Here is a 126,736-nt window from a genome sequence, read left to right as displayed (position 1 = left end):
CAATTTGCAATTTGTTATGTAATGAAAAAATGTCAATTAGGATATAAGAAGAAACTAATCAGTTTTATCTTGGCTTTATTAAATTGTAACTGGCTTCATGGTCAACACAACAGATTGGTTTAATATCAATTAATACTGTAGAGACTCAAGTACAACTTTTAATGGAGTTCGGTGCTTAACTTCTACCTATCATTATTTTGGTTTATCTTTTTTCCCTGACAAAGATAAAAGGTAAAAAACATACTGATACACTTATTGGAACAATATACAATATATAATATGTATTAAAATACTTTTTATAAGTTTCTGCAATGAAATGGATAAATTGTTTCACAGTATATCCTGATGGAGGCTACAAGCTGTGATTCATGACCCCTCAGTGTCAATCACATATCAATGGCACCTTCAAAGATGACTTTGGAAAAAGTCATATACTTGTGGAAAGGGAATTTCACGAAGGCAGTAGTGTCACAAAAAACAGGAAAAGCCCAAGGGGAACATCAGGTCAGCCAGAAAACAAACTTACATAGGAAAAGGAATCAAATAAAAAGTATTAAAGAATCCCTATAGACAAAAGCCTAAGTAATTAAGAAAACTAGACAAATAGGAAAAGGAAACAAAAGATAATTTAGAAAACCCTTACAAACACAGGACATACCAAATAAGCAAAACAAAGAGACAAAAGACACAAAATATAAATTACAAAAGGGACAGACAGGAGATTGCCACAGAACAAATATGAAAAACTATCTTAAAGCTAAAAGAGATTACAGAAAACCAATAATACAATCTGGCCACCCCGCAGAGTTTGCCCTCCGGCGGAAATAAAGACAAACTCAAACAGGATTTGAAACATTAGGCACAAATACAAACACACAAAATCAACTTACAAAGGAAGAAAAGGGTATAAGAAACCAGGGACTTACTATAAGAAGCTAGCTAGCCCAGGAACGCAGACTTCTCGCTGTTCTCCGCCTTCCTGAAAAATAAAAAGATCCAGCTGTCAAGCAGTTGTCCATATCCTAGCGCCGGAGCTCTCTCAGCAGGAAAATTGAATCCTCGAAAGAAAGGCATTTTGACACCTTTCAACATACTTAAAGGTGTTGATTTAAACAATATATACAAAATGTAAAAACAAGCAACACTGAGTTATTTATACCAACTCCCATGCAGTCTCCAATTTTCCATGAGAATTAAGTGACAAAAGAGACTTATTTGTAGCAATGAAATCTCTTTAGGCAATTCTTGGTTTGTTTTTGTAAAATGAAAGCACAAATGTGTCTGCTCTCTGCAAGCATCAACATGCCCACTTTGATGCTTTAATACCACTGCTCCCAAATTCAAAGTCCAATTCTGGGAGTTGAGAGAGCTTCTCAGGGGAGATGTGTCATCAGCCAGCAATTCAGTTTCAAGGTCAGAAAGTGTTAAGTGCAAAAAACCAAGCAAACAAATAAACCCAGTTAAAACTCTGAGAAAGATAGAAAAAAGCTTTGGAAATAAACTACAAAGAATATCAGAAGGAAGTGCACTTTAATTTTGATAGAGGGCAATCAAGTATTTTAGTGGCTTTATTCTAGAATGCAATAAGTAGTTGTGCAGTGGTCTAGAGGTGGAGCTGTGAGTTTGATTCTAGGTAGAGGCAGATATTTTTTATCCCTGGGCACAATGAGAATATATCTGCTGAATATAAGTCCGCATTGGCAACAGGAAGGGCATCCGGCCAGTAATCACTCAGCTCCATTCAGTTGCCCAGTGTCCACCCCACAAGGGATCATGGGGTCATTAAAAGATGATGATTCTAGAATACAATAAAGCACAGATGTCCAACCTTGACAACTTTATGACTTATGGACTTCAACTCCCAGAATTCCCCAGCTAACCAAATCAATTTCTTCATATTTGTCATGTCTTCACTAACATCTTTTAGAGATTGTCTATCCATAGTAGCAGACATCATTAATATTGTAGTTACTAATTTCTGGTCCATTCTTCAAATATCTCCTTTAATATTTCCAATGTTACAACATTTTGTAACATTTTGTAAGTCTTAGTAGTAGTCGACATAAAGCCGAGGTTTGCATTTTTTTTTCCTTCTGCTTTAAATCTTTAATTCCCTTAATGCCCAATTTTGTAAAATCATAATTTTTTTTTTTGTTATGACTTCTAATAGCCAAGATAGCCAAATAAATCTGTTTCCCACAAAAGCTACTTATTTTACAGGTAATTCCAAACTCTTACAGCAAAAGTCAATATTCTAAATTTATCTGGACCCTTCGCCCATTTATAATTTGCTTAGATCGAAATCTTATTCAGCTTCCTGCTGTTTATTTCATTTTTAAATTCTTAAGCTTATAATTAATTTTTCCATTGTTCAGAATTGAAGATAAACTCACCTGATGAAGATTTTGCACAGCCCCTCCAACAACTTTAAGGTGGTTAATAAAGGCACCTTCCAAAAGTGATTATTCGGTGAGATTTGCAAATGTAGTGTCTTTTAAAATGCTCCACTTCCATTAAGAGCAAGGTAGCTGATCCCATCATCCCTCAGCACTCAAAGTTGCAGAAAACTAGTATCCTTCAGTCTCCTCGTGAGGAGCAGCTATCCAAAGCACATCTGGGCAATCTCCCATCCTCACCTTATTTGAGAAATTTCAAGGATTATTCTACTCACGGATGCTTTAGTCTGCCATGGTTGTCTACTCCACTTCTGCAGAGATGTCTACAGTTTGCCATGTTTCACCCAGAAATCAAAACTATCTCCCATTTCTAAACCGTCATTTGTTATAAAGTGGCAAGATTTAATAATAGAAAAACTCGAATTACCACCACTTAAATCTGCACATGCTGTACAAAATTACAAATGTATGTTTCGAAGTACTAGAGAATGATGAATAGGCAGCATGCAAATCATTATAAGTAGAGTGGTGGGATTAATTTTTTTTTTTACTACCGGTTCTGTGGGCATGGCTTGGTAGGCGTGGCTTGGTGGGCATGGCAGGGGAAGGATACTGCAACATCCCTATTCCCTCCCCACCCCACTAACCTGCTTTCCAGCTCCGTTCTCCTGTGCAGGGCAACAAAAGGAGACCCAGCCAATCAGCTGGGACTCAGGAGGAAGAGGTGGTATTTGCCGGTTCTCCGAACTACTCAAAATTTGCACTACCGGCTCTCCAGAACTGGTCAGAACCTGCTGAATACCACCTCTCAGTAAGTACAAACCCAACCCTCAGGTTACACCTTTTGGGGTCCAATGGCAAGCAGTACCTCCACTTTCAGCTTACTCCCATTCCTTCACATAGAAATAACTAAAGAACATGATATTATTTGCACATTCAACTTGTAGAGGCCCACTACACTTTTTTTTCATGGACTTTTTCATTTCTCTATCCTCACCTTGCCCCAGTCCACCACAGACAGCTTCTGACTCTGCTTTTTCTAACTTTCATCCTCCCAAAGTACAGATCCAACACAACAGCCATGGATATTAGGCAGATTAGACTATGCTCATCAAATATAATCCCATCAATCTTTAATCAGCCTTTTGATACAACTAAATTGTCTTTAATGCCTAGCACTGCCTAATGCAATTGTATAGGATTAGTTAGTAGCTTTATGCCAAGTATTTTCGAGAATGGAATGTATGAAAGATGAAGTATGTGAAACCCAATCAAAGCAAGTTACAAAGTCTGAAAGGATGAATGGAAAATAAGCAGAAGCATAATACGATTGTACTCTTTGTGAGTATCTGCTATTTTAGAAAGGCTTATAGAGTGCAGGCTAAGCAATTAAATACAGTGACTCCCATTATTATTTTTTAGCATATGGCATATCATACATAGACTAGCAATATAAACATTTCACTTAGATTAGTAAAAGATAATAAAATATAAATATTAAAAAGATTTATGTTCAAATACCAACGTCTAGATCAGATGTGTCAAATTGGATTTCTTCAAGGGCCAGATCAGCAGTGTAGTTCTCCTCCACAGGCCGGTTGGCGGGGAGGAGATGGGACAGACGCCTCTTGCAGTACCCTGCCAGCCAAAATGGCCAAATCCAGGCCAAAAACATCCAGGCCAAAGTTTTGGCTGCCAGAGGCACTGCGGCAGAGGTGGTATTCAGCAGGTTCTGACCCGTTCAGAAGAACCAGTAGCGGAATTTTTGAGTAGTTCAGAGAACCAGTAAATACCACCTCTGACTGGCCCCGCCCCCATCTATTCTCTGCCTCCCGAGTCCCAGCTGATCGGCTGGGTCTTCTTTTGTTGCCCTGCACAGGAGAACGGAGCTGGAAAGCAGGTTAGTGGGGTGGAGAGGGAATGGGATTTTGCAGTATCCTTCCCCTGCCATGTCCACCAAGCCACGCCCACATAACTGGTAGTAAAAAAAATTGAATCCTACCACTGAACTGCAGGCAAGTCCTTTGCTATTTCTAGGCTGGCCCCACAGGCCAGATTTAAGCACCCCATAGGACAGATCTGGCCTGTGATCCTTGAGTTTGACATCCCTGGTCTAGATCATCTAACCAGTGAAGCACAGCATCGTTTATATTAAAAGAATCAGACAATGGACCTGTATATGCCTTCAGCTTACAGCCCATCACAATGTGATCTATAGTTAGATGTGGGACCCCTCAGTCACACTGAGGGGAGGATACTGTGCTCCATTTATATATAGAGTCCTAGCAGACGCCATGTGAGGTGCAAATCCTATTCAACATTATCTATTGTTGATGTGATAGTTCAAAGCCTGGCATCTTTTTCTTGGGGTCATTTATGTGTCTTCCTATGTCTGGGTGTTCAGCTACCCAGTTGGCTTTCTTGGGGAATTGATGTTAAAGTTGTTGGGCAGATGTTGTACAAATGTGGGGATTACCTGGATTTGAGTCTTCCGGCTGATAAATGAGGAAGGTCGACATGAACTTGTAGCAGTTAGTAAACTATATCACATTAAAACTATGGTACAATAGCAGTTATATTGGTATGCAAAAATAGCATTTTTTTAAAAAAAACTGCATAATTCAATACCACTACAGGTAACCTGCTTCAGTTTGTTTATTTGAATGCAAATTACATTTTTAGTATTGGTTTGACTGGGCATTGCTGTGCTGATGTTTGTTGATTTCATCATGAATGATCTGTTGCTTTGCTATTTACTTCTTTATACAAAGGCACAAAAATTAGAAGCTGTTCTAAAATGGCAACATCTGGTGATCTCTTCCCTCTGAGAAGGTAGGCACTGCATACTCTTGACAGCACAAAGAATTACTAAGAGTCCTTAATTATAATGGTCACATTTCTTAAGTGTTTAGTTGGAATGACAATTAATTATATGTCTTGCAGAAGTGTGTGTGACAATTAACTTAAACAAAGGCAGAACATTACATGCTGACTATTTTTATTTTAGCTTGTAAACATGCAAAATGCTGTTTTCCATACTTAACTCAAAATCTCTTGAGCTAGACATTTTTAAAGAGATGTTTTAAAAGACTTTCATTATAAAATTCTTGAAATTGTCACTTTTGTTATTATAATTGTTCATTACAGTCAGCCAGATGTTTAGACTGAATTTGGCATTTTTATTCATTTTTGAGTCCTTCCCAGGACTTGAGATAGCAGGTGTTGTTTGATGGTGTTAAAGGATGTAAGGTATTGCAGGTAAAGCTGCCATTTGCAATTGACTGATGGTGATTTTGTCAATGCCAATAATGTTCAAGTGGTGTTCCAATTACTTTTGCATTGTACCCAAGGTGTGCCTATTGAGACTATCTTTGCTTTCTTTTGCCATAGTCGGTCTACTTCTATTTGAAGTCTTTGCATTTTGTGATTTTCTTCATTTTTTTCTCTTCTCTTCTCTTCTGCTGTCTTCAGTCACATCCACTATCCAGATTTTTTTTTTTATCTTGCATATTGACAGTTGTCAAGTCTGCATAAGGTGCCAGTTTGTTTGGATTCTAATGTCCCAGAGAACGTTTGGCTTCATTTTCTATTATTTTGTTTATTTTATGGTTCTATCCGTTCTTGCTTACAAACAGTATTTCTTGCAGATTTTTCAGTGTAACATTGTTGCTACATGTCATGCTTGTAGTCAGTCTGTGCAATCTTCTCTCAGCAGCTAATTAGGTATCCACTGTTTTTTCAGCTTCTTTGCAGAGGTGGCTTTCTATGCATTTGTTCTTAAGGCTTGGTTTTGTGTAGCCAGCATTAGCTCGTCTTTTTCAATTTTCCTTCTCGTAGCTATTGCCAGGCCAGTTTGGTGTCTCCACAATTCAGTTAGCCCCGGTGTTGTTTTAGCTTCAATGCATCTTCTTCAGTGTCCTTCAAATTTTCTTCCAATGACCTTTTCTTCTTCAACATTCCACACCCACCTATTTTCTTTAAGTAGTCTTTCAACTTCGCTGCATGGATTATAGGCATGATTCATTGTCATTATTTTTCTGGTCTTCCTATTTAGGGTTTTTAGTTCTGCTTAAGTCCATTCCACTATTCCACTATTCCGGTATTTAATCACCGGAACTGCCCTAAGTGTTAATTGCCTTGATGGTATTTTCTCCACTTTTTTTTTCTTGACTTCAGTGTGTTTGTTGTCAACTTGAAGGACGCCCAAGTATTTGTAATCATCATCCATTTTCACTATTTTCCCCCTGTTGATGGTCAGTGTGACACATTTGTCCAGCCCAAACTCCATAGCAATATCTTGGCTATACATACAGATATTATTGAGCAACAAATCTACTTCAGATGGTATTTTTTCCATACAATTTCAAATTGTCCATGTAAAGGAGGTGGGATAACCTGATAAGATGTTCTATAACCAGCAGATATAACAAGTATCTGAAAGGAAAGTTGCTATAAAGAATCACCAGGTAAGAGCATATGATGCTTTGGATTCAATACCCAAAAGGTGGCACTGAGAGTGCTTCTCCTTCATAGCAGATTCTCTAGCTCAGGGATGTCAAACTCACATCGTCACGGCGACATCACGTGACTTCTCTGGACTTTTTCCCCCTTCACTAAACCGGGCGTGGGCGTGGCCAGCACGTGATGCATCCGGCCCGCGGGCTGAAAGTTTGACAGCCCTGCTCCAGCTGTAAAACAGGCACAGATCAGTATCCTTTCTTTGCCATCCTGGAACACATCAGATTTTGTTTGTACAAACAGAAAAAGTATAAAACCCGCTGGGTCTCAAGACCTGGTTACTTGCAGGACTGCCCAACTCCCAATACATCTACCCATCTTATTAGATCTAGTGGAGCATAGTTCAGACCTCATCATTAAAATGCTGCAGTGTTCTGGGACCTCAGAGCCTTCTCCCCAACCCTGTCATGGTTCTCCCCCAAAACCCACACATCCCCAACCCTGTTGCTTGAGAAAGCCCTTAAAACATGGCTTTGTCAATCTTTTGAGACAGAGTGAATCACAACCCTGACCCTGATTTGGGGATTTTATTCCTTGGTTCTTTTAGTCTTCGATAGTAGCATATCCTTCTTCTTTCAGACCTTCTGAAGATATAAGAAAATGCTGTTTAGAAGGGGTACTCTGCTGCTAAGAACAATTATTCTTACTGCCTTGACAATTACCTAGGATTATGTGGATCATTTTTTCTACAGTCATCATGCTTGCCAGATTTTTGCAAGGTTGCTTCTCTACTATATGCCTAACTGGTTAGCGACAGCTATACACAGTAAAAAAGCAGCACTTGGATTCAATTGCTTTCAATCAGTTGCATCCAATTTGATCTGAGAAAATAAAGTCCATGTTTATTGGCTTTAATCCCTCTGAAATAGAGACAAGACTGCTAATATATGGTTTGGTTTATTTACTTTATGGCTTTTAATTATTAGCTGCTCAGAATCGAGCATTTGATATAGGCAGCCATATAAACCTAATGGATAATAAATCACTAAGATACTGTCAGGGTTCACCAATAATATTATGGTTTAGCCTAATGTGTGAAACCAGACAACTGCAACCGCATGCTGTTTAAGATAGTAAGTTGTTGGGGGTGAGGAACCCACCTCCCACATTATTTTATGCAAGCAGCTCACCTTTTCTTGGGCCAATGATTAGCTGCCAGTCACTCTTGGCTTATACATTTCAGCAATAGATTCCAATAGCAATATCATGGTTGCTATTAATGACAGAATAGAATATTTTAGTTTAGTATCTCAATGCAACATGAACCAAATCTCTCTCATCTTTTTCTGAGCTGATAGCCATTTTTTTCTCGAGTGTATTATACGTGGCGGCAGTGGGAACTTCACTAGTTTAAACACCATTTAACTAACCTAATGTCAACTCACTGACCATGTCAATTCATGCCCACACACTATTTGTTCCATGGATGGAATGGGTTTATATTAAAAATAGTCCAGCCATAGGTAGAATAAAGCAATCCTACTTCCAACTCTGAGCACAAAATTACAGATTTGTGAACAGTTTCATTATGTGTTTGTGTGTGTCAGCAACAAAACACTATTTATGTCTGATGATGCAGGGATGTCCAGGAAGGCAAGCATTAATTTCTACCATTTAATTTGAAGATTTATTGTGAGCAGACAGATCTTTTTTTAAATTCCTGAGCTATTTTTTTAATGAATTCTTACTGTGCCTGTCAATATCTGATACACAATTTGATAGTTTAAGAGGTAGTGTACTGTCTATACAGGAAACTGAATTCTTAGATGCCCGTCTGCAAACAGAAGAGTTACTGGCCTATGGGGAATTATTTAATATAATGCCATTAAGAATTAATTGCCACAATATTACAAACTGCTGCTCAACTATGTAACTATGTACTTCAAAGCACTTTTCTCCCTTTGAATCTAATATGCTGCATCTTTACTTAGCCCCTGTGTATATGTTGCAAAGATAACATTTTTAATGTTACATCTGCAACTTTTACTCTGAATTGGCACATACTGCAATATCATATAAACAGCCTCAAAACAAATGAGGCAGAACCACTGAAAATATAGAAGGTATTCCCCTCCACTGCACGCCATTTTTCTAGTAGAAAAAGGAAGCACTTGGTGCTAAAAGAATGACCTTTAAAAAAAAATCAGCAAACTAAGCAGAATAAAGCAATCATTTATCTTACAAATTCAATCAGGTTTACTTCTTTGGTCCAACAAAAAAGTATATATTATTTTTTCATCTATACAAACAAATGGCAAGAAACAACATGGAAATAAAAAAGCAGCATTAAAAATAGTTTTCATTTTTAGTTCAAGTGGTCAAAAAGCAGGTTTTACTAGAAAAAAACCCACCACTTGCTGCTTAAAAAATCTATGCCCACTTTGCTCATTTAGTTCCCAATATTTACACACAAACTTATATCCTGATCCAGAGATGCTTCTACCATGTGCGCTTATAATATGCTACAACAGCCTTTCAACAACTTCACACTTCTTTCCATTCTATGCTGTACACTATACAATCACTGCTAGTTATAGCTAATGATTCTAGAACTAATTACTCTTAGAATTAGTTCTAGAACCATCAGCTTTAACTAGCAATGACTATGTTTCAAAATTTTCTAAGCATACTTCCTTCTAGTTTTACTAAAAATGTATAAAAGAACATGTATCTTAATAACAGAACACAATGACAAAACATTTCCATGGGACAGGAAAAAACAAACAGAATTTAAAGAGGGGAAATGACTGGTTCCATGCTCTGCTAGTTTTCTACTGGAACAGACAATGATGCAAGTGGAACTTTTCCAGGTGTTCCCACTTAAGGGACATAAATGCCTGCCATGGAATTGGGGGGTTTTTTTCTTCTCATTCTAGGACCTAAAATGGAAGTAAATGGGATCAGAAATCTGCAAAACAGCAGTCTCTTGCAGGTGCCCATTGATTATCAGAAGTGTTTAAAAAAAAAAAACCATAGGACTGTACAACTAAAATTACTGGATTTTGTTCATGAATAATTTGTAATTCTTGAGAAATTAAAATCTTAGAAGTAACAATTACTTCTAAGATTTTAATCTCAAAAAATTTTCAATCAGGAAGAACAAATAAAGATTGAAACCCACAAAGGAGAATGAAAACCTTAATTCCTCCCGCCTCACCAAAAAAAGAGTTTAATACAAAGAGATTTTTAAAATAAATTATTAAGGAGTATATATCTTGCGGCATTATTTGAACTAGGATTGACGTAAATCAAGTCTTGATTTTCAATCACTGCTAGAAGAATCTGAACTATCAGAAGATGAAGAATCTTTTCCTCTTTTGTGTTTTTTTCCTCCCTTTTTGTGATGATGTTTTCTTTTCTTAGATTTATTCTTTTTCACTTTCTTCTTTTCTTTTTTATGGGATTTCTGCTTTTTTGATTTAGGTTCATCGTCTTCTGTGATGCTTGAAGAATGAGATCTATAAAATACAGGATTATAAATGTAGTTTATGATGTAATTAAAACAGTAGATGCTAAAAATAAAACTTCTGGTAAACCTAATTACTGTAGCTAAATACACCAAAGGGACTTTTCTTAAGTTTTTTTACTTTTATAGTCTTTCTTTATTTGAGAAGCTATTCCCTGGTTGGGGATAGTATATTAATAGGGAATCAATTTTCTAAAAGGCATCACCCATATAATAGACAAAAAATCTACAGGCTCAGGCTTATACTAAGATAACTTATACTAAGATAACTAAGACATTAGTTCTTTAAAAGAGCAAAAATGTTAAGTATAGATGCATTAAATAAAAACAGAGGAGAAATGGAGCAGAGAACAATTTAGCCACTTCTACTTGAATTCTGAAACTGCAATCAAGCTAAAGTAGTTTAAAACTGTTTTATTTGTAGTAAATGTAAGAGTTGCATCCAGACTAATATAGATCCCATTTTTTCTAGTGAATCTGTTCTATAACTAATGTCACACATTGTGCTTAAACTATGATTTACAGCTTGATTAAACATGGTCTACTCAATCTACAATGGCTAGTTTCCTGCAACCACACTATGGTTTAATATAATATTGCCCAAGGAAGGATTGTTGGGCTACCCAAAACAATGTTCTTTTTTGGACTATTTCTCCAGCCAAGTAGGTACTATGAGGAACTTTTCAATATCTCAAAATGTTGTTTCCTTTTTTTTCTTTTTCTTTTAATAGAATAATATATTGTCTGGCTTGCCAGAGCATCATCATATGCTTTTAGCAATTTGACTACAGGTAGTCCTTGACCTACGACCACAATTGGGACCCAAATTTCTGTTGCTAAGCAAAGCATTGACTTTTGCCCTATTTTACGACCTTTCTTGCCCCAGCTGTTAAGTAAATCACTGCAGTTGTTAAGTTAGTAACACAGTTGTTAAGTGAATCTGGCTTCCCCATTGATTTGTCAGCAGGCCGCAAAAGGTGATCACATGACCCCTGGACACTGCAACCGTCATAAATGAGTCAGTTGCCAAGTGTCTGAATTTTGATCATGTGGATGGTACAACGGTTTTTTTTCCTTTGTAACTATGAATGGTCATTAAATGGATTGTGATAAGGCAAGGACTACCTATACTTCTGCCTCAGTGTTGCTACCTTTTTCTTGATTTCTTTAATTTTGATTTCTCCTTGTTCTTCTTTTGGGTCTTTTTCTTTTCTTCATCTGGAATACCTGTAAATTAGAGGAATTAAGATTTTAGTGATTCTTGAACTAGGAACCATCTGGCTTGAAGGACTAATTGCAAAGGTAATTGAAAAAGGTCTTTCTTTCTTCTGGCAGATATCCTGACAGCATCGTAGGAAGCCGCTGTTCAGAAAAGAAAATTGCCAAAGAAAAACAACAGAGACAAATATGAGACAAGCAAACTTACCCTGCTTTTCTGGAACGGCATCAAGTTTTCCCAGCTCCTCCTCCTCACTCTCTTCGCTGCTTGTGCTGCTCACATCTAAAACAATGTCTCTTTTGGGATCTACACGGAGAAAGTTTCGGCACTCAAATGTCAGATGACCCGCTAAGTAAAGTTTGAGAAAGGAAAAGAGATTTTAGGAAAAACAAACAACAAAAGTGGCATAATTGACTATGTGCTGTTCAGAAAGCAATTTAAAAAAAGTCAGGAAATTTTAATTTATTCCCCCCCCCCCCAAAAAAAATGTTTTGGCACTTTAAACAAATGGCATATTATTAAATCTGTGTTGCTTCTTCCTTTTCCCTATTCTTTTACACATAGTCCTCAACTTACAACAGTTCATTTAGTGACTGTTCAAAGTTACAATGGCACTGAAAAAAGTGGCTTATGACCATTTTTCACATTTCCCCCCCAAAAGCCATCACTCTGCTAGACAAATAATTGCCTCAACACTGTTCAACTATTTACAAAGTCTGCAATATTACTGTTAATCTTCTCATCACTCCTTATCACCTCACCCTCGCACTTGTGACTGTATGACTGTAACTTTGTCACTTGTATCCTTACGATTTATATGGACTGTTTCCTAGTATGATTTGATTGCTTATTGTACCCTATGACTATCATTAAGTGTTGTACCTTCTGATTCTTGACTCTTGACGAATGTATCTTTTCTTTTATGTATACTGAGAGTATTTACACCAAGACAAATTCCTTGTGTGTCCAACCACACTTGGCCAATAAAGAATTCTATTCTATTCTATTCTATTCTATTCTATTCTATTCTATTCTATTCTATTCTATTCTGACCATTTCAGCATCCCCATGGTCATGTGATTTACATTTGAATGCTTGACAACTGACTCTCATTTATGACAGTTGCAGTGTGCAACAGGATTCACCGTTTTGTGACCTTCTGACAAGCAAAGTCAATGGGGAAACAGGATTCATTTAACAACTGTGTTATTAATTTAATAACTGCAGCGATTCACTTAACAAATGTGGCAAGAAAAGTAATAAAATGGAGCACTTAAGCTTACTTATCAATTTTCTCACTTAGGAACATAAATTTTGGGCTCAATTGTGGTGGTAAGTTGAGGACTACCTGTACTTATCCACAAAGTCTTTGAAAGTATTTGTATTAAGATGAACTGGCGCAGCCTGTCCTACTGTCTTTAGTATATGTATGTCTGTGTACATATTAAACACATACACACACACACACACACACATGCTTCCAGTGATATTGGTATGTGATTGCTGTAATGGAACTTCCTTCAAAGTTAAAAGCTTAAATAAAACAACCTTAAATATAACAATTTTTCAGGGCTCCAGCACTAGTCCTGCCAATTAGGACAAGTGTAAAAACCGAAAATAAAGTCTCCTTCTACTCAAGCTTATTTCCTGGTATCTATATAGATACATCCATGTAGCTTTTCTTAGCAACAATACTCAATACTGAAAATATTTTCATTTCTGTTTTTCACAGCAGATATGGCAGTTTCTTCAAGGTTAACAACATGGATGCTATTGTTGTACTTTATGTCAACAATAAAGTACTATGTGCAGTGGAGCACATAGTAACACTTTAGCTGTAATACAAAATAATAAACATAATGACAAGAAAATGTAACCTTGTTGTAACATCTCTTCTCAGAAAATTCACTTAATTTGATTTTGATAAAAAAATATGGGCACCACTAATTTAAATGAGTATTAGTGCAGAAAATTCTTCTAATATGTATTATAAAGTGGGCAACTATAATAATTTGTATGAAATAAATATGAAATAAGAAAATGAAAACATAAAATTGTTGTATATGAAAATATAAGCCAATTCAAAAAGATTAACAGAAAAGATTTTTCCTGTAGTTTTTTCAGTTATAAGCAAAGAGTCAAACAATTTTAAAAAAATCCATAAGCACATTCCTGTTTTCCTTTTAATATTCCTCATATCAATAATTCACATACCATTAATCACTGGAAACACCAATAGAGTGCAAACTAGCTCAAATGCTGTTCACAAACACTTGCAGAGGTATAGAAATGATGCTAAACATTTACAGATACATGTAATGTTACAAATGTATTATTCCCACACAAAAATCTATCCTTACCCCAAGTAATGTCAATCATATCTTAAGCAAAATTGCTTTAGCTCCATTTCAGAATCAAATTAAAATTTAGATAAAAAAACTAATAAAAAAAAAATTAAATATACATGATTATTAGAGATCAGCCATGATAACCCTGTCTGGGTAACCTAAGATCCATTCCCCAAGTAAATTATAGTGAAACTTCCTTCTGCTTAAAATTAGCTTGACTTGTTCAATATAGGTCTTCAGGAGATCCTTTAAAACATATTTTTTTTAGCTCTGGAATTAACAACTACAGGATCTCCAAAAGTTCTTTCATACATCTATTGGTGGCGTTTATCAGCAAAAACTATAATTTGCATAATGTTTCTTTCAGTTATATATGTTCCAAGTAAATAAATACTTGTAGTAAATAATAAAGCCTAATATATATATATATATATATATATATATATATATATATATATATATATATATATATATATATATATATATATATATATATATATATAATATATTGTGTTGTTGGCAAGGATATTATGTATTGTTCCTTGTAATAATTAGGTTGACAAGCTTGTTCAACCTATTATGTTCTACCCTAGCAGATTCTCCAGTTCTTTAAACAGAATGTTTTTGTTTTAAACAAGTCTTAGGCCACTTATTTCAAGATCAGCAAACTACTATGAGGACTACAATTCCCATCACTCTCTTTCCACTGTTTATGCAGACTAAGCCATAAGAAAGTACACCCTCTTTGAATTCTATTATTTCACATATCAGGACATAATAAAAAAAAATCTGATCCTTAACAATTCTTAAAAGTAGGTAAATACTTTTTGTAAAATGAACAACAATGTGAAACATATTATATACCATGTCATCATTTTACAAAAAGCAAGCCAAAATTACTATGTCTTGATAAGTAAAACCATGGAACCACTCAATATAAAGATTGGAAAAAATAATTCATTTTTTGACTGATTTTTAATGTGGAGCTTGACCAATAAGGAATTGAAATTCACTTTTCCCTTCTTTCCTTTTGTATGTTGAATTTAAATATTTCCTTATCAGTCAAGCACACTACAAAAAAAATCAGCCAAAAAATGTTCACTGACTCCCCTACAACTGTTGATGCTAATACAAGTGATAGATTGCAAGACTCATTCCAAACTGTTCATTTTCAGAACTGTATCTTCATCTTTGTAGATACTTACGATAACCACATTTCTTGCACCCTGCCCTGATATTATCTTTATTTCCACCTAAAAAGCCAAGCAGATTTCTTATTAGTTTGTGGACATTCTAGAAATATTCAATGTACAGGAAACTTCTTGATGTAACAGTCCCAATAATTATTTTGTACATTTTACCTTCCCGTGCAGTGCATAATAAAAATAGCAACCACCTATAATTACAACAGTTAGTGCCAAATTGTGGCTTGTTACACTGATCTCATAAATTAAATCTCAGAGCCAGGTTGTTCCTTAAATAAAATGTTGACACTGGGCTTGCAGCATTTTTATGTAATTAAGTTCTACAACAGAGAACCACTTTTTCTACATTAGACTGGCAGAATTAAACTGCCTTTTCTATTTGCAGCTCACATTAAATTATACAGTGACTTAGTGCTACTTCTAGGCAAGTATGGGATAAAGGCACAATATAATGAAAAACTCCAAGCAATGTATAAATTACTGTTTCCTAGCAATGTATAGAACATATGGAGCTGATGAGCTCCAGTTGACATAAAACAGGAACAACCACAATTGTAAAGAATTTGGCCAACAATTAACATATGAATTAAAACAGGAGAATAAGATATCCTATCTTCCTGAAACTATTATTTGTAAAATTGAAAACATTTAGAAAATGTCAAGTTATTTTTAAAAATCAGTACTGATATACACAGAAAGTACATTTAGGCACTCACTCAAATATAATAAAAAAACAAGTAATCAATGATTGCATAAACTGAGCACTATACTCACAATTTTTTTTAAAAAAGTAGCTACATGAATCTATTTCTCTATAAATTATAAGAGACAGATGTGAATGAAAGAATTGTGCTGATACTTCTAAGTTTAAAAACAGTTGACTATCTCCAAAGACCATCTTGAGAGCTGACATAATTTTCTGAAGTTACATGGGTATGGAAATAAGACTTGCTTTATATATGAAAAGTGTAAATAGCTTTTCCCAGTGCAAATACAATGTCCAGTATTTTCTATAGCTATCTAGATCATTTTTATTTATTTATATTCTACCTTTATTATTTTTATAAAACAACTGAAAGCAAACTTCTTCCTCCCATTTTCCCCACAATCACCACCCTGTGAGGTGAGTTGGATTGCTTTCATGCCTAATGCAGGATGAGATCTCAGTCTCCAGATCAGCCTAGCCTGGTGCCTTAATAACTAGACCAGATTGGTTATATTGCTAAAATGTGTCTATTAGCATCTAGATATCTGAGGTTTAAAAACTTCTGGAAGGGCTATAATAAACCTAGCACATTCTTCCACTTCTTGTTCAGCATCAGACAGGAACTGGAGGAGAAAAATCAAGCAATTTTGTTTTTCAATGGGTAAGACCTTCCTACTTTGAAAACTATTGACCAGGTACATTTAACTTGCTGCACCTGCCTGTTTTCATTAACTAATCTTTTTCTAACTCCTTCTGTCTTGTTTTCTTTTAAAATATTTACTTTTATTGAAGCTTTGTTATTCATAAGCCTACATCCGAGGGGCACAACATAAATGTTAAATTAAATTGCACCTGTATTGCCTCAATGAAAGAACAGAAAGAAACCAGCATCCATAGCTGCCTCTAAAATGTCCTTCAAATTAAGCTTCCAAGCATATAGTTTTCAGGCAAGCATTTCAGAAGTGGGTTGTTAATGCTTTCTTACAAATATTCTTTTGAATTTGCCTGTAGTTGGCAATTTTCTAATGGCTCTCATCAGAGTACTAATCAGGTCTGACCCTTTATTTCCGAGCCATCCAGAATACTGTTGTCATGTTAACGGAAGTCAACCCTACAGGTAGTCCTTGGCTTCCAACCATTCATTTAGTAATAATTCAGTTATGGCACTGAAAAAAGTGACTTATGACTAGTTTTCACAGTTACAACCTATTGTAGCATCTCTTATGGTCACATGATCAAAATTTGGATGCTTGGCAACTGGCATGTTTTTACGCCAGTTGCACTGTCCCAGGGTCATGTGATCGCTATTTGTAAGTATTCCAGCTGGCTTCCAACAAGCAAAGTCAATGGAGCAACCTGGATTTGCTTAACAACTGCATGATTCACTTAATAACTGCAGTGATTTAATAACTGGCAAAAAGGTCATAAACAGGGCACAACTCACTTAACTGTCTTGGCTAGCAAGAGAAATGTTGGGGTCAATTGTTGTAAGTTGAAGATTTACTGTACTGTTATATACCTTGAATTTATCCTGGTGCTCTGTACTCTGGAAAGAATAACTGAACAGCCCAATTCCTGCTTCTCTCCACTTCAAAGGATCATGTTTACAAAATACCATTGTGTGTAAATTTGTATGGGGTATCAAACAGGAAGTATATTAAAGAATGCCCTAAAGTTACATAAATCCGTGTATTTGAGGGGGGGGGGGTTCTTCTGCCAAATATTAATATTTAACCATCTGGATAATAGAATATAAAACTGAAAGTTCAAACTTGTGATCGTGAAGTTTATAATACTAGGACTAACCATTTTATTTTTAAAATAATGGGTTAAAAACCTTTCAGTTAAAATCTTAATTAAAACCTTCCATATTAAGTTAGTGAAAATGTAAATATAAACAAACAGTTCAACAGACATTCAGCATTTTCATTAAGTCAAAACGTAGTTTGACTGTCTGCGGTTTATGATTTGTGTAATTCCAGTTAGTATGGTTTCTAAACTGTTTGATAGTTTACTAGGTATCTGATGATGATCCTTTATCCCCAGCTTGGCTAACCTCCCCAAATGCAAAAAGCAGGATAGGACTGGGCTGTCGACCACTCTATATAGGCTTATATATAGGCCAGGGTTTCTTACACTTCTTGCTCTCAGGCCTGCTTCTCACTTTTACGGAGCACTCCACAAAAGCTTTGATGTGCATGGGTTGTATTGATCAACATCTACAGCGTTAAAAAGTTAAAATTGGCACATTTGTAGATTTCCAAATCACGTAAAAATCGCATTAAACATGTTAGATATTAACACCAATAAACTTATTTTTTTTCATGGGAAACAACCCCTATACACCTTTAACAAACAAAACGTAATAATAAAGAGGAACTGTTTTAAATGTTTGCAGACTATCTTCAACATCTGGCAAATAACGCTGATGTCGCGGACCCCCGAGAGGGACCCCCTCCTCGGACCCCGCTTTTAAGGAACCCTGGCCGCGATTTAATGAAGCCCAGGCTTAACGTAGGGATAGAAGTAACGGCAGCTTAGCCGGCCATCGAGCGGCAGTCGAATTCATTCACTACGACTGTTTTTCAGCCGCGCCTTCCTCGCTTGCACTCGTCTCCCAGGCTCCTCCGGCAAAAGCCGTCGCCCTGAGTCGCGTTTGAACCCTGCGTAATCTCCCCCGTATGCATCCCTTTTTCGACCGCTCACCTGGCAACGCCATTCGCCCCCGCACAACCCTCCCCGCCTCTAAGCCTCAACTAACTCCGGTCAGACGAGCTCGCGGGGGCAGCGTTCCTCGCTGAGGAACTTTGACCCGAAACGTTGAAGGGCTGAACCATTAAGCAGCGATGTGTGGGGGGGTGGGGTGGAGAGGAAAGAACTAAGAGGCGGGAAGCAGCAAAAGCTTTCCTTCCTGACTTGCTGGGAGAGAGAAGGAGAGCACCATCATTCGGCTCTGTCTCTTTGTTGATTCCTGTCTGAAGGTTGTTCAAGTCAAGTCCGAAGGTTGTTCAGTCCTGCGGTAGAGACCACTTTTTCCACCACCCCTGCCAATACCAGAGTTTTCTTCTCCTGAGCCCTTCCCACTAAAACAGGGGTCTCCAACCTTGGCCGCTTTAAGCCTGGTGGATTAACTCCCAGACCCCAGCCAGCAAAGCTGGCTGGGAATTCTGGGAGTTGAAGTCCACCAGGCTTAAAGCGGCCAAGGTTGGAGACCCCTGCACTAAAAGGCTGTCATCTTGATTGATAGCGCCTTGGTCCAATGGGTATAAACTAAAGTTAGTTTTCTAAGAAAGCAGTCTAGTAGTTAACATACTACTCGACTCGGTGTCTACTGTGCTTTCCACCCACCCGCATTTAGGTTGGAACCTCGTTTTTGTATTGCTTATTTTCTGCCTAGTTTTACTCTGAAAGTTTATGATGCAAGTCTTGGTGTCTGTCTTGTTTTGCAGGGTGATAGGACTGAAGTCTCAGGTCTTTGACGGGTCCTTTGGTGCTTTCTGAGTGTGCTTGTTTTCTTGCAGACGTTTCATTACCCAAACTAGCTAACTAAGTCACCAGTGCTAAGTCACCAGCACTGATGATGTTACCTTGTTTGGGTAATGAAACGTCTGCAAGAAAACACACAAACTCAGCACCCAGGACCGTTCATTTCAATCCTGATTTACAAATATTCTCCTTTATTGGCACCTCAGATCTTGTTAAAGGCAACTGAACTATAAGCAGCCGCTTTTGCCCTCCGTTTATTCTGCTTTTGTACCACGAAAATACCAGGTTCAAAAGGAGCGGTGGACTACCAAGACCCTTGATCATACACTATCCGAAGAAGGGTCGACCAAGACCAATAGACCCTCCCTTGGCGACCCTTGGGGAGGGAGAAGAGAAAAATACTGACAGTTTGATGCATCTGAGCGTCACATAGGCTCCACTCGACTCCCAACGGTACGAGTGTGCAGTTGTGGGTACATCCTAACAGCTAGCTGATTCTCTTGGCGTTTGTCTTTTGTGGGTGATGTTGGTATTAAGTGCTAAGCAATTCTTAAGCACGTAATGTGAGAGAAGTCAGAAACTATTTAAATTGATCTAGAATAGATAAGACTGAAGGTAGACCGTATTCAAGAAGCCCTTATCCCAAAAAGGGCTTTCAAAAGGCAACTGGACTGGTTTTTTCTTCTTGAAGATGTTTCGCTTCTCATACAAGAAGCGTCTTCAGTTCGGAACTTATTGAATAAGACCCGAAACGTCTTCAAGATGAAAAACCAGTCCAGTTGCCTTTTGAAAAAAAGCATCTTTGGGACAACCATGACCTGGATGACTGAGAATTTCCATAGACACCGAGGTGACTTAAAAACTGAATGCTCCGGCGGTCTTTGAAGATTTTCCCCATATCGTTCCTCCGTAGGCCTTGCTCCTTTCCTTCAGTTCGGGGGATACGGCGTGGGACATGCTGATCAATTCAGAAGAAAGGATCACCTCCGCCTTTCGCGCTGGAAGAGCCAACCGTTCTCAAGAGGATCAAAATAATTAGAGCAGTGTTTCTAGTCGGAAGATTATAGACCCGGCACAACGGATCATACTACTCGCTAAGATCTGAAGAGGGGGACCCTCCTAATACGGCGAAAAATTTGGTCATACCAGGTCCTACTCAGCGGCTGTTAGCTCGTCGACGTTCCCCGAAATCCTGGGGAGATTTCTCTCTCTTCTTGAAGAGAACATCAGAAAGCAGACTTCTCTGGTGGCGCTATCTTCTGTCTTCCCTTCCCCCCGGCTAGAAATGAGGTCTTCCATGACCCAACATGGCGGGGAAATGATTCCCGCTGGAGTCCCAAATAGTCACTGACGAGCTTTCACGTCCGCCGGGTGGACGTTAAGGGTGAGATATTCTCTCAGGGCAGCGCTGTGTGGAAGTTTTCACCATGAGCAATATTTACATCCAAGAACCGCCAACCAACGGCAAGGTGAGAGTCCTTCCGCTCATCTAAGGAAGAGCTTTGGTATACCCAGAGCTTAATAACTGCTTCAGGTTGAGTGGGAAGCACTGAAGTGCTTCACATTGTAGCGAATGTAAGAACTTAATCTGCGACGTGACTTAATTTGAAATTAATTGTATGAAATGCCTGCTCGTTGCCCGAGTATACCTCGGATGGAACAGTGTGGCTTCAATCCAATATTGTGATACTAGACAGGTTGAATTCAGTGGGGTTCACTACAGAATATAATATAAAGAATTTAGATTGAAACATCTCCAAGTAGACACTGTTAGGATAATAGCTGTGATGGGACTTAATGCATATTAAAATGAGAGTCAAGGAATTCTGTTCACTCCAGTGGCAGAAACCGTTTTATTTCCAACAAAAGCCTGCAAAGATTAAATTATGTAATTTTATGTGACTAAATAATTAAATCTTCAAAGCATTTGAGAGAAATGGAAGTTTGAAAAAGCCACACACATCCATCATACTATTCCCTTTTTTAATTAAAAGAATGGAAAAGGAGTAATGAGAAATAGTAAGCATCAGATGAGCTCATTGACTTCTGTTACTCATCAGTGCTTTGGTCAATTTAGGCTTTTACATACTGCTTTTTACTATGATAGAGGTGAATTAAAATTATCAATCTTAGTGTTTGTTATCTGTGCCACTTGCAATATTTTCTACACATGATAACAATAGTAAGAATCACTTTGGGCTAATAGAGAAGTGCTTCCAAAGTTCAGGTGTACCTCAGGTTGCTGTATAGAATTTTAGGGTTTATTGCTAACATTTAAGTACAGATAATACTAGCATTTTAGCATGGCATCTATGCCTCCTTTTGAAATTTAGGAAACCATGCCTTTCTTTTGAGACAAAGATATTTCCTTTGATGTGCAAAACTAGCTTTTTCAGAGAAAAAATGTGACTAATCGAACAAGCAGGCTGTATTCTGAGGTCACTGATTAGTATTAGGAAACAAGCCCACAAATACAATGTATTTTATATGACAAAAATCTCATGTCTAACAAAAATAAAGCTTTTATTGCGCATCAATTCTTTCTTTGTTTGATTTGTTACTTTCTGATACACCTCTCTCCTGTCAATACACACTTTTTTGCTTTGCTTGTAGAACATGTGGTTCATGTTGCTAGGGTGCAAAAAATGGCTGCTGATTTGCTTCTGGATCAAATTTAAGGCCATGTAATATCAATAGGAGATGTCATTGCTTATTTTTGTGATTGCTTGTTTTTATTCTGAATAAGCTGAAACCTTTTCATGCAACTGAAAAATGTCTTATGTCTTTGCTAAGAATGTACCAAAATGGTCTAGTCCAGGGTTTGTTCGAGTTTGCAGCAGAAATTCAAGTCCAGAAAACACACAGATGACTTATTCAGCAGGGTTATTAACTTCTTTATAAATATAATAATATGAGTAAGGTTTACAATACCATTTGTAGATTCTTTCAATGTAACATAAGCAAAAACACAAGCAGCAGCAGCTTAGAGCAGATATCAGTTTCCGTTTCAATTCTCAGCAAAGCACACAGAGCCAAACCTTACCCAGGCTGTCAGCTCCCATTGGCTGGTCTGTTGCCATGCTTATTCATTGGCTGACTTTTTTACTAAACTCTATTGCAGTTCATGAATATACTCTGATACTCCTCCTTTCATAACTGGAATAGACATAAATTAAATTACCTTTAATATTCTTCAGATACTTGTATTTGAAGACCCACATTCACAGTTCCCTCCAAATACCTGGGAATTCCTTTTTATACCTATCCAATGCAATTGGCTTGGTTCAGCAGTGAAGCGACTTAGAATGCTTACTGCACAAGCTATTCTTACCATATTTGTGTACAAATATACTGTACACAAGAGTATCTGCCTTAGTAGCTCCTGCCTTATTGCTTCTATACCATTTTCTATTAATTTTGCTGTTGATTGTGTTATATCACATTCTAGAGGACATGTAGTAAAGGTATGCTTCAAAAGAGTAATTATGTACTGAGATTGATTAAAAAAACATTGAGACCTATAATGATAACATAATCATACATTAAATCTATTCTGTAGGTATTATTGAAAACAACAGCTGGAGATATTGATATTGAATTATGGTCAAAAGAAGCTCCCAAAGCATGTCGGAATTTTATTCAGCTTTGTATGGAAGGTAATGACCAAGAAAAATACAGTAGTTCCTAATTATTATTATTATTTATTATTATTATTATTATTATTATTATTATTATTATTATTATTATTATTATTATTAATTATATAAAATACAGTTCCTATACAGTGAAAAGTACTCAATAAGTCTGCTTAATTCTCATACTACTTTTCCAAAAAGTTTTAAATAGAAATACAAGCTTTATTTGAAAGAAACAACAAATATCTGCAGTACTCCGACTTAGGGAAGTAGTCTTAGCCCTTTTGATGATCAGACTCGGAACAGCTTCTTGCATACTTGAGAGGAGCAGCAGCAGCAGTTTTGCTCTGTGTGTCCTCCTTTCCTCAAAACTGTGTGGCAAGTGAGATAATCTCATCTCTCTTTCAAACTCTGTGTTCTTTACCAGAGGACTTAGTAGGGAGATGCTTTTGATTCACTCTTCCTTTCTTTGCAAAAATTCCATGCAAGTGATTGAAGATCTATTTCTTAGATGCTTTGAGAAGGTCATAGGACATGGAAAAAAATGATGGATTTGCTCTGATTTTCCCCAAGATTAAGAAAGCCACAGAAATTGTTTTTTGTCATCCAAACTTCCTCACAATTGAGCTAAGTCGTTTCCAAGTCAGTGAGGTTGCCAGAGGCATAGGGAAGAGAAGAAAATTACATTTTTCTTTAATTTCAGAAGTGAAAATTGAAAGTGAAAAAAAGAAAAGAAATTTCTTATTTGTGCTACAAAACAAATCCCAGAGCTGTACAAATAAGAGGTGATAAAATTGTACTGCAGAATTAAAGCTGTCTATATAAAACTAAGCAAAGACTAATTGGTAAATTTAGTATTTACCAATTTACTAAATCTAAGTATTTTCATGCCTTCATTAAAAAATAATTATAATTGATTATATAATTTAGAAAACTGCATAGTTTACAAAGAGTTCTTTTAACTTTTCCAATACATAGAATTTATAGAATAACAGAGTTGGGAGCGACTTGGAGGTCATCTTTTCTTTTATGTATACTGAGAGTATTTGCACCAAGACAAATTCCTTGTGTGTCCAATCACACTTGGCCAATAAAGAATTCTATTCTGTTCTATTCTATTCTAGTCCAACCTCCTGCTTAGGCAGGATATCCTACACCACTTCAGACAAATGGTTATCCAATCTTAAAAACTTCCAGTGTTGTAGCATTTACAATTTCTGGAGGCAAGTTGTTCCAATGATTAATTGGTCTAACTGTCAGGAAATTTCTCCTTAGTTCTAAGTTTCTTCTCTCCGTCATTAGTTTCTACCCATTGCTTCTTGTCCTATCCTCAGGTGCTTTGGAGAATAGCTTGACTCCCTCTTCTTTGTGGCAGCCCCTGACATATTGGAACACTGCTATCATGTCTCCCCAGTCCTTCTTTTCATCAGACATACTCAGTTCCAGCAATTGTTCTTTATATGTTTTAGCCTCTAGTCCTCTAATCATCTTTGTTGCTCTTCTCTGCACTCTTTCTAGAGTCTCAACATCTTTTTTACATCGTGGTGGCCAAACCTGGATACAGTATTCCAAGTGTATTAATTAATTTGATGTTGACATTTCCTCTGAAATAAATACACACAAATAAAAAGTAAGCCTCCCACCAGTGAAAATGTTGCAATTCCTATAAAGTGGCTTAACACTTATTTTATTTTCAGGCTATTATGACAACACCATATTTCATAGGGTTGTACCTGAATTTATAATACAAGGTGGTGATCCAACTGGTACTGGCTTAGGAGGAGAATCTATCTACGGAGCCCCTTTCAAGGTAACCTTCTGCTTTAGTTAGTTGTTTTTTAATCTGTTCTTTTTGTTACTATACAAGCACATCTCTTTTTCAATTAGTCCCCTTTTCTCCCCACCCCCTTTGATTTCAATGGTAGAAATTTGGACACAGTAGATGTGGACATATTCTTCTGAAATAGAGCTTAGGTATTGAAAATAGAGGTATATTTTTTTTGGGGGGGGTATTAAAGGATGAGTATTTTCTAGGTTTTCCCAGAATATGAGTTTATTCATAAAGACTTTAAACAAGCAAATGTTATAAATGAAATGCAAGTAGCCCTCACATAATGACAGCAGTTGGGACTGATAACTCCATTGCTAAGCAATACGGTCAATTTGGCAACTCAGCTATGTTAAGCTTAGTTGCTCAGCAACTCAGCTTCACTAAGCATTATGATCAATTGAGACATCATGTGACTGCGCCAGACTTAAGATATCTGTTCCATTGCAGTCGTTAAGTAGAATATCACTGACTGAGACTTGTGCCATTGCCAACTTCTCCACTGACTTTATTTGTCAGAAGCCGTGAGCGTGCAAATGGTGATTACCTGAACCACGATATGCTGTGACTGTTGTAAATGTGTGTCTGTTACAAAGTGATCATGTGACTGTGGAGATGCTGCAATGATTGTAAGTTCAAGGACTAATTATATGTCTGCATTTTAAGTGCTGTATAAGTTTGAGCCATCATTAAACAGGGCAGTCGTAAACTGAGGACTGCCAGTTTATTTGTTCAGATGTTGGTGGGAAATATGGTATGCCTTTTGTTCGCATTTTGGATTTCATCCTATGTGCATCAGTCTAAATGAATGGGAGGCAATTGTGCACTAATTCTTCTTTGTCATAATTTACAGGATGAATTCCATTCACGGTTGCGTTTTATTCGACGAGGACTCGTTGCCATGGCAAATGCCGGGCCTCATGATAATGGCAGCCAGTTCTTTTTTACTTTGGGCCGTGCGGATGAACTTAACAACAAGCACACTATCTTTGGAAAGGTCTTGAAAACTTCTATTCAAATGATATTTACTGTCTGCAAAGATTTGTTTATATTAACATTATTTTATTTGTGAGAACTAAAACAAGTGACAGGAAAAGCTTTCAAATTGTTTGGATACGATATTTGATGAAAAGTTATGGATAAACATAGACTGCAATATAAATAACTATATGTCATGAAGGATAAAAAAGTATAAGCTAGTGAAAGAAGGAGCAGTAAAGTGATAAGTAGAAAGAATAGAAAGAAATAGGTTGCTGTTAGTTCTTTGCTGTGGTAGATCACTTCCTGGTTCAGATGGAGCAAGTTGTACCTTGTAACCTCTCCATGGTGAGAGAATTGATTGAAACTAGTGGGATCAGCCACCTTATGCATTTTGATGGATTCCAATGGACACTTTCAGATTTTACAGCTATTTGGCAAAAATTATTCCATCAATCACCTCGTCAATCTCTGGAAGTGAGGATGGCCAGATTATTCAACATGGCTACTTCAGTCTTAAGGATTAACTTGTTAACAAATGAATTCTCATGGATAGAATACCAGTAGAGATACTGAATATGACCCAACATTGATGAAAGCCCATGTTTAAACTTCTACAGTGGCAGTACAGCAAAGATTTCTCTGTTCTTACAGTGGGTGTTCAATATTTTTATTTAACATGATCTGTTCCATACTGGGGAAAAGTGACCTTGGTAATCTGGTTAGAGGCTTTAAAATATTTTATGGAACACTTTATGCATAAATTCTTTCATATTCACTGTAGTTTTGATTCGGCTTGAGTGGGATCTGGTGAATTGATTGGGGTAATATCTTGAACCATTAGCTGGTATTCACTGTTGTTGATGCCCAGGAAATTGACAAAATGCCCCTCAGTATAAATTGCACCATTTAAGGATTGAATCCATGGCCCTCCTATCTTCTAAGGAATTAACTGGGACGTTATCCATGTTCCTTTCTGTGAAGTGGGAGGGAGGAACTGCTATTAATTTGATATTTTTAATTCTGTATTTTGTGGATTTGTTACTATTGTAATCACAAGTTGTTTGGAATGGGCCAATGTAGAAATAATAGTAATAAATACATAAATTGATATTTTTAAATTAAAATGTGTTTTGAACATAATTTGTGAAAAGGTAGCTTTTAAAAAGGTCCTTCTAATTTGGCAGATCACTGGAGATACTATATATAATATGTTGCGACTTTCAGAAGTTGAAATTGGCATGGATGAAAGACCAGTCAATCCATATAAAATAACAAGCACAGAGGTAGGAATAAGATTATTTGTAATAGATCTAAATATATATTTCTCTTCTGTCAATGCTATTAAAATGAAATGAGATATTTTCTTGTACTTTACTTCAATATTAGAAATAATTGAAAATTCAACTTGTATATCATGAATATGTTACCATTTTTGACCCAAGTGCCAATCTTGACATCTCTTTCTGATGTATTGCACGGTTAGTGGTGCTATTCTACCAGTTCGGGCCAATTCTGGCATACTGGTAGCACCAAAGATCAGCGGAGACCGAACCGGTTCTCTCTGATGAGCTGCCGTTGGGCCCACCTGCCCGCCCAGGCTGCCATACTGACCTTTATTCCCTGCTTTTGAAGCGCAGCTGCTTTGGGCGGCACAGCAGATTGCCGCGCGTCAGCTGCTGAAGCGACAGGGAGAGTGCAGGATTGCAGGAGGTGAGTAGGAAAGCTTCTGTGCATGCACAAAGTGTGCATTTGGCACGTGCTCTAAGTGTGCATTTGGCACGTGTGCAAAGTGTATGTGCCCATGCAAAGCACGCCCACCAAGCCACGCCCACCGAACCAGTGGTAAACTACTTTGAAACTTACTACTGTGCACGGTTCTTACTTAACTATCACAATTGGGAACAGCAACTTAGTTATTAAAATAGTTGCTAAGTGAAACTTGATTGTGGTTATAATCTTATTTTAGCTTTTCTTTGCTTTACAGACCTATAAAGGTCTTCAATGCAGAGATAGGTTGTAAAGTTACTTTTTCATTACTGTCATAACTGAATAATCACTAAATAAGGCAGTCACTAAATAAGGATTACCTGTAGTTAATAAAAAGCCAGAAGCTACTGATACTACTTGCTTACACATAATCAAGGCAATTCTAGGAGATATTCACAGGTGTTTAATTTGAATTATTATTTTTCTTAAAATAAGAAAAAGCCAGGAATGAAACCCTTGGTTTGCCTAGATTTTGTATATTTGACCACAGTTGCTTGCCCAAGACATTCAAATTATAGGTTCAGAACTGAAAATTAATTTCATATCAATTATATCAAATTATAGAAATCTCAAAAAGTTTCATGCACAGTAGTGTACATGAAAAAAGGTGTGTGAATCCTTTCGAATTTTCAATATTTCAATATTTCTGCATAAATATCTTTTAAAAGTGTGGTCTGTTCTTTACATAAGCCCTAAAACTAGATAACAAGGACCAAATTAAGCAAATGATTCAAAAACATATTTGTTCATTGATTTATTGAGGAAAATGATCCAAATTATGAATTCATATGAAAATTAGAGTCAGATGTTTTGATCAATGGGATGATAATTAGGTTTGAGTGTGGGAGGTTCTTCCTTATTAAAAGAACAGACTTCTGGATATTCACTATCGAAATGTGATTTTTACAACACAGGTATGTGGAAGTATGTCATGGCTTGAACAAAGGAGATGTCTAAGGATGTCTGAAAAATAAATTGTTGATGTTTTCAACAGGCTGGGAAAAACTATTTTCAAAGAGTATGGACTTCACTAGTCCAATATCAGGCAGATCCTGTGCAAATAGAGGCAATCAATGGCATTGTTATCCTTTCCAGGAGATCAATCAAGATCACACCAAGAACAAGGCTTGTTATACTCCAGGAGGCCTCAAAGAAGCCCAGTATAATGTCTAAGGGTATAAAGGCCTCTCTTGCATTGGTGAATGTCCATGTTCATGAAACCACCATCAGAAAAACACTGAACAACAATGGTGTGCCTGGCAGGGTTGGAAGGAGAAAGCCACTTCTATCCAAAAGAACATTGTTCCCCATCTTCGGTTTGCAAGAACCACCTAGATAAGTCGAAGACTGTTAGAACAACATTCTATGGACAGATGAGATCAAAGTAGACTAGTAATTGAATGAAAAGCTTTATGTTTGTTGAAAAACAAACACTGCATTCGAGCATAACAGCCTTATCCAAGCTGTGAAACATGGTGTTAGGATCTTGGTTTGGTCCTGCTTTGCTATTTCAGGACCAGGAGTGCTTGCCATTATTGATGGAACTATACATTCTGAATTATATCAGCAAATTCAGGGTAAACCGTATGTCTGTGAAAACTTGAAGATCAAGAGAAGTGGATCATACAGCAAGTCAATGATCCAAAACACACAAGTTTTATAAACAAAGAATGATTAAAGCAGAAAAATGTTTTGGAATGTCTAAGACCTTCCCATAATCCTATAGAAATGTGGAAGGATCTGAAGTAGACATTTCATGCACAGAAGCTCACCAACATCCCAAAGTTGAATCTCTTCTATAGAGAGGAATGAACTAAAACTCCTCCAAGCAAATGTATTTGACTGATCAACAGTTATAGGAAACATTTAGTTGAAATTATTGCTGTCCAAGAAGATCACATTAGTTACTGAATCCAAAGGTTCATATACTGTATTTTGGCAAATACAAATTTGTGGCTATGATATATTTTCCTCAATAAACATATTAATAGGTATAATGATTTTGGCTCATTTGTTTAATTGGTTCTCTTTATCTGGTTTTAGGACCTGTATGAAGAACATATCACCATTTAGGTCATGGAACTTTTCTGTTAAGTTTTCATATTTCTTAACTGATGGATATTTCAAACATTTGTTTGATTGATTTCCAATAAAAACTGGCATATAACTAATTTGCCCATTGTTAGATAATGCTGTTACCTAAAGTATATAATCTTCAACTAAGCTAGATTTAGTAAGTTATGTTCAGGAAGCCTAATTATGCTTCCTCACCATTTCTAGATTGCAGTGTTTGGGTGCTTATGAAATATTATTTTTCAAAATAGAAGGTCTTAAAAGATTAATAAAACATTTGTTTTAGGTTTTATTTAATCCTTTTGATGATATAATTCCAAGGATGAGTAAAAAGCTGAAGAATGAGAAACCAGTGGAAGAAGTTGAGAAGACAAAATCAAAAGGCACAAAGTAAGAATAGTTTATTTATTTATTTCCTTCAAACCCAGTCATAGTTTACTACATACAGATTAGGATTTGATTCATGCCTTGACACTGAATTATATTCAAATAATAGTTGTGTAAAAGATAATGAACAGAATCCAGTTGTATGCTTTCTTGAGTGGAACATTGCACCCTGAGAAGTAAGTCTTATGCTGTAGTCTCTTATACATCGTCAAACTGTGTTCTAAGGAAGATTTTAAGGACACTTGACAAAGTACAGCAAGAAGAAAATCCTATTGCAGAGGTTGGCTGGGATTATGTGAGATTTCAACAGGAAAATTAAACTTTTGAAGTGACAATAATATTCAAAAGAATTCTGGATTTTTATGTGCTCTACTGTTAAATGAAGGTACCTCTTTTTTCTATTTGAAGAAATTTTAGCCTGCTTTCATTTGGAGAAGAAGCTGAGGAGGAAGAAGTAGAAGTCAACAAAGTTAGTCAGGTATAATTTCAAGCTAACTACCTATATACTATGAATCTGTTTAATTTTCAACATTGTGAAATTAATGTCCAGATTTGCTTATTAAAGTTTTATTAGTAAATTGAATATACGCTGAGGTCTCAGACTATGGATTTAGATAAAATAATGATAAATAAAAGTAATAATATATCTTGATAGTATATTAGTAAGTCTTACTAGTAGAAATTATAAAGTTCTAGACTTGAAGATTACCTATTCTTACCCTAAAACATAGTAAATTGTGCTTAATAGCAATTATTTCTCTGAAAGTTTGTAGATACGCATCTTCAGCCAAAAGTAAAAAGATGAGAAGGTTTGTAGGGAGACTTGTATTGTTTGTGATGAATGCATTTGCCCTCTCTTAATGTCTTACCAGAGCTAGGGTTTCTTCTTGGACTTAGCATTGTTCTGAGAAATTTAGCTGCTACTGTTGCCAGGAGTGCTTTTTATCAATCTTGGCAGTCAGTTCAACTATTGAATGTATAGAGAGAAGGATTGAGAAGGATGGTTTTTGGATTAGTTGCCTTTAAGTTGCCTTTTGTTGGGCTGTCTAGCAAATCGAATTGGTATAGGACAGTGATAGCTAACCTTTTCCGGATGGAGTGCCAATGCGTGTGTGTGCCCGAACGCCAAAATGCAATGCATGTGCCACCTGCCCGCACACCTCCTTCCCCCCACGCATGCGCAGCAAATACCCGACAACCAGCTGGCCGGCGGGGGTGCTCGCATATGTGCAGTGGAGTTGAACTAGGGCAACAGCTTGCATGCCCACAGAGAGAGTGTTATGTGCCACCTGTGGCATGCGTACCATAGGTTCATCATCATCGGTATATGATATACAGGTAACTGCAGGCTATTAAAAGAGATAAAATAATTGGTTCCTGCTTACTTTCAATACACAATTGAAAGTAAATAAAGAAATTGAAAGTTCTGATTACAATTTTACGCACAAAATAATCTGGCACCTGCTATCCTGAAGGTTATTTTTCTTACGTAAAACTCTCAATATATCTATGTGCAATATAAGATAAATTATTTGATTATTTCCTGCTTCTCTGAAATCCAGGGAGTTTCAAAGGCCAATTTGATAATAGAAACAACACCAAGGTTAGATCTTCCTGCAGAATAAACCCATTTCTCCTTTGTAACAAATATAGGTAGCAGATCTTCATAGTTTTATTTGAATGAACATCTGCAATCAACACAATATATATGACAGTAGTTTTAATAATTAGGATTTTGTATGAGTAGCAATGCTCTGTTTTTTTTCATAGAGAAATTTGTGATACAAAAGTGAAGACATTTTCTCATAAACCCATCATTCCATTCTTTTAAAAAAATTTAGAGCATGAAAGGAAAAAGCAAAAGTAGTCATGATTTACTGAAAGATGATCCACATTTGAGTTCTGTTCCTGCCATTGACAGGTAAATAAACTGTGGCTAATTCAAAAATAATTCTGTTTGTTTAAAAGTGTAGAATTTATATTGTGATAAATATGTGAAATTTGGCCTACTTGTTACTGCATTATAAACCAACCTTTTTTCCACACATTTTAGTACTGCAGCTTTCAGAATTCCCAGCTAGCATGGCCAGTAGCCATGTCTGAATTTCTCTTCACTTAGGGAGGGCTAGGGTTAAGATTAGGAAGGACTGCCATACATTATTAGGCAATTGCCTATTTACCAAACGTTTATTGTGGATATCATGCAGCTTTGATTGCAACTCTTGAGTTAAGGCAGCTCCTTTAAACATATATGATATTTATTTATGAAATAGTAATCAGATTGCCTTTGTTTCTACTGGAAAAAAAATTAATGAGTTGGGATAAAGGCTACACTAAGTAAAAACCTGTACCTAAACCAAAAAAATCATTTAGATTAATTTTACTTTAGAACATGTATTATGAAACAATTACTTACATGTTGCATTTTCTTTCAGTGACAAAGGAAATGAAAGTGATAATTCAGATCAGGTAAGACCTTTACATTTGCTACAATATTTATGGGGCTAATGTCTGTTACCATTACACATCTGGTTACTGTCTCAGCTGCTGCTGAAACTTTAGTAGTATTTAATTGTCCTCTTAACAAAAAGGTTTCAGTCAAGTAAGTTGGGTAGGAAATTTTTTCCTAGCTCATTAGTTCAGTTATACATTTCAGAGATTTGTATGCTGCCAGTTCATCTTAGATATGAGGTGGCTTTTGTGAGTAAACAATAAAGCATACACTATCATCACATATATAGCCCATCTTTTCAATCCCAGGCCCAACTAGCAGCTGTCACTCCCATCACCTCTTGTTTTGAAAGGTTTTTGGAATAGCACCACCTAAATGCTCTTCTGAAATTACTATACTGAGGGGATCTGATTTTGGGGGGTAAGTTGTTCCAAAGGCATTCAACAGAGAAGTCTTGTTCATGGATCCCATGTTCTTCATATCTTGAATGCAGAAAAGTTTCTGCACCATGTCCTTCTCACCAGTGTGTACTGGCTAATTAGATTCTGCACGGAACAAATATAGTAGCCTCTGAGGTAATGAAAACCTGAGTTTAAAGAGCTTTATAAGTAATAATTGTCACCTTGAATTGTACCCAGAAGCCTCCTGGATTTGGAATCAGAAGGCTGTTGCATAGTAGTACTTCTGTCTTGTTTAGATTTGTCATAAGTCTGTTGTATCCCGTCCTTCATAGCCTGTAGGCACTGGTTCCTGGTTTCCAGCGCAGGGTTACATTCTGAAGTTGTTTAATTTTATCTAGTCCCTCACTGATTTGCACTGAGATAATCTTTATCCAGGATATTTTGTGATTGACTATCTGAATAACATTTTCCCCCCAGAAGAAGATCAGATAAGGAAAATGGTTCTCCAAAATAACTGGGTCAAAGGATGAATGAACTCTTGGTGGGCCATCATTACCCATTTAGAGCCAATAATATACCATAACTCTTTCTTGTAAAAGAGCCATTCAGCATCTTAGTTGGGGGACACTCAAATGCAGATTGCAGGAGAAGGAGCTGAAAAATGAGAGACATTTTCTGATGCAGAATAGCCCAGATGTTGATAACGATACCAATTTTGTGACTGAGAGCCAGCTTTGATAATTCAACCAAGCAAGTTATGTCAACCATGTGATTTCCTTGACTCCAATGGTCTCACTTGATGGAGGAATATACTTTTGATTTTCAGCAGAGGTTGAAAGCTGATAGCATGTAAAGGCTATATTTATTTTTGGTATGCATCATTGTTCCTAATCAACTGTCCTTGGATTGGAGAGCTGAACTACCTTGTGTAAAAGCTTCAGTATCATTCTGGTAGTAGTTGTCCTCTAAGGTAACCCATTTCATTTCCTGTCATGGAATGTAAGATTGATGTTAGCCTTCCAAGATAGATAGACAGGAAACAGGACCAGCTGGATTAATTCTACTTTATTGTAAACTTATATTAACAGAATCTTGCAAGTCGGATAGTACTAATCTCCCACCACCTCTTTTACAGCCTTATAAGTTGGGGAAGTTCCTTTGTAACTTACTTTCTCAGTAGTTGTGCAGCTGTGGGCTATGTCCTCTTATCTGATCATTCCTTAGGCACCACTGCTTCCACCTCTCCTCCCATGTGAGATCATTCCCACAAAGCGTTACAGTGCTTCCACTTAGACATTGCTGTTTGAGACTAGATGCCTTCCAGGATCAGGAATTTTAAGTTGCCAACCAAAAATGTTTTTATTTTACATTTGGAGATAAAATATATTTGCATCACTTGTTTTTGCACTGAATAATGTTTGGTATTAAATTTTTAAATGTCCTTGGTGGTAAATTCATGTATACTTTACAGAGGTGATAAGTATTTAAGGATATAAATAACATTTAGATTTGTTAACTTCTAGTAAAAAATATGGAATACTTTATTTTGGCTTCTGTATGGATCTCAGCGAGCAAATTCACTTGGCTTCCTTGCCGTTTGAGAACCCACAAGCAAAGAAACATAATTTCTTTTGGAAATGATAGCTCTTTGGATACATGCATCTTTTGGAGCTGAGAGTGTTGCAGTTTTTACTTGCCCACAGCGTAATAACTGTGCAGGAAAGCTATGCTGTGGCATAGTTTTTAGAGATTGCTTGTGACAGTGACACACAATACCTTGAACATTTTTATCAATGGTGCCAAAAACATATTTCATTTAGGTACAAACCTAATTATTTGAGAGGAAAAAAGCTTTAAAAGGGTTCCCCATTTTTATATTTTGGGGACTTTCATATCTCTATAAATAACTTACTCTTTTAGAAATATGCTTTTCTAACACAGTGGTCACGAGAAATAATATTTTTTGAATTGAAACTGAGCATAAACTAAAGTCATATAAACTAAAATGTATGAATGTCTTAACAACCTGCCCAGGATGAAGAGGAGGGATATTGTGATGAAGATGATGGTCTTGATAATGAAGAAAAGAATCAGATGAGAAAACGAGTTGTGGAGAAGTTAAAGAAAAATACTGATATACCTGTTAAAAAAATAACAGAAGGAGAGCAAAAGCAGAAGAGTAGCCGTAGGTGAGTAATGCATATCTTTTTTTTTTTTTTTTTTTTAAAAACTTTTTAAAAAAAATTTAGACAAACACACACACACAACATAAAAACATCAAGCCATCTTCCACTTACGTCCATACAGTGTGTCGGTTGGTTGCAAATTGTTTTGTGCATCCACTCCATAGTCCTCACTTACAATTACTTGTATATATTCTCATATTATCAATCAAATATTCCTAAATACATTATTATCATTGTTACTCAATCATTTGACTATACTATATTCATTCATATTATGCAAGATACTCCATATTTTTAAATTGATTTATCTTATAGTAATTCATATTATCATCCTAAATCCATCCCATAAAATACGATAATACATCTTTATATATTCTATATAGTTCTATTCTAAAGTTCTACATATTTCATTACCATATTTTATTTTCTAACCATTGATAAAACAAATCCCAAATCTTATAAAATTGTTTTATCTTCTTGTTCTCTAATTTCAAATGTCAATTTACTCATTTCAGCACATTCTATTATTTTCTTGATAAGTTCCTCTCCTGCGTTGGTATTTTCTCATTTTTCCAATTTTTGGCAAATACAATCCTAGCCGCTGTTAATACATTTACAATCAATTCCCTACTATATATTTCAGGTAAAATTCCCAATAAAAATATCTCTGGTTTCAAGTCTATGTGTTTTTTTGTCATTTTTTCCAACCATGTGTGGATTTTAGTCCAATATCTTTGAGCATCCGCACACGTCCACCACATATGGTAATATGAACCAGGTGTCTGATGACATTTTCAACATTTCAACATTTTTCAGATTTGTTCTTGAACATTCTTGCTATTCTTGTTGGGGGTAAGTGCCACCTGTAAAACATCTTATGCAAGTTTTCTTTATATGCTGTTCACATTGTCATTTTATAATTTTGAGACCACAATTTTTGCCATTTCTCTAAGTCAATCCCATATCCAAAATTTTCCCCCCAAGCAATCATTGTTTCTTTAACTTGTTCTTCTAGCTTAATTTCTAATAAATATCCATACAGTTTTTTAATCACCTTATCATCAGTACCTGTCAAAATCTTATTTAAGTCAGTCAGTTTATCATAAAAACCTTCTGTTTTGGAATCTTTATCATATCTAGAGCGTATTTGCGCATATGAAAACCAATTCATCTTTATACCTGGTTCTTCTAGTTTTTGCATAGATTTAAGTTCACCCTTTTCATTCAATATTTCACCATATCTAACTGTTTGTTCCTTTTTATATGTTATAGGATAAGAAAATGTTTCAGTAGTTGATAGCCAGACTGGAATTTTCAAATAGCATTGCCTTTTAGTCTTCTCCCAGTTTAACAACAAAGCCTCACGTATATAATGTCTTCTAAAATACCCCTGTACTTTAGTTCCTTGTACCATAAGAAGGCGTGCCAACCTAGCAACAAATCATGTCCTTCTAATGTCAACAATCTAGTGTTTCTTAATGTTATCCATTCAGATTATACACATCAGATTTGTAGCTTGATAGTATAACTCCCAATTAGGTAGACCAAATCTTCCTCTTAACAGTTTTAATTTTATTCTTGCTTTCTTTCCCTGCCATATATACTTCAGCACTATTTCATTTAAATCTTCAAAATAGTCTTTCCCTAACCTCATTGGAATTGTTTGAAACAGATATAAACTTCTAGGTAATATATTCATATTATTAATGATAATTGTAAATTTTCCCATTTCGCCAAGTCTGTCGCAATCTGTTGTTTGAGTTTAATATAGTTATTCTCTTTAAGTGTGCTACACCTCGCTGTCAAATGCATCCCCAAGTACTTAGCCTTATTTGTGACCTGGATTTTCAAAACATCTGCCAATTCTTCCTTTTGTCTTAATAACATATTCTTTGTCAAAATCTTCATTTTATGTTTATTTATTTTCAAACCAGCTACTTTTCCATATGCCTCTATATTTTCTATCAGTTTAAATGCTGTTACAGTCTACTCAATAATTGTGAGACATGGGAAATGGAAAAAACAATTTCAAGATAAAATCAAAACACTTGTGAATGGCATGTTATCAAGAGATGGCTTTGGAAAAGCCGATTCAATTTTTTATTAATTTCAGTGAATCAAAGCATGTGGCAAAAGAAAGTATGAATAGAACTTCGGTGGGAGATTCTGCTGAAATTTTGTCAAATGTCTGAGAGCTATCAAAAGTTTTAAAGTTAAACAATCAAAGACAATTTTGAAAGTTAAATACATTATTGGAGTAAGACTTCATATGTGAAATAATATTGCTTTTATAGTAATTTTGATATAATTTTTATGTTCATTTGCCAAAATTGCTCATTTAGTGCTATACATATGAGTCTTGTTTGTTGAGAATTGGGATTCTAGTGAGACAGCAAAACTTGCTTTTTACCTAATAGAAGAGAATACCACAATAAATCATAAATATCTGGCCATTTAATTTTATATACACTGTTCTGCAAAGAAACAGACAGAATGGCTTTTTCCCCAGGAGGATGCTTTGGTTGCATTCTAGATTGAAGAGATTGAACTTTCATGACGTTGCATTGGACTTTGATTAATCTTTACAAAATAAATACTTTCTTTTTAAGATCCTGTTTCAAATCTACCTCTTGGTATCCCTCTTATATGTGATGTCATAGAATTATAGCATTGGAAGGGACCTTGAAGATCTTCTGGTCCAAACCCTTGCCAAAGGCAGAATTCCTCAACTCCATCTTGGATAAATCTTTGGTTGCCCAGTCTTTTCTCCTCAATTAAGGGATCACATGTTCAAAAAGAACGTGGCAAAGATCATTTTGTTTCCTGTCACACACATTTCTTTTTAATTGTAGAAACCTAAGGTAAAATAGATTTTTCCAATCATAAAACAAATGTTGTAGATATTCATAAAATATATTTTAAATGTTGTGATTGTGAAAAAAATATTAGAACATGTAATTAGAATCTTCCTTTTTAAGTAATCACCTATCAAAGCTTTTAGTTGGATTGTTGACCTGTAGATGGAGCTCACGTGTCGTATATTTATGGACAGCCACTGGCTTCATTTTTTAAAATTTGGTTTAATTTAATTTAAATTAATTTTACTGATTGTTGATATAACGATCTCAACTTTAAGGATATAACAGTAGAGGCGTGCTAATTATGAGCCATAGATGGCAAATAAAGAATAAATCTTTTTTATAGTATAGAAACTGTAAAGATATAGTCTTTCTACAGAGAAAAATAAAATTCAGAAAACATATGAACATTAATTATGGCATAACTAAACTGTAATGATTAAAACTAATTAATAAGCTTTAGTTGATAGTAGATGATAATTAGTTTTTAATTAAACCGAGGCAGCAGATTATTTAGAAGCTATTTTCATTTGCATGTCTCAGTAAAAGAAGCCTTTGAATAATTATTGTTACTTCTTTCTTCAGTATTTCCAAAAGTCACATTTTGAAATAAATTATTTAAAAATCGTAATTTGTATTTCTAGAACTTGATTGAAAATAGTAGGGAAAAATCCACTGTAATAGTTTTACTTCATTTCCTCAAGATGACAAGCAGTAACTTGCTTTCCAGTAATGCCTCTCCGTAATGGCATAAATTTTTGGTCCTTTCCACAAGAGAAGCAGTGAATAACAGTGTTTTGTCTCATCTCACAGAATCCATCATACCAAATTCAGTGGAAGTTGATTTTTTTAGATCAATTTAATTTGAAATGGCAGTCTTATGCACCAGCCATTCTTCTGGTAACAGAGTCGATATGCTAACATGTCTTGTGTAAATCAGTATATTCTTTTATCTCTTCTCACTGCCCATTTTAGGGAGAAAAATGTTTGCTTTCCTTTTTTATATATTATGCATCATTTTATTTGTCTCGTTCATGTTTTTCTTTATTTGCTATTTTGTAAACTAAAAAGACCTAATGTTTATAGCCATTACCCACATGACTTTGATCACATGTGCTGCTCCTTTCTGTACCTTTTTCATTTGTGGTATTCTTGTTGAGATTATTTGAACTATGGAAATTTAAGCAAAAGATTTCTCCCTTACAAAATCGTTACAAAAACAATTAAGGGAAAGCCTCTAGCAAAAATCTTCCTATAGCAAAGTTCACTATTTTTGCTTGAACTTTTTACGTTTTGCAACATAGTATAAATCCAACTTTCTAACTATATATTAAAACAAAAAACAATAGGTAATTTATTTGTTATATTTCATGTTTTCAAATTAAAATCCTTCCACAGCAGTTTACAGCCAAATTTAAACACTATAAAATAACAAGCTATTTCAAAATGTTAAAGATTTAAGTATGTCAAGATAGAATATAAAATCAGCATACTTTTGATGAAACGATTTTGTAAGGGAGAAATCTTTTGCTTAAATTTCCATAGTTCAAATAATGTTGGATCCATCCTTTGTTTTGAATAATCAATATCCCTCTCTGTGTTTTAAAGATTAGAGGAAAAGTTCATTTTTTTAATTTGATGTAATTAGATTTTGGGCAAAAATGTAGACCAAAAGCAGTTCTTTCCATGTCATACCCCTTCAACATTTAACAATTCTCATGAGATGCTAAAATATAATATTCTAAAATATGAATTTATTTATTTATTTATTCATTCATTCATTCATTTATTTATGTATCAAATGTAATTGTTTATCAAATTTCTACACTGAGATTCTCATCCTAAAGTCAATAATTTCTTTAGGTGGAATAAGCAAAAGCATTATATTTGCACTTATGTTATTTTAAGTCTTGTCTCATAATTCTAGGCCATGCAAGATTTAACATGTAAAATATCATTTTTTTCCACATTAATGCCTGTCCAAATCACCCAAGGGCTCGATTGACTCTACATCAAATGCTTTGGTTGTGGCATAGATATTCTGAGACAATCTACTTGATTAGGAGTTCTAGTTTAAGATAGTCTTCTTTGTCTTCTTCATCTCAATATCTTCATTTGCTTGGAAATGAAATGGAAATGATTTTCCATTTATTGGAAAATGGTATACATTTTATCAAAGTGTAGTGGGAAAGTGCTTGGGGTTGAACTTTTATGTAGTTTTGCATGCAAATGAGACCTGTAAAGTTACTTGACTTTATTACTCTTTATTGCCCTTTTTTACAATGAATTGTCAGACCTTGATTTCAGTCAGCAGTTTAATTCACATTAAGCAGAACAGCCTTGGCCTGAGCTCTCCATCATATAATAAAGTCATATTTACTACTGTAGTCAGTAATCTGTTTCAGGGTTTTGATTTATACATGCCATAAATCTTCAAATGAGATGCTTAGGAATTTATCAGTATATATATATATATATATATATATATATATATATATATATAATATTATATGTTATATGTAATGTATTATATTATATATATATATATATATATATATATATATATATATATATATATATATATATATATATATATATATATATATATATCATCTCTTTTTGAACTGTTAAAAGATTCATTTCTTTTTTCTAGGATTGAATGGTTTCTGAAGGAGTAATACAAATCTGTAAAAGAGCACAGCTACTTTAATGTTTAAAAAGAGGTCCTATTTATGTACTCAAAGCACCTTTTTGGAAAATTTTGCACAGCCATATCAGTTGTACTTGTGTTTTTACAGAACAGTTTATTGTGGAAAACTTCTTAAACAAATTAAGTGATTTATATACTTAGACATACGTGTTGATGAGTTAAGAATAAGTTCATTAATTTCAAAAGCAGCTGTTGTGTACTTGATTTGCTGGATATGTCTGCCAGGATATGCTATTGCCAAAGTCAAAAGATCCCTAAACATGTGTTTCAGAATATGGTTTGAATTCAATAAAATGAATTCAACTAATTCAATTCCAGACCATATGTCTTAATGTTTTTTTAATGTATGCTTCTTTGAGTTCAGTAGAAGCAAGACATGGATGTGCTTTTACAAAATATATAACTAGTTTATTTTGTTTGATGCCCATTCTTCACCTGGGTCTTGGTTATTTATAGGTGACTTAATTCCTAGGCAATTTCTTGGCTGGAGTATCCTTTTATTTCCAAGTCTTTATTGACTGATAACAGGGCCTCAGTAATTCTGTTTTATTATCTCCTACAGTTTTCCTGTCCTGATTTGTTTGCCTAGACTTTATGCCTCTTATTGCAGTCTTTAGATCTTTAAATAAAGCAAAACAAATAAAATCCTAGCTTAATAGAAAAGTTCCATTTACACTGACCTATACTATTGCAGGACATTCTAAGGGGAAGAAATCATCATTCACCATAATTGCTGATCCATAAAAAGGAATCTTTTGATACATTTTCTTTCTTTTTAGTTTATATATTTTCTTTAATTTTAATCATCAAGCTTTTCCTATCTTATTTTATAATTTTTCCAGTACATTGCTTTTCCATATATTTCCATACATTTTACTAAGCTATGAAACATGTTTCAAACAACAGTTATGAAACGGCTGTTTCTTCTAATGATTAATCTTTTTTTTTTTTTACCCAGTGTTCTATATTGTTTGGAGTGAAATCCCTGTACGGGAATTTCAGAGAGAAAATATTCTGCAGACATGTCTTGTTGATAGCTAAACTCACTCAGGCTGTAATTGATATAAACAAATGTATGAGCAATTTGTCCATTGAGTTGAAACAATTCATACACATGAACAAAATGGACTATGGAGACTTATACTGTGTGCTTCAATATTATTTAGATATGTTGTACTTTTGAAAATAGATAGAAAAGTATTGAAATACAACAAGCCTTTGTAAACCGCAAAGATTAGAAGGTGTTAAGAGATTGGTTAGTGAACTGTAAGAATCTGGAGTTAAGGGTCCTTTTGTCTTCAAATGATTGCACAATTTCTGAGTTTGAAAATTGTCTTCTCAGTACAATGTATTATAATATCTAGAGAAGAAATGTTGAAATGCACAGAAGAATTCTGGGTGCCCCATATATAGAAGTGGTAGGAAGAGGAGAATTATTTCCTGAATAATCATAAATGTTGGCAGGTTTAGTCTAGTGGTTAAGCACCAAGCTAGAAAACAGGAGACTGTAAATTCTAATCCTGCTTTCAGTATGAAAGCTGGCTGAGTGATTTTGGGCCAGCTACTCTTTCTCCCAGTTGTTGTGGAGAAAATAGAAGGAAGAAGGAACATCAGGTTTCCATTAATACTTTTATTTAAAAATTTCCATGACTACTTTTATTTAAAAAAACTAGGTTGTTTTATAGAAGGTTTTATCATATTGCCCAATTCCACTATTAATTTCCAGTGGTCATTTCCATTTCAAAACATTTGATCAAGCATAAATACACACAAAAACAGGACAGCCCTATATATTTAATCTATAGGATTATCAACCTACTTTGTTTGGTTTAAGCTTGGGAATATTTTATCAAATTCATGTTTGTGGGCTGATTACATTTACAAAACAGGACATTGTTGTTTTTTCATTTTCACTCTGTAAAGTCACTAGCTATGTTTTTGAGATGTTTATTATTTCAATTTGTTTAAAAATCTGAGCTAGGTACTTATTGCTACAACAATATGTGATACTTTTGCTAGGTCTATAGTAGGCTGATTGCTAATTTAAAAAAAAAAGATTGACATTTGATCATAAACTCATTTTGGAATAGTTCTTTCAAACACACACAACTTTGGGAGGGACATACAAGGGGAGAGGAGAGAGGAAGGGGACACCCAACCAGTAACCCTGATGATTAATGGGCTGATAGATGCTACCTGTAGATTGCTTTCACATCCACTGCCATAAATCCGTATATGCCATAATCCTATGCACATAATAATGACTTAATTCTATTATCCTTTCAATATATAAAAAGGAAGATAGGTGCATCCTCATTAATTATTGCCCAATCTTCTCTCAGTAATTGGCAAATTATATGTCAAATTTGTATGTTATAAAATTCTGGATTGTTGCATTCTGAGTACCTAGTTGCCCCAATGCATTGTTCCCACTATTACGGTATATTAGCAATATTGTTGAGTATTTTGCCATGATCTTTTTGCCATGATCTTTTGCTCATTGCCTCATATCTTTTCTTTTATATGCAAATGCTACAGCCATTCTCTACCATTAAATGCTGAACTGTATAGTTGCTTAGTGAGCAATCATCCTATTGCAATAGAAAATACGTTGAAATAAATTATTAAAAACACACAAAAATTTGGGTATTTTCCAGAAAGCTCCCAATCCCTCAGCTAGGGGATGATTAATGGAAAAATGATCTAGTAGATAAAAGCCTTCAAATAATTAAGCATTTATTTTCGAGTACTACCTGCTGGAGAAATCAAGTCAGAGAATTATCTGTAAGGGTCCAAGAAGCATCTCTAGCTATTACCAAATTTACAACTTGGCAGGGGAATTGTTTTGTCTCGGCTGCCATTAAATTATTCAAGGTCAAAGTTTTTGGCTATGTTACATTATAGAACTAAATTTGCATCTCTAAGAACAAGTCAACCTTGAATTCCATACAGTCTAAATTTTTAATAACAATAGCATGCATCCTGAATTTAGCGTCTAGTGTTCTAATATTATTAGAATTGGACTGCATTTTTTGAGGATCACACAAGATTATGCTGCTTAAGGTCTTGGGCAGGGCAAGTCCTTTGGAAGGGGGCTCTTTGGTTCATCTTATCTCGAACAAAACTACTATTGACCTCACCCTTTCCTAAGAGGTCTGTAGGGCGTGCATAAGCGCACACGTGCCTACCGTCCCTGTCCTATTGTTTCTCTTGTTCTTTTATTTTTCTTATATGTGCCCATTTCGTGTGTTCACGACTATGTATACACTTGTACTTATTATCTTGTAAACAATTGACAAATCAAATAAATAAATAAATAAATAAATAAATAAATCCACTCAATGAAGACAAATTGACCAAGGTCTATTGTACTTGGTCAAAATCACCCTAACTTATCCTAAGCTCCAATAATTCTTTAGCAGACTCTAAGCAGGGGGTCTTGGGCTTAGACATTCAGGTGGATATTGGTAACCTTTTCTATTGTTGTTATAGTAGAATTAAATACCCCCCCCTTTTTTTGGGGGGGGGGTTTCTCCCTAATTATTTTTTTCAAGATCATACATGCTCTGCCCCAAGAGGCTTTTTGTATGACCCAAGTCGACGCCTTATCCATCAGTATGACAACTGGAAGTTTTTATAATCTTCCATATGAAAATCATACTTGTATATGTTCATGCATAGCAGTTATATCTAATATTGTCTTATTAAAATCCCTACTATATTTACATTGGCAATCAGAATTCATAACCCAAATTATTAGGAAATTTTAATTTCCCTCATGATGATGAAATCATTGTTTTTCTTTAAAATTACTAATTTTTAGATGTGTGAATGGCAATGACAAAATTTCTATCTGTAGCATTAGGCTATAGAAATCAACTGGTGTCTCCCTCACTGGTATTATTGATTTGGTTTTATGTTAATTTTTATGCATGTATTTTAATTGCATATGCTTTAATGGATGTTGGTTTGGACTGTAAAGTAATACATTAAATCTATTATTTGTGATAAGTGCTTGGCTCAATCAAATATAATCCTAGGTTGATGCTTGTCCCTTTTTGTACAGAGTCAATGTTTGCCTTCGTAAATACACAGTCTAGGTCTTAAGGTGTAATCTCCCACAGTAGACATTGTTCAACAGAGGAATAAACTGGTAGAATCTCTCTTCTTTTGAGATTTTGAAAAAGATGTTTAGATATCGGTTAGAAATACTTTAGTTAGAGGATGCCCATGATTGAGGAGATCAAGTAGGTTCTTTCCTACAGTAATTCAAATAACATAAATATTGGGTCGATGGTTTATACTTGATTTATTTATATAAATTGTATTCCTTTATTGTTTTTACAAATAACTCAAGACAATGAACATATTCCCCACACACCCTTCTCCTATTTTCCTCACCCAGCTGACTTTCATGGCTAAGGCAGGACTTGAACTCTCCCGTTTTCTAGTTTGGTGGCTTAATTACTATAACAGTCATATTTTTAAAAGTCTGTTATAGTAGTTTTAACTATGTCAAATAGTGGATTCTCTGATAGCCTTTACAGGTTGGCTTACTGCTGTAAAGGGTTAGTCTTGAGGCTTTTCCAGTTATCTCCTGGGATATTGTTTTAAGTATTTGGCTATTCACTTGCTTGTCCAGTATCCAGTAGGTGGTGAGAGAAGCAGTGTTGACACAGTGCCAAAAGCTGATACTCTATCAAATGGACACAAAAGTTCTCAAGAAAACATCTCAGGCCAATAGTAGCCTCAATTAAATGCCATAAAATGTTTGTACTATCCTGTTTTGTAAGTATGCTGCAGATTTTTAGAGATTTTAGAATATTAAACCAGATTTAAGTAATGCTTTAAGCCATTGTTTGCTTAAGCATGATTTATTGAATAGACAAGCTGGTTGGCTCATTCAGCATACTAAGCCAAAATGAAACAAGCCACAGTATGACTCAGTGTACCATGTGACCTGAGTCTTATTCTTTGAGTAAAGTGCTGCATACAAGATTTCTGACATAGCTGTTGTTTTGATGTTGGAAATCCCTGAAGTAAATCACAGAATAAACATACACAAACATATGTCACTTAGATGTTCAAGAAATTTACGGCTAGCTATGAGTTCTCTGTCTGAAACACTGTGAAATATCAGTTAATTGCAAGTTACTGCATGTAGAGATGTTTCTTAAATAGACATAACTTAAACAGGCAAACAATTTGTGTGACAAGCAATACCATTTTTTCCTTGGTGCACCAATCACTGCTGCATAATATATTTAATTTTAATGTTTCTAACTTTATTCAAAATATAATGGAAAACCTATTTATTCTATTATAGGAGTTCTTAGACGTCTATTATTGCTTGCAGTTATGATTAATTTTATTTGCACGTAGGCACTTGTCTTTAGTTATCAGTGTGGGAACACATGAAAAGTAACAAACTTTCTGAGAGGTAACAAACATCTGAAAAGCATTGTCAAATACGATTTTATGCATGTTTACTAGAAATAGAGGACTGCTATGCTCAGTTGAGCAAGAACAAACCACTTCTAAATTTTATATATAATGGAATCACACGTAATGACAGTTTTGCTGAAGCATGTGTCTCCTTCTGAAAACAAAGTATTTAGCATCAACTGTATTCAAAATCATTATTATAATAATGATGTTATTTCTATGCATCTTAAAACCCAGAAATCTTGGCCAGCCTATATAATTGCTTGTACGGTACACTTCTTTTCTATTTTTTTCTTAGCAAGTAGGCAAGGTAGCTTAAAATAGAATTTAAAAGATTTTTTTTTGTAAATTCATATTCTCATATAGTGCAAAACACAATGGTAACATTATTATATAAAGCTATTATTATTGCTCACTGGTTATTTAATCAAGCCAGGCTCTATGGAATATGTTATAAAGAAACAGCTCAGTAATTCAAGATGGGAAAAACTGAAACAAACTGAACATCAAAAGTAATTGTAAAAGTTTTTTATATTTTACCTATTAAATTTCTATTAATATTTATATTCTGTTATTTCATTGACTCATATATTTCTGAGAAAGAAGAACCTTCCTTGGATTATGAATATTTGAAGAATGTTTTCCTATTTTGCATCTTTAAATAATTTTCTCTGGGCCGTCTCTTGATCATCTAGAATATTGTATATGTCATTATTCAGAGAAACATATATTCTGACTTAAAAGTTCTTGTTACATTGTGTATGCTTTAGCTGCAGGATAATCTGGAAGCTACTTGTTATTTGAAATTCATGGTAACATGTAATCAAATGTTAAACTTTACATTGTGTGAACCTAAGCCATTGCAAAGACTAAGACTCTGAACTAAACTTGTTTTTTTCCCTTTTGTTATTGGAAGTAGCTCTGTTCTGGGACATGTTTCCTCTGTATCCTTCAGAATCAATTAGCTGCAGCCTGGGGCTAAAGGCCATATTGTTTTGTAGTCACTGTACAAATACAGGCCTGTGGGATAATCCCAGTTAAGCACTAACTAATAAAATGGACAAAAGAAAAGGGAGGAAAGATTAGCATAGAACTAAAGTAAATAAAAAGAAAGGATGGTTAAGTATTTAAGTTCCAGGTTCCCTGAAACACATTCTATCCTTTTTCTTTTTAAAAAATTTTTCTCAGTGTTTCAAATTTTCTTTCTGTATTTTATTTTCAGTCAAGGTCAATTGAACAGGAGTCCAACAAAGCAATTTCTAAATAGCCTTGGGAGATTAAAAAGTAGTGCTGAAAAATTCTATATTCTGCACTAGGAGAACACTCAAATGCAGGGTGCTATAATTGAACCGTCTATGTTTTGGTTACCATTCACTTTAATTCTATTAACTAAGAAAGGATAGCTATTGATCTTTTATAGCTGGGTTTAAAGTGTGCAAATAGTTCTGTGCATCTAATAGTGTTTAGGACATGCATGTATTCATTCATCAGATTTGTAGGCTGACCCAGTCTGGTATTACTTTGATCAGCTTAAAGCATACAATAATAAAATATTAAATACAAATAATTCATGAAAAAACCTGTTGAGAAAAACAACCATTCAAAAACCCAACATCATTGGATCCACGGCCTGGAATAGAACTCTTCTTGGATAAGCAATTTTGTATGCTGTGGGAAGTTTAAAAAAATAGTTTCAGGAGGAAGCAGTGGCAAACAAATTTTTGACATTGTTGAGGATAAAAAAAACTATGTGGACATGTCCATGAAGTCTCCAGGGCTAATAGTAGGCTCAAAGAACACTTTATTATGTTGTATAAAGCGTCTTTTTGTAAAAAAGGAAGTTTTCCCAACTGATTGATTTAATGAGGAGCCCTTCTGTTTGTGGAATAACAACATATGGATGAGCTCTACTGAATCAAGACCAATATTTTGCTAGTAACTACCAGGATTTCCTGGAGGTGTAAGGCATATATTTTCCAGCAGTCACAGATTTCATGATCAGTAGCCAGTGATAAATCTAACATTACAAAATTGTTAAATCAAATGTTAAAGTTAGATAGTTAAATAATGACTGTCACTGCATCTAATTAATACATTCTGTAAAGATATGTTTTTTATCCAACTGATTTTGTTGGCTGACTCAAAGATCTAGTGTTCTGCGAAATGGAGAAAAACTTATTTCCATCCCATGTATATTTTTTATAATATATTTTCCTTATAAACTGTGTTTTTACCTTTTCAAAAAGCACCATGATGATTGCTGTTTTGAATTGAGTATCCAGAACTGTATGCATTCCAAATGGGATTCCCGTATGGGTTTGCATATGGGCAGTGCAATATATCAGCCTTGTTTATAACCCATTTTTAAAATAATTCTATATAAAAAAGGAGTAAATCCTTGTCTAGTGATTGTTGTGATTGTTACCTTGAAATTGTAGAATGATTTGGAGGATAAATGTGATTAGATCCAGACTTATACCAGTAAACCTGCTGTCCATTTCTTCTAACAGTGTAGCACCCCTTTGAAATACTATACACTGTGTCAGACAGTGAAGTGGAATAGATTGTTATATGAAGAAAAAGATTTCTTAAATCAGAAGGGAAGCAATTTCTTTTAACAGAACTAAACTCACAGAAAATTATTTTCCCTAATTTTCGGGAATTGATCCTTTTGTTCTGCCCTGCCTTTCCTAGGGTTTATGTCTCTAGATTCTGATACCGGGTCCCAGAAAGCATTGGTACTGGTAGAGATGTTTCAAGTTAGAGTTACATCATAGGTTGACCTGTTCTGGGCACATTCAGTAGATGCCATGGTGTCAGGGATGGGATTCTACCGGTTCAGACCAGTTCTATAGAACTGGTTGTTACGATTCTGCACAGTTCGGAAAACCAGCAAATCGTGTTCCTGGCTAGCCCCACGCCTTTCCCCCACCCCTCCCCTCCCTGCCCAGTCAGTCCTTATCGTGCATGCGCAACATCGCTGACTGCATTCTCCCCAGCCCAGTCACTCCTTAAGGTATTTCTTTTTTCTCTCCTCCCAATGATCAGCTGTTCTGACAATCAGCTATGCGGGGACCCCCCTCACTGTCTTACTGCTTCACCCAGGAGGCCTCCCTGAGGCCCAGGAGACAAAAGAGGGCATGCTGGGTGGGGGAGCTGCACACACACACAGACTATTGCTCCATTTTTTGCCTTCCTGGGTGTCAGGGAGCAAACACACACCCCCCCCCCATGAGGCTTCCCTGAGGCCCAGGAGGCAAAAAAAATGAAGCATGGGAGGGTGCTGCAAAAAAAAGACACACCCACCCAGGCACATAATGACACCCACCTACCCACACCCACAGAACTGGTAGTAAAAATATTTGCATCCCACCCCTGCATAGTGTGCAACATTTTCATTAGTCTGGGCAGGCTAATATGACCAAAAAAAAGTTAAGTTTCTGCTTCTGCCAATCCATTAATGTATCTAAATTTAAATCCAACCTATTCTTTTTATCTTTGTAACTGTGTAATATGTTTAATGTATGCCCAGATTTTTGTAGCCAAACAACTTTATTTGACTGTCAATTTTACTATCAATTGATTGGAGCAATGAAGGTTGGTGTTCTATAAAAATGGGGTAACTTGTCAAAATATGATTTTAAGTTGATGTGGGTCCCAATTTGCCTAGATAAGAGACAACTAGGGAATTACATACAAACAACTCTGAGCTTTTTGGAAGAAGAGTGGAAAGCAAGTACAATTAACCAATAAAATTGAAGTACTTCATACATGATTTCTTTCCCGAAAGCTTGCTTTTGTCCTTTTTTCCCTTCCAAGATCTTCCTTATGGGTCCTAATGATATTACAATTAAGCACATATTTTGTTGGTGATTTTGATTTTATGAAGGCATACAGAAAGAACACCTGCGTTTTACTGTTCAGTGAAGCATGCTTCATTATGAAAATGAAGTACTTGCAATGTTTGCTTGACCCTCCAAAATCCATCCACTTCCCCTGTAGCGTCTGGTACACATTAACTTGAATGGTCTTTGTTCCTGAACATCTGGCAGTGTAGGAGTGGCCTGAAAGTGGTGGTGGGGAGAGACATTGATTTCCAGCGGGGCAGTAAAGTTGCTTCTTTAAGACATGTTACATTGTTGAGTCAGTTCTCCTTAAAACAGTACATTGTTTCAGCAATTCCTTTTTTCAAGATATTATTGTCGATATGTTTGGAAGGATTCTTTTTTTCAGTTCAGCTGTTAGCTAAACCTGAATATATGTATATGAATATAAGTGCAATAGCACGATTCCTCCTTTACTATACATTTTTTGATATATCTGGATTTGCTAAAATTCTTGAGGAAAAAAAAAAGTTAGTCAAGTTCTTCATGATTGACATGGCCTTGAAAATAGACTATAGTATATTAAACACAAGCACAGATTGTTTAGGCGTAAAAATTCTATCCCAGCACTGAGATTTTTATTGGCTTGGCTTCAAAGCATGTTAATAGGTATAGTCTTGGTCTCAGACAAAGATTCAATTGTTACAGTAGTGTATTTCATCCTGCTGCTACTTGGCAAAGCTGGTGTACTTTCAAGTGAAATTTGTATGTGCACTTGTCTAGTCACCTGGAAAAAAGAATATTTAGTTGACCTGTAATAATGTAGCTAGAGTACTTGTACTTAGGAAAAAAAGTATAATCCTTATTATGTATTCCATTTTTAATTCAGTATCATGTGGGAAATCACTACAGTACTCTTGATTGTTTAGTTATACATTCATTTTATACTTTAGCTGGAAAGATTCAACAAAGGTACTGTAATTCCTCTTCCAGTAGAAAAGTATAGGAAGTTTGTACTATTGGATGTATGTATAACTTGTAAGGATGCAGTTTTGTTTATCTGGACTGAGCTTCTTGATTTTTGTTTAATTTAACTACAAAGTAAAGCATTTCATGCTCATTCAGACCTTTTCATTACTTACCTCATCCATCAGTTTTATTGTTGGCTTTTTTGTTGTAGGAGATTTAATAGTGATTTTAAGAGATTACCTAAATACATTTTGCTCAGTTTTAAACACTATAGGTATCTAAGGCATAAGTGGAAGGTTTAGGTTGCTGTCAGTTAATGAAGAAAGTGACAACCTTAAACTGGGCCAGCTAATATTTCTATAAGATGAAGCAAAGGTTATAGTTAGCTCTAACTTTGAAAATACAAACAAGAAGCTAATGAGAATGTGTAGACCACAGTGGGCAGAGAGTGGTTTTCTGTAGGTTTGTTAGGTGGACATAGGATCTATACTGCCAGCTAACGCTGATAGTCAAAGCAAGATTACCAGCTTTATATTGCTATGCAGTATATACCAACACAATTAAAACAGTAGCCACAGCTGTTTTAATGAAAAGGAAACATAATAATTTTTCTCACTATTTATTTGGCTTCAGGAAGTTGAAATCTAGTTAGATAATACTTGCTTTAAAAAAGAATAGGTTAGATCAGGGCTGTTGAACTCTTGGCCCACGGGCCGGATGTGTCACCTGCTGGCCACGCCCATGCCCAGTTTAGCGAAGGGGGGAAAAGTCCTGATACATCACGTGACACAGCCATGATGATGTGAGTTTGACATCCCTGGGTTAGATGGTCTCCAAGGCTTTGTAAATACATTATTCATTAGACAGGCTATTTATGCAGATAGTCCTTGACTTACAAAATAGTTCGTTTAGTAACTGTTCAAAGTAACAATGACACTTTAAAAAGTGATTTATGACCTTTTTTCACACTTACAATGGTTGCTTGGCAACTGATTAATATTTATGATGGTTGCAGTGTTCCGGGGTCATGTGATCACCTTTTGTAACCTTCTGACTAGCAAAGTCAATGGGGAAGCCAGATTTACTTAACAGTGGTGTCGCTAATTTAACAGTAATTCACTTAATAATTTTGACAAGAAAGATAATAAAATGGGGCAAAACTCACTTAATAAATGTCTCACTTAGCAACAGAAATTTTGGTCTCAATTGTGGTCATTAAGTTGAGGGCTACTTAATGTTAAATACTTAAATATTTAATACTTAAAGTGCAAAATGCAGTGGCTGGCATGGTTTATGCAGACTCCGGTGCGCACATGTATCACCTCTCCTGCAGGAGCTGCATTGGCTGCCAATTTGCTTCATGGCTTGGGTCTGGGTTATCTGAGGAAGCATCTCTTGCCAGTGACATCTACCCGACCCATTAGAGCGAGGAGGCAGGGAGTGCTGCAGGTCCCACCCCTGAGGGAGATACACCTGGTGAGACCTAGAAGAAGGGCCTTCTCTGTGGTGGCTCCATCTCTCTGGAACATCGTTCCCCCAGAGATAAGAATGCCCTCCTCATTAATACTATTCCAAAAGGCACTGAAGAACTGGTTTTGCCAGCGGGCCTAGGGAACCCAGAGAGGGATGGAACCCATCAGATGTCTAGTGTGACCCGCTGTCGTCTGGGTGGGGGTGGTGGGAGTTGGTTTTTGTTTTGTTTTGTTTCGTTTTGTTTTCCCAAATTTTTTTTCTATTGTACTTTACTAATTTATTTGATTCTTTTTGTTAGTTCTTATTGTTTTTATTTTTTGTTTTAAATATGATTTTACATTGTGTAAATGAGTCGCCATGGGCGAATAGGCGGCAATATAAATCAAATAAATAAATAGATACTTGTCTATACCAATCTCTAAGAGACCAGCACTGAAAAACTTGTTAAGGTATACTAACAAAGTCTGTGTCATGCCCAACTCTGAGGAATATGACTCAGGGGAAATTGTTCCAGATGTGCCAGACAAACGTCAGCCTTAGGAACTGGTAAGCAAACATATAATTGAGGTGGACATTAAGGCTACCCATAACACCGTGCCCCTGGTCAGATGATGAAGATCCCAATCTTAGTCAACTTCCCAGTCCTTAGACGCACTGTTCACTTTAGCAGCAGATCAAGAATGATCAGTGTGCCTCCTTACCAAGCAAGAGCACTACTGCCTTAATTGGTTTCCACATAGCAGCGATTCTACATAAGGATGATACTGCCAACCAGCAACTTTCTATTGGGAAAAATCGATCCTACCTAGATTCTGCATCGGAAGCTTGAAACCAATGCATCTTCAAACTCTGATGCCAAACTGGCTGATGACTTACCTGCGACCACCTAGAATCTTGAACTGTGACTTGACAACCTTACTTTTTTGCTGACTTGAACTTTTTGCAGGCAAGTTGCTTGTAAACTCTACTGAGCATGTGTGTAATGCATGCTGTTTGTAAAGCTTTGGTAATGTTCAGTAAACTGAAACTATTGCATGGTTAGGTTCTTTCCTACGTTTGAAAAGAGCAGGATACAAGCAAGGGTTTGTGCTTTTCCCCAGTCCTCCCTGAAGCCTCTAGATGGTGGCAACTTTTTGGTTGGGGGCTTCATACTTGCAGGCTGGTGTAAATCTGTCATTTACAAGTCAAAATCAAATGAATGCAATTCAATCATCACTCAACCTATTTGTACCATCTTGAGGGGCGGTGATTAAAAGGGGGGGCACGGGGGGGTGGCCGGCGGGAGGGGTTGCCCCCCTCTTAATCATTTCATCTTTTCTAATTTTATCTTTTTCATTGTAGTTACTTAATTGCAACAAAGGAAACCTTTATTTCCAAACTTTAATGGCAGAAACGTAAAGATGGCAGCCAAAGTCACATAATTGAAGTCTCACCTCTTTTTATATTCAATATGCATACAAAAGAAATGGAGCTTTAATCATACAGTTATGAGCACTGTTTTTGTTTCCTTCTCCACAAAGCAACTCAGGGAGAGGAGCTATTCATTTTTTGAGTAAATTTGCAAGTAAATAAGACTAGAAACCTTATGCCTTTTCTATCTTCTGTATGCTAATATTAATTATCATGTATAATTATAAATGTAATTATTCCTTATTGTATAACTGGAAAGTCCAAAAATGACTATTTGTTGCTAGTGGTAGTTGGAGCACTAAATTGCTGGCAGCTAAAAACTGCTTTTAAATGGGCACAGCACAGCCAAATAGCCTGAAGAAAAGACATTTAAGCAGGAAACTTTGCTTCAATTATTATTTTGGATACAAAGAAATAACCATTAAGTAAAAGAACTCCAAACCAAAGAGTTCAAGCTAAACTTGGCACTTGAAAACTCACTATAGTCAAAAGTTTGTCCAAAGACCCTGATTAAAGTAGCTTTCAGGTAAATGAGTGAAAAAAAGGAATTTAATAAAAGTGAGATAAGGAACAATCTTACAGTAGTAAATCACACTATTGGTTCATATAGACCATTGTTCTTTGACTTGAAATAAGCTCCAAGATCTTGGAGGGATAATAATTCCTATAACTTGCAATTATTGTTATAGATTTAATCTTCAATTCGATTCACAGTCTGGGACTGGTAAAAACTTAAACAGTTCAAGTCCTAACCAAGGACCTAAGAGCTGTTAAGGGAATGTTTGGATATATAGGCAGTTCCAAATAAGGTTATTTTTTTGCACAGTCAGAATATTCAGGTCTAATAAGTTCAAAATTTCCATGTACCGTCCTAGGCAGTCCTTTGGGTATTGTTGCAAGGGCTCCTATTATTACAGATACAAATATTGATTTCTTCCTCCACAATTGCTCAACTTCAATTTGCAAATTATTATTATTATTAGTAGTAGTAGTAGTAATAGTAATGGTAGTAGTAATAGTAGTAGTAAATGTAAATCAGTGTAAATGATATAATTTATATAAAGACATTATTACACAAGTTGCAAAGGAATTTGGCTTTCTGCATTGAAGTCTAGAAATGGTGGTTTCACTGAACTGGTATCAAACCTGTGAACATATCAAACCTGGATTGTAGAATTTAGATGAGTTCTGTATAATAGTGAAAATTGTTTCTTTGGTGCCATTTAGTATTGTCTGGATTTTTTACAACCCAGGTATGGTAGCCAGAACCAAATTATTTAAACCATAGTTTAAGTTAGAGTTTTCCAGGTTAAAGGATAGCATAGGATTCCACCATCACAATTGGATAATTACATAGAAAAAGTATGCTTATATGAAAAATGCATCAGTATAGAGCTTTTGAAATTGTTAGGATTGACCGATAAGCAGCAATATTGAACTCATTGATGAGAAAGCACCATTTCCTTTATTTGGGAGGGGGGGACTTCTTCCAATCTTTGGAAGATTGGAAGTCACAATTATGTCACTGCCTGGTTAATAGGTTGCACCTGTATATATATTTTTTAACTATCACAATCCAATAATCTCTAAACCATTCATTAAAAGGTCAAACGGATCAGGAAAGAGCTCTGTTTACTATGGAAAATGATTGGATATTATAGCTTGGTGACCCTTTATGCTTGTTAAGTTTAAGCATAAAGTCCTTTTTTAAATTAATGTGTTCTTATAATGTGTTTCTCATTCAAAAGCATTGCAAAATTATATAGGTTAAATGTTTTTTTTTAACAGTTAACATACCATTCTTCTCATTTATGTATTCCTGTATTTACTTACTACTAATTATTTAATTTTTGAGTTTTATCTTGTGCTAAATGCAGAAAAGTTAGACTGGTGCTCAGTATATATTTTCTTGCTACTAAGGTGGCTAAATTATTAAACTTAATGTCTGCAATACCTAAAAGAGTTTTCATGCAAACTGGGCATTTTGAAGTGGCAAAGGAAGGCAGTCTCTTCAGACCTTACACATGGTGTAAGGGAAACAGAGTTTCAAAAGAGTTCTCAGACATACATGGTAAAGGATCCCATTGAGAAAATGGGCTGTCTCATCAGTTGCAGGTTCCACACCAAACATAGGAGTAGCCACATAGATACATTACAGTAATCAAAAGATAAAATTAACACTGTGTGAACTGAAATAGCTGGATATCTGGACTTGGTGTAATATAGGAGATGATCAGGTTGAGCCTGACAAAGTGGTCCAATGCATCATGAGTCCCTTCATGCCCACAAGAGATCTAAGTCCAGCCCACCTTGAATTCCTTTGACTCTTGTCTACTGCCAAATTGTTTTGACTGTTAGTAATTCAGATTCTTGTAGAGAGCTTAAGCTTGCAATAAATCTTTATACTCATTTGAACTACCTGGATCTTCTGGTTTCCCTGATGCTTGACATGTACCTATTGAAGTAATAATAAACATCCCATGTCACACGTGGGCAAACTTGCACAATATGCAACCCGCAGGGCACATGCAGCTCCATCAAACACTTTGTGAGACCCACAGTCTCTTTAAAAAAAAAACAACAGTAAATTCACTGCCAACATATGTTGCCACCACTACCCTGAAGAGATCCTGCTGAGCTCTCCTAATAGCTCAATGCGTCACAAAAACACCAGCTTCAACATTGGTGCCACTCCAGTAGGCAAACAGCTATATTCTTGAAATCTGTGCCTATATTTTTGAAGAAGTGCACCCCATTTGCAACAGATAGATGCCCAATTCCTGTACACAAGAACTGTCTTTCTCACAGAGACCCTATGTTGTCAAGGCTCACCTTTATATTGGCCTTTATCACGCCTTGCCTATGGATGTGTAGCCAGAATCCTAACTTCTGTCAATTTTGACCTTTTCTGACACTAAATATATTAATGAAAAATAAACATTCTGTATGTGTAACAACAAAAAATAGCAAGTCACCATTTGGGGGGACCATTTTATAATTGTTCTCTTTTTGGACATACCTATTTTAATTATTTAAATTGTCCAATTTGTGGATGTATTTGATATGAATGCTGTTGAATTATTCTAATATTGAATTGTTTCTGTAATGAAAAAAATAGTAATGAAAGATGTCATATTGAAATTGCTAATCCTGTATTATTTAATTTTAGTCACAAAATAGAGAAAACTAGTCTAATGTGATGATGTCAGCTATGCTGTGATTTTTTTTCTTCAAATAAGATATTCTCATTTTCCCTCTCAAATATTCAAGATTCAAGAGAGAAATGCATACATGGACTGGGAACATAATGTTTTCCTCCACAAAATTCTTCTGGAACTACTTTAGTTTCTAGGATGAGAGAATCACACGAATCTTTCACTGTGTTGCTTAATTTATTACTAAAGTAGCATTTGCTATTCATTCATCTATTAATTGACCTTCCAAGTAATTAAACAAACAGAAGAACAATTAATGTTGTGGCATTTCAATATGTCCTAAATGATAAATATGGCATCATGAATAAGTCTCCTGGTTTTCATGTCATGGCAGTGTTGGTTCAGCAAATATTTTTAATTTACAATGAGGACCAGGTTTTTTGATCTAAGTATTTATTTCTTCAGGGAATAATTAATATTGTTTCTTATTCTATGTTGAATATCTTATAACAGAAAGTATGCAGTTCTTAAACATCTTTATGGCATCTAATTCATTCTAATCAGTTGATTAACTTGCCTTGTATTTCATGTTTAATTTCTTGGCATAGAAACCTTGGTTTGGTGGCTTCATGTTTTTCGAGACAACTAGAATGGTTGACCTTTTATAAAAATAAGCACTTCAAAGTAATGGCTCCTACACTTGGTTTTAATTATAAATATTCAAGTTGATACGAATAAATATGTGCTACATGCAGCGCAAGTATAGTCCGATACTATATCTGAGATACGTTAACGATAATTTTAACAAGATTTAAGGCTTTCCAAAAGATATCATTGTTAACATTTTTTTTGAAACTTATATGTCACTTTTCTACAAAGGAACTAGGCCCAAATTGGTGATAGGCATTATTTTGTAATAAAATTATAACCATGTAAAATGAGAAGCTGGCAATATTCAGAACTTCAACCAAATCAAAAACATAACCTTTCCTTGCCAACTTCTAAACAGTTACACAACTGTTTATATAATTGGCTTGACCTATCAGGTCATCTATGGAAAAACTCCTAATGCCCCATGTTTGAGAAGCTAAGAGAGCTGTAGCCAGGAAATGCTGCTTCTCAGTTGCTCAAGAGAATATTCAAAGGGGTTCGGGGGTTATCTTTGTTTCACATATCTTGAGGTTTTGAGTTTAATTATAATTGAGCTTTCTTATGTTTTTTATGAATACTGTTTTACATTTTCTATGAACTGCTAAGAATCAAAGTGATTATGATGGTATGTAAATTGAATAAACAAATAAATATATTTTAGCAATACATTTGTGACTTATAGACCAGAAATATTTTAACAATTTGCCTAAGTAGGACTTTTTCAGAATCAGCATAAAGTTGATAACATGATTTATTATTGCCTTTGGCCACCCATTAATTCTATATTATTTCCTATCAAAAAGAAATATTCCAAATGTACTACAATATTTTGTTCCTTGAACAGGATTTTTAAGATTAATATTACATGTACAGTTGTATCTATTAGTACACACAAAATGAATTTTAAAAATCTATGTCCCAATTATGGTAACTTTCTACATTTCAGTCCTTGGGTATTTTTGTAAATTCTACATTCTGTATACATTATTTAGTATGATCAGTATGTATGTATATACATATTTATATATTTATCATACATATTTATACATATCATACATATTTATCAGCTATTCATACTAATTTAGGGAAATATATGAATGTTTAGTCTCAATAAATAGCGGTGATTGGCCAGCTTTCTTTGGTTTGGAAGCTAAACATGGTCAAGCCTGATTAGTAATTATATGTGCTGTAAGCTACACTAGAAAATCAAAAACAAATCCTGGGAAAAAAGCAGTGTTAAACTATTCCTACATTGCTGCCAGAAAACTCCATAGACCTGTCCATGAAGTCATCAATACAGTAACTGAGATCAATTTGAAGGCAATTTTAATTATATGAATATTTAAATCATATAGTTAAATGGCTATCTATCTGGTGAGATAGCGGAGAAAGCAGCTTTGGAGCCGCTCTGCTGGTGATTTTATGTAATATTTTGTTGTGTGTGAGATGCCTATCTGATACTCACCAGTAGGAAGGCTGGACTGTGGATTTTGGGATTTGACTTCTTAGCCCAATCTAGACTTCCACTGGCTGAAGAGCTTGAGACAGAGGGTGACAGTGTTTGCAGTTCTATGGCATTGATCACACTTCCATGATGACCACTATTGAAAATTGGGTGGCTTTTAAAAATCTGGCGATGGGACTCAGAAGGACCCTGACTGTCATTGTTGGTCTGCTGCTGGAGATTGTCTAAATCACTAAGGGCTGTTTGGGCTACTTCTTGGAATAGCTGTTTCCAGATGAAGGAGGAGGCTGAGGACCAGGTCAGGAAATGCCAGGCTTTGTTTAATTTAATTTAATTTAATTTAATTTAATGAATTGGATAGCTTTGTCAGTTTTGTACCTCTACAAACGGAGCTGCTTTTGTACCTGCTCCCTTTTGTGGCAGCTGTTAGTTGTGAATGGTGTAGCTTCTGGTTTTGCCAGTCCCATGAGGGTCTGCTGCTGAAAAGACTTGCTTGGACCTGTTTGGTCTCGATGGTACATAAGCCTCCATCCTTTTGCATGCCGTTTTCCAGTGGGACACTGGGGCTTGGTGGGGCGAGTGGTGACTGGGTGGGGGACAGGTTGAACTTCTGCAGTGGACCATCTTCCCCTATGGTAGACTTTCTGCCTTCTTTCCTTTGGCTCTGCAGGAGCCTTTCCTGACTGATGGTAGCAGGAAAAGGATGTCATTGATACGAGTGGGTGTGAGTGAATTTGGTGAGAGAAAGAAAGGCAAGAGTGGGGAAGGGAGCAGGTGAAACTGTCAGGGTTTTGTCAGCAGTTTTCCTTGTTTGCAGTGGGTCTGAATATATTGTATTGATATGGGGGAAGAATTGCTTGGTATCTTTTTGGTGTTGAGAATTGGTAAAGCTAAAGTGCTTGTGAATGTCTGGCTTTTCCCTTCCAAGAATGTTTGGTGAGGACAACCAATTGTGTTAGCCCCCCTGCCTGAGTTCCTTGGTGCCATTTCCAGGCTGGCAGTAGAGTTCCTCAGTGTTCTGATTCCGGAGGACTTTGATCTCCCTTCCCTGGGAATGGGATATGGTGGCTCAGGATTTCTTGGTGACCTATCCTGGATCATCCATAACCCAACTTGGGACAGTGGTCACACTATGAACTTGGTATTCCTATTTCAGAAGTAGCACGGTAATCTGTAATTGGGGGAGCTTCAGTGTCCTCTCTATCATGATCAGCTTACTCACTAATTTCTGTCGGTTCTCCAGTGCCACTTAACCCACTGCACAGAAGTTGGATACGTTTGGCTGATCTGCTTCCAGTGGCTGATTTCAGAGAGAATTGGGGGTTGTCCCTGTTACTCTGCTGCATGGTCCATCTGAAGCCTTAGTTGCCACTTGGAATGAGAAAGCAGTGGAGGCTTTGGATCAGATTGCACCCATGTGACTCTCCCCACTCAACCACTCTCCATGGTTTTCAGAGGAACTGAGGGAGATGAATCAAGATGTCTGGAGGGCTACTGGCTCTCAACAAAGGATGATCTCAACCAAACATGGATAAGAACTGCTATTAAGGTCTACCTTATAGTAGGGTGGTGAAGAACAGTTTGCCGCCCTTGTTGCATCCATAGATTGCTGTCCTACAACACTATTTTGAATGATCCAGACTCTCCTGGGTAATGGATGACATAAAGATCACCTTACAGGGCATGCAGAGGTAGTGGCACAATATCTGTTACTCAGAGTTATATTAAGCCTTGTCATAAGTCCAGAAGAGATGCCTAGGGAAGAGTTATCTGTGAATGATTTGAACCTGTTGGAACTGAGGAAATGGAGAAGGTCCTCAGAATTGTGAGTGTGGCCAACTGCTCCTTAAATCCATACATAGCTGGTTAAAGCAGCTTTGGGGTGTCCTGCGAGTAGGTCCTGGCAGTGGTTCATTCTTTTTTGAGTGCGGGAGTTGAATTTGCCCCTTTCTCACGAAGTCATTGCTGAACCCCACTATACTGGACAGTTTTCATCCAATTTCCCTTTGAGGGGAACGTGATTGCATAACAGCTTCAGAGTGAGCTTTAGAGGAAATAGATTATCTAGATCCTTTCCAGGATATGGATATGGAATGGAAATGCCATTGGTCACAGTTATGGATGATCTCTGGTGTGGGCAGAATGGGGCTAGTGCAACTACCTTTGCCCTGTTTGACCTCTTGGTGGCTTTCAATACCATGGTATTCTTTTGGATCAGCTCAGAAGACTAGAGGTTTTTTGCTGGTTTGCCTCCTTTGTTCATTCAGGCTGGGCTATCTCAGAGATTGCCACTTACATCATCCCGCCCATCGTATTTCCCAGACTGCAGGTACCTTTTGCTAGAGATCCACATTTGGAAAGTCCCAGGAGACATGCCTTATCTCCTGCGGTGCCAGCCTTATGCAATGTTCTTCCCCTGAAATTAGATTAATGGCATCCCTTTGAATATTCTAGAAAGTCCTTAAAATCTGATTTTGTGACCAGGCCTGATGCTCCCATATGGACTTACTTAGATGGCTCTATTGTTGAGGGGGGCATTTTTATTTTTTCCACAATTTCTTATGTTTCTGATATTTTTAAAGATATTTATTATTATGGTCTTTTATATTTTCACTGTTAATATCTTGTATGCTGTCCAGAGTCACCTTGGGTGAGATGGGTTGCTATATAAATTTGCTATATAAATTTAGATAGATAGATAGATATAGATAGATAGATAGATAGATAGATAGATAGATAGATAGATAGATAGATAGATAGAGTTCATCCTTTCCCAGTCTGATACCTTAAAAAAACTGTTGAAGTAACTTTTATCATCTTAGTCAGGCTGATTGATTGTGGGCCATTAGGTTACTGTCAACAGTTAGAGACTATATAGATCAATTTTCTCTGATGATGGTCTGTCCCTAAGGTGCTCATTCAGGTTTTCCAATGATGTACTTAAAGGGGAGGAGGAACAATACTTTTAGAGAGCACTATATAGGAAATACTAAAATACATTGTATATTCTTAGATGTGCTTTTGTCCTTTGGATGCATAGAGAAAACTATTTAAAAAAGAAAGAAAGCAATGATAATCATTTACATATCATTATTGCCAAGAAATTTATGTACATACATGCTCCTAAAGTCACTAAGAATGAAGCCCAGTTTGAGTCTTGAATCTACACCTTTTTTGGAACAAGAGGTTGGACTTGACAATTTAAAGAACTTCCAATTCTATGATTCAAGCATACACACATTTTTAATAGTTTGGAGAAAGATAACAGATCAGCATTCCACAACCCTGGTGCCTTCCAGATGTGTTTGGACTACAGTTCCCAGCTGGCTGGGAACCAGGGGGTTAGAATTCCAACCCATCTGGAGGGTATCATGCTGGAAAGCTGTGGTAGATTATATTCATTTTATAATGATAGCTATCTGTGGAGCAAAAGCAGAGGGGAAAAAAGACATAATGAGCTAATCCAACATCGCACACAACATTGCACACAAGGCTATTTTCTTTTTCCCTCTCTAGCCGTAGCATGGTCTGGAGGTCAGCAGAAATCTGTAGGGAAAGAGGGGAAATATGATCTACTAATGCTATCCTTTTGTTTGATAGAAAAATACCATTACATTTTTAGGACATCTGTTCTTATCATTTGCTATGGAATTGGTCAAGTAATCATGGTTAATTTATAAGGAGGATTTGGATTACTATGCTCTAGCTGCAGGACTTGTAAAATAATACAGTTGTATGATTGTCTGATAAATTAGCCAGTGGTAAAACTGTTTAAGAGAACATACTGAAATAAGATGCAACAGGTAGAAACCAAATGCTTTTCACTATGCCTGAGTCCTACTTCTGTAAAACTCATGCTACGTGCTGCATTTAGTTTCATATGAAATATTGAATTACTTTCTACTATATACATCCCCAGAGCCCATCAGCTGATTATTTGATTATTTACAGTGTATATACTAGTTCTATTGATGGACGATAAGGTGGAAATATTTTCTGTGGGATTTGGAAAAGGATATGGACAAACCATTGTTATCGTTGAATACTGTAACCAACAGATGATGCTGACTAGATGTCTGATTTTAAGATGGGCGGCTTCACTGGAGTTGTCATTGGATAAGGAGAAAAGACACAACAAATTTAAGTGATGCATTGGTTCTTTGGCCACAGTCCAGGAAGATGTGTCATGTGAGACTTTGCTTTAATGTGATAGAGGAGGCTTCTATAGTTCTGTGAATGGCAAATATGTGCCCATGACATTAACTCAAAGCATAACTTTTTTTTGTAGACATAATTCTGTATGTCTCCTGAAAATCTTTTAGCTTGAGACCCTTGGGAACAATATAGAAATTGATGCAAAGAGCATCAGGCAACAGTAGAAGTTAGCAACACATGCATTTATAAAGCTGTGTAGTTGACTAATATCCAGAGAGCAACAAGTAGCTCTGTTAAAATAGACAATACAATTTTGGTATTGTAGCATCTTAGATGGTTGAAATATTATTTGCATACATTTTTGTTTCTCTAGTGTATATGAAATCCTGCTTTCAGTCCTAATACAGCAACCTCAATGTGGGCTTTAGAATCTTCCAAATTGAATAATCTTAGATAATACTAAGCCATCCATAAAATTCCATAGACAAAACAGAAAGGAGGCAGCAAAATCTTTACATTTTCCCAGTAATACAACTTCAGCTAAATGATGCATTATTGGTTGGAACCAGCGGTGGTATGCTACCGGTTCGGCCTGGTTCAGGTGAACTGGTAGTAAAAAAACAAAAAAAAAAAAAAGCCTCCAATCACCTGAGAGGAGGGGAAAAGCCTCCAATCAGCTGAGAGGATAAAAGACCGAAAAGCGCATGGGAGGCTGGGAGGGTTGCTCCTAGCTTTTTATTTCTTCATCCTCTCAGCTGATTGGCTTGTTAGGGGCGCACGCGTTAAGAGCGCACGCGTTAGGGGCGCACTCACGCACGTGCACTTAGCACCGAACCAGTAACGACTAAAGTAGGATCCCACTACTGGTTGGAACAACTGATCAGCAAGAGAAAGACTACTTAGAGGCTGTCATCACTCTGCCTCCTTGCCTTGTAAACTGGGCTGACTAGACTAGGAGTGATGACCTCACCTTCAAATCTCTGTGTTGTACGCAGTTCTACATTTTCATTCTCACTACTGAATGCAGGGTGACGTACCAAGCACTAACTCCACAATAAAAAGTCTTTAGGTGAGGAGACCACAATTATTGACTCCTACATGTTAAGTAAAAACTCTAATGAGTTGTTCTTCCCTTCTTCCCTGCAGCAGATAAGTTGAAATCTCTCATAGTAGTGAGCCCTGGTTGTAACTGCATCAGCAGTCAGTGTCAGTCTGTTCACTGTTTCCTTGTTCTCAGATTCATTTCTTAAAACCAGGTTCCAATCAAAACAGACATATAAGTATATTATCCAATAAAAGCTTTCCTTCCTTTTAGCATACCTACAAATAAGCTTGCGTATTGGCCAAGCTGCAGTTTGGACAGACAATGATCTTTTCCCCTCCTTTGAGATAGGTCCAGGCTGCTCTTGACTAGAGTCTGGCTAGCAACCATTTGAAGATGCAGAGTTTCAAAACCTGTTTTCTGTGTATGGTATCAAATAGCAAGTTAAACTCCTTTAAGAAACCAAATTGAAAATCGTCTTATGCCTGTCTTTATGTATTTAAGTGTATGTGCTAATCATGGATTTGTAGCACTGAGAAACTTCAAAGGAAGGAATGACTGGCCAGATGAGGTGTCAGCAATCTTTTCATGTGTCAAGTACTTTTAAGATAAATTTGCCAAAACCTCTCAAGATTTTAGTCCTTTTAAAAATAAAATCATTTTTAATTAATGCCATGCAGATTGACATCCTTAACCTCCTTAAATCCTTAAGCTGCCAACTTCTTGGCTAAATGCTGAGGAATGCTTCCTGGGCAGAAGTATTAGAAAGCATACTACAAAGGCTTTCCCATTTTCTTTTGTCGTTGGAAGCATCTACCACACCACACAGCGTATTTCATAATGAAACCAATTGCCTTTTTAAAAAATCAAAATGCTTCCTTTCACAGGCTTATCAGATATCCTATTATTAAAAAATATAGAGGGCATAGTGGTAGACAACAAATTACCTGTCAGACAGATAATATACTGAAGATGTGTCAAATTTGATATCTAAAAAATTAACATGTTACCATGTAGCATTTTAAACAAATACTTCCTTATCATGAAGGGCAAATATATATTTTTTATTCAATTAGTGAATTTCTAAGAAATAAAAATTAAAGCCCTGATCACATTGCACTCATGTCAGGAGCACCAAGGTGCTACCAGGTTAGATTAGCTGGTGACATTACCATTATCCAGGGGCTTCTTTCATATTTATTTTTATTTTATTTGGTTTGTCAATTGCTTACAAGATCATAGGTATAAGTAAAAACATAGTTATGAATACATGGATTACATATAAGAAAAATAAAAGAAACACTAGGACAGGGACGGTAGGCACGTTGGTGCGCTTATGCACGCCCCCTATAGACCTCTTAGAAAAGGGGTGAGGTCAATAGTAGACAGTCTAAGGTTAAAGTTTTTGGGGTTTGGGGAAGAAACCACAGAGTCAGGTAGAGTATTCCAGACATTGACCACTCTGTTGCTGAAGTCGTATTTCCTGCAGTCAAGTTTGGTGCGATTAACCTTGAGTTTGTATCTATTGTGTGCTCTTGTATTGTTATGGTTGAAGCTGAAGTATTCATTGACAGGTAGGACATTGCAATGTATGATTTTATATACTATTCTTAGATTCTTACCGAATAGCCCCTGTAGGAGCTTCAGCAAAGGACAGGAGCTCACTTTGCCCCATGGCAGCACTCGGGTCTCAAAAGCAAGCTTGCTGCTTGTCAAGCCAGTATCTTAACTATGTGAGCCACCATGCTTCATAAAGCCCTGATGTGATTCTATCATAATATAGTTATGTGATGCGGTACTGTAACTACAGTGTGTTGTCAGATAGATGTTAATTCCTCTATTGTTCTGAGATTATTCTGAAACCAGTTTTAGTTGAAGGCTGAAGCACCAAATAGTGATGCTTGCATGCAGAACAATAAATGAAAATACTTTTACAATATTTTCAAGAAATGTTATGATGTGAAATAAGTGTGGAACTACTACTGTATATTGTACTTATATTTTATATGAAAAGCATCTCAGCTTTTACTTTGTTTAAATATTTATATTTATTTGACAGTCCTAAAATATCAGGACTCAAGGACATTTATATAAATATTCCATCTTGGTAAGAAGAAAAAAACTTGCCCTTGGTTAGTGTTTCTTAATATGGGATAAAATTCCTTCTTTAAAAAAAGGAACAACATTGATTCCATCCAATTTTCTATTAGTGGAATGTAAGATCCTTTTAACACCACCTAAACCCTATAATCTTTTATTCAACATATGCACATTTATCAAGACTTCAGTGTAATGTGCAAAAAATGTACACAGCATAAATAAATGTACTAATACTGTACTGTCAAACTATAGACATTTGCCATTGTTTGCTTAGCTTGGAGTGAAGTCTATTGACCGAAATTCAGATCCATTTCGTCAAAAAACCCCTAAACTGAGGTGCGTTAAATTGAGGTTTTATATCATAGAGGAATTCTGACTAAAAAAGAGAATTTATGTGGATTCAGGTTGGGTCCAAGGTTTAGATGAGTAGTTAATCTAAAGGTGTTGTTTCTCTTGCAAGATTTGATGAATGGGAACCAATAGTGAAAAATAAAAAATTCATGTTTGTTAGATGTTTGGTCTAGGTCTAGGAAGTGGTGGAGTTGTGCATAGTAACGTGAAGAAGAATTGATGATCTGGGAAAACAAATGTTTGTTCACCTAAATCAAAACTGTACGACTGGACGGTTAAATATAAAATTGAATTTGTGTCTGTATGGAGAAGTGATAACCCGGGACCATGCCATTCTCAAAAAAATAAATTTTACTTGTATTATGTTTTGTGAAAACCCAAATAAAATTTTTATTAAAAAAAAACACTGTATGACTGGACCAAAGAAGCATTGATGGTCACTTGAAAAGTTGCCCTTTTACTTTCTCAAATAAAAAATTATCAGCTTTATTTTTGTTTATATTTTTATATCATTTGGGTGGTGGGGCAACAAAAAGGTACGGAACTAATATATTTTGTATATGGTCCACAATAATAAGGAAATAGGTTAAGAGGGCACTTTTCTTTCTCTTCCCGGTGAATTGTAATATAAATGCAATTTATGTCTGTGAACATAGTTTGATCCTAAGTTATAACTGGCTAGGTTTGCATGTTACACAAAACAATAACTTTGGTTTATAAATCTCAATGGCTGAGTTTGCACCACATGATAAGCCAAAGCAGATCACATTTTCGCTTAGCATAATGCACACAGCAGGCTAGAGATTGAAATTTTCAAATGCTACTTGGAAAAATGCCTAGGATTAGTTCTTAGTCCTGGAAAACATCTTTCAGAGTCTGCCTCTCTCTGGAGGTTTGATGTGGACAGTGGAATTTGCTGTTTATCAAAGTGAAGCTGTATGTTTGGACAGGTTTAGGGAACTACCCTTAATGAGTACATTTGTAAGTAAATTCAGTATTATAAAACACTTCTAGTAATTGTTCCTTTAAATTATAACATTACAATTGCTCAACCACTTGGGGATGATTTATTTGCTGGAATAATTTGGGCATTTCCAATTGCATAGTTTCTTTTTGTGCTTGTTGTCTAATAGTAATTGCAGTTTGGTCCAACTATGTGGCAGAGATGTATGTATTACCTGATTTTATATTGTGAGGAATTGTTATTTTTAAAGAAAAAGTATGCTTGTCTTATTAACTGTAATAAATTATCTGTCTACTCAACTATGGAAGATTATTTTTCTGTGCCAGAAGTCCATTCAATCCCATTTGCTATCTTATTATGTACCTTCTTAACTGATGCTGAGAAGATTAAATTATTCCTAAAGCTGGCAGCATTACCAAAAGGGTGATTAAAATTATTTAGGAAAGAAAAAATAATGATCAATGCACCTAAATATACATATCTGTTTGAAGGAGAATGCTTTTTAGTAATATATGGACATCTGGGAAAAACAATATTTTTGGTTGCTATTATAGAAAATTAATCTGTGGCTTTTGTATCTTGATACTTTTTTCCTCTGGAGTACTAAGGTTATTTTTTAACCTAATTTGCAGTTTTTCACTTGTAAAGGCTTTTGGAATATTTCCAATCTACTTAGAAGTTATTGCTATTCCTTATTATTTTCCCACCCGATTATAGAAATTCTTTTTTTTTTTTAAACTAGAAGCTTACAAAATGTTTGCTTAGTTTTCAAAAAAAAGAAAGGTAGTGGTAGAGCCTGGCAGAGAGATCAGTGGCTATATTTATATATATATATAAAAAGTGCTACTGGGAAGAAGGGGATCTGAAATTGTTCCCCTCTTTTTTTTTTTTTTGCAAAGCTAGTCATAACAAAATGTTAAGTTATGCCATTCCTCTAAAATATTCCAAAATAAGAGGTTTTCCTGTATGGTGGACCAGAGCTTTATATTTCAACTTCTTTTTTATACTTTTTTCATTGGAAGTAGTTGCTCAAGCACTATGCCCAAGCAGCTCACTATATTGTTATTTTTTTGTGCTTAGAAAATATTCCATACTTCTTTATGATATTAGGAAGGTATTTTATCCATCTAAGGTAGATAAACCAGTCTGATAAAAGTTCACTGGACAAATCTTATTGCAAATACCTATTGATGAAGATTGTTGTTACATACAAGAGGAGAGAAGATAAAGCTCTGTCTGTGTTACAGCGCCCTTAGAACATGGGTGTAAACTTGGAGCGTCATGTTGCTGTCACGTGACATTTTGTGACATTTCTCCCATTTGTGGAGTTGGGGTGGGTGTGGCATCACACACATCTGGCCCACAGGCCACCAGCTTCACATTCCTGTCTTAGAATTATAAAATACATTATCATTTTAAGCAAGTAGGTATAAAATTGGTACAAAATTATTTTGGGGATGATCAAATAAGATAATTTGAGCCTGGTAATTTTTGCCTTAAAAATGAGAGCATGTTTGATGATCCATCTGTTTGTTTTCTTGGCTGTCAACAGTACTCTCAAGAGTTTTCTTCAACAGATATAAAAGGAAGAAATCTTTATTTAATGATGCTGCCAATTATTTTGAATATGAGACCGTACCTTAAGAATGTAAATATGCATTCCTGGGTTTTTTATTTGGAAAATGATGATCCAACTTGACTGGGCAATTTTTTTTTGAACAAATTTTATTAATTTTTAAAGACATAAAAAACATAATACAAAACATAGTAACATAAAAAACCTCTTTTCTGAAAGTTGCTTAGTCCCGGGTTAAAACTCTTCGTACAGACACAAATTCAAATTCATATTCATTTTATATACCATTCTTATTAGCATTTTCAATTTTCTATATAGCTTCTCCTCTCTTTTAAATTTTCTTAATTTTATTTTATTTATCTCATCTCAATTCGAATCATAATATTTATTATTCTTTGTCTGTTCTATTTCCAGCTATCCATTTATCTTTCTTCTTTAAAGAAAACTTCTCCTGTACACTAATTGGAGTATGACGCCTTTATCTCTTTCCCCTACATTTATAATACTTAATATAGAATACATAGCTTACATTGGGATTCTGTTTGGTACATTCTAAAATTATACAATATTATCAATACCAATACAAATCTATTCATTAATATTAATATTCATTTATATCTTAAACACTTAGCACATTACTTTTCAATTAAATCACATACTTTTATGGGAGCACCTACTTTCCATAGTTATTCCCCCCCCACATCACATATTTTGAATCATTATTTCATTAGAATGTTCCCCCTTCTACTCCAAATCTCTCATTTCACAAAAAAATTCACTAAGATAACATAGTCTAATCATTAATATTAACAATCATTTATATCTTAAACATTTTACCCATTTCAGTTAAATATCATGCCTTTATGGGAACACTTATGCTTTCCATAATTATTCCCCCCCCCATCACATATCTTAAATCATTGTTTCATTAAAGTGTTCCCCTTTTCTTGACAAAAATTTCACTAAATTATACTAAATATTTTATCACATTTTAAATTGCATATTGTTTCCAATTTTCTATAATTATTTCTAAGTACAAATGTAAAAATACAATCTTGTGTACCTTTCCAGAATCCCCTTTTCAATAAATTTTACCCATTATCTCTAAAAGACTTTTGTTTCTTTGCATCTTGCTCCCCACCATTGAGGCTTCTCGTCCCTTCCGTTCTCCCTTGCTTATTCTTCTCCTTGTCCTCTTTACCCCCTTGTCTCTCCACCTCCCTTTTATTCTGCTTTCCTCCTTTCTGTTGCTTTCTAGCATAGTATCCCCTTTTCACCTTATTCTTCTCTTTTTTGGTTATTTTTTCAAGTCTTAAAGTCTTCTTTTCCTTTTTCTCTTTCTCCTTTCCTTCCCCAACCAAAGTCACTTGTTCATCAAAAATGGCTTCTTCTTTGTCCCAGTCATCCTTTTGCGCATTCAGCTTTACATAAGTACAAACCGCCATTTCTAAAATTTGAAAAAGAGTGCCAAGCGAATCCTTTCCTTCTTGCTTTTCTTTTTCATATTTTTGGTATACAAGTTTCAATCCATCCACAAGTCATGCCATTGTAGAGAGAAAAAGTTTTTCCAAACAACCACCCAAGTGCTTTTAATCAGAGATAATTCTCAGAAGTTCCAAAATCACCAAGCAATCCAAACAAGCTGTTTCTTTTAGATACTTTCTCCTTCACTTTCTCTTTCTGGGGTTAAAGTTTAGTCACAAAGTTCCATTTAAAATATATCTTTTAGAAGTCTTATTAATGTTTAATAACTCTTTAGAGTTCTAGGCAATCTCCTTATTTTCAAGTTCTGCTCCAATTTTTTTTCCTCTCCCTTCCCACTCACAGCAAAAAAGATTCTTTTTTTTTTTTTAAATGTTCAGAAATCCTTATCCCTTCAGCATTTAGTTACCTCCAATGCAGGTTTTCCGATTTCTCTTATGGTTCCATCTGCTGTCACATTAGGAAGGAGAGTGAAAAGAAAAGAAAAAAAACTTTCCCTTTTAGAGTTCCATTCGCCGCTTGTAACTCTCTCTGGAAACAATGTATTTTTAGCAACTTTCAAAATTCCAGGGTACTTTCTCTTGCATTGTCCCAGTCAAAAACCACTTTCACAACTCTTCCAACCTTCTTCCTCCTGCACAATCTTGTCCGGCTGCAGGTTTCTTCGTGGCGGCCATTACTGACCGCCGCTCCTCTGCCTTGGGAAAAGGGGGTTTTGCCGGCTGGGGAGGGGGTCTGCGACACCCCCAAACCCCTATCCGGATCCCCCCTGTCTTCAGCTGCCTCTACGGGGCAGCTATATCCCCCAGATCCAAACGGATCAGGGGAACCTTGGCAGTGAGCGCAGCAGGGATCGCACAGTATCGCGAATCCCTGCCGCCGCCGAACCCTTGCAAACCGGAAGTCCTCGACTGGGCAATTTTAATTGTTGGAAATTCCATGGGCAATTTACTCATCGCAATAGGATGTCCTGCTGTAGTGCCTCAGTAATGTCACAGAATCTTTTTCTTTTAATTGAAGCATTGATCTAAAAGCTCACAAGAAGACTAAATGTTGGGTTTCACATTGGGGATGGTTGATAGACTAACAAAAGATCCCACCCTGTCCCCTTCTCATCCTACTCCTACCCTCCCCATCTTTTAGCTAGGTTGATTATCTGGATTTTTATAGTATCTTTTAATAGGGTAAGCTATTATAAAAAAATGGTTTTCAAGATGGCTGCACACATGGATGCTGCGGCTAACCGCTCCTTCTTTCAGTGTATGGTGTGTATGATTCTGTGTGTGTTTTGGATCCTTTCCTTGATTTAATCCTCTGGGGCAAGCAGCATCTATAGTCGGCAAGCCTTGTTATAAATTGGATTGAAATGTGAAAAGGCTATTACAGACGATTTTATACATTCTCATAACTTACCAAAGGAGGCAGCTAGGCCCCTGGGGGAGCCATGGATCACTATCACTGTAGGAAGGAGGAAGAGGCAGAGAAAGAGGAAGAGGAAGAGAGGATGCCATGCTGGGGTTTTTTTTAGGCTGAGTAAGTTTCCACACAAGCCTTCAATTCCAAGTATATTTCTTACCAATGCAAGATCTCTGACTAACAAAATGGATGAATTAAGGCTACAGATAGCAAAGACTAAATTCATCAAGAACTGCTGTGTTTTGCTAATCACAGAAACTTGGCTTCATTCACTCATTCCAGATGCAGCTGTTGAGCTGGGAGGCTACATAGCTCACCGGCAGGACAGGAGTAGAGATTCCGGCAAGATCAAAGGGGGAGGTTTAAGACTTTATGTGAACAAAAGCTAGTGTATCAATACAAAGACTGTAGACAGCCACTGCTCCATGGATCTGGGGTATATGACTCTTAAATGTAGACCCATATAGCTTCCGCGGGAATTCAGTGTGGTTTTGATTACTGCAGTCTATGTCCCACCTGATGCCAATACTACCATAGCTTTGGGATTCTTGTATAACATTGTTAGTAATCAGCAGAATAAGTATCCTAATGCTGTGCATATCATAGCAGGGGACTTTAATCAAGCTGGTTTAAAAGAAGCGCTCCCTAAATTCTATCAGCATGTTAAGTGTGCTATTAGAGGAGCAAACATATTGGACAAAGTATATACCAACATCAAACATGGCTATAAGGTTATACAATTACCACATTTGGGACAATCAGACCATATGTCACTGCTTTTAGCACCAGCATACATACCTCTTAGGAGACGGGCTCTGATTATAATAAAGACAGTGAAATCTTGGCCAGAAGATGCTTCCCAACAACTTCAGGATTGTTTTGAGAACACAAATTGGGACATCTTTTACCACCCTGACCTAGAGGTTCACACTGCAACTGTTCTGTGCTGTATCAAACACTGCACAGATACTATCACTGTGGATAAACGTATTAGGATCTATCCCAGTTAGAAACCCTGGATGACCAAGGAAGTCCAGCGCCTCTTGCGTGACAGGACCAAGGCCTTTAGGTCCAGTGATGGGGCAAGATACAGTGTTGCCAGAGCTAATCTGAAGAAAGGTATTTGGAAGGCCAAGACTGATTATAAGAGGAAGATTGAGGATAATTTTTATAACAATAACATGAGGCAGGTGTGGCGAGGGATTCAACAAATTACAAACTATCAACCGATCAATGTCATCCCTGCTGAGGGGGATGCTTCATTGGCAGAGGAACTGAATCATTTCTTTGCTCACTTTGAAGTGGAGACATCAGAGACAGATAAAACACAACTCCAGCCAATTGTAGCCCCCACCTCATTGTGGAGGAACAGGAGATGAGCATTCTGAGGGCTATGGACCCTAGAAAGGCTGCCGGTCCTGACGGTATCTCTGGCTGAGTGCTTAAAGACTGTGCTGATCAGTTGGCTGGAGTCTTTACCAGGATCTGCAATAGGTCTTTATCCCAGTCCACTATTCCATCTTGTTTGAAGGCTTCCACCATTGTTCCGCTGCCAAAGAAGTTCTCTATCAATAACCTCGATTACAGACTAGTGGCATCACTCCTATCATCATGAAGTGCTTTGAGAAATTGGTTTTGCCGGCACATCATTTCTGGTCTTCCACAAACATTTGATAAACACCAGTTTGCTTGCAGAAAAAAATAGAACTACAGTGGACACTATAGCCATCACTCTTCACACTGCTCTGACTCATCTAGAACAGTGGGGGGGGGAGCTATGTGAGGATACTTTTTGTGGATTTTAGTTCTGCGTTTAACACAATTCTTCCACATAGACTACCGTCTCAACTTCTGGACCTTGGGCTTTCTAATTCAATCTGCCTTTGGATTATGGATCTCATATCTGGCCGCTCATAGAGGGTCAGATTAGGTAATCATACTCTTCAGCCCTTATTCTTAATACTAGTACACCACAGGGTTGTGTGTTGAGTCCCTTACTCTATACTGTTTATGTGCATGACTGCATTCCCACTCATGCTAGTAATACTATTGCTAAATTTGCAGATGATACAACAGTGGTGGGATTTATCTCCAGGGGGGATGAATCTGCCTACCGAGATGAGGTTGAGCAGTTGCTTTCGTGGTGTGGAGACAATAACTTGGTCCTCAACACCAATAAGACCTAGGAGCTTATAGTGGATTATAGAAGGAACAGATCAGACATCCAGCCCTTGCTTATCAATGGAGACCGAGTGGAGCAAGTGGCCAGTTTTAAATTTCTGGGTGTTACCCTAAAAGAGAACCTGACCTGGTCAAAAGGGCCCAGCAGAGATTAGCAGCCCTGGTCAAAACGGCCCAGCAGAGATTATAGTACCTGAGACTTCTCAGAAAACAACAACTGAATGAAAAACTGCTGGTGACCTTCTACCACTGTACCATAGAGAGCATTTTAACATACTGCACCTCTGTATGGTTTGCCAGTTGCACAGTGGCAGATAGGAAAGCACTCCAGAGGGTTAATGTCATTGCCCAGAAGATCACTGGTTGCCCTCTCCCCTCTTTGGAAGAGCTTTATAGCTCCCGCTGCCTTAAGGAAGTTCAAAACATTCTCAAAGATCCATCTCATCCTGGGAACCCATTTTTTGAACTATTACCATCTGGCAGATGGTACAGAAGATTAAAAACAAGGACAAATAGGCTGAAAAACAGCTTCTATCCCAGGGCAGTAGCTCTTTTGAATTCTGCTGTATAGTGTAGTGTTGGTGTGGTGTCGGGGTTTTCGGTTCAATGTGTGGAGGGTGAAGGATGTGTGTTCGTGTTTATTTTCATGGTTATGATGTGCACTGAAGATGGTGTTTGATTTCGTTGTACGAGGTGCAGTGATAATAAAGTAAACTAAAAAAAACTATACTGTCCAGAGTTGCCTTGTGGTAAGATGAGTAGCTAATAAATTTCACTATAAACAAATGATAAATCAAGAACATTAAAGGCAAACCAGGAAAAGAGAAATATCCAGCTAGTAGGAATCTGACACATGAGATAAACTGGTTCAAGACTTGCTTGAGACAGTCAAGATACTTTAGCTTTTAATGCTGAATAACAAATCTTGCTACTGAACTGTTTGTAACCATCATTATGTATTCCCACAAATATTGTGCGGAAGCAGAGATTTACATTGTTCCGGGCTCTGTGCAGAATGGTGAATGGAGGACATATTTTGAAAACTCATATACTTTATCATATACCTTCAGATACTCCAGAAAAAGTTATTTGGCCAGAATTCAATTGGGAATTTTTTTTTTTTACATCTAACCAATTACAACTTAGACTTTTATTTTCTGCTAGTTAATTTCTAATTGGGACTCTTGATAATCTGTTTACCATGTGCATTAAGTTTGGGCACAAATCAAAAAATGTATTGTCTAAAATTGATTATAACATCCTACTGTAAGAAAATTACAAGAGATTTGGTTATTACTACTTTTGTAAAATGTTGTACCTGCAAAACTGTGAGGCTTCTTATGCTTGTTTTTGTATGTATGTATTTTAAGTTTAATTTAAGAATTTTACCAGACCTCCTGTGAGTACTCTCCAGTGCTTTATTAAATTGAAAGGGCGTAGCCTTTGGCAGTGCTTTACATCTGCAGTGGTCACTCATTACCTGTACTGAAATACTTGTAACAGTGAATTAAAATAAAATTTCTTCAGGTAATATTTATCTAGACCATGATTTTCCCTCCAGATTAAATGCCAACAATAATAGCTGCCTTTCTTCTGTGTTTTATTCCAGATGTATTTATTTAAAACCAAATTCTATTATGGCTCTGGACTGTTGATGAATTCTGAAATTACAGACACATAGTTTAGAGATGTGACTTGATGCCAGAATCTTTTCTCTTGAGGGGCAGTTCTTTTTCATGGTTTTGGCCACCTGGGACAACACTACTACAGATTTTTCTCCCCAGTGTGCATTGTTTTCACCCAATTTGCAAGTCTGGAGCATCCTTACTCCATTTCCTGGTCCAGTCTATAATCTTTATCAGTCCTGGATTGATTGTCTATAAACTTGTTAATAGAATCATCTCTGGAACCTTTTGGAAAGTAAACGGTGCCAGTTTATTTGTACACATTTCTTTTTTCCCAATTTTGAATTAATCTGGCATTTCATTTTAGCTCTTAAAAGATTGCTGAGATTCCCTTGAGAAAACTGCTTTTCATTTACCCCATGGAAAGACAGTTTGATTTCCAGAAATTCCGTAAGGAATTGTTTTCATTCAGACATATGTAACAGCAAGCATAAAAGCTGTTGCAGGGGACCTTTGTTGGTGGATGTGTATAAATCTGTGAAATTCCCAGAGTATGTTAAATTCAAAGTGGTGATAATCTGTAACAATCTCATGTGGAAATGTGTGTGTGTGTGTGTGTGTGTGTGTGTGTGTGTGTGTGTGTATGTGTGTGTGTATGTGTATGTGGTATGTGTGTTTACTCTTGTATATATCTCTACTCTTGCTATCTTTTTCAAGCCCCAGGTCACTCAGAGCCTGCAGAAATGTGAAAATATGTGAGTCCATCTAAAATATTTTAGAAATGATGATAATCTATTTCCTTTTTTAAAATTACTGGACTGAGAACTTCACCTGGCTGAAAAACTATGTCTTCTTCGGCAGAAGGATATATACTGTAAGCTTTGCAGACCATTTTTGTTTTAGTGGCCCAGAGGGACACTTTGGGAGAAATTGGAATAATACTCGATGGACTGGAAATTGTTTCTGTGGATCCACTGACTGCATGAAAACATAGATTACCCTTGATTTTCATTTAAAATTACAACCCTTGATTTACGTTTAAAATTACAACAGACTTGAAAAAAGGTCCTTGTGGCCCATCCTTGAAGTTACAACTACTGCATCACCCTCTGTCACACCACACAATTACATTTCAAGGCACTTAGCAACCAATTCGCATTTATGACTGAGTACCGTGTCCTGTAGACATGTCATTGTATGCTTATACAATAAGCATTGTATGTAATGCTTATTGAATAAACTGCATTCAGACTTACAACATATGATTCACTTAATGACAGTGCAGACTCACGTAACAACCATTGTAAAAACAGTCATAAAATTGAGTGCAGTTTACTTACACTCAAAATTTCAGACTCAGTTGTGGTTGTAACTCAACCCAAAGTTTTATCTTTTCATTTGAGAATAATAGTGATCTTCAGGAGCAATGAGGTGATGACTAGTATGAGAGAGGTTAAAGCAGAAGTGCATTTTAGCAAACCTGTTCTTTAATTTTAAAAAATATATTTATATCATATCATATTCCATATATAATATTTCTCTGGTGATTTATTTCCTCTGGAGTAATATGGAGGATACATTTAACATTTTGGGGGGGGGTCTTTTAGTATGTTAAGTCAATTTTGTGTATAATCTCAGGGATTTACGTGAGCAAATTTAATTCAAACATTACAGATTTTTACAGAGCTTTTTGAAATTTCCAAGCGAGGTTCCCCCACTTTTGAACCATCAATTCTGTAGGTCAAATGCCACAAGTGTCTGTAGCATTTTGTTAGTAAAAGATATATACATTGTCATCTAAATTGTTAACAAATCACATTTTATAATTGATTGAAAAGTATAAATTTTTATATTATTTCCCAAGAGTAAAAATTACTGGATGACAGTTTACCATTAGAGCTTCTGGAGGTTTTGTTTTCTCACATGGAAGAAACAAAGTCCTACTCTTTGTTATAATACTCCTCAGTATTGTGTGGAAGAGATGATTTACATCAGGGGTTGCCAACCTTTTGGACCTCAGGGACCACCAAACTCATAATTTTAAATCCCGCGGACCACTAATATGAATTTTGACTGACAGTGTTTGCTGACATTGGTGGGAAAATTGGTCCCATATTTGAGAGCTTCAGTAGTCAAAGACTGGCCCATTGGTCATCCCAGAGCAGCTCCTCCAGTCCATGGCTGGCCGGTGCACCCGGGTGGAGGAGCTGATTACTGCAGCTCTGGAATATGGGACCGACTTCCCCATCAATGTCAGCAAGCCACCCCGGGGTGGATTTCTCTCCCCCACTGTTGGTCTTACCTTTCAGTTCCAGCTCACATGGCTCTACTCAAAGTAAGGTTTGCGCTTGGCTGAAGGGTAGGGCCAGCAGACGGGTGGGCCATGTGGGCGGCGTAGCCTTGTGTTCCTGTGCAGCCTGAATTAATTGCTTTGGGGCGGGGGACATTTCTCTGCAGACCACCAAAATTTTTTCATGGATCACCAGTGGTCCCTGGCCCATTACTTGGTGACCACTGATTTACATGATTAAATTAATCAAATACCATTACTGTATATCTCTTGTTTTACATCCTTGTCTCCTATCTTCTATAGGCTGTTAAATACACTGCTCAAAAAAAATAAAGGGAACACAAGAATAAGACATCCTAGATCTGAATGAATGAAATATTCTTTTTAAATACTTTGTTCATTACATAGTTGAATGTGCTGACAACAAAATCACATAAAAATTATCAATGGAAATAAAATTTAGCAACCCATGGAAGTGTGGATTTGGAGTTACACTCAAAATTAAAGTGGAAAAAAACACTACAGGCTGATCCAACTTTGATGTAATGTCCTTAAAACAAGTCAAAATGAGGCTCAATAGTGTGTGTGGCCTCCACGCGCCTGTATGACCTCCCTACAACGCCTGGGCATGCTCCTGACGAGGTGGCGGATGGTTTCCTGAGGGATCTCCTCCCACACCTGGACTAAAGCATCCCCCAACTCCTGGACAGTCTGTGGTGCAACATGGCGTTGGTGGATGGAGCAAGACATGATGTCCCAGATGTGCTCAATTGGATTCAGGTCTGGGGAACGGGCGGGCCAGTCCATAGCATCAATGCCTTCGTCTTGCAGGAACTGCTTACACACTCCAGCCACATGAGGTCTAGCATTGTCGTGCATTAGGAGGAACCCAGGGCCAACCGCACCAGCATATGGTCTCACAAGGGGTCTGAGGATCTCATCTCAGTACCTAATGGCAGTTAGGCTACCTCTGGTGAGTACATGGAGGGCTGTGCGGCCCCCTAAAGAAATGCCACCCCACACCATTACTGACCCACTGCCAAACCGGTCATGATGGAGGATTTTGCAGGTAGCAGAACATTCTCCATGGCATCTCCAGACACTGTCACGTCTGTCACATGTGCTCAGTGTGAACCTGCTTTCATCTGTGAAGAGCACAGGGCGCCAGTGGCAAATTTGCCAATCTTGGTGTTCTCTGGCAAATGCCAAACGTCCTGCATGGTGTTGGGCTATAAGCACAACCCCCACCTGTGGACGTTGGGCCCTCATACCACCCTCATGGAGTCTGTTTCTGACCATTTGAGCAGCCACATGCACATTTGTGGCCTGCTGGAGGTCATTTTGCAGGGCTCTGGCAGTGCTCCTCCTGTCCCTCCTTGCACAAAGGCGGAGGTAGCGGTCCTGATGCTGGGTTGTTGCCCTCCTACAGCCTCCTTCATGTCTCCTGATGTACTGACCTGTCTCCTGGTAGCGCCTCCATGCTCTGGACACTACGCTGACAGACACAACAAACCTTCTTGCCACAGCTCGCATTGATGTGCCATCCTGGATGAGCTGTACTACTTGAGCCACTTGTGTGGGTTGTAGACTCCGTCTCATGCTACCACTAGAGTGAAAGCACCACCAGCATTCAAAAGTGACCAAACTAACAGCCAGAAAGCATAGGAACTGAGAAGTGGTCTGTGGTCACCACCTGCAGAACCACTCCTTTATTGGGGATGTCTTGCTAACTGCCTATGCTTTTCACCTGTTGTCTATTCCATTTGCACAACAGCATGTGACATTGATTGTCAATCAGTGTTGCTCCCTAAGTGGACAGTTTGATTTCACAGAAGTGTGATTGACTTGGAGTTACATTGTGTTGTTTAAATGTTCCCTTTATTTTTTTGAGCAGTGTACATTGGATGCATACTGTGAGATCTTTACCAAATCTACTAATGAATGAAAAGGCAAACCTGTAGACGGTAGCTTTGATGAATATCCAATGTAAACTCTAGTGGTTTCTTCTTATTAGTTAACATGGCAACTACTTAAGCGATCCTTAAGCAGTAAGGAACAACAGTGAAATGCTACACAATTAAAAAAAATATTCAGAACTGCTTAGCACTAATAATTATGCTCTAGGCTATGATAGGATACTTCTTATAAAATGTAGAATACAGTAGAATACAATAGAATAAACAGAGTTGGAAGGGTCCTTGGAGGTCTTCTAGTTCAGGAAACCGTATATCAATACTGTATGTTAAGATTGTTTCAATATTATAATTCAAGATTTCACACTACAATAATTTGCGTATTGTGATTGAAGGAATGAAAGAAGATGTGTTGGGATATTAGAGTGTTAGGACAGGACTGTTGGAATTTAGGTTCAAATACCTGTTAGCCATGAAGTTTGTGCCTTGGACCAGATACTAAATCTATATCTAACAGAGTTATATAGCTATGTGTAAATGATGGATGTGAAAGGGAATAGATTCATATGTATTACTTAGCATCTCTTGGAGAAGGTGCAGCAAATTATAAATTCGACAAAGCAGTGAATCTGAATAGGATTGTAATTTTGGATTCTTTTTTTCTTAACTGTTTTGTTTAAGTGCAATTTTGTGCATTGTTACTTAGAAGTCCCATTATGTGCAGCTTTCTTCAAGGAAAATATATGTTGGACCAGAGTTTCTGATTTTCTGGTATTTGAGCTGCTAATTTTTGGAACTGTTCTCCTAGAGATATTTGTGTTTCATTATATTGGCTTCATTTAACTTTTTCTGCTATATTTAGTTATTATAAATTGCCAGAAAAAACAGAAACTTGCATATACAAATTTCTAGTAACAAACTATATCATGAATTTCTGACTGTTCCATTCCTGTATTTAAAATACCATAGTAATATTTTTTTGCATTAACTTCAGAAGTCCTGTGTTAAATTTTGAATGATATCTCAAACACCAGGCAAAACATTGTGCTAGAAATTGTGCTGAACATTTCCTCTAATGATTTTCAGTGCACGGATACTTAACTATTTTGAATCTAATCATTAATATACAAGGCTTCTTGTTGTTTCTTTTTTTCATTTATTCTGGGAAGCATTTTGAAAATATTAAAGAAAGGGGCATTGATCCTACCTGAACGCTTCTTCTCAGGGAGCCAAAGGGAGAATCCAGGATGGGTAGTCTCTAGTCTCATAGCTCTGCAGACCAAGTTGAAAAAATGAGGACACACCCCCTGGTAACAGTCCCCAGTTCTGAACGACGTCAAAGAGAATCCAGCTGCTCCTCGTCCTCTAACAGATAGCCTATTTGATACTGCAAGAAAAAAACATTTCCTCCCTACTCCAACCAGACAGAATACAGTGTGGGACTGGATTCTCCCTTCGGCTCCCCAAGAAGAAGCATTCAGGTAGGACCAACGCCCCTTCTCCACTGAGCCAAAGGGAGAATCCAGGATGGGACATACCAAAGCTGGCTGATGGCTGTCCTATGGGAGGGAACTGGATTGGTCGGAGGTCCCCACTTCTACATGAACACCCTGCAGGACTCGTCTTCCAAAGGACACTTCTGCTGAGGCAAAGGAGTCAATTTTATAATGTCTTATGAATGGGGTCACAGATGACCAAGTCGCAGCTCTACAAAAGCCCAGAACCGAAGCCTGCATTGCCCAGGCTGCAGTGGTCGCTGCACTCCTGGTTGAGTGCGCAGTGATTCTCCTGGGCACAGGAAGAGCCAGTAACTCATAGGCCTTCGCAATACAGCCTCTAAGTGGTAGATGGTGTCATCCTGTGACCCAAAGTTGATGGCTGAAAGGAAACAAACAGGGCTTCAGTCCTCCTAAAAGAGGATGTCCTTTTGATGTTATATGCGGAGGGCCCTCCTAACATCCAAGGTGTCCCATTTTCTCTCCAGTGCATGGGTAGGCCCTGGACGGAAGTCAGGCAAAATCAACTCCTGTGAGCGATGGAATAAGGAGTTCACTCTGGGCAGAAAGGTAGGGTACAACTGCAGAACCACCCTGTCTGCATGGAAAACACACAGGTCCTTTCTGATGGATAAGGCCGTCAACTCCGAGATACACCTGGCCAAAATAATGCCCACTAAGAATGACACCTTGCACGTGAGTAGGCGAAGACTGACTTCACGCAAGGATTCAAAAGGGAGAAGTCTTGAAGACCCTAGGCAAATCCCAGGTGGGGAAACGGTGGACCACTGGTGGCTTCAAATTAGTGGCTCCCCTAAGGAAGGCTTTCACCCTGGGGTGTTAGGCCAGAGTGGTTGAGTCCTTGACTGAAAAAACCGAGGCCAAGGCAGCCACCTGTCTCTTCAAGGTACTGGGGGCAAGACCTCTGTCCTGCAGGAACTCTTAACACATTTGCCACAGACAGAGCAGTAGGTTCCAATAGGTGACTGGCACACCAGCCGCAGAAAATCCTCCATGATGCGTCATATATCCTGGTCGTGGAAGGTCTTCTGGCTTCCTGGATGGTCTGGCCCTTCTGGAAAACTACTCCTCTTTCAGGAGCACCCGCTCAAGCGCCAGACGGTCAACTGAAACCAGGCTGGATCTGGGTGCTCAATCGGGCCCTGGCTGAGGGAGATCCTGTGCAGGGGAATTCTCCAGGATCTGGCAACCGACAGGCCCACCAGGTAGGCGAACCATGGGCGCCTGGGCCAGTAAGGGCTACCAACAGAACCTCCGCCCTCTGTCAGTACTTTTTTTTTTTTTTTTTAATAAAAGTTTTCACAAAACATACAAATACAAATAAAATATCTTTTTTTGAGAACAGCGTGCCCCCGGGTTATCAATTCTCCATACAGACATAAACTCAATACATATTTATCTTATCCATTCTAATCCATATCTTATAACTATTTTCACAATTTTTTCAATAGCTTTTCCCTTTCTTTACTTCCTATAGCCTTATTTTAAATTAACTCATTCCTTTCTAAATTCAATTACATATCTTTTTCTAATTTTTAAAATCTTTCTAATCAATGTTTTTATACTTTCGGACCCTCCGCTCATCCCGCCAGGGACGCGCCGCAGCCGTGCGGGCTGGGCAGAGCTGGGAAAGCGAGCCACTCTGCCCAGCCCGCATGGCTCCGGCACGGCCCTGGTGGGATGAGCGGAGGGCCCGGTGGGGAGGCGCTCGCTGCCTTGGTGAGAGCTCTGCCGCCGGGCAGGAGGGCCCGCCTGTCAGCTGTGCTGGACACCCCAGGCAGAGCTCTTCGCGCTCTGTCCGGCACCAGGCAGGGATGGCAGCTGGGCGCTTCTCCCGAGGTGGGCCGATCCTGCGCTGTGGCCCCGGGAGATTCGCCTCCCCACGTGGGGTTGGGCTGCCCCCTCGGGCAGGGGAGGCTTTGTTGTAGTAGGGTGTCGTTTTTAAAATAATTCGCTTTACCTTAGAAGGCAAAGGGAAGACGGCGACAGGAGCGCCTGAAGCCAAGTGTCTCCGCAGGGCTCCGGTTGCAGGGAGGAGCCCTGGCTGGCCGCATGTGGCTGCGCCAAATGCCACGGCGTTGCTCTAATGCCACAGCAGCAAGGGAGAAGGGAAAGCAACGGTGGCAGAAGGTCTCCCGATATGAAGTGCCCCACCAACGCAGGCAGCACCATATCCAGGCATGCAACAAAAGTACTTCCTAACGGCAAGCCCCCCCTGCCATTTCCCCCCCCATTTCGCATGTTTAATATGGGCCTTAATTTGGGGGGAGGGGCTTAATTTGATTTTATGCCAATAAAACATGGTGGGGCTTCCTATTGGTGGAGGCTGTATTGTTGGAGAAACAAGGTATTTTCAATCGAATTCTGCTTGGTACATTCCCTTAAAATACACACTAAATTCTTAAAAGAAAAAAGTATATATATATATATCTGTGTATATATGTATAACAATAGTAAATGGAATAATTACCCTATTCAAGTACAGCTCTGCCATTAATGTTAATAACAATCTTTTACATTTCTATTTATTTTAACAAATATTACCTAGTAATATCAGTTGTCTTTCACTTTAATCATCTATATTTCATATTTTACTTATTACTGTCTTTAAATAAAAAAACCAAACAATAGTTATTAACAGTAGTCAATAAAGTTATTATTCTTATTCAAGTTCATCTTATCAACTGATAAAAATCTTCCATGTTTCTTTTCAGTTTTTTTAAATTTTCTTTTTAAATCATTGAGAGCCTTATTCTCTTTACAAAGAAATATTCCACTACACATCAGTAGAATTTTTTTCTATCACTATAATCATCTAACATATTATATAACAATGCTATCCCATGCACCCTTGCAGAATCCTCTCCTTAAATTAAATTTTAACCATTGTCTCTGTGTCTTTTAAATAGGTTTATACCTTTAATTCTTGTACGTTTTTCCTGTACCTCTATATCTTGTTTCAGTCTTTTGTAGCTTCTTTTCCTTTCCCTCTTCCCTCTCTTCTTCTCCCTTCCCTTTTTATTCCCTTTTCTATCTGATTCTCCCTTCTGTGATCCTCCCTTCTGCTTTTTCCTGATATTATGATTACTTTTCAAATTACTCTTTTTTTTGGTTGTTGCTTCAGTGCTTAAGTTTTTAACTCCCTTTCCCCCCTTTCCCTTTTTTACCCTGCTTAAAATTGCTTGATCATTAAAGATGGCTTCTTCGTTGTCCCGCCCTTCTTGTTCTGCAAGTGTTTCTTGTTGTTTTTCATAATTCAAGATCTCCATTTCTAAAAATTGAAATATGAAGCCAAAAGATTCTCTTCCGTCTTGTGCTTCTTCTTTTTGTTCTTTCAGTCTCATTTTTAACTCTTCAAGGAGTGATGCCATTTTAAAAAAATTAAACAACCCCCAATTGATTTTATTTTATTTCATTAGGATCCACCATCCAAAGTTCCAAGAATCATCCAATAATCCAAAGCTGTTTCTTGCTTCTTTTCTCACTTTCTCTTTCCAGGGGCTTTGTTATCTTGTAACAAAGTTTCAGTTATAATGTATCTTTTGCAAGCCTTGTTAAAATTCCACTATCATTTTTTTTTTTAAGTTCCAGGTGGTCTCCTCCATTTTCCAGATTCCACCCTCTTTTTTCCTTTTTCCCTCCGCTGCTTTCTTTTTTTAAAGAAAGTTTTTAAATTATCCAAGAATCTTTTATCCCTTTGACACTTTATTTTCAGCTAGAAATAGCCTATTAATGTCAAACTGGATTAGTATCAATTTCTTATTTGAATCTCTTCTTCTTAATGTTCCAAGTCAGTTAAAACTGTCGATGTTAGAGGAAAAAAAGCCAATTCCGTTTCCTTTCCCTTTCTCTTTTGCAGCTTAAAATCTTTTTTAGGAATAGTATTAATCTTTAAAATTCAGGTTCCAGGTACCTTAAATAGATGTTCTCCATTCAACCCGGTGAGTCAAACTTTCTCCTTTAAACTTCCTCCTGCACAAACTTGTCTGGTCAGGTTCTTCTTTGAGGTGGCCATTTCTGATCACCACTGCAACCACCTTTGGGAAAGGGAGTGATAGCCAGCTGAGGAGGAGAGATGCGGCTCTCCTCAACCCCGCTGATGGCTCCCCCTTCTTCACCACCTCTACAGGGTGGCTTCAGCCCTGAATCCGGGCAGCTCGGGGCGCTCAGCGGCGAGCACGGATCAAAACCACGGATTATCGCGATTTTGGTCCGTTGCCGAAGAAGACCAAACCGGAAGTCTGTCAGTACCTTTCTGATTGTTCCCGGAATCAGGGGAAGGGGAAAAGGCATAGAATAACCCTTGGGGCCACCTGCACTGGAGAGCGTTGACCCCTTCTGCTCCCGGTGCTGGTGGAAAGAACCTCGGGAGCTGTGAGTTCTCTGGAGATGCAAAGAAAACCAGAATCGGATGGCTGAACCGTTCCATCATCTCCTGGAACAGACTGGGATGCAGTCACCATTCTGACTGGTCGACTGTGGGCCTGCTCAACCAGTCTGCTTGCACATTGGAAACTCCCAAGATGTTTTCTGCTCTTAGGGACAACAGGTGTCTCTCCGCTCACCTGCACAACCGAGTCGCCTCCTGCATTAGAGATCTGAAGCGAGTGCCCTCCTGCCGGTTTATGTGGGCCTTGGTGGCCACATTGTCTGTGAGGAGAAAAATCTGTCCCCCCCCCCCATCACCTCCTGCCTTAGATCCTCGAGAGTTAAGCAGGCAGCCCTGAGCTCTAGCCAATTTATGTTGTGGGCGAGCTCCTCCCGTGACCACCTAACCTGGACTCCAGGTGGGCCCTCCAACCATACAGTCTGGCATCAGTGGTGATGGTAATCCTCTGGGGCTCCCTGTACAAGCAACCCTGATCCATGGCTCGGGACTGCCACCAATGGAGAGAATGAAGAACCAGCAAGGGGACGTGAACCCTCCTTGGCGAGTCGTCCCTGCCTGCCTTTTGGTAGGGGAGCAGGAACCACTGCAGGGTTCAGGCAGGAAGCGGGCCCTGGGACGATCCTGATGCACAATATCATCTTGCTGAGAAGTTGAGACAGCACAATGATAGGCGCCTCTCTGTCAGACAGGATCTGTGATGTGACGTCCCTTATACTGTCTCGACGCTGCTGTGAGAGAAAGACCTGGCCAGTTAAGGTGTAGTCCCCAAATGCAAGAGATGGTTCGATGGTACTAGGTGGCATTTGTCCAGGTTTATCGAGAACCCATGCTTTCGAAGGATCCTGATTGTCGACATCATATCCTCCTATGAGGTCTGGAAGAGGATGCTATCAGGATGTCGTCCAAATAGCATAGGATCCTTATGGGTAAGGATCTGAGGTATGCCGCTATGGCCGCCAGGAGCTTGGTAAAAGTCCGTGGGGCTGATGACAGGCTGAACGGGAGAGCCCTGTATTGAAAATGGTGGCCGCCATAGCAAAACCTCAGAAACTGATGGTGGTTGGGGTCTATGGGCACATGGAGGTAGGCCTCTGTCAGGTCTACTGAAGCCAAAAAAAATCTCCCTCCCGCAGGCCCTGTAGGATAGAGTGGAAGGAGTGCACCTTGAATCTTCGATAGATTAGATGCCTGTTGATTCCTTTCAAGTTGAGGATTTCTCACCGCCACCACCACCCGGCCTTTGTAATCACAAACCAAATTGAATAGAACCTCTGTCTCTCCGTGTCTCCAGGAACCGGCTGGATGGCCGAACGTCCAGCAGATGGTGGATCATCGATTCCATGAGATCCCTCTTTGAGGGGTCCCTTAAGATGGGGCAGCACACAACGGCACTGGGGGAAATAAACTCCCAAGAGAGACCTGACCATAAAGTTGTCAGGATCCAAGTGTCCGTTGTGATCTGTTCCCAGAACGGTCCCAGACGGCCCCCTGTGGGAGAGGCTTGGGTGTCACTTGTTGCATCTAAAAGGTCTGTTGGAACCCCGAAAGGACTTTCTGTCATCTTGCCTCTGATGCCCTCTGGTGGCAAAGGCTGGTCTATTGGCCTGAAATGAGGATCTTTGGAAGAAGGGCCTACTTTGATGGGGAAAGCTTGCTCCAGCTTCCCCCTGTTTAAAGGAGGGCTTTCTGTAGTAGGGTGGAGACCTGTAATCAAAACGCCTCCCCTGGGAGGGCAGGATCTTTCACTTGTCCCTGGTTTCCATCAAAGAAAGGGATCCAGGGCCTTTCCAAAACGCCTCTCTCCCTTGAAGGGAGCAAACACCAGCTTCCATTTGTTTCTGGCGTCCATCTGCCAATTTCTTAGCCAGATGAGCCTACGTGCTGTTACAGATGAGGCTCTGGAAGAAGTTTTGGCTGATGTGAGGGTGACATTAGCTGTCGATTGAGCTGCGGCTATTATCTTATTTAAGTCCTGATGAATCCTGAGGTCCTCAGGTGGGATTCTACCATGCAGCTGCCGCAGTCACCCATTAAATAAGGTAGACTCAGACCCACTGGGGCGAGTGTACCCCCCAGGGGACTCCCACTGCTTATTTTCTCCAGACAAACCTAATTCATTATAGAAAGAAAAAAGAAAGCACAGGCTCTATCTTTCTTAATGCTGTTGAAATGTGGGTAGTGCTTCATTTCCAAGAGGTTGTTTGATCTTACTAGAAGCTTTACTATGTACCCCAAAAGGAAAGTCTACTTCTGAATTGTAGGTAAGTGAGGCGAGTTTGGAGCTATTCATGGCTGAGGCAAATGCATTCTGCATATACTTGGGGGTATTTTTAACAAGACTTCGGCATTAATTTTATTATTAATATTGTTACAGCACAGATATACAGTAAATAGCAGAACTTTAGAAGATGTAGTTATAGAGAACAGGTGTATCTTATAGAGCCGTGGTAGCGCAATGGTTAGAATGCAGTACTGCAGGGCTAACTCATTGCTCGCTCCAAGAGTTCAATACTGAGCAACTCAAGGTTGGCTCAATCTTCCATCCTTCCAAGGTTGGTAATATGAGGATCCAAATTGTTGGGGGAAATATGCTGATTCTGTAAACTGCTTAAAGAGGGCTGTAAAGCACTGTGAAGCAGTATATAAGTCTAAGTGATATGCTATTACTATTGACCTTCCATAAAGTTTAGGATGGGTGGGTAGAGCATTGTAGCTGAATATCTTGACTGTAACATATTTATGGGCAAGATGTTCAAAAATACCTTAAACATTCACTTTTCAGTGTTAAGTTATAGTGTTGCATCCAGAGAAGCAACATTTGAAAGAACAAAATAAAACCACAAGAAATGATTAGCCACATGATTTAGCATACCTCTGAGAATAAATGCTCCAGTCTGGTTTACTGTGGCTGACTAAAGTACTACAAGTCAATCTTGATATGAAACAAAAACCATTTTACGTAACTCTTATTTAGTCTGCCCCAAAAGAATTTATTTTGTTGAAGTTCAGCACGACTCTTAACAAGTTTGGTAAACCAACAAAATGATTTCATTTTGAAGAATTCTGCTAGCAGACTGCTGCATTCAACAAAGGCTGGCTTGTTTCACAGTGCGATTCTTCAAAACTTCTGGGCATCAGGCCCAGGCTTGGCCATTTACCTGTGTAATATATGACCAGGCAATCAGAAAAACAATGGAAGTAGGTTTGCCAATGTATAAAACTGGTTATCATGTATCTAACAGTTGAAAAACTGCAATTAAGACATGTTATGTTTATAAAGTGATAAAGATTTTATTTTTCCCTTATTTCTTGCCACTGTGCCTGACATTCTGTTGTTTTTTCCCCTGCAAATGAATTCTTTCTTGTTTTTAATTAAATGCAGAAAAATAATGGGGTTCAGCATTTCTGGAGTAAAGAATATTAACTGATTCATAATATGGTGAAGCCATATTATACAGATGAGCTTTACTTTGCAAATTAGCTATATCCCTCTTCAATCTACAGAATTCTTCATTTTGTAAAGAATTGCCATTAAAAGAAATAAATTGTGTAGATTAGTTCAGGAACTTGCTCTTGGGGATGACTTTGCATTGAAACTGAGTAGTTCATTCAATTAATTTATACCTGCACCCTACTTTAATTATTTTAGGGTTGCTTTTATTGTCTTATTTCCGTAGGATACACTGAATGTGGAACATTTTTTCTATGAAAAAAGATGCAGCAAGCCATTCACTAAGGAGGACTATAGGACAGGGTCAATTGGTGGTTGGTTAGACAACTTTGAATTTCTCTGTCTGTGTGCTTTGCGTTGTCTACATTGTCTACAGAGGATGTGGTGACCTGTTGGACACCTGTATGACAGTTGTGAATAAATACAAGTTGCTACCATTGTAAGGATAGAAGACATGAGAAGATAGTAATGACAGATGTTGCTTTTACAAGGGAAAGTGAATGAGCACTCATTTTCCTTGCTTTCTAGCGTGTCTGTTTTTCAAATTCTTAGAGGTTCTGGGGAGAAATCAAATATTAGCTTAGTGTGAAGGAAGAACATGACATTTAGTTCTTAATACTGTGAAAGAAAGTTGGTTACTTGGGTAGCTCTATGAACTTTGCAACTTTAGTGGTAATTGCAGCTCCCCTATTCCAACTTCGCGAACTGGGAAGAATACAATAACTTGTCTTCAGTAATAATATATGTGTCATAATAAGCCATGGTTTGAAGAATAAATGAGAAATGCTAGTTTCACACAACAAGCTTAGTTAAACCCAAACATTGTGTTATAGCTTTATGTGATATATGAATCCAGCTAAGTTTTAGAAGACAAATCCCAATTATTTTGCACTTGGAATGCTTCTACTAAGATGAGAACACTTCCTGCAAGGCCAGAATGGCCCATTTTAATGTTGAAGCATTTTGAATATGAAATGTTTTGCACACCACTGCTGTGTATTCCCTGCTGAACTCTTGGAGAAAAGGAAGAATAAATCTAACAAATAATTACACACTTAGCATATTAAGCACACTTAGCATTTACAATAAATCAGATATGGACTATCTGTAGCCCTGTGGTTTTGAGCCTGCCTTGTAAATTTCAGTGGCCAGAATTTTTTCCCATTTTGAGGCAAGAAACACATAAAACTTGGTGGAATTCCTAAAATTGTTTAAAGAAAGAAGAATGAGAAAACGTATTTACTTTCTCTCGTAACAAGGGAAAAAATGAACTTTTTAAATAACAATGTTCATACCACTCTGTCTAGTGTACCTTCCAAATGATTAATTTGGCCTTTCTTGCCTAATACTAGATACCAAAAGATGCAGAACAGCTCCAACATATATTTGGTAGATGACATTTAAAAGTGTCAGATCTGAGGTCATGTTTTTATTTTGGTCTGATTAATGAATATTGAGCTGAAAAGTAGTGATTAGCTTAGACTATCCAGCTACTTTTGTAATATAGCTGTGTATGAAAATGGCTTTCTCTATGAATTGACCGAATAGTTGATTTGAGAATCAAAAAATCTCCTTTAAGTATTTGCATGTATTTGGTAGCGATAGATTGTACATTTTTGCTATAGAACAAGGATGTCAAACAGGTGGCCCACGAGCCATATGCATCAGGTGCAGGCCACGCACATCCCAGCTTCATGAATGGAAACAATGTCGTGATAAATCACGTGATGGCAACGTGACGTGGTTAGTTTGACACCCGTGCTATAGAAAAATTTTTTGTGTTGATATATGTGTAACTAACTTTTGAATAACATTCGTTTTATCTCCTATGTCAGATTACCATTATCTTTCTGCCATTATTTCTAACATTGTGCTATGAAAAAAAACTTTCATTGCATTACTTCAATTGGATAAAGTAGATGAAAAGATGGGTGCCTAACCCCCTTTTTTGTGCCTCATAGTACAGAATATCTGGAATTAGACTCTAATGTGGGTTGACATAAAACCATGATGTTCATGGCAGCAGTGAAGATCTAGTGTCTTTTCCATTATTGCAGGCCCACAAAAAGGCTGAGCCTATACCCATCTACCCTTTCCAAGGCTATTGTTTAAGCAGATTTGGTATGTTTGTTATTAAGTCTGCAGACTGGAGAACATGAAGGGTATGCTGTTCAACATAGAATCATTTCCATCTGTTGTAAATTCTTGTCAGATGTTGGAAAACAGCAGGCAAAAGCTAATAGCAAGTGTTCTAACCAAGTACCAAGGAGAAGGTCTTTATTGTATAGATTCATATACTGCTGGAAATTAAGATGATTTTTTTCAAGAATGCTTGCCTAGTTTATTATATATTTATTTTAAAATGTTTGGATCATCTTTTAAAAAGAGAATCTATTCCATGGAACGAACTGCGCAACTAATTTCACATACTGCAAGGTTTAGGGCTTTGTCTTGCCAAATGGCTTCCAATCCATGAAATAGCTCCCAGCAAGGCATTTTTTGAAATTTGAACGGTTTTGAAAAGTAGTCTGCAGTATTGTCCTGGAGGTATAAGACTTCATTTCCCTTCTGCACCCTGAAAAGACAGGAAAAAATTGGAGTGCTAGAAATAGTTGCAATATTACTTCAGAAAACTGGGCAATAATTATTATTCAAAGCCATAATTGCTGGAATAATGATTGCAATGCTTTAAAAAAACTGTCAGACATTTTAAAAACCTGAACACAAATTTAAAATGGTGAAATTAGAGATACTTTCATCAATACAAAATATTCTTTGAACAGGAGCTATGTTTGACTGTAAAATGATAATGTAAGATGGTGAAGGGCAAATTGGTGCCCTCTAGATGTTTCAGGCTCTTGCCAATGAATCTTTATTATTTGCCATGCAAGTTAGGAGTATGATGAGCTGGGACAAAATATTAGGCACCAGGTTCCCTCATCCAAAAGAACCCGCATTCAGTATAGATTTAGGAAGAAGGCTGTTGTGTCACAAACGTTTGCCTGGTTAAATTAGCCTTTGTTCCAAGCAGTGAATATAGAATTGGATGAAAAACCCTAAATTCTTGACTTAGGCACAAAATAGCAATACATTAAGACTGTGTGCAATGACTGCGTACAGTCCTAATTTATTTTTATTTCTGCTATTAGCTCTCTTAAAAATTGGCTTCCTGAAAAAGTGGCCCAACAATGGATTTTTGAAAAGTAGTGTATTCTATAAAATTACAGGGAAATGGTACGTTTATACCAGCAGTCAGATTACAGGTATCGTTAGTAGATAACACCTGCAAAAGTAATTTATATTACTTTTGTTTTACATTGGCTTCCTAATTTCAGTAGAAAGAAGACTTGCCTCCAAGGATCGTTCTGAATCTTTGTTAATAAAACACTTAATGATGAACAGCAAATAAAATGAGTAATATTTATTTGCCAAATAGCAAAGACAAATACATTCTTCAAGTTCTAAAGTAAATCTTCTTAGCCTGCCAATGAATCTGAACTAGTCAAAGGTGAGACCTGTTGAGTAAGACATTCTGTCAGCAGACAGCTAGTAGAGATAATAAAGTCTGAAGCTATGAATATTAGGAGGATTGGGTTAGGGAGAGGTTTCATGCCCCAATCTGCTGAAGTCAGCCAAATGCACAACCTTGGTGGCAAATCTCTGTTAAGTGTGATAGGCAGGTAATGTAAAATGTTCAGCAACTTTTGCGGGATTTTGATGTAAAATCTTAGCAATCCAGTTTATGGGTTTATATTTTTGCTCACTTTAGTGTATAATTTATTTGTGGGATCTCTTCTTTGAGACAAATCTAGTTTTGGAGTGGCATAAGCTTTGCTCTACAATCTCTGTACCCATTTGCTAGTCATGTTGGTTGGGTATGGCTATTTGAAACTCAGGAAAACTTGGAGAGGGATATATTTTATATATACTATATACTATTTTTGTTTTGTTATGTTTGCTGCATGAGTCGTATCAAGAAAAAACATTAAAATATGCAGTAACAGCACTTTTTGAATAATCCAAAATACTCATACTGTGGGAAATAAATAAGGTCTGTTTTGTAAAAATGTAAAAGCAATATACACAATAAGCAAAAATTTGCTATGGCACTTTTCTTAGAAACTTCACAAGATGCATACAAGGAAAGGATTTGGCAATTTTTATTCTTAGATAATGGTAAGGGTTTAATCTTGAATTCATTACAATAATCCAGAAAATAGTGAACAGTAGACATTACAAATGTATCAACACACATATTACAGCTCAAACACTTTTTTTTACACTTAAACAAAACATTCGCAAATAAATAGCAATATAATATGCTTCCTTTTCCCCAGGTAAAAGCCTCTGTCAATGGATGAGTTTTTATTAAAATAACAAATAAGATATTAAAATAGCCAGTGTGGTGTGGTAATTAAGATGTTGGATCGTACTGGTGAGACCCAGCTTTAAGTTTGCTGTCAGTCATGTTTGTTGGTTAACTCTGAGCAAATTGTACTCTTTCAGCCCAATCGATATCAAAGAGCTTTTATCAATGAAAAATGGGAGAAAAAAGCACTGCGTACAAGAGTTCCTGATAAAAAGACAGCAGAGGTAGTATTCCACAAGTTCTGACCAGTTCTGGAGAACCGGTAGTGGAAATTTTGAGTAGTTCGGAGAAGTTGATTAAATCAATCATTTAAAACTCTACTGAACAATAGTTTAGTTTCACAACAGACGCAGGTTTTCCAGTTAATTAATAATTATTTCTGCTATGTTTTAACTAGTAAGAAATGATTGCCTCCATTATTAAATTCTTATTATCATTTTATTTTCATATAATTATCAGTCTGTGAACTATATTTTCACATGATTAATTTGTTCGGGGTAGAGGACATTCTCTTTTAATTTTTGCATGTGCTGATGTCTATAAAGAAAAAAGTCCAAGCTTTTCTTTCATGACATTTATCCTAAAATATTCACCTCTTAATCATGATTCACTTTGCTTTATTATTTCCAATAATAAAACAGTTCCGAGGAAAATACAACGAAATATATAATGCTCAGAAGTTCCTGACTACATTTTTCCAATGTTTGTACATTTTAATGAAATATAGTTGAACTGGAATGATATATTCGATATATTGATTTTGTGCATTATGTTTGAGAGTGGTAAGTTAAATTTTTATGCATATACCTATACATTCTCAATACAGAGGTTAATTTTTATAATCAACAGTCCCTGACTACCATCTCTGCTACTGGAGCAGAAATATACAAATCAAGTAGGTTCTTGAAAGGGGAAATGGGATAATAGTTAAGAAATTATTCTCTTCCAACATCTCAGCCCAGGAACACACTTGACTGGGGTGTTTATACAGTTAACAATCTATTCATCTTCCCAACATCTACATTTAGTTAAATAATTTTTAAAGGAAAATATTTGTAGAGTTAATAATCAGTTTCCTGTACACCAGGTATGATTTTGATAGGGGAAATGAGTTAATAGTTAAGTGGCTTCTCTCACAACATCCCAAATCAAGAACACACTTGACTTAATTGTTTGTGCAGTTAATAACTGATTCATCTTCCCAGGATCTATATTTACTTAATTAAATTAAAAGAAGAAAATATATTTGTATAGCTGATAATCAATATGAACTTTCTCTCCTAGTTAAACTATGAGTCCTATTGAAGGTATACTTGAAATAATAATAACCAAATATTCTTATTGTCTCAGAAACATCAAGCTTCAAAAGAGTGTACTAAACCCACTGATTAAATCAAGTAACATTTAATTGTTCTGCATAAAATATTAATTGCATGACAAATCATGAAGAACATTCCCCCAAAATAAAAACACAACCTTGTCAATAGCTACAATTTCAATTTTGGATAATTTTCAGGAAGAATTTAAGCAGGTAATTAACATTACAGTCCAATCAATGACAGCTTAACATACAGGTAGTCTTTGACTTATAACAGTTCATTTAATGACAATTCAAAGTTATAATGGCTCTGACTTATGACCATTTTTCAGTTACGATCTTTGCAGTATCCCCATGATCATGTGATCAAAATTTGACACTTAGCAACTGACTCATATTTATGACTATTGCTGTGTCCCAAGGTCATGTGATCATCTTTTGTGACCTTCTGACGGAAAAACAATGGGAAAGCCAGATTCACTTAAAAACTGGACTACTGACTTAACAATTGCAGTGATTCACGTAACAACTGAGGCAAGAAAGGTGGTAAAAACAGGGCAAAACTCATTTAACAAATGTCTCACTTAACAATACCAATTTTGGGCTCCATCTTAGTCATAAGTCGAGGAGTTACCTGTACTTAATTGAGGTTGGTGTAAGCAGAATGAATTGAAAAATCATCATTTTCTATTTGAGTTGTGCTGTAAATACTTAATAAGAGTAAATCTACACTACTCTAATCTACAATATTTTCAAATCTACAATATTTGTAGATATGCAAATGTTGCAGTCAGCATTCTAAGAAAGAATGTTGGGAGTGCTGACATTTTGTTGAGATATTGGGACCTCCTCAGAGAAATGCAATTTCAGTGATTTCCTGTGGCTGGGGAGTGAGTGGTTTAAAGTCTGTGTCAATAAATCCACAGTGCTGTTTCACACCCACAAAGAAAAAGCAATGTTATCATGCATATGCAGTCACATGCATGCTTATTCAGAAGAAAAACCCATTTGAGTTCAGTTTGGCTTATTCCCCTAGTAAATACACATAGAGCTGCAGCATTAGATTTCTACCCAGCATTTTTTTTCTTTTTGCCTAGACTGCTTAGTGACATCTATTTTTATTCCTGAAAGTTATTATTTTGCCTCTTTGGTAATTAATAAAATATGCCCCTGATGTCATCTAAGGATAACATAACTTCTTATTAAGTATTCAGTTTCAAATAAGAAAAGAAATGCAAATCTTTTGTTTAAGTCTCATTTTGTCATTGTTGCTTTTATTTATTAAAATGAAGTTGAATTACCATTATGAAAACTTAGAGCAAATAGTTACAGTCAGAGCTAATCCTGGAATGTGCTGTGTTAGCTTAACCCCACAGCACTGACAATGCCCTTTAATGCATCTATTATTTCAGATTTGGCTGCCTGCTCTTGAGTAATGCTCTTTAACTCTATAGTGGTAAATTCTGAATGAAATATCCCTGGATGTGAGGTCATTAGTTTACCCATAGAAGATCCCAGCATAGAATAGAGGACAATACAGAAGCCTCTCTATTGTATCCAACAAAATACCCTGGGGTTAACAGGATAACTTTCCCATCATACCTGTATCCCTTCACTTTATAGCTTTTGTTGATTTTTTAAAATTGATTTTAAATTCTGCTTTTTGTCAGATTTCATAGACTAGTTTGCAAATTCAAATATGTATACATACTGAAAGCTTGGAGAACTTTGCACTAGAAAACAACTCTTAGTATTGGAAAGTAAAAGAGAGAACAAAATGATCACATAGATTAAACATACATAAAATTTAAACTAAAAACATGACAGGTGATGATGAAGTGAAGATAATTTATTAAATGTATATGCCACCTGAGATTGCTGTTGCTATTTTTTTATTTGGTGCTAAAAGTTCATCTTTATTTGTGAAAAACAAAGGCCTTTTCCTTAGGTTTTCTTGGTAATCACTAGGAAATTTTACTTCTCAATTTGGTTATTTGTAAATGAATTTTGGAATTGGAGTGCCAGACCATTTTATAAAAAATCTTTGGAGCTATTGCAACCTATAATCCAAGGTTATCTTTCTAGGGGCAGATGTAAGAGGCATTCACACATCAGAGGCATTCACACTTCAGAGTAGCCACTGGGAAATACTTATTAGTGTGTTTGATGATAATCCTATATTTAAGTAATGTGTTAAGTAGTCAATTCATAGGGATCAAAATGAAAGGTAATCTACCAGAACAGTTGCTTGGTTGCTTCAGTTTAAAGAAGCAGCTGAAAAATTTTACTGGCTGGGATTTAGTGAAGTTCAGAACCTTTTATAATGTCCAGTTAAGATGTTTTCTTTAATTAATAGTTTGATTTACTGTTATATTAGAGTTTCTGCCTATTCAGTTTTTGAAATTGTGTAGGCTGAAGACAGTTGACTTCAATCAAACCTGACAGAATCTAATTATGATTATCATGTCTGAATACAGATTCATCAACTATTAAATTTGTGTCTATTTTCCTCTAACTTTATTTTTTTAAAGAAAATTGAATTTAACTAAATATTGTTCTGTGCAGTGAGGAACTACGGAAGGAAGTTCGCCAGTTGAAACGTGAACTAATAAAGGCAAAGCAAAAGAAAGAAGAAAATCCCTCAAAAGTGAAAGAGGATCAGTTTGAAGGTAAAGATGAAGCAAAGTATCACTTCTTGCAATAGTATTCTAATAAATAGAATATATTTTTCTATAAAGCATGATGTTAAGCTATTAAGAAATATTGTTCAACTTCGTCTAAGAAAAGATCATTTTAATGCTGGTTTTCCCAACAGCTTATTCTATATGAGTTAGGTAAACTGAGTTTTGCCTGCCTAGAATAGTAGGTTTCAACAAACATGTATTGGCAGGGGGAGGAGGAGAAAATTCTGTTAATTAAGTAATGATAGCTATCACTATGCTTTCAAACCCCTTAGGAGAGCATAACATTCTCATTTCTACTTAATCTGACTTCTTGTTCATCAGTAGCATGTTGGTACAGATAAGCCCAATTGTTCCCATTTTGCTTATTCCTTCATGCAGAAAGTAAAAACAGCAAGCCAGTTTTATACTAGTTTTTACAGGTTTACATATTTTGATATGTTGCATCAAGAATATAGATCCTGGATATTATAGTAATAATTATGATAATGCATCTCTTCCTGATTTTGTTTGAGTAAAAAGAAAACTATAAGAATACGCTCTACGCATTTTCACAGGGGAAACCTTTACCTTTATGTTCACAGTAAACCTAAAGAAGCCATTAACATTGTTATTATAGTTATATGTCTAACACATTGACATTATACAAGTAAACAATAAAGACTGGTGATCTTGTGCTATAGGAGGCAAGAAAAAAGGGGTATTCCAGCAGATACACATAGACTATAGTGTCTACCAAATCCAATGGAAATAGATACATGAAAAAGATAGAAACACTTCTATCATTTGAATTCTTAAGAAGCTAAAAAGGGACATTTCTGGCAACCAGCAGAAGAGAATGCCCAAAAGCACCGTATTGGATTATAAGCAAGAGAAATAAGGTTTAGTAAAGTAGTGGTGGTTCCAGGGTTCATGAGGGATTCTTCTCCAGTTATTTTGGCAATTCAGCTGGAATATCTGTTAACACTGGGCACAAATTCAATAGCACAGCCTTTTCCCATTTATGTACAGTAGTGAGGATATACTTGTTTTATTCTGTTTTTTTCTTCTTGTAATGACTTGCCATAAATTAGTCTCAACTGCTTTGTTGACCTGGTTGATCCAAAATATGGTAGATTTATTTGTTTGCTTAGAAACCCCTCTAAATTATATTCCTAAACCATTCTTCTTGTGGCTTAGAATATAAGTGTTTGATTCAAATTAGCATCCAATAAAGCTGAATCCTATACAAATGAAGCTTTAAACAAATGTTCTATTCCTTAGTCAATTCCCTTTTTTTGTGCATTATCAAAACAACATCTCTGTGATGAATTGCAAAAATGTAGGGTAAAAGCAATTTGAGTTTTGGGAATAAAGACAAAGAGTAAAATTCAACATTTGTAAAATCATCAGTTTTCATAACCTACTCTAAGCTGTGTGTGGGTGTGTGGGTGTATAGGTGTGTTGTGTGTATGGACCTGTGTTTATTCCAAGCTTCTGTCATATATACTTTTTTTTCTGCCATCCATTTTCTATGTTTCAACAAAATCTGAGGAGAACTACCAACAGGTTTGAATATTGAGCAACATTTTCAGTTATTGTGTCTTACTATATTATGCCCATGAAAGACATAGAATGCTGTCTGTACAATTTATTGAAAGATAAAGTCAGAGATGCGGTGTCTTTTGGAGATGATCAAAGATAGGTGAGAAAGACAGAGAGGTCCCTCAACAAATTTTATTGATACTATTAAAAAAAGCTTGCCTTTTATCTTATACATATTTACAATGTTGGCTCCTGGCCACTTTTCTTGGTTTGCACCAAAATCAGAGCTGACTTGTTTATTCAAACACATCCCCTGAAATTTGGGGAAATATTCCATAATCCATTAGATTGTGGAATAAAGCCCTGCAAATTGCATTTGTGTGTTCCCCAGATTCATATTACTTATAAGAATGTTTCAATGCCACCTTTAACCAGAACAAAGCATTCAGAATAATCTTTGTTAGCTGCCAGACTGTTTGTTATTCATACATTGGATTACTGCAATAATAGCAATAATCATTGCTATAGTTATAGAATGATAAATGTCTGGATGCAAGTCTAATTTCATGCCAAATAACTGAAATGCTGCTTTCTTATTTTACAGCTTCCTTCCCCAAACTCTGTTTTTATGGTACAACCATTGTCCTGGTTTAAACATGCCAATTAATATATGGAGATCTATGCAGTTGCACAACCATCTACAAATATTTTAATGTAATAAGCTGACTTACTCTTTTCAATTATATATATTTTATGACTGCACATCTTGATACATTGTCTAAGTTTCTGCCATTAATTCTGCTATTGATTTTGCATTTTATGAGTCCCTCGACTTCAAAGTCACTGTGATACATTTTAAAACTAAACATAATAGTATTTTTCCTAACAATCGTGGTGTATTATTTCTTTGTTGTTGTTTTTAAAGAAAATATTCTTGGGCCAGCAATAATTTCAGATTTTCTTTGTAGAAAAGAGTTGGCACTGCTTCACTACTTGTCAGCACTGTCCAATTAAATTATTACATATAAGATGTGTATGTGAGGAAAACAAGTGCCTGAGGGCAGATCACAATCTGTCTATTAGATGCAAGCATATAGTACGTGTTGTTACTGCTACTTGGTTACCATATTTTAGCCCATCAATAATGTCCTTCCTTTGAAATATGTCTGTTGTATAGAACGCTGTTGCATTCTTACCCATAAAACTAGGAAGTAACAATGTTGTTAAATTTTTTAAATATCTTAGGCAGTGCAAATATTTTAAAAGCAGCTTTAATTTCTACATTTCCATAGCAGTTAACTTAGAGATCAGAGCAGCAGAAATGCAAGTGCCAACAGTTTTTAAATATTTTTGACACCTAATTTTATATTAGGAGGAGGAAATGTACTTCTCACTGTTGTATTCATTTTTGGTTTTCTCAGGTAAAATAACAGGATTAAACAGGAAAGCTGTCAATAGTTATTACTGAACATTAGATTGCAATAGTCTGTTGCTAAAAAGGCAAGTCCTGAAGGCAGCATCATTCAACAACCTGTAGACTAATCTTGGGCACTAAATAAAAGACTTACTTAGCTTAAGATAAAGTATCACTGAAAGCAGGAAATCTCATCTTGCAGATCAAGGAAGAAGGAAGCATTTGTTTCTTATATGCATGATCTAGTGCTGGTTTTAATGTAACCATGTGATTTCCTTTTAAGTACTTATCACCCTTTTTAAATGAATTGCATTATATTACATTTGCATTTTTCTTATTTTTTTAAATTTAGTTCCTGTGTGTGTATTATTGAACAATGACCTGTAGAGTGTACTAGATTAGAGAACTTTATCTTAAATATAGTCATCACTTAGGGGACTCTTATTCAACCTTTAATTTAAGGTCTTTACATATTATCTCATTGATTTTGTTTGTACTGATAGTATCTAGCTGACAGACCATGATAAACTCTTGTTACTATCTTTTCTTGCTTAGCGACTCCAATTTGGTAATTTCTGCTAACTGGCTGGCGAAGGGAACATTCTGTCTGCTGTTTAGAAATTATTGTTTGGGGAAAAATATTTAGACTATTTTCTCTAATAAGTCAAAACAACCTCTATTTAAGAAAAAAAAATAAAAAAAATGATTCAGCTAAAACAACAAAAACAATTTCATAGCACAAAAACAAATTCATTAAAACATTTGTCAATACTTCTTTAAATAAAAGTGCTTTTGAGGCTCATGAAAAATTGGCAAGTAGAGCATATAAAAGAATAGAGGATGGATTCTAAAATCTTCATAAGTGGAATGTACTTCAATTTGGATTAAAGCCTGTTTTAGGATAGAAATACATTTGGAAACAAAAGTTAGCCTGTTAGATCAACACCATTGACTGAGTAGCTGTGTTTAAAAAAACTTCTATACTGCCTACCTGACTGGAGTTTGGATGATTCTTAGTTACAGAAGGTATTATTATACCAAGCTGGTAGCATTGGGAGATTTTACTAAGCTTCATTATTTGACTGCCTTGGGAGTGGTCTTAAGGGCAAATAGAAGTCTTAAGTCATTATTTATTCTCTTGGTAACCATCCAGCTCAATGAGCAAAAAATATTACTAGTAATATTACATAGTGCATATATTCCCTTCATTCCACCATGTATATCTATGTATATATTTCTATCTTGATAAAACATGAATGTAAAACTCATATGTGGAAATTTGGGGCCAGTTTATTAGCTGAAGTTGTACTCAAGTCAGACAATCTGTACCACAGTTTGGCTGTTTGGCAAAGTTTTAGTGAAGTGTATCTGGTCCTCCAGTTTCCCTTTCCTTTTGAGCAGCACATATTTATCTAGGTGTGTAAATGGCATGTGAAAAAGATCTTGAAAGTAGGGCAAAAAAATATTGCCTAGGGAACTCAACCTGCAGCTACATAATAGACACAGAAAGAAGCTCAGAAGGGACTCTCCCTAGCTTCTCAGGCTATAAAGAAAATAGTAGGAGATTTGGAGTTTCAGACTTGTGAGATTCTGTTAATGTAGATAATATAATAAAGTATTACACTTTATTATATTAGCAACAGTTGGATGTGTTTCCTCTTTGGCTGGGAGAGAGAGTGAGTATATATGTGTGTGTCTGTCTGCCTGCCTGCCATCTCTGGATAATATTGTCCACAGAACATTAATGGTTGAATTAGTCTAGAAGTTCTAAATCAATAATGACTGTCTTTACACTGATTACATTCATTTGCTAATTGCCTGGATTTCAGTTTGTCAGATGCTTGTCCACCCCAAGGATAAAACACCCAGACACAAACTGATCAATATGTTATATGCAGTTCAGTGCTATGAGACATGTACAGGTCTGTGCATTGGAGAAACAAAACAACCTCTTCATAAATGCATGGCACAGGAGATCAAATCCATCAGGACAAGATTCAGCAGTCAATCTGCATTTGAAAGACAAAGGTCACTCTTTTGAAGGCAGCAAAGACGATATTTTGGACAGGGAGGATTGTTGTTTTGAAAGAGGGATCAAAGGTGCCATCTACATTAAGATTGAACAACTCTCTTTCAACAGAAGGAGAAAGATCTGATACCATCTATCTCCTATTTACAAAACAATCCTTTCAACAGTTCCAAGAAGGTTCCACACCCATTTGCATTATTCAGGTGACCCTGAGTACACAGATAAACCTCCAAGTGGCCTCAAAGACTTTAAGAAAGAATGCAAATGAGTAGATAAGGAGTATAAATCCTATCATCCTCCACCATTTGATCAGATCTGAAGAAGCTTCTTGGATAAGAAGCTAAACATCTTCAGGAAAAAAAGTCCAATTGCCTTTTGAAAAAGCACCTTTGGGACTAAGATGTATATGTAAAATGACTAATGTAAACTTAAGTATCACAATTATGTTTGAATAAAATGTGTGTTTTCTTTGGTTTCTAAATGGAGAAGAGGAAGCTGCTCCAAACAGCATTGTTGCAGAATATCTTGAAGAAAAGAAGAAATATGAAGAATTAAGGAAGCAGCAACCAAAGAAAGGAACTTCTCGTGAAGAACAGGTAAGTGCTATATTTACTCAAAAAGAACAAAGACGTTCATTTAAGATCATATTCCACCTTCCAAAAAAGATTAGACAGAACCAAATTATTTAACTCCATTTCTACATTCACAGAAATATCTAAGACAAGTTTGTTATTTTACATTATGGAGGAGGGGGAAAGAGGGGTTTATTTTTATTTCATCTTTTTCTTTAGAATTTAATTTGTGTGCTGAATGCTTACATTAATTTTAAAGCATATTAACAAATCTATAGGCTTGACGCCAAGCAGAATAGTGAAAGCAGAAGGCTGGAATTATTTGTTATACTTTTTAAACAGTATACTGCATCTTCACAGAGCTATATTCAAAACTTGTTTTACAGCTAGTGAAGGTGTTTTAGTAGAAGTCTACCTCTTTCAAAGCACACTCTAATGATTGCTGGTTTATAGACTCATGCTCCGTTCCTTCTTTTTGGATGTGTTTTGTTTGTGGTGATAAATTATCTTTCAGTGACAGGCACAGTCACTGTCATCTGTGCAGCGGTGAGGGGCACCTTCTGAATACATGAGCCCTTGCTAGAAATATTTCAGTAGGCAAATATATGAAAACGTCTTTTCTTAGCTACAGATACTTTGCAACTTACTTGTACCTGATTCAGCACATGCTGCTGTTTATAGAGTAGAATATTTCATCAGACTAATAAATAAGCCATTGACAAACTCTCTCTGTTGGTATGTCCAACCTCTATGATAGGTCCATAGACACAGTCTCCAACATCCACTGAATCCTCTGCGGATTTTCTGTAGTATGGTGAACAGATGCAGATATATATAGTAGTTAAATCCTACATATTGGATTTTTGTACACTTAATATGATTGTCCTTGGATGCTTTGTCACCAAGTACCAACTGCATTTCTTTTAAGATTTTTGCACATTGATAGCAATCACCAAGAAAACAAGGTGCTATTTATTTTTATTTTTATAATTATCACTATTTTGTCAGTTTAGTGATGTGCCAGTCTTTTAGGAATTGAGCAGGAATGCAGTTTTTCTCGCTGGGGAGGTCAGTAATGTCACACTAAAGTCATTTTGCCAGTGCTATTCATCTTTTCTGACAATATGTGACCACAGAGTATTTTAAATAATTGCAGTGGATAAGTTCTTTATGATTAGTACCTGTATACATTGATTGAATGAAATGATTATTCCTTTTGGAACATAATCAGGTGTTCCCTACCAACATAATTCAATGGGCAAATAATTCTGTCATAAATGATTTTGGGGGGGAACATTCCAATACTTAAAGATGTATACAAACCTAAGCTATACCTTATAGTATGTTTGTATTGTAAGGTATAGTGAATAGCTGTATAGACAGTGAACCTCTATGTGGCCTCAACGACGTTCATTGGAACTACATTCATTGAAGAATAATAGACAAAAATTTATTTGATAAAATAAGTACATTAAAAAATATAGTTCAGTATTTTTTTCAAAAATACAACACTTTACAAATTCTGTATTGTGAACACTAATACTAAGTAAGGCACAAAGTCTGTGTAGATTCTTAGTCATCCTGGTCATGGTTGTTCCAAAGGTGCTTTTTCAAAAGGCAACTGGACTTTTTTTGTTTTTCCTTGAAGCTGTTTTGCTCCTCATCCAAGAAGCTTGTTCAGTTCTGACTGAATGGTGGAGAATGGAAGGATTTATATTCCTCATAGTCGTCTGGGTGTTAGCACTCTTTCTGAGACTCATTGAGGCCACTTGAAGGTTTATGTGTGCCCTCAGGGTCACCTGGATAGTGCAAATGGGTGTGGAACCTTTTTGGAACTGCTGAAAGGACTGGTTGTAAACAGGAATTTGTGGTGTTGTATAACTCTCCCTCTGTTGAGAGAAGGCTGTTCTATATTAATGTAGACAGCCCCTTTGACCCCTCTTTCAAACCTGGTTATATAAATTATATATAATTATATAAATATAAATCCTTCCATTCTTCACCACTCAGTTAGAACTAAAGAAGCTTCTTGGATGAGAAACAAAATATTTTCAAGGAGGAACAAAGAAAATCCAGTTGCCTTTTGAAAAAGCACCTTTGTGTAAGGCATAGTGTATAGGGCTTGTGCTAAGCATCATATTTCAATTTCAGACACTGGCATTACTGGATCGATTCAAATCAAAGCTAAACCAGGCAATATCAGAAACACCTGAAGATGAAGTACCTGAACCTGAAGTGGAGAACGATGAAGGATGGTGAGAAACTTATGAATTCAAAATAACCTTTAAGTATAAAATACGGAATAGAATTTTTTTCCCCAAAATATCTTCAGGGTTTTAATTTTCTCTTCTGAATAACCCTAATCATAAACAAATTTGTTTTATACAAGGATATTTTTCCTTAACAAAAAGAAAAACTCCTCTGCTAAGGGAGGAGCTCCACTCTCAATAAACCTAAATAAGATTGCCATTCCCTTACTACAATTCCTTAATAGAGTAGAAAAAACTAACTTTCCTGCATCAGAACTAGTGAAGCTTCTAAGCAAGTTTACCCTTCACCCACCCTAATTAACTGTTACAAACTTAATCGTACAAGTTGAATGATAGGGTTAAAATCTATCTTCTCCCAGTGGACTCCAGCAGAAACCAGGAGTCTGTGAATTCTAGCCCTTGCTTAGGCACAAAGCCAACTGGATGACTTGAACAACTGAATCATTTCTTTGCTCGCTTTGAAGTGGAGACATCAGAGACAGATAAAACACAACTCCAGCCAATTGTAGCCCCCACCTCATTGTGGAGGAACAGGAAGTGAGGAGCATTCTGGGGGCTGTGGACCCTAGAAAGGCTGCTGGTCCTGACGGTATCTCTGGCTGAGTGCTTAAAGACTGTGCTGATCAGTTGGCTGGAGTCTTTACCAGGATCTGCAATAGATCTTTATCCCAGTCCACTATTCCATCTTGTTTGAAGGTTTCCACCATTGTTCCGCTGCCAAAGAAGTTCCTTATCAATAACCTCAATGATTACAGACGGTGGCACTCACTCCTGTCATCATGAAGTGCTTTGAGAAATTGGTCTGCCGGCACATCATTTCTGGTCTTCCGCAAATATTTGATAAACACCAGTTTGCTTGCAGAAAAAAATAGATCTACAGTGGACACTATAGCCATCACTCTTCACACTACTCTGACTCATCTAGAACAGTGGGGGAGCTATGTGAGGATGCTTTTTGTGGATTTTAGTTCTGCGTTTAACACAATTCTTCCACATAGACTACTGTTTAAACTTCTGAACCTTGGGCTTTCTAATTCAATCTGCCTTTGGATTATGGATTTCCTGTTTGGCCGCTCACAGAGGGTCAGATTACTTCTTCAGCCCTTATTCTTAATACTGGTACACCACAGGATTGTGTATTGAGTCCCTTACTCTATACTCTTTATGTGCATGACTGCATTCCCACTCATGCTAGTAATACTATTGCTAAATTTGCAGATGATACAACAGTGGTGGGACTTATCTCCAGGGGGGATGAGTCTGCCTACCGAGATGAGGTTGACCAGTTGCTTTCGTGGTGTGGAGACAATAACTTGGTCCTCAACACCAATAAGACCTAGGAGCTTATAGTGGATTTTAGAAGGAACAGATCAGACATCCAGCCCTTGCTTATCAATGGAGACCGAGTGGAGCAAGTGGCCAGTTTTAAATTTCTGGGTGTTACCCTAAAAGAGAACCTGACCTGGAGTGCCCACATTGCAGCCCTGATCAAAAGGGCCCAGCAGAGATTATAGTACCTGAGACTTCTTAGAAAACAACAACTGAATGAAAAACTGCTGGTGACCTTCTACCACTGTACCATAGAGAGCATTTTAACATACTGCACCTCTGTATGGTTTGCCAATTGCACAATGGCAGATAGGAAAGCACTCCAGAGGGTTAATGTCATTGCCCAGAAGTTAGTTCATTGGTTTCCCTCTCCCCTCTTTGAAAGAGCATTATAGCTCCCGCTGCCTTAAGAAAGTTCAAAACATTCTCAAAGATCCATCTCATCCTGGGAACCCTTTTTTTGAACTATTACCATCTGGTAGATGGTACAGAATAATAAAAACAAGCACAAATAGGCTGAAAAACAGCTTCTATCCCAGGGCAGTAGCTCTTTTGAATTCTGCTGTATAGTGCAGTATTGATGTGGTGTCGGGGGTTTCCGGTTCAATGTGTGAAGGGTGAAGGATGTGTGTTTGTGTTTATTGTCATGGTCATGATGTGCACTGAAGATGGTGTTTGATTTCGTTGTACGACATGCAATGACAATAAAGTAAACTAAAGTAAACTTGTGCTTGTCATTTTTTTTCCTAGAAGGCAAGCCAATTCTGAAAATACTGCCATGAAAACAGGAGTCAAGGCTAGTGCGCGCAGGCACCCACACACACACACCCATCCATACACAGATCACTACCAGTAACAATAGCGCCATCCCTCCTCCAGGTAAAATTGTGTATATCAGACCCAGACCATGGTTTATTTTCAAGAATATAGTAAGCCTAAAATAGGACAGGGACTCTTTTTCTGTTTGAGAGACATGATGCATTATAGAAAATATAGGAATTGGGAGTGCTTCCCATCAGTGGGTGAGATCATTTCTTTTTGTTTCCTTAAAAAAAAAAAATCTCCCCTCACATACACATTCATGCACCACCCATATAGTCAATTCTCTTTCCGGCTTTCCCCCCACACCACAACCATTGCTGATTTCTAAGCCATAGAAGGAATATTCCAGTGCACAAGAGGAAGAAGAAAACAGACAAAGCAAGGATTCTTACCATGGGCTCATTCATTTAGCAACATATTGATCCTAGGGCTTAATCAGAGTTAGCCTACTGCTGACAACATGCATACAAATAAAAGTTTGTTTTGTATACTCCAGATTAAGTTGCTTCAGGATTGTGTCTTTTGGAATTTCACTAACCTAAAAACTGTAACAAGCATGAAGAATATTTTGGTTGAGAGATTGGTTTGGGAAGAAAAAAATATTTTTGGATTCAAATTGTCCCCCCCCTTCAGTGCCCTTAACTAGGTTGAGTGGCTGGATCCAATTGTGGCAACTTTGAAGGAATTTTTTAGTGTAGACTTCCAACCCACTCCTCAAAAACTACAGCAGTATGCTTTGAGATGATTTACTGAAATTGTGTGTGCATTAGAGAGAGAGAGGAAGAGAGAGAGAGAGAGAGAGAGAGAGAGAGAGAGATGCATAAATTATATGATTGTAAACCATTTTGTAGGGTATGGTTGCTGCTTTTATGGAAAGTGAAATCAAGCCAGCAGGCCTTGCACAACTGTCAGGGCATGTTATCTGAAATAAAATGATTGCCTGTAAGACATTCTTTTGTGTCCACATGAGTGGCCACACATTGAGGTATAATTTTCATTTTCTGTCAAGATAGAAGCCATTATCAATTTATTATATTTTCTTTTATTTGGCAATCTTCTCTTTCTGCATTTTTGGCTGAATTGTCCTGTTGGCATAGAATACAGCAGACATTTGGGTACTTTTCAGACGTATTTGACTTCTCGGTACAAAAACATTTTTTTAAATATTACAACTCTACTGTAAACAGTGTGTATGGTGTTTGATAATTACTACCAGACATTACTATTTTACAAGGCATTTGAGGAAACATTGTGAACAGATCTAAAGCAAATTTGATAGGGTAGAGTTTCATTCTAAAGCTTAAAATCTCTTGTTGGGACATACCACTGTCATCTGAAACTCAACATTGCTTCTGTCTGCTCGTCTCCACATAACAGCTATACAATGTAAAATGCATATAAAACACAGGTCATAAATGCCAATGTGACATTTGTAGGACTGTTGATGGAGCCCTGTGAAAACCTATATGACCCTCTGCTACATGACACCTCTGGATTTGGCACAGCAATGGCATTTGCACCATTTACTCATCATTTCTTGGCATTGGCTGACACTGAGGTGTCTAATGCTGATAAGTATAACAACAGCTAGTTTCATGACCATTATTAACAAGGTGCTCATGACACCTTCGGATTTCATTCATTTTTTTTAAAAAAAATGTTTATAGCTTCAGTTATCCTCCTTTAATGTAAAGAGTTGCTTAATTTCTCAAAGAATTTTTAATGAAGGCATTTGCTCATTCACTGCTGCTTAGCATATTTCCTGAAGGAGTATTGATTTAAGAGGTTTACATACAGATATAGGGACCTTGGAGTCCTAGTGGATGATCACTTTAACATGAGCCAGCATTATGCGGCAGCAGTCAAAAAAGCTAGTAAATCCATGGTTGTATAAACAGACATAGAATCAAAATCACATGAAATATTAGTACCTGGAAATACGGCTGGCATGGTTAATTGGCAGCGATATTATAAGTACAGGACTATTTGGTAAAGAGTGCTTATGGGGACTATTGAAGGCTAATTTTTTAACTTCTGTTTCTAGTAACACCAATATCTGAAATGGAAATCTCATCACCTCTTAATGGTATTCCTGGATGATGATTTGATCCCACAGAATGTATTAAGGAACTCTGAACATTGAGGCAGAGCTTAGCTGTACAAATTCAGATCTCTTGTGTTAGACGTAATCAAAGGATATGCCTTGCAACATGCATTTCAGAATGGCAATAGCTTTTTTCCTAAAAAGGGAAGAAATGGTTCTCAGTCTTTCCACTATTAACAAAAAACAACTATGAAGCAGAAAGCAGTTTAGTCTTGTGCCCTTTCTACTGCATCTTGTATCACTGGCATCATACAATCAATCAGAATAGAGCTGGAAGGGACTTCAGAGATCTTCTAGTCAAGCAGGAGATCCTATACCATTTCAGATAGGTAGCTGTCCAGTCTTTTCTTAAAAACCTCCAGCACCCACAACTGTTCCAGTTGTCCTCTCTGTTCGGAAGTTTCTCCTTAACCCCAAGTTGCTTCTCTCCTTGATTAGTTTCCATCCATTGTTTCTTGTCTTGCCTTCTGGTGCTTTGGAAAATAAGTTGACCCCCTCGTCTTTGTGGTCAAATACTGAAGCAGTGCTAGCGTGTCATCTCTAGTCCTTTTCTCTAGACTAGCCATACCAAATTCTTGCAACTGTTCTTGGTATGTTTTTGTCTCCAGGCCTTCAATCACCTTAGTTGCTCTTCTTTGTACTTTCCCCCCCAAAATCTCAACCTCTTTTTTGTAATGTGGTGACCAAAACTGGATGCAGTAATTTCAGCGCCTGCCTTTCAGGGTAGGTCAAATCAGGAAATAGGAAATCTTTAAAAAAAATACCAGAACCCTGTGGATACAGGCTATAGTAACAGAATCTTGAAAGCCTGACATGATTTTCCCTCCCTCCCCCTTATACCAGAGAGTTAAAATGGAATCACTTTAAGTTTCCCTTTAGTATGTTCTACTTCCAAGCTTAAATCATGCTTTATTTATTTATTTTTCTATTTTATTTATTTTATTTGGTTTGTCAATTGCTTACAAGATAATAGGTATAAGTAAAAACATAGTTATGAATACATATAAGAAAAATAAAAGAAACAATAGGACAGGGACGGTAGGCACGTTGGTGCGCTTATGCACGCCCCCTACAGACCTCTTAGGAAAGGGTTGAGGTCAATAGTAGACAGTCTAAGATTAAAGTTTTTGGGGTTTGGGGAAGAAACCACAGAGTCAGGTAGAGTATTCCAGACATTGACTACTCTGTTGCTGAAGTCGTATTTCCTGCAATTTGGTGCGGTTAACCTTGAGTTTGTATCTATTGTTTGCTTTGCTAATCGTAGCATTCTTTTTCCAGTTCTCTGTACTCATCTTGTTTCAACAATGACCTCAGAAGGAAGATAGAACACACATGCATGTACCTCCATGCCTCTCACTATTATCAAATATGTTGCACACATTCACAATGCTAAGTCGGGATTTTGAGCCATGTTTGTTGAAGGAACCATGAAGATCTGGTTTGTATGCAGTATAGACAAGGTCACACACCACAGTATGCCTCCCAAAAAAGAAATATTTGGCTTAGTTCAGTGGATGAGCCCAATCACTGTGTACATATATATGTGAGATAAAGAGAAGGTAGGGGGAAGATATGTGGGCTCCTTTTTGCATGTCAGTTTTCACATCAAATCAGACTTCTGGGACATGAGCTGGGGCAAAAAGACATGCTTTGGTAGCTGCAGATCCCTGCTTCTGCTTTTGACTATGTTTAGCAGAACTATATAATAAAGAGTTTAGAAATTCTACAGATCAGAAAGGTCCAGAGTTAACATATTCCAGATTGGCAAAATAAGCTTCACAATTGTCTGGTATATGGAATGAGAATGTGTATTTTTTTTAAAAAGTTGCAAACAAAGATACATTCGTTAATCCAAAATATCCTAGTCTGCTAGCTTGAGACTCATGAGATGAAGAATGTGGGAAGTTTTTCACAATGAATGAAATAAGAATATCATGCAGCAGGAAATAGATATCAGTTTTTTCTTCTTTCTCAATTATAGGGAGAGAACCTACCTTTTAACCAGCATATTTTCACCTGAATTTGGCAGTTTCATGCAATTGTCTACTAGATGATTGAACATTTTTGATTATGAGGGTTTAATTTTTCTGTTTGGACCAAGATTGAGTTCGTTTGAGAGACTGTTATATAAACATATTCCATTCTGGAAGTGATTAAGCCAGGAGTTATAAAACCATGCACAACTTGATGTTTAAAAGCATTTTCTGGCTTTTCTCATAGTGGATAGTATCAAGTTGTTAAATATCTGCATTCCAAACTTAGATGTGCTTGATTGTTGAACATATCCTAAATCATTTACATGCTAAACAACCTGCTGCTGATTAGAATAAAATGTTCCAGGGGTTCACAAATGCTCTTATAATTATGAAGTAAACTTTTAAAAGCTGCCTTGATATTGTGTTGTTAACTCTGATAGTAACTTTGTCAGAGGGTGTCAAATGAAGTGTATTCTTTCCCACTTTAGAACTTCAAAACATAAGGCATAATTTGCAATAAAATAATTGGCTCCATTACTCAAGCAATTAGTAAATTGACAATTTTTATTTTGATCTCTCTAGCATACAAGCATCACAAAATAAATTCTTAATTTCTTAAAGAGTTTGCCAATCCCAAGAGGTCACCCAGGATCTACAGGAAAGGTCCTTTCTTATGTGGTATACCATAGTAAGTCTAGTGATTAAACAATATATCACAAGTCAATTATTCAAAATTGAAGAAGTTCTCAGCTTTAGGAATCAAATGTAATGGTGTGTCCAATAAGAAGGCTGAATAATATGTCACTTCAAATTGTACCATCTAACATTGCTTCAAAGGGATTCCTTCAGGCCCAAAGGGTGGAAAAACCCAGATTAGCCAACACAATTTTCAAAGACATACGTTTTTAATGGGCACCATGTGTCAGGGTAATGATGATTTAATAGCTGACCAGCTGCTGTAATGCTGTAATGATGCAATGGTAGGAATGAGTCAGCAAGGTTATTTGACCGTTACCACTTTAAGAGTCTGTATTATAAGAGAGGCCCTGTTGGGGCATATCTCTCTCTCCATGTGTTCTTCCCTGCTGTAGCTACTGATTGATTGTTTGACCTTTGGTCTAGCAAGTGTATGTATATTCTTTTGTAGAGATAAACCACTATTTATTATTACAAACCTCTGCTTGATGGTACTGCTCCTGGTTGTCTCACATCGTCACACTGTGCATACTCTGACATCTTGGTTTAATCTTTTCAGATTCTCTGGCTGGTTCTCTGGCCTCACTTATATAATGCGTAAATTGCACTAATATCCATGTGGGTTTGGTATGTCCAATTTGTACATGTAGTTAAGTCAATTTGTTAAGTCGAGGACTACCTGTAAAAGTTGGACATATATAATCCACCTGGACATTAGTGCAACTTTATATTATATAAGTGGTTCATTTAGTGACCAGTCAAAATTACCATAGCACTGAAAAAAGTGATTTAAGACCATTTTCATGCTTATGACTGTTGCTTTCTCAGAGATCAGCCAGAATTAAAACTATAGCTCCAAAGCTATTACAACAGCACATATGTATCAAATTTATATCCGCTGCAATCATGAGACTCTGCAGCTTATAGTAATTAAGTATGTACATTAAACATCTACTGTAGGAGTAAAATCATAAAATGGAATTCAAAACATGCTACTCACCATAACATTAACACAGTGAGTTGGGACTATACCAGTATTTTTTTTTCTTGAATCAGAACATAAAATGAGTTTTCCAGCTTTAAAGCTATTATGGCCTTTTCCTCTTGTAAAAAAATCAACAAAACAAAAACAACTCATCACAAACTCTCTGACTCTGAATTTTATTTTGGGTTTTTAAAATACTTTTGAGCCTTGTTGGCTGAACATGGATAATACAATGCCTGGCTGGCCAAACGGTGGAAAAGTGTATAATTTGTGTTCTGAAACAAAATCATAGATCTTATGCAATGTAGATAACTTTGTACAAATATGCTGATTATGTGCCCAAGTCTGAGGATAGTAATGCAGTTTAATGTGAGATAATGTGATATTTAAGAGCCCCTATAGAAATATAATAATTCTAATCAGTTTTTGATAGTTGGTGTGACAAATGCATCCTTATGGTTATTCTTTTTCAAAATGGCAAATCACAACTTTGAACATGTTTAATATACAATATATATCTATAAGCTTTATTACTTGTTACTCTAGAAAAATGTATCAATATACAATGAAACTCAACGATCATAGGAATATACTGTAGTTTTTGCAATGCACTTATCTGTAGGATTAATCTGTTAGTGTTTCCTGTATTTTAGACCAATTCCAATGGAAAAATCCCTATTTTTCACTTTGCTTTCTTAAAATGGAAGCCAAACTTAGACAAAAGTTATATTGCTCTGCAATAATATGCAAAGTTAATTAATCAGCTACATTTCTATATGAACACAATCATTAAACTCACTAATTCACTTTATTTGAATTTAATCATAGGTATAAATCTATTTCTATAATTAAGTTTATTGTTCCCTTTTCCTATAGACTAAACATAGCCAGATCTTTTATCTTTGTTTTATAAGTCTAGCGTTCTAAATCTTGTGTCCACTCAGTTCAATCTTGTACATTTTGTGATTTTTCCTTTAAAGATTTAAAATCCTCAAGTATGTGTAGTTATTAATAGGTTGGAACAGAGTAACGGTTTTAATCATAAGTTTTATATTACTGTATCTGGTCAGCCTTTTTCTTTTAAAATATTTACTTAAAACATTATTATACTGTTTTTCATTATATCTGATTTCAAAATGGTATACTGTAGAAAAAAAATATAATTCTGCATGAAAAAGCCCAAGCTCCTTTAGTTAAACCATTAAAACCACTTGAAATTCCCAGATCAATAAAATATCTTATAATTGTATTGTATAACAATGAGGTCTTCTTGTTGTTGGTTTTTTTTAAATAATGATTGTCATTCCCCCCCCCCCCAGTTGGAGGAAGACGAACAGCTGAAAAGGAGCAGGAGAGTGACTCTGTTGGCTGTGGAGGAAACTGGGGAGGGGCAAAGTCATGCTGGGCAGACCAGGAGAGAAGTAGAACAAGGGATAAGGGGGTTCAGAGGAAGACCAAGGCTCACCCCTTCTTCATCCTAGGGCACGCAGGGAAGAACGGAGAAGAACGGAGAAAAACATGGGTTGTGTGGCTTATGAGGGAGGGAAGGGCCCTGATTCCCTTCATAAGGCATACCTGGGGAGGGAGTTTAAAGGAGAGGAAGATGGGTGGGGTGGTTGTCGGAAACAATTGTTGAGTTAATCTAGTGTTGGCTGCTGTTACGTGAGTTCCTGGCATCCTCCCAACTGGTTTGATTTACTGTTGTGTTACTTCACTTCTGGAACTCCATATCTTGCCTGCCGGAGTTATTACCTTATTTTGCCTTGTTGGATTTATAATTTAAAGTTTTCCATTTACAACGTTTGGATTGGAATATCTGCAGCCCAAGGCTGTTGCAGGTTCGTGGGAGAGTTTTTTTCTCTAGATCAGAAGGTAACTGGGACATTGGGGGCAAAGTTGGAGCTAATAAAGGGACCTCTACTTATTATCTGGGTGGGTGGCCTTTGTGCCACGCCCCGGGTCATCACAAATGATTATAGCAAAAGTTAATTATTACTATCATTTGCTTATTAGAATATTTTTAATGTGATTAAACTTCATCAACTTAGGAATAATGGGAGTGTAGTTCAGCCTAGACAGCTCCAGTTTACCATCCCTACTCTAGGCCAATCTTATAGAGAAGCAATTTCACTCGTCTCTTGCGCGTTATGATGTAATAATTATAATATTATTGGCTGGAATATTAACATATGCAATAAGAAGCTTTCTGTACTACAATTCCAGTATAACACTGACTGTTGTAAGAAGCAAATTGTTCTCACAGAGAGAGAAAGAGACATAGAATGTTGCATAACATGGAACTCTTCTGCCAGAGCTGTAATTTTTATTGTTTAAATACATTTCATGAGTCAGAAAAAGAGTTGTTTTTCTTGCATTTTGCCCAATCTGTGTTTTTTTAAAAATGGATTTTAAAATAGACTTTTTTTAAAAAAAATCTAACTTTTTAATATTCTAGTTGTTTATTATATGGCAAAGATGAAATACCATGGACATCTATAACATGTATACCAATTTATGCACAAACTAGTAATCTTAAATATTTGTTTCTGAGACAATAATAAAGGCACATTGTCTTTATAATCTTCAGGGTGAATCTAACAGATTTTTAATTGTGTGCAAGAATTGAGAGCATCCAGTGAGCATAAATGAAATATTCTAGTGTCAGACAGCTATTTTTATTACAAAGCATGCCAGCGCATAGAACCAAGTTAAGTATGAGAACTTTATAACCAGGAGGAAAAACTGTTCCAACTGGAACAGAAACAGTGCTAGTGGATTGCACCTCAACCATAACAACTCTCTTTAGAGAGAACTGGGCCATTTCACAACTCTAACATTGTATAGAAACACTGCTTGAGCTATATCAATTTTGTTCTATAAAGAATTCCTTTAGGTAGTTATAGGCATTTCTTTAAAAATGTAGACCTCAGCATCACATGCCCTTACATCAAGGATTTTCCAGCTTCTGATCATAAAAGCCAGAACTGGCTACACTTAATAAGATTTGAGTAAAGGTCTCACTTCTTATTAATTGTCTGGGCCTGTTTATGGAAAGCTTTGCAACCCTCTATACTAATTCTGGCATTGTTCAAGTTTTGCCAGGTTCTCTGATCGCTAAGTTGTTTGCTACCATAAGCCTGTTCAGAGCTCTTGGGCCAGTGAAACAGCATAGCTAGGGTATTAAGACTAATTGAATTATTGACCTACTCCAGTCCGAAAGTCCCTGTATCTTATAAGACGTATTTTGTAACTCTGTGTACATCATTCTGCTGTCTGGGATGACATCTGGCCTTCGCATTATCATGTCTCATATCCATTTGCACTACTGGCATGTACTTTTGAAAGCCCTTGATTAATCTTCTTTATCAAAACATTTGAAGTATGTTTCTGTAGCAGTTTTGGGAAATGTTTTAAATATAGTGTATGTGTGAACTGTTCCTGTAAATGATAGAACAAAGGCATCGTGTCCTCTGCTTCCCCAGTGGAAATACTGGAAGCATAAATCATAATGGTTTTATATACCTCTGTCCTGATGCTGTTGCAAAACCCAGTTGCCTTTTTATGGAGCAGGGTTGTGAGTTCTGATAGCCTGCTTTTTTGTAGACACATTAATATCCCACCAGACAGATTTTTCAGAATGTTCTAAGAGCAGAATGACCAATCTGGGGCCTTTAAAATTAGGAGGGGGGGGTTAAACTGTGACAGCAGTTTTACAAAGTAGAATGTATATTAGCAAGTAGATTTCTGCAAAGAATGACAGTTTTGCCTTGAGAATGCTGGGTGAGTGGGATTGCCAGTTGTTTATTCCCATTCGCCATTGGGGTTGTAGCACAGTAAATGTGCATCTGTACACACGAAAGCACATGCAGATTGAATTAACACGGTTGAATACTGGCATTTTGAAGCTTACTCTCAGGTTCTATTCCCGAGGATCCAGATTATTGGGGGTAATATGCTGACTCTGTAAATCTCTTAGAGAGGGCTGTAAAGCACTGTGGGCAGTATATAAGTCAAAGTCCCATTGCTATTGCATTTAAATAAAGCAATAGTCTTTCTTACCTATAAGCAGCACCGGAGAAAGGGAAAAGAGTAATGGGTTGTAATCAGAGCACATATTCTGCCTTTGATCTAGTTCTTTATTTTTCTTGGGATATAAAAGCATCCTAAATAAAATTTGAATTATCTATGCCTCCATTGTAATTACATTCCATTTTTTTACTAAAACACTGAATTACAATTACAGTAGAAGTCTTGTATTGTGTATACTGAAGGTCTTGGTCCAAACTGAATCGAAGTCTGGATGAACTTTGAAGTGCAGATAAAAGTGCCAGATAAAAATATAGACAATATTATTACACTATCTAAAAACTTCGATGAAATGTTTTAATACAGAGATTTTAAAGCAATCCTATCAAAATAATCTGTTCCCCATTATGATAGAAACAAAAAAAAAAAATGCCCTGAGAAGGGCATTTTACTTGCTCACATGCAGTCCTTTAAGGAGTTTTCATTGGGCCATTTGTTAACCTTGCAACTTGGAAGGCATACAAATTTGGTAGCTTGAGCAATATAAAATAGGTTGGGGAAAGGCAGGCAAAGCCACTGGTAGGCAGTCAGTAAACAAATGAATGCAGAATAGCACAGTTGCCCCTGTTGGCCACTGCTGTCCAAAAGTAGGACTTCCCAGATCTTTCTTGCAAGGTTGATGTCTTTTGCTGAGTGAGAATTAGCTACATTCTAGTTGTCATGTACATGTTCATGCACTCACGTTTACTTTTCTGCTCTTGTATGTGCAGTTGCCTCCTTTTTCCTACAAGGAGAAGCATTTTAAGAAGCTGTCTCCCAAATGTTGCCATCTCTTCCTGATAGTTCTCATTTTGTTGCAGTTGGCAAGAGTGGTTGCATGCCACTTGACTGCCTCTGCGTACCACCCGTTGAGAAATATTATTCTAATAGTCTTGGAAGTCTGGAATTTATTTATCCAGTTTCATTTCTTCAGAATTAAAGAAATGTGTAACCTTCTAGAGACCTCATTTAGACCTCAAGAGATTTGTGTGCAAATTCTCTTTAGAAATTAGTTTTGCTGTTTTGAGTTTGGAGGCAGTACATCCATCTTTCTTCCATTGCTCCTGCTAATTAGACTTTTTATCACAATTTTGATTTTGGACCAAAGTCTCTCTCTTTCTCTCTCTCTCTCTCTCTCTCATGTGATTGATTAAGTACTCCCACTACACTTTAAAGTACATTTTAAGATTTGCAGGTCTTGTCTCTGAAGATTATGTTTGCAATCCACCAAGTACTGCCTCTGCAGGATCTTCATTTATTTCAATGAGATTTATTTTAAACAGAGGCTGCTCTGTGCAAAGGATAGGTGGAAGAACAAAAGAAGTAAGTGCATTCATAGCAGAAGTGCTATATTACTCGGGCCCTACTAATCTCCTAATGCCTTTTAGCCCTAATAAAATAAGTTGCATACAAAGAGCTAGATCAAGGCCTTAATTGAAATATCTTGCAGGAGGTACCAATTTAGTAGTGATATTTTTCAGTTTAATTTCTACAGGTGTTTGTCCAAACTGGTGCACACTTATGTATTTTTAAACCTCTTGATTCCAATGGAAATAGAAACACATAATTTTGCATAGAAACTATGGGAAACTTTAGACGTCTTGCCATGATTTCATTTCAATATTTATTTGGTGGGGGGGAGGTTCATGGTTTTCTTTTTATTCAGCTTTTCTTTGCAATTTGATAGTCAACATTTTGTCAGTTGTCTCTCTGTCAATCTTGCCTTCTCGGTCCCTGCTTGTTCTTTCATTCTTTACATGTCTTCCTTGATTTATTTTTCTTCTGGGTTACTTCTGTTTCTCATTTGTCCTTCCTTTTCTTATGCCACCCACTACATTGCTGGTAATGAAAAGAATGCCAGGGAGTTCATTCTTCCAGAACAGCTAACACTTCTTTTTTAGGTAACAAAATGTTAGTTTTGATCTGTGGAATCACTTAGCTGTTTTGTCTGTCTGCCTATTTTTGCATGCTGCAGTTTTAGCGTAAATAGAAAAAGAAGTGTTGCAATCTTTTCTTCTTGTCATTTGCACTTCTAACGTTACAAATAACATTGTTTGTGCTTTTCTTGGAAATATCCAAGTTTTAAAGGCATACCTTCCCACTGACTAGTATGCCTGAGAGGCCATGGCAAAGCCAAAACCTAATTTCTGTTGCTTTCTTTATAGACAAGCCCATGCCACAATCCTAGACACAATTGACTGCCTGGGCTCAACCGAAGTGCTGACAAGAACCGAAAGCTAGGGAGCAGGCAGATAATATGCAGCTAGGACTGGTGTGGGGTGTGTGTAAAAGAAAGCCATGTTTGCAGTCCTCTGCAGGATCTTACCTTATTGGAAGCTGTCTGGATCTCTCTCCTCTGACTTGTACTTTTCATTGATGTAGGGAGATTAATAAATCTCCTGTTATGCTCGGGACTTTAAATCCACATACACACTTCTTATATGCTAGTGATGGCTAACCTAAAAGTCCTTGCGTGCCAAAAGTGCATGCGTGTCTGCACCCATAATGCAATACGCACGCAACCCCCTCTGCGCACACGCCCCCTGCGCCGCATGCCTCTGCACATGCATGTGCAACTTCTCACGCACGCCGTATGCCTCTGTGCATGCACTCACGCCTCCCCATGTGTTCCCCACCCCTGCGCATGCACGGCAGATACCCAACAATCAGCAGGCAGGCGCGCAGGCGCAGTGGACCTGATCTGAGGCGATGGCTCGTGTGCCGGCAGAAATGACTCTGCGTGCTACTTTCAGCACGCGTGCCATAGGTTCGCCATCACAGTTATATGCCATACTTGAAGAAGAGAACATTGCAGGGAGATCAGCAGAAGCCCCCCTTCTCCATCACCACAGCATTCTTAGGACCTAGATTCTATGTAAAAAATATAGCTTTAAAGTCAAAACTTTAATAAACATTTTTTAAACTTTAAGAGATCCTCTTAATATATATATTTTGGAAGCCCTGACAAAGGCTGACATAACGTTTTAAAAGCCATCTGTGTTTTTCATTATGCCTCATTGTCAGGGTGAATCTAACATACTACATGAAATATAGAGCTGATTATTTACAATAGTCATCTTTGGTGTACTTTGCAATATAATTAATCTTGCTAAACTAATTTGATTTTAAATATGGAAGTGATTTGTAGGTTTTCTCTGTTATCTGTTGCTTTGTGTTGTTTATCCTGGCATTGCACAAGGGGCACAGTTCTAACCAGCCTTTGTTTTATGGGTGTGTCTGTTTAGGCAATGCTAATGGTTGTGTCTCCAACTTTAATATACTTTGCGGGCACAAAACCTTTGTTGTTTATTGTATGGTCTTTGTAGTTTCTGTAGAGCAGCATGTTGACTAAAGTTATGCATCCTCCTGGCACTACAGTTATCATATCATCCAGAGGCAGACAATATTGGGAGGGTGGTTGCCTTGTATACACGTCCAGGCCATGTGACAAGAAATGAAATTCTTCCCTTCCTCCTCCCTCCTTTTAAATATCTCAATATTTGGCCAAATAAGGGTATTCACTAACTCTCTTTGAGAAAGGGAGACTTCTTCTGCTAGGCTTGAAATACACAATAATACAATTAACTTGATGTTGTCTCTTACATGTTTTTAATGTTCTGGAAGACCCAGAAGAGCTTTGGTGAAAACCAGTGGTGGGATTCAAATTGTTTTACCACCAGTTTGGTGGGCGTGCTTTGGTGGGTGTGCTTTGCCTAACGCCGGCACGCAGCTTTCTCCACAGCAGCTGAGATCTGCAGCGCCAATCGGCTGAGAGGAAACAGAAGAGAAAAAAGCGCAGGGGTGGGTGGGAGGGCCGATCCTGCGCTTTTCTGTTTCCTCTTAGCTGATTGTCCAGCTGATCGTTGTTGTTGTTTTTTTTTTTTTAACTACCAGTTCGGCCGAAGTGGGCCGAACCAGTTGCATACCACTTAGAGAGGGCTGTAAAGCACTATAGAATGGTATATAAGTCTAAGTGCTATTGCTGTACCACTGGTGAGAAGGTACCAAGTTGAGGGAGTGAGGAGACTTGGGGCCTGCTCAGATCAATCAACAGCTTCCAGCAGTTATAACAAGTTTCAGTTAAGTTGCCTATCCCTATTGTTATGTTTAAAATAATACAGCATTGTATTTGGCCTTAGTATGTTTCCCTTGCTAGCATTATGCTGTCTTGGTATCTTACTTTCAGCCGAGGCAAATAGGGTATTATATTTCTTGAATTATAAGGGAGTATTAATAATGAAAACCATGGTAGAATTTTTAGAGATGTTACCTCATCTTGTCAGTGATGAGCGTGTAAAGGACTTGGGGCATATTTGGCTTTATCATTTTGGGTTGATTGTTTTGTATCCGCAGAATGTATTTTGGGATGGTTTCTTCCTCTTTTCTTTCTTCTCTTTCTTCTCTATGCCTCTGCATTATTGTACAATCTTCATTTGATTGTTCCATCAGGTAAACTACCTGTTCAGGTTCTCACTCATTTAAGAGCTGTTTAATAGGTTAGGCTAGAATCACGAACCCTTGTCTTAAAATAATTTGTCACCTATATATATATATTTATATTTAATTACTGATTTTATATTTCTTATTTATATTAACATATGGAGGAGGAGCTCGGATTTTAGTTACTATAACTATTGCTGTTAAAAGTGAAAAAGTGATGCTTATTCTAAGTTGCTAAGATTTTAGCAAGACATATTTGGGGGAAAAAATACTGCAGGTAACTTCTTTGTAAATTGTTATAAGTTGTACTTCTTGAAAAGTACAAAATGGAATTTTTTAAAAATCCTAACAAAATAAAATGACTAACCTATTTTGTAACTTTCAGTTTTATGTGTTGCAAAATTGGAACATGACCTGATGTAAACTTCTGGAGATAAGCCCCAGCTGCACAGTAATGTTTCTTGAAGTTGTACAAGTTCAAAAAATAAACATATGAAATGTTAGCATACTGACACTGGATAAATACTGTAAAAGTGCCTTAAATACTCTGAAGATATATAGAAAATCTAGATTAAAAAAAAAAAAGATTTTGAGCTGAGTCTTCTCAGCCCTTGTTGAAGAGGAATGTTGCTGGAATGGTTACTGCTTAATAACTAAAGATGTTCCTTAGCTATGCCAGGAAAGCTTGATTCTGTAGGCTTCGTTCTTCTGTTGAAAAAGTAATGATCTCAGCAAGAGTCCTGCCTTCTGCTTTAAACAGCTGTTCATTAGGAGATAAAGCTTCCTCAAACATGCAGTGTTACCTGCAGAGTTTTCTGTATCTGGTTGAATACCCCGTCTTAGGCTGTCCTTCTCCAACCATGTGGCTTGCAGATACCCTGTGCTCAAATTCCCCTAATGGTCGGTCATGCTGGCGAAGGAACTAGAGAAGATGAACTCAAAAGCCTGTGGTGGCTACCTAGAGTTGTGAGAGGGTACTTTAGAAGGTAATTAAAAACAGATATAGAGAGCAATTCCCTCTTCTGGTTTTTCTCTCAGATTGCAACCAACATGATGGAGGTGCCTGAATCCTTACTCAATTGGTAATTTTTTTCTTTGTGCAAGCAGTTTTGCTTTTCATGGTCTTATATCCCTTCATTTTAAAAACCTTGTTTGCTTGAGCCCAATTCCAGTGGAAAGATTTTTATGTATGCATATGTTTCACCTACTAATAAAACCAGAGTTTATATGTTAATTTATTCCAGGTTTTCATGCATCTTGGAGCCAAAAAAGATAGGGAATACTCCCAGCAAGTTTATAGCCTTTATATCTTTGAAACTTGATTAAGTAGAGTTAATGCAAACATGGTAAAGATGGTTACGGAAATACTTGTATTAAGAAGCAATGTTATATTTAATTTTGTATTTCTAGACTACTCAATTAATCTGGATTTATATACTCATTGTATAATTGATTGTAAGGAATGTGCTCTAGGAGGTTTCTTTACCAGCTACAGAAGTCATGGCTTTCATTGGAGCATTCATGAGAAATGATAGAACAAAGCAATGTGATTAATAAGAGAAGTTGAAAGACATTCCTAACTGGTAACAGCTTCATTATTTTTAAGGCCTTTCTGAGAGACTTGGTGTCTTGTTATGGATGTGGCAGGGAAAGGATACTGTAAAATCCCCATACCCTCCCCACTCCTGGGGGAAGGTTACTGCAAAATCCCATTCCCTCCCCACCCCACTAACCTGCTTTCTAGCTCCGTTCTCCTGTGCAGGGCAACAAAAGGAGACCCAGCCGATCAGCTGGGACTCAATGGGAGGCAGACAATAGATGGGGGCGGGGCCAGTCAGAGGTGGTATTTGCCATTTCTCCGAACTGCTTAAAATTTCCACCACCGGTTCTCCAAAACTGGTCAGAACCTGCTGAATATCATCTCTGTTCACACTAAAAGTGATTTGCAAATAACCTCTGTGGAATGATTTATGCAGTCCTGTAAACTCTGTGAAATCATCATATAAAATTTGGCCTAATATAGACAGGTATGAGTTATAGCTTCCATCATTTTGTTTAGGCTAAAGATCGACTGTGAGGAGCCAACATTTCAATGAAAATTTCTTAAATGGGATGGCAGAGACAGGCATAATTCTATGCAAATTTTTCTGTTTCCAAAATTATACAATCCTCTCCGGTAATTGAGATTTAAAGCCTGAAGGACCACCAAAATATAAACTGATGTGGGGGACAAGCATAATTATCAAAAGCCATAAAAATGTTATGGTCACAGTCTAAATGCACATAAGTGCATTTAGATTATATACATTTGAGAATTGATTATGACTCTCTTCTCATATATATTTGCTCAGGCAGACTTGGCCCTAAGAATAAAATCAAGCGGTCTGTGGGGGAACTTGGTTGAGATCAGGGAGAGAAAGTAATGGGAGGTGAATCGGCCATTGAGTACGCAGTCATAAATAGGGCTAGATGTCAAAGCAAAACAAAACAAAACACCAACAATACTGGATGGATATTCTGAAGCCAACAAAAATGGATATGGTGGTTTTTCATAGCAATTCCAGTTAATTGCTTGGGGCGTTTAAAATGGAATCTCCATTCATTTGATCTGGATTTTAACATATTTGGCTATCTTAACCTGTGTATGTATAGTAGACCTTGCAATGCTTCTATGCCACCTCAAGAAAGCACTTTGTAACCTAAAGGGCCACACAGGCAGCTTCTTGTCTTCAGCACCTTAGCAGGAGCCTTTTCCTTAGTAAATCCTCCGGCTACCCTTCTATAGCTGATAATGCAATTCCAGGAAAAGCCATGGCTCCTTCAAGAGATTTTGGACAGGTACTACATTCAAGAGCCTGTGCACCTGGAATATGCTGCACAACCCCAGGATAAAGGTGTAACAAATTGGATGTATTCTTGGTTGGTGTTTTGTTCTATTTATTGACAAAAAAGAGAGAGAGGAAGGTGGCAGCGGCAAGGTGGAAGTGTGGTTTCCAAAAGAAAAAGGAATGAAATTCCTGAGTTTTTGGTAGAAATTGTTCCAGGAGACACAAGAATTCAAATGTCTAATAAGGCAACTATGTTCCTAATTTTTACTTTCATTGTTAGCAAAAAATTTTTGTAAGATCGTTTATGATGTTCTGTGTGGAAATAAATTTGCTTTCGGTATCTAAAATTTATCCAGCTACTATGTCTTTTTTTTTTTAAATCTTATAGGATGTCACATGTGCTCCACTTTGAGGAGAAAACCAGAAAAGTAAAAGATGCAAGTGTGCAAGATGAAGACACGTTTGAAATTTATGATCCTCGTAACCCTGTTAATAAGAGGAGGAGGGAAGAAAGCAAAAAGATTCTGAGAGAAAAAAAGGCGAGGAGATGAAATGAGTGGTAAAACTCACCAGATTCAGCTTGGAAAAGTACATCATGCACTTTCTGTCTCTGCAGAAGTTGGTGTCCCAAAATATATCACTTACAAGGTGTGAAAAGGAATCTGGGGTCTAATTTGGAAGCAGTGCTATCACCTCTGTTTTGTGAATTCTGATGTAAAATAAGCAAGTCTTCTCAGTAAAGTCCTTAGAGTCTATTTTTAGTCATTATTGTTAATAAATAGTTCATTTTCCATACTCTGTTCCTTTTTTATGTATTTGCATTGTTAAATAGAGGATTTTATATTTACAATCTTCTTGGAACACTGAAAACTTTTTCCAGAATGTAGAACAAAAGGATTTGGCATTGGAAAAATAATGTTATCGCTCCTGGTAACAAACTTGGACATTTAATGCTTGTAGACTTGGAGAGAACCAGCGGAGAGTATCAGCATGCTCAGGAAAACCCCAAAATTGGAGAATAATAGCAACAACTAAAACCTTCATGGAAGTAATAGACGACAAAACAAAAGTTAAAAATATCTAGGGTGATAAAAGATTGGCCATGCTCTTTTGTCAGAACTGTACTTTGAAAGAAGTGTAGGAGAGAGGCACAGAGAGTATAGGATGACCAGTACTAATTAATAGAAGAGACTATTTGTAGCTCAGGGTTGAACTGTGAGGTCCTTGCTGCTCTCTTGGTCTTACAGATGTTTCATGATGTTAACTGTGCACTGCTGATGTTACCTAGTTGGATAATAAAGATCTGCAAGAAAATAACCAAACTCAGAGAGCACCAAGGACCCCGAAGAAAGACTAGTTCTAATTACATAACTTGCAAGGCTCTTGCAACTCATTCTCTAACTGCAATTTCATTTACTGTTCTTATTTCTGATGCCAAACATAATCTGTAGTACAGTGTGTGAAAAGGATCGCAATCTTGATTTACATCTGTTGTCTCATATATTTGGAATCAGTGGCTTACCGTTTTGATCTTAATCACTTTGGAAGCAAGCTTCCTCACTAATAAAAAATTTCTAGTATGCATGTGTGCAGAAGTATTCTTGAAAAGAATCTCCTCACGTCTTCATTATTTAAACTGCAATCTATGATGTTGATAGCAATTCCACTTTAACTTCAGAACTATTCGTATGCCTTGAAATGAAGACACTGCATTAGAACAAAATTAAAGTGTAACAAAATTAATAATCTGGAAGCAAAGGACCAAGAATGGAGGCATACAAAGATTCAGCAATATTTGCATTGATGCTTCATATATATTCCCTTTGTGAACTTTGGCATAATTAAAA

The 126,736-nt window shown here is 36.8% G+C and overlaps 2 protein-coding genes across 3 annotated transcripts; one reads left to right on the top strand and one right to left on the bottom strand.

Annotated features, from left to right (window-relative positions):
• Nucleotides 1-9,086: 9,086 nt before the first annotated feature.
• Nucleotides 9,087-18,922, bottom strand: SREK1IP1 (SREK1 interacting protein 1). The gene is made up of 5 exons (XM_026670538.2): nt 18,565-18,922; nt 15,153-15,200; nt 11,807-11,947; nt 11,532-11,607; nt 9,087-10,372 (listed from the first exon to the last, which is right to left on the bottom strand). Exons 1-5 carry the CDS (start codon nt 18,575-18,577, stop codon nt 10,177-10,179), a joined length of 474 nt encoding a protein of 157 aa, XP_026526323.1. The 5' UTR covers nt 18,578-18,922; the 3' UTR covers nt 9,087-10,176.
• A 1,323-nt stretch (nt 18,923-20,245) lies between these two features.
• On the top strand, nt 20,246-126,469 carry CWC27 (CWC27 spliceosome associated cyclophilin). 2 transcript variants are annotated; one of them, XM_026670539.2, is made up of 14 exons: nt 20,246-20,813; nt 22,904-23,000; nt 24,677-24,789; nt 25,661-25,804; nt 26,973-27,071; nt 29,915-30,018; nt 30,424-30,493; nt 31,857-31,936; nt 32,451-32,484; nt 34,903-35,057; nt 97,720-97,823; nt 103,289-103,398; nt 105,526-105,629; nt 125,278-126,469. In XM_026670539.2, the coding sequence occupies exons 1-14, from the start codon at nt 20,772-20,774 to the stop codon at nt 125,438-125,440; spliced, it is 1,419 nt and encodes a 472-aa protein (XP_026526324.1). In that variant the 5' UTR covers nt 20,246-20,771; the 3' UTR covers nt 125,441-126,469. The 2 variants fall into 2 exon arrangements, with proteins under 2 accessions (XP_026526324.1, XP_026526325.1); XM_026670540.2 differs by having other exon boundaries at nt 20,255-20,813; nt 103,292-103,398.
• Nucleotides 126,470-126,736: the final 267 nt, after the last annotated feature.

Source organism: Notechis scutatus, chromosome 2, assembly GCF_049901735.1.
Source record: "Notechis scutatus isolate UNSWTSFEM ecotype Mainland chromosome 2, rNotScu1.2, whole genome shotgun sequence".
NCBI lineage: Eukaryota > Metazoa > Chordata > Lepidosauria > Squamata > Elapidae > Notechis > Notechis scutatus.
The sequence above is the reverse complement of the archived record's forward strand: the minus strand, read 5'-3'. Positions and strand labels throughout refer to the sequence as shown.

What these genes read in the sequence shown, in the direction of transcription:
- CWC27 (XM_026670539.2), top strand. Translation starts at nt 20,772, where the DNA reads ATGAGCAATATTTACATCCAAGAACCGCCAACCAACGGCAAG. An exon ending in TCTGTTCCTGCCATTGACAG is followed by an intron (nt 31,937 to 32,450) that starts GTAAATAAACTG and finishes ATTTTCTTTCAG; the next exon opens with TGACAAAGGAAATGAAAGTG. An exon ending in GAAAGAGGATCAGTTTGAAG is followed by an intron (nt 97,824 to 103,288) that starts GTAAAGATGAAG and finishes TTCTAAATGGAG; the next exon opens with AAGAGGAAGCTGCTCCAAAC.
- SREK1IP1 (XM_026670538.2), bottom strand. An exon ending in GTGCAAGAAATGTGGTTATC is followed by an intron (nt 11,948 to 15,152) that starts GTAAGTATCTAC and finishes AACTTTACTTAG; the next exon opens with CGGGTCATCTGACATTTGAG. An exon ending in TGCCGTTCCAGAAAAGCAGG is followed by an intron (nt 11,608 to 11,806) that starts GTAAGTTTGCTT and finishes TCTAATTTACAG; the next exon opens with GTATTCCAGATGAAGAAAAG.